Source organism: Heteronotia binoei, chromosome 21, assembly GCF_032191835.1.
Source record: "Heteronotia binoei isolate CCM8104 ecotype False Entrance Well chromosome 21, APGP_CSIRO_Hbin_v1, whole genome shotgun sequence".
NCBI classification, from domain to species: domain Eukaryota; kingdom Metazoa; phylum Chordata; class Lepidosauria; order Squamata; family Gekkonidae; genus Heteronotia; species Heteronotia binoei.
In genome coordinates this window covers 167,855,047-167,998,362 of record NC_083243.1, presented here as the reverse complement: position 1 = coordinate 167,998,362, position 143,316 = coordinate 167,855,047, and the positions used below count along the sequence as shown (strand labels likewise).

General features: G+C 43.0%; 5 protein-coding genes across 14 annotated transcripts; 2 read left to right on the top strand and 3 right to left on the bottom strand.

Annotated features, from left to right (window-relative positions):
• Positions 1-3,854: 3,854 nt before the first annotated feature.
• On the bottom strand, positions 3,855-40,417 carry VWCE (von Willebrand factor C and EGF domains). Of its 5 annotated transcripts, none has more exons than XM_060262628.1 (20): positions 40,205-40,417; positions 38,818-38,912; positions 31,843-31,932; positions 29,660-29,788; positions 26,327-26,443; positions 24,425-24,541; positions 23,654-23,782; positions 21,219-21,685; positions 20,640-20,733; positions 19,605-19,687; positions 18,157-18,244; positions 17,095-17,180; positions 16,307-16,424; positions 15,801-15,886; positions 14,193-14,289; positions 13,107-13,189; positions 10,235-10,325; positions 8,433-8,515; positions 7,966-8,056; positions 3,855-5,215 (listed from the first exon to the last, which is right to left on the bottom strand). In XM_060262628.1, exons 1-20 carry the CDS (start codon positions 40,312-40,314, stop codon positions 4,476-4,478), a joined length of 2,994 nt encoding a protein of 997 aa, XP_060118611.1. In that variant the 5' UTR covers positions 40,315-40,417; the 3' UTR covers positions 3,855-4,475. The 5 variants fall into 5 exon arrangements, 3 of the variants coding, with proteins under 3 accessions (XP_060118611.1, XP_060118610.1, XP_060118612.1); XM_060262627.1 differs by having other exon boundaries at positions 3,857-5,215; positions 7,951-8,056; XM_060262629.1 differs by lacking the exon at positions 7,966-8,056 and having other exon boundaries at positions 5,074-5,215.
• Positions 40,418-49,734: 9,317 nt separating this feature from the next.
• DDB1 (damage specific DNA binding protein 1) lies at positions 49,735-82,467 on the bottom strand. The gene is made up of 27 exons (XM_060262557.1): positions 82,296-82,467; positions 81,980-82,128; positions 81,068-81,184; positions 79,555-79,776; positions 76,321-76,435; positions 74,374-74,471; positions 71,691-71,849; positions 69,657-69,740; positions 69,308-69,424; positions 67,587-67,689; positions 62,620-62,695; positions 62,412-62,520; positions 62,087-62,265; positions 61,842-62,005; positions 61,652-61,759; positions 60,463-60,670; positions 59,032-59,127; positions 58,635-58,746; positions 57,622-57,745; positions 57,220-57,384; positions 55,423-55,517; positions 55,113-55,283; positions 54,265-54,374; positions 53,976-54,145; positions 53,586-53,688; positions 50,572-50,695; positions 49,735-50,434 (listed from the first exon to the last, which is right to left on the bottom strand). Exons 1-27 carry the CDS (start codon positions 82,354-82,356, stop codon positions 50,351-50,353), a joined length of 3,423 nt encoding a protein of 1,140 aa, XP_060118540.1. The 5' UTR covers positions 82,357-82,467; the 3' UTR covers positions 49,735-50,350.
• Positions 82,468-82,604: 137 nt separating this feature from the next.
• TKFC (triokinase and FMN cyclase) lies at positions 82,605-111,639 on the top strand. Its single transcript, XM_060263281.1, has 17 exons — positions 82,605-83,014; positions 85,738-85,927; positions 90,464-90,574; positions 90,654-90,835; positions 94,951-95,029; positions 96,649-96,738; positions 98,583-98,617; positions 98,691-98,775; positions 99,092-99,181; positions 99,962-100,078; positions 103,583-103,702; positions 104,150-104,287; positions 104,677-104,783; positions 108,578-108,681; positions 108,831-108,864; positions 110,168-110,257; positions 111,166-111,639. The coding sequence occupies exons 1-17, from the start codon at positions 83,009-83,011 to the stop codon at positions 111,325-111,327; spliced, it is 1,740 nt and encodes a 579-aa protein (XP_060119264.1). The 5' UTR covers positions 82,605-83,008; the 3' UTR covers positions 111,328-111,639.
• Positions 111,640-116,360: 4,721 nt separating this feature from the next.
• On the bottom strand, positions 116,361-128,501 carry LOC132590270 (lysosomal membrane ascorbate-dependent ferrireductase CYB561A3). Its single transcript, XM_060263282.1, has 6 exons — positions 128,404-128,501; positions 123,122-123,328; positions 122,782-122,990; positions 121,847-122,001; positions 119,210-119,366; positions 116,361-116,735 (listed from the first exon to the last, which is right to left on the bottom strand). The coding sequence occupies exons 1-6, from the start codon at positions 128,480-128,482 to the stop codon at positions 116,712-116,714; spliced, it is 831 nt and encodes a 276-aa protein (XP_060119265.1). The 5' UTR covers positions 128,483-128,501; the 3' UTR covers positions 116,361-116,711.
• On the top strand, positions 128,490-143,094 carry TMEM138 (transmembrane protein 138). 6 transcript variants are annotated; one of them, XM_060263288.1, is made up of 5 exons: positions 128,490-128,857; positions 131,007-131,268; positions 133,858-134,029; positions 142,041-142,116; positions 142,407-143,094. In XM_060263288.1, the coding sequence occupies exons 2-5, from the start codon at positions 131,141-131,143 to the stop codon at positions 142,517-142,519; spliced, it is 489 nt and encodes a 162-aa protein (XP_060119271.1). In that variant the 5' UTR covers positions 128,490-128,857; positions 131,007-131,140; the 3' UTR covers positions 142,520-143,094. The 6 variants fall into 6 exon arrangements, with proteins under 6 accessions (XP_060119271.1, XP_060119270.1, XP_060119269.1 ...); XM_060263287.1 differs by having other exon boundaries at positions 128,562-128,683; XM_060263286.1 differs by having other exon boundaries at positions 128,832-128,998.
• Positions 143,095-143,316: the final 222 nt, after the last annotated feature.

Genomic DNA, 143,316 nt, shown 5'->3' with positions numbered 1-143,316 from the left:
CCAGCATTATCTGGTCTGTGCCAATCCCTATTGACTCTCATAGGGCTGATTCTGCACTCACCTTTCTCCGGGGCAGGATTCCGTTTCTGGGTGGAGCAAGCTGGCGAATTCACACCAGTTGCTCCGCGCCACCATTTCGCATGGGGCAAACATGTAATTTGCCCCGCCACAGTGTAAACCGTTTTTTTCAGGTTTTTCAGGACTTACTGGGCCATTAAACAGTCAATGGCAGAGTAACAATGATCAAACTTGACTGGATTGTATGGAGTAATTTGTTTTGCTTTGGGCTTTGTTACATTTTGAGAGACTTCAGTTATTTTTCCTGAATTCCTCCACTGAGTTCTGAGAATCTTTGTTCTGTTGCACAGACAAAAAGTCTCCAAAAATAGCCTAAATGAAAAGTCTGTTTGCCATTCCCAAGCAGGCATTCATGTTGGCTTTCATAGAAGATTATCCTTTGCAGAAGTTTTTTATTAAAAAATAGTACACTTTGAATACTTAGCTTTTCTGTTCTAAAAGCAACATTTTTAATGAAAGAAACGCTAAATTTATGCAACATAAGTTTTGGTTGTTAAAAACAAAACTCTCCTTCAAATTGAAATGTTCACTGAATTGTAATATATACAGTCAAAGCTCTACAAAAAATGTAACAAACAATGAATTTGACAGTTCATTGATACTTGCAGCATATTATAGCCCAGCTGAGTTCACAGGGCATGATTCTTTCAATGAATCAAGAGCTATCCCTTGTATATGAAACAGCCATCACAAATCAAACACCACAGAAAGCCTTCAAGTCACCTCAGAACATAATGCTTTACAATGAAAATCAATTCAGATTTCATCTGAGTATCAAGATATATCAGTGTGAATCAGCTCTTAGATTTAAGGGACATTAGACATGTTAGTGTGTTGGGAATCAGGTCATGGAAAGTTCTGGAGCAGGACAGAGCCAGTAGGCTGTTATTTTGGCCCTAGACACTTCCAAAGAGCTGCAGCACATGCCATACAGAGCATATTGACACCATAAATTGGGTTCCAGGAAAGGTGTTAGAAACTGTTAATAAGAAATTTCTTAACTGTACCAAATTGTACTTTCCAGGATTCTCTGGCAAAGCCACAACAGTTAAAATGGTTTCAAAGCAATATAATTTGGAAGTATAGATTCATCTAGTTTGGTGTAGTGGTTAAGTGTACGGACTCTTATCTGGGAGAACTGGGTTTGATTCCCCACTCCTCCACTTGAGCTGCTGGAATGGCTTTGGGTCAGCCATAGCTCTCGCAGAGTTGTCCTTGAAAGGGCAGCTTCTGTGAGAGCTCTCTCAGCCCCACCTACCTCACAGAGTGTTTGTTGTGGGAGAGGAAGAAAAAGGAGATTGTGAGCCACTCAGATGCAGAGTGAAGGATGGGATATAAATCCAATATCATCATAATCATCTATGAAGAGTGGAAATTCTATTACCCATTTTATGGAAGAGGAGCTGAAAACAGTTCCAGTGGCTTGTAGCAGAGTATGCAAGTATGTCAGGGACTCTTGATTTCGAAACTAGATTCTTAATGTGTCCGTATGGAAGGATTCTGTCATTCATACTGGCTTTTGCACCCATGACAAGCCAGCTTGAAGGCTGCTTGTTTTTAATTTGGGATTAAAGCATGTTTATAATTAATCACATGATACAATCTTATAACTGGCCTGGAGCAGGACCTGGATAGGAGATTGGTTACAGGTAAACAAATACCATGGAGACTGGAGGGATTCCCAGAGCATCTCCTAGAGGTGATGTCACATACTCCAGCCCAGCACTTGGAAGTGAAGTGACATTGTCTGTGATGCTCTAGGAATTTCCCAATCTCTATGGTCTTTCTAGAGCAGAGGTGGCCAAACTGAGGCTCAGGAGCCACATGTGGCTCCTTCACACATATGGTGTGGCTCTTGAAGCCCCCACTGCCCCATCAGCCAGCTTGGTGAAGGCATTTAAAGTCTCTTTAAAGCACTTCTCCAAGCCAAGCTAGTGGTTAGCTTAGAATGCATTTAAAGTTGCTTTCTTTCCACCTTTCTCTTCCTCCCCCATAGATATGCTTTCCTTCCTTCCAGCTCCAGACATCTGACATGCATGTCTTGCGGCTCTCAAACATCTGATGTTTATTCTGTGTGGCTCTTCCATTAAGCAAGTCTGGCCACCCCTGTTCTAGAGCATTGTGAATGTGATTTCACATTCCCTGAAACTCCACTGTTCCCAGGCATTGCCCCCAAAATTGCCCAGGGTTTGCCAACACAGTGCTGGCGACCCTATGCAAACTTCAGAACTATTTGGAGGAAGAATGTGCAACACAAAAGCAAACAGACACAAACCATGATTTTGCCTGCTAATATTCAAGACAGGTTTTCAGTATAGGTTGCCAGGCCACAGCTGGCACCCCTCTGGTAAAAACGAGAAGTGACATGGCAGACACTCTAGCATTTTGCAAAACCCCCATGATTTTTATGAGTATTCCCCTCCCTCATTTCCTCTCACCTGAGCCCAAGGTGCTGGCTTGCAGCAAAGCAGGATTCTGGGAGGCTTGGCATCCCTATTTCGATAGCATGCAAAAATCATGATTTGTTCTTAGGAAAATATGTAATGAACAACGTAATCATAAGAACATTGTGAACCTAGATAAAAAAACCAGGAAAAGAATACTACAAAATTGGTCTTTCTTGATGGTCAAATGTGAAGAGGTTTAAGGAGGTGATGTGGGGTCATAGCTCTGAGGTACAGCAGATGCTTTGAGTACAGAAGGCTCTAGTAATAGGTGGCATGAAAGACCCTCTATCTGAGATGCTGAAACCCAGGAGAGCTGTTGCCAGTCAGAGTAAACAATACTGAGCACAACAGACTGGCTCGACTCAGTATAGTCTGACGCAGTGTGAGGCAGCTTCATGTGTGAGATGCATTAACACAAAGCTTCAATAGCAAGAGAACTAGGGCTTGCCCCACAGTAGTTGTACACTGTTTATTCAGTACAAGTTCTAAGCTCTAAACTGGAAGGGTAGGAAATATCTGTGAGGGAGACAGTTAGGCCTTTTAGGCCTCTTCCTGTCGGTCCCCGCATAGATACCCTGAAGTCTGTTGTGTGGAATGCAGAGCCTCTGTTGGATATGCCCTCATTCACCTTATGGAAGGCAAGGGAAACTACACAGATAAAAGCCTCTCTGTATTTGGACAGTGAAAGCTATATGTGCTGGATACACTTCAAACCACTTTCCAAGCTGCCATGTGTGGATGTGCCCAAGTGCCAAGTTGATACTGTACATGTAAACCAGTCTCAAACAGATAACTGCCATAATTTATAACTAAGGAACTCTGGAGCTGCCATTTCATGAAGGAGTCAGAAATAATCAACAAAGAATTCTTGGCACCTTCACAAAACTGCAGTAAGTGAGGGCTGTTGTTTGCAAAAGTTTTGGCTATTTATGTGATTTCAAAAGTCTTATGTAGATGCCCCCCACCTCTCTGAGGTAGTTTTTTCAAAAGCCTCTCCTGCCACCCTACAATCCTAAAAGTCTGAGGACCATAAAAGACCAAATTTGGGGGGTGGGGGTGGAGACACGGTAGCTGTCTTCCCACATCTAAGGTTTCTGCATGTATTTCAGTTAAGATTTTTAAACATTAAAATACACATCTCCCTATAACCTAGAATGAATGTGTTTAAATTCATGTTTAAATTATGTTTAAATATATGAACTGTATATTTCATATAAATCTTGCTTCATAATACTATATAATCTTTCGAACTTTACAACTCCGTACATATTAGTAGATCTGTTACCAAAGCAAAAAAAGGACTTCAAATGAATGCCTCAGTATCAGATTCACACATGCCAGCAAGTCTACACAGTGACAATAGGTATGGTAATGTTCAAAACAAATTATTCGGAGAGTAAACTTTTGGCTGCAATGAAATTTACCAATTTCACTTCAAAACTTTCAGCACTGAAGTTTACATATATATGTCTGCAGGCAGCAACAGGATATCTGTGCTATACTGGCCTGTGAAGAGATTTACTACCTGGAGATCGGCAGAGGAATAATTTCCCCTGCTGGCAGAACACCAATCTCACAGCGCTGAGTAAAAGAGATGCAATTAGAAGTGGGTTCTTGGTACTACCCAATATATCCTTCAACACCTGAATTCCCAAAAAGGCAGGAGGAACTTCTGGAATCTATATATTGAGAGATGGTAAAGAAAAGACACTTCACTGCATTCTACAGTCAGGAAGTTATTTGTTCGATAGGTAGATTGGGCCTCATCTCCTTAACATTAAGCTGAGGCTCAAATAATGCCTACACTAATAAGACCTGCTCTTTAAGAAGGCAGAGAGTGCTGCCAGAGATAAGTAGTGGCTGGGCCAGCTCATACCACTAGTGGCAAACCCTATCTATAGATGTCCTCCTGAAGTGGTTAGATTTCTCCTGTTCAAAATAGATCCTCCTTTATGGATCTGTGCCATTGATGTTATTTTCATCAACAGGGGACAATGTAGGGCTGCTCCCCACAGTTTGTTGGCCCACAGGTAAATTATTTGTGTGAGATGGGCTCCTAGAAAGTTCTTGAGAAGGAGAGTCTGGAGGGGGGCTTGCTGACAGTGAAAGGTGCACAGGAAAGCTGGGGGTATATGAAGGACCAACAGGGCCACTTATGGGATCTGTCTGATCAGCTACAGTAGACGAAGTGGGAGTATAAACAGCAGTAGAGAGCACAGATATTCCAGATGTCTTAGTAATGAAAGGCTGATTAGGATGAGCTGAAGGGGAACCAAAAGAACTTGGTCTGGTGGGATGAGACCTGGCACTTTCTGCTCTATTTAGAAGTGGCAGAGTATCTCCTGACCTTATCTGATGGGTTGCAGGATAGCCTAGCCAAGAAGGAGGAGGTCTAACACTTGGTAGTCTGTTGAGTCGCAGCCTGGAGAGATCTTCTGGTCTGTTTTGATGGAGCCCAACATTTCCTGGTGTAGTTGAGGTCACATACCGAGACTCCCAAGAAGGTGAACTGCTTGATTCAAGATGAACCCCTGGAGTGATAGCAGGTACAGAGGTGCTGTTGCAGAGATTGCAGTTGTCCTCAGGTATCAAGGCCATGGACTGTCTTTGAATTGTTTGCAAGGCTGTCTCTACCTCTCCAGCCTCTGTATGAGAGGTGTCTAGTCTATTCTCCAGTGAGGCCAGGACATCTGGTGTGAAGAAACCACATACTAGTTTTAGCATTCATTATTTCTGAATGTCCTCTGTTTTCTTCCTGTTATAAATTATGTAAACCCTGACCAGAAGACATGCACACACACACAACTTCTATCTGGTGTATCCCATAGTGAGAACTAAAGACCAACAAATAAAACACAAACACACACAGGGTGAACTATGAGGAGCAGTCTCTGAGGCTTCCTAACTCTGAAAGGGCCTGGACATAGCTTAATAATCTGCTACTATAACACACTTTGTGGCTTTAAGCTAACCTGCATATTCAGAAATGTCTGTGCTGGGGGGGGGGGCAATTAAAATGTAATGTAAGATCAACCAGTCAGTCCATATTGATGACTCACAGTACAATCCTGGGGGACACACTTTTGAATCCACTGAAATTAATTGTTTTAGAAGGTAGGAACTCTGCTCAAGACTGCATAGTCAGACAGCCGGGTGTGGCCTTAAAAATCAGCTCCTCAGCATTTCCCACCAAGCATCTACATTTACCTTCATATATCCACTTCTTTTCACACATTACAAAAGTCCTAGAATCTCTCAGATGTCCTTCTCAGTCATAATGATAGATGATACTCCAGAAGTGTGGTTGTCGTGCCCCCCTTTTCTGTTTTCCTAACCTGAAAAGGCCCCAGTGAACAGCAACATAGTGGCTCCCCACCCCAGGGCCATTTCAGGTGAGGAAAACGGTGTGTGTGGATGGGAAGGCTTAGGTCTGCTCTCAGTGTCTTCTGTGATCCTAATCCAAATTGGGACTAAGCATGTGTGGGAATTAAGTTCCAAGAACTGAATTCCCAGAGCAATAGGACTGGGGTAGTCACAGGTAATATATCGTTAGGGCCTCAGTGTCTGTCCCCCAGCTTCATGAACAAATAATGACAGATTCCATGACAGACAGGTCACAACTATGCCCAGAAAAATGTTTAAAAGTTTCCATAACATTAGTTATATACACTGTTGGATAGAATGTCCAAAAATTAAACCTTTCTAGAAAAAAGTATTAAAAGAAATTCAAACTATGACTAGACAAAAAATAAACTTATCTCCAGAACCCTTACTCTTAAATTTAAGAACAGAAGTAAAAATTATTACTACTATTCAAAAACGTATAATGCTACTTCTTCATGCTGCTAGATGTGTAATAGCTATAACTTGGAAAAGATAACAGAATCTATCTATTAACCTCTGGTATAAAAATATTTGGAATACTTATATAATGGCTAAGCTTAATGACCTGATGACACCAATAACCAATTTAGAGGTTCAGTCTGACTTTACAGCAATATGGTTCCTGATATTAGAACACTTAAATGAACATTCTGAGATTCCAGATATAATCAATATATTACAGCTATGGTAAAGCCTTCGTTATACTTAAATGCTATGTATTTAAAGCATTGTATTCCTTGTCTTTTATGTTTTTCTTGATATTGATACGTCACTATGTATATGTAAGTCATCTTATAACTTTTATTTTTGGAAACGTAATTTTTTTTTAAAAAAGTTGCTACATGTAAATCATTGATACACATCTTGGATTGGAAAAACTTACATAAGAACATAAGAGAAGCCATGTTGGATCAGGCCAACGGCCCATCAAGTCCAACACTCTGTGTCACACAGTGGCAAAAAATTTTATATACACACATACACTGTGGCTAATAGCCACTGATGGACCTGTGCTCCATATTTTTATCTAAACCCTTCTTGAAGGTGGCTATACTTGTGGCCGCCACCACCTCCTGTGGCAGTGAATTCCACATGTTAATCACCCTTTGGGTGAAGAAGTACTTCCTTTTATCCGTTTTAACCTGTCTGCTCAGCAATTTCATTGAATGCCCACGAGTTCTTGTATTGTGAGAAAGGGAGAAAAGTACTTCTTTCTCTACTTTCTCCATCCCATGCATTATCTTGTAAACCTCTATCATGTCACCCCGCAGTCGACGTTTCTCCAAGCTAAAGAGTCCCAAGCGTTTTAACCTTTCTTCATAGGGAAAGTGCTCCAGCCCTTTAATCATTCTAGTTGCCCTTCTCTGGACTTTCTCCAATGCTACAATATCCTTTTTGAGGTGCGGCGACCAGAATTGCACACAGTACTCCAAATGAGACCGCACCATCGATTTATACAGGGGCATTATGATACTGGCTGATTTGTTTTCAATTCCCTTCCTAATAATTCCCAGCATGGCGTTGGCCTTTTTTATTGCAAACGCACACTGTCTTGACATTTTCAGTGAGTTATCTACCACGACCCCAAGATCTCTCTCTTGGTCAGTCTCTGCCAGTTCACAACCCATCAACTTGTATTTGTAGCTGGGACTGCAGCTTGCAGATCTGTTTAAGTTGTTGCAGATCTGTTTAAGTTGTTGCAGATCTGTTAAACTTGCAGATCTGTTTAAGTAATGGCGACACTTTCCACTAGCGCAAGGGGTTTTCTGCTGATTTTTTTTGCATCCATGTCAAACAGAAATCAAGTGGCACCTTTAAGGCTAACCAAGTTTATTTAAGCATAAGCTTCCATGAGTAAGACCTCCCATCAGCAAAAGGCTCAGAGGAAAGCACAGCAGTTAGCAGAAGAGATGCACAGGACACAACCTTGCATTTTCTGTTTCCAAAATACTTGAGTTCTTTGCTGTGAGATTTCATGGTATTGAATTTACAGAAAGAGATTCCAAGGAAATCCCAAGTAACACATGACGAGTAGGTTTACCTGTCACCTCGTTACCTTGGCAGTCTGGGCAACAATGTATAGGAGGTGCAAAGGGCTCTGCACAAGTGCTTGGACAGGGCCTCTTTTCACAGCTCACCTCTCCAAGCTGAGGAAACAGCAAGAAACAGATGAAGTTGCATAGCCCTCTGAAGAATTAGCATTGCCATATGCATATTTTGCTTGGAACCCCATTGCTCAAGGAGATGATGGTGGTGCAGGCCAAGGACATTCATTGTTGTCAAGGGAGATCTCAAATTAAGGGGCACCAACAAACCTTATTCTAGGCATGCTAATAATAAAAGATCCAGAAGATAGTATTAAGGGCAGGATGGAGCATCACTGGGTGTCAGAATGTGGCTCTTTTGAGCAACACCAATAGCTAACCATCCTGGTCATTCTGGCCCCCCCACCCCAAACCCTCCAAGTCTCAACCACTCTGCAGGATGCCTATATGGTGAACTTCTTCATGGAGGGAGGCTCACCTGGCAGGTGCAATGAATACAGGGTTCACCTTCTGGTACAAAGGTGTGTCCATTCACCACTTTCCTTCCATTGTAATTGCAATCTGCAAAAGCAGGACAGTGCAAGAGATCCACTTTTAACAGAAGTCCCACTAAAGAGACAAATGACCAGACAGATCAGAATGATAAGCTGAAACTCGGGCTGAATGGCGCACAACTGTCTCATACCAGTTAGTTTAAGCCAGATGTAAGGCCACCTTGTGTCATGTAGCTGGCAATGGGGGCAGCAAAGCAATAGTTATAAATCTGAGTACAGGAGATCCATACCAATGACCACTACAAGTTAGAATTTTAAGTTTAAGTCTCATCTAAAGAAGGCAACACTGGCAACACATAGACAACTATCAACAGATAGAACTTTTGCATACAGATTGCATGCAAATGTGTGTGTATAATGATTACTAGTATGTCAAAACTAGAAAGTAAATAAGACTAATTGGACTATTTATGCTATGCAAAAGCATGGAAGCTCTCAAGTTACACAGCACTCTTCTGCAGGCAGAATGACAATGCATGCAGAATGACAAAAGCATATGACAATGGGAGCCAGTGTTGGACTTAACACTAAACTGGGCATGATAAAGGGAGATCTGTAGTTGGTTCTCCCTGATGTTTTCATAAATGTTAACAGCAGCTGAATGCGTGGAGAGTTATTTAACCATTCCTCCTCCCCATTCCTCTCAATGCCAGACAGGACAAATAGCAGCTCCAGTGGCTGGACAAGTGGGTGGCACAAAGGGAAAAAGTTTTGTAGTTTGGAACTTAGTCCCTCCTCTAACAGTAGCTATTAACACCATTTAAAAGGCAAGGGATCTGTTTCCAGATCACCCTGTTGTCATATCTCGTTTGGGAGTTGCAGGTTCATATTTCCATCCAGCCACAACACCCACTGGATGACTCTAGAACCTCAGCATAGCCTACTTCGTACATCTGCTGCAAAGATAAACACATGCAATGTATACCATGCATGTTGCTTAGAGGACAGGTGGGATACAACCATTAGAGAACATCTGCAGACACTCTCAATAAATAAAGGTCATCATTTATATGTACATTGACTATCTTGAGGTTTCCATACCTTTGTGAGAGCCTTTGTATGAAAATTCAGAACAATTACTTACACGGTAATCTAACACACACACACACACGACAAGATAAATGCATAATACTCCCCCTTCCAAGGAGGTGAGAAAGTGCTTTTCCTGAGGCACCTGATGGTTTGTATATTGTTTCCCCTCCAAATACCATTAGGCGTATCCTCATTCCTAATTCATAAATTCTCTTAACAAAGCTCAGCACACCCAGCGATGTATAACTGTATACTCTACACCCCCCACCCTTTTAAAAATTAGCTGTACCCTGTGCAGTCCTTTTCTACAGTCCTGGAGAAAGCCTCTCCAAATATGAACACCACCACTCTCTTGCAAAGAGATGATGCCCCTGCAGCAAGACTACCTCATATTCTACTGTATTACTATTACTAGCCATCACATTTTAGAAAACGGATTATCATCTGAGAGTCAGTGTGGTATGGAGATTAAGCTGGGAGACCCAGGTCCAAATCCCTACTCTGCCATGGAAGTTTGTTGGGTGACCTTGGACCAGTCACATACACGCAACTTAACCTACCACACAAGGCAATAGTTGTGAGGATAAAATAGAGGAGGAAGAATGAAGTATGCTGTTTTGGGTCCCCATTGGCGAGAAAAATGGAGTTTAATATCTAAATAGATAAAAAAAGACACTAAGGCTATGATACTTACCATAACAAATGGGACAGCACTCCCCTTCAGGGTGGAAAGGGTATGTACAGGTGACAATACAGTCCACAGGAGAACAGGCCACAGAGCCCAGCTGCAAAATAATCATATACAAAAGGGGACACCGAGATCTTACACTAATGGTTGGCAGGCTGCAGCTTCAAACTCAGATCCAGCATGAGAGCTGTACCAGTTCAGGCTTTTCCACATTCTCATTTTCCTCATGCATGTGTGTGTTCCTTGTGGGCTGCTGGTGCCCATGGGGAAATGGGAGGCACTCTTCAAGGGAAATCTGGAGCTGATGTTATGTTGCTCTAGGAATTGCTGGTAACTCTATCATTCCTAGATTCTTAGAGTAATATGACCCCACTTTCAGTTTTCCCCAGAAGTGATATGGCCTGTGGTCATTAATATTTTTTTTCTCCTTCCACCCTAGAAGCAATGGCAGGAAGCACAGATTGTTGACAGGAGGTTGCATCCTGACAACTCTAGTAGTGTGTGTGTGAGATGTAGGGTTCGTTAGTTTGCCACCACCTCAGCATGTTATCTATTTAAAACAATGTTCCCCATTGTTCTACTAAAAGGTATTCAAGACAGCTTATAAATAAAAAGCCTAAAGTGAAGCAAAAAAAGTGCAGACTACAATACAGAAAGCTATAAATACATAAAGCAAGCCGGCAGCAACCATACTACAACCCATCATAAAACAGAATTAAAAACAGGAATATAAGCAGTAAAAATGATAAATGCCAGCTATAAGCAGTGGAAGATCAGTAACAGCTGAGTCAATCAATTATGTACCAGGTGATTGGTTCTCTTCAACAGTCACAAAATGCCCGGGGGGGGGGGGGAGGGATATCCTTACACATCACTTGAAGGTCAAAAGTTAAGGATACCTATGGGCCTCTTGGGTAGGGTTTCCAATTTCGAGATGGTACCTGGAGTTCTCCTGGAATTACAACTGATCTTCAGGGATCAGTACTCCTGGAGGAAATGGCAGCTTCAAAGGACAAATTTTATGCTATACCATAGCCTGTAAGTGAAATCTCTCCCCAAATTCTCCCCTTCACAGGCACTGCCCCAAATGCCCAGGAATTTCCCAAGCTAGAATTGGGAACCTTAGGGCATGGATGTTTGAAGCCTGAAGGCCACAGCTGAGAAACCATTCACCCACATGCCCATCAGTCTCTCATCTCTGTTAAGGGGGGCATTCAGTTGAGGACACTTGCAGCTGAGCACATGATGGTTTATGTGGGAAGGTACAGTCCCATGGGTACCCTAGTAATCACTGTTTAGGGCTCCAGAGTAAAGACCAGCACTCTCAATTGGGGCCAGAAACAGCTGATGCAGTACTATCAGCAGTATGACTTATTTATTTTATTTAAAACATATCCATCCTCGGGGTCCCCCCAGGTTGTGAACATTTCAAACATTAAAAACATTTAAAATACATGCACATATATACATATATATATTTATATATTTGTATATTTTAATATATATATATATATATATATATATATATATATATATATATATATATATATATATATATATATATATATATATATATATATATATATTTAAAACAATTACATAGAACATAAACACAACAATTATATACATATAAAACACATACAGGGAAAAGACAGCCAATAAGAGTTAGCGAGGGAATCCCTCCCAAAAAAAGTTTTCACTCACTGAAAAAAGACGAACATAGAGGAAGACAGACATATCTCCCTGAGGAAGATAGCCACCAGAGGCAGGGCTTCCAAAGATGACCAGAGAGGGTCAGGCAAGTTTATATTCTATTATTGTGTGCCGCCTTGAACTACAAGGAAAGGCAGGATACAAACATTTTCATGAATAAATGTAAACAAATAAATGTGGGTAGTCCTTCAGACAATCCTTTAGTTTTAAGGGTCAATATCAGAACCTTGAACTGGGCCCAGAAGCAGACTGGGAACCAGTGTAGATGGAACAAGCCTGGAGTGATATGGTCCGTACAGCCCACTCCAGCCAGCACTATGGCCACAGCATCTTGCACCAACTATAGCTCCTAGACAGTCTGCAAGGGCAGCCCCATGTTGACTACACTGCAGTACTCTAATCTAGATGTTACCAAGTGCCACAGTGGCAAAATCTTCCTGCTCACTAGCTGAAGCTTATAAAAGGCATCCCTGACTACCATTAACAACACCTGTCTATCCAACTACATGCCCAGGTCCTCTACATATGCCATCTGTGGCAAATCCTTTGCAGCCACATTTTGAACCAATTAAAGTTTCCAGACATTTCTCATAGGCAGCCTCACAGGGTACACATGGATTACTCTCATCTGGATGATGGCAAGCCAGGAATGGCTGCAGCTGGAAAACTAGTCTAAGCAACTTTGGTCACCTCTGTGACTTCCTTCTTAAGTAGCAGAGCTAAGAGAACTCTCAGACTATAAACCTAGTCCGTTAAGGGGACTGCAATCATTCCAGAATGGACTGTAAGTTTAAACTTACTTGAAATATGAGACAAATGGGCAGACAGATGTGTACATGAATGTACACACACAAGAAGGACACACGTTGTTGCGACTCTATTGTCTTTCTTTTCTTCATTGCTATCCTTGGGAATGCTAAGCAATGCTGAAAAAGTCTCACACGCTCATAGGAATGGTATTCCGTCCCCTTCACTATCTTGGTTGCCCTCTTCTGGCAACCAGTAGGTTTTCATGATTGTGGGAAAGCCTATTATGTTTCAAAATTCAGGCCCTTGTATTGTTGGGAAATTCCCAAGCAAGATACTGTTTACTGTTTGAGTGCTAGGATTTGGAACTAGAATGAAGTATTTCCAATAGGCTGAGAAAGGAGAATCAAACACTTACCAAACAAATACAACTTAGGCAGGGGTCCAAGACAGATGGGAATGTCTCATTGTTGTAAAAAATTTTGCCTGCATAGGTACAACCTGTGGTTAGGAAAGGAAAAAAAAATGTACCAAGTTTGGTCCCATCATGTGCCTATGCAACATGCCCAGAACATTGAAGCCTTATATGCAGTTTAATGGATTAGTAACTATGACAAAGCGTTAAATGGAAGGTGGCCAAATTCCACCTAATAGAGGCTGGGGGCGAAGCAAGGACTTCTGTCCCAGCCTTCAAAAACCAGACTGTGTTTCACTCACTTGCTTGAGAGCCATTTGCCTGAGTAGGGAATGAGAATATCCTGCAGCGGAGCTGGGCAGGACCATCACAACCACTAGGGCTTAAATGCATCTTTTCAACTGTCAGAGCACAGCATTTGTACATTCAAAGCATGTTTGGGTTGTAAAGAATATAAAAAGAGCCTTGCTGGAGCAGACCAAAGTCCATGGGGTGGTCAGGTGTTTCTGGGAGGTTCACATGAAGGCAAAAGCCTCCCATACTGTTTAGAGGGTGCTGCTTCTAAAGTAGGAGGTTCCATTAAACTAACATGGGTAGTTGCCATGGACAGACCTGTCCTACCTAAATTTGTTTACTCTCCTTTTAAACCTTTTTTTCCCTGCAGCCACTGTGGCCGGACCTGCCTGTCCCACATTGGTCTTGTCAGCCACCAGCGAGCCTGCAGCAGACGTGGACTATTGCACCCTTCTTAAATCTTCGTTCGCGAAGCCAAGCCGAGAGAGAAACCTTTTTTTAAAACCATTGGTCATCATAACATCTTGTTAATGCCATCTTACTGTATGTACGAGTTATATAAGCACATTAAGAATCCATCATAATTTCTGTACCTAACAAACAGCATTTTGCAGACCCCACAGTTCATCAATCAGAGACTAAAACCGTAATTCAAAGTTCTGTGAATGTGCTTTATACAATCAAAAAACAAATCAAATTTGAGTTTTCTGGCTAGAAAATTTGGCATTCTATTTCGGTCAGGCAAAAAGATACCTGATTTTTCCGAGAATAGTTTTCTGTGAAGATGGCGTTTACCTGCTGAGCAGTCAGGGCAGCACTGGCCAGGGATTTGTATTGGATGAGGACATGTCTCCAGACAATCCGTCCTCTTGCAGCTCACTGAACCATCTGCCTGCAATAGAAAAAAACTTCACAGAAACCCACAGCACAAACAACTAGACTACTGAGAATGGACTGTTCAGTCACACAGGCACTTTGCCACCAAAGCAGGCTGAATTTGTAATGCGTATCTTTCTTACACCAACAAATATCACCTCCCTCAATGTCAGCTTTCAAAAAACTCCAGAACTGTTAAGAACATAAGACCCTGCTGAATTAGAGCAGTAGTCTATCTACTCCAGAAACCTGTTTCACATAGTGGTCAGCCACTTACTCTGGAGAACCAACAAGCAGGGCAACAGAGGCCAAAGCCTGATGCTGCCTCCTGACTTTGGTAGTCAGCATTGCCTCTGTATATGGAGGTTCTCTTTCACCACTATGGCTAGTAGCCATTGATGGATCTGGCTAATTCCTTCCTCAAGTCATGTATGTTAAGTGGCCTTAATATTTCCACTGGCAGTGAATTCCAAACTTATATTATTCAGTAATCAAATACTTCTCTTTTTTTCTGTCCTGCATCTATTGTCCATCAAGTTCATGAGGTACCCACAAGTTCAAGTATTATGGGGGGAGTACTCTATCTCCAGTTCATAGATAGTTTTATTAAACTTGTATCATGTTCCTCCCTTAGCTATCCTTTTTCTAAACTGAAAAAGTCCCACACTCTCGTAGGAATGGTGCTCCATCCCCTTCACCACCTTGGTTGCCCTCTTCTGTACTTTTTCCAGCTCTGCAATATCCTTTCTGACATACAGCAACCAGAACACAATACAGTATTCCAAATGAGGTCACACCATAGTTTTAACCAGTTTGCACCCATAACATGTCATTGGAAAACTCACTGCGTGTACATAATCTTTATACAGTTTACTCTTATAAAAGTTGTTTATAGTCTTAGTATTAAGATTCTAAAGTCTGACTACTAAGCATATAGCACACCCCATAGCTGTCCCACCTCTCTGAAAACACTACAGCTATGCCCATAGTAATCAGAGGGGGTTTATAATGCTTGCCCTTTTGACTTTGATATAGAAGCAGATCATTGTCTTAGCATCAAGAAAGCTGTGGCAGACAGACAGGCAGGTCAGAGGCTGAGGCTCTGTGGGATGAAGAGGTCAAAGAAGAAAGAACAGGACCACTGGGTGGAGTTTAGTTTATTTTTTTAAAAAAAGCATTAAAGTGCTATCCTACCATTTAACAAGATCCACATGATAGCTTACATAAGGTGGCAGATCTAATGACACTCAGTGACTGCAGACTGGGAACATGCTTTTTTATACTTAAAATTCAGGATTTGAAAGCTTTCTAAGTAACCAAGCCCTAAATTTTCACTTCCTTTACAGGACCTTCAACATACAAAGGCATACAGAGACTGGGGTTAGAACTATGTTACCCAAAGGATCCATAGGATTTTCCTTGCCTCGACTTGGGAAATATGGTAAAAGCAACCAGAAGTTAACATTGTTCATGTGACAGGAGATGGAAATACTTAAAGAGAGTGAAGTAGAGCAGGTTATCATTCACCTGGCAGATGCATAACTCACAGGGATCACCCGGTGACCAGATCTGTCCAACTGGAAATTCAACTCCATTGTCATCCACGAAGCAACCTGACCAAGGAGGCAGAGACAATGAAATGGAGATTTTGCTCCACTAAACTTTAGCAGGGGAAAACAAGGTGCATCTGGATGGGGAGAAAGGATGCACTTCGTGTAACATTCTGGAGCAGCTTAGATTAGGACCCTAGGAGGCCTGGGTTCAAATGCCTACTCAGCCATAAATCTCACCAAGTGACTTTGGAGAAGTCATTCTCTTTCAGCCTAACCTGCCTCACAGGACTGTTGTGACAGTAAAATCGGGAAGAGAAAAGCATGAGTTCTTTGGAGGAAGGATGTGATAAACATATACTAGAAATATAGATTTAGCAGACTAATGGGCATTGTCCTTTGCTAACAACTCATACTTACAGGTATTTTCAGACAGCTGGTCATAGTGATATGTGAAACATTTGTTGGTGTTTGGGATCTTACCTGTCATGGGTGCAGCCTTTCGGCAAGTGTAGCAACACTGCCCTGGGACCAGCAGCCAGTCATCTCGGGGACACTCCAGAGTAGGACAGGGAGTAAAAGAGCACTCAACTTCACCTTGCTGAGAGAGGGTGTGGGGGCAGATGTGACATACAAAAATGACATGGATTTGGAAACAGGATTAAGACAGCCCTCAACAACCTCTCCCTTACTGAATTGTGTTAAACTAGGGATGTGTGGTCCTTTCTCCAACACTGTCCTTGCTGCCTCAGCTGTCTGTCACTATATGGAGCCTTGCAGGTCATCAAAAGGGCACCCTGTCTATTGAGTGTCAGAACATAACTAGGGTTGCCACTTAGCCTATTTTAAATGAACTTTGTTACAGTGATAAATACACAAAGTTCTTTCTCAGCTCTCGACAGCAGACACCGTCAAATGGACACAGGAGGAATTAGGATATCCTGCTGACATAACCTACCAGCAAAACAAAGAGAAATCTTATGTCTTCTTTTTAACAGCATAAACATAAGGAGATTTTACATGGGCTTACCTGTGAATCAACACTCAACCAGAGCAAAACAAATGCACTCTCCTAATCATCAGAATCTATGGATTCCCTGAAGAAGAGCATGCAAGGTCAAAGCCATGCATATGCTGGATTTAATGTTTTCTAATTCCTTTTCATATATCTGCTTCCTACTAGGAGAAATGGCAACTTTGAATGGCTTGTGTATGTCAGAATGCCCACCGAAAACTGAGAGAAGGAGCTCAGGGGACTACTTGGTACCCACCCTACACACACAGGTGGTACAGTCATCTCCATCCAGGCTGAACTCAGCACCTTCTGCATATGTCAGTCCACGGAAATGACATTCTGCTACAGAAGAAAAAAATGGTAGGGTCAGTATTGCTGCAGAAGGTCTATAACAGGAAATACAGAAACCATGAGCAGCCATCCAGAAGATCACCTGCTGGAAAACAGCTCTTATTTATGTTGTTCTCCCAGTCAGAATTTCATGGAAACTGTTTCAATACCTTGTGACAAAGTCTCTTATGATAAGAGTCTACTATTTAGCACGATCTACACCAGGGGTGGCCAAAAGTAGCTCTCCAGATGTTTTTTTGCCTACAACTTCCATCAGCCCCAGCCATTGGCCATGCTGGCTGGGGCTGATGGGAGTTGTAGGCAAAAACATCTGGAGAGCTACCGTTGGCCACCCCTGATCTACACAAACAATAGATACAACTATTCCTGGACTACATCATTTCCAGGTACAGTAGGAGGATCAACTGGACACTCCCCAGATCTTGCACACGGAAAACTAGTATGACAGGACACAGTGTTCTAAACGTTGTTTTCTTCCTGACATCCTAGTTAGATTTTTTTTAAAAGCAGAGGATTATGTAAAAATGTAATACTCATCTGCAGTATGAAATGGTATCAAGAATAAATTTTTTGTCTCAACAAGGCTATTTGGATGGAAAGACCACTGTAAACAAAACAATCTGACCCAGAAGAAGTAACAAATTTGGGAAGGTTGTGTTGGCTTTTGTCTCCTCTGACTTATTGGCCCTCCTCCTTGGTTGTTTTGCATTTGTATGTTGCTATGCTTTTATTATTATTTTTAAAATAGTTCACATATACATTTAAAATGCTTTGAAAATATTTTAATGTTTTTATATTCTCCACCTTGAGAATCCTATTTGGGTGGGAAAGCAGTTTACAAATGCTTAAAATAAATAGCAGCCATCCTCATGTGGCAGCTACCAGCTTCTTCCTGTGGAAAGGAGAGTGCCCTAGCAGCCTTAAAGCCGGTGAGTGAGCTTTGTGTAGGAGGTCCAGAGAGATTTACCTGGCTGACAAGGACAACAGTCTGTCTGGACAGAGCTGCGGCATGGAGTGGGTATACATTCAGGAGAGATACAGGATACATTGCCTGCCTGGAATCAACAAGCAACAAAGATTATAGTGAAGACTTGCCAAAGTTCAACGTACCTGACATAAAGGTAAAGGTAGTCTCCTATGCAAGCACCGAGTCATTACTGACACATGAGGTGATGTCACATCACAACATTTCCTTGGAAGACTTTTTGTTATAAGATGGTTTGCCATTGCCTTCTCTAGTCATCTACACTTTACCCCAGCAAGCTGGGTATGCATTTCACTGACCTTGGAAGGATGGAAGGCTGAGTCAACCTTGAGCTGGCTACCTGAACCCAGCTTTCACCGGGATTGAACTCAGGTTATGAGCAGAGCTTGGACTGCAGTACTGCAGCTTACCACTCTGCGCCACAGGGCTCCTTGTACCTGTCATATCTGACTTCATTTCCAACCATCTTATGAAGACATAAACATTGTCTTCAAATGAAGAACAAACAATGGACTGGTTACAATGACCATTCGCCACCAATCTCACTGAAATCTAAGCGGCCCTCCTGAAATGCTCTGATTGGTGATGGCCTTAGGTACATCCATAAATCACCCCCTTGCAAAGACTCCCTTTGTTACAATGGATCTGAACAGGGCTTTTTTTGTAGCAGGAACTCCTTTGCATATTAGGCCACACCCTGCTGATGTAGCCAATCCTCCTGGAGCATACAGTAGGCCCTGTACTAAGAGTCCTGTAAGCTTTTGGAGGATTGGCTACATCAGGGGGTGTGGCCTAATATGAAAAGGAGATCCGGATACAAAAAAAGCCCTGAATCTGAACATTCTATGGAACAAAGATTTCCAGGACTGGTTTCTGGGGCTTACATCTGGAGACTTTCCAGCAGCTGTGTGGGAAATTTATTAGCAACCGAGGCTGAATAGGCATGGGGCATGGCCTCTTTTGAAAGAGACCCCCTTCCTGATGCACGGCTTGGTGGATTGAACATCCATGAGGTCACTCCCAGACCTGGAGCAGAAAAGAGTCTTCTCTGAGTAGATTCAGCAAAGGCGCAAAGTCAGAAGCTGGCCTAGCTGGCCTGGGTTTGCCCTTCATCATTGTATTACCCTCCCTCCTCTTATGAGTTTGACATTTTGTCTGCATGCTTAGGGAACAGTCACATAGACCAGATAAAAATCAATTGCAGGTGGAATGTTGCACACAAACAATGAAGACAACCATTCCTGCCCTGGAGTAATGAGCTCAAATTCCTTTGCATGCTCATACATGCCACTAATTCAGAGCACATGCAATACTCATTACATGAAACTGTGTCTCCTGTGAAAGGCACTGAGGGTAGCACATTAAGTGCTTTCTTTTCCTCTCCCCACAAAGCAACCAACACCCTGCGATCCTTGAACTCTGAGACTTACCAGGCAGACACAGACTGTGCAGTTCTCATTAGAGAGTGCAAAAACATCTCCCTCGGCTCTGGCGATCCCATCATACAAACAGCCTGCTGGAGGTAGGAATTAGAGATGGTGTTAAACTATAATCTTCTGCTTGACACCCCTTACACACCTAAACGCTTTGGGGTCTAGTGTACCATTTATACTCAATAAAAAATTGGCTGACGCATCAAAGGTTATAGTTGAGAAATAGGAAATGTCTAGATGTAATTGTCATGGTGTATGAGAATGGAGAACTGAATTGTAGCAAGAGAAGAAGAAGAAGATATTGGATTTATATCTTGCCCTCCACTCCGAAGAGTCTCAGAGCAGCTCACAATCTCCTTTACCTTCCTCCCCCACAACAAACACCCTGTGAGGTGGGTGGGGCTGGAGAGGGCTCTCCCAGCAGCTGCCCTTTCAAGGACAACCTCTGCCAGAGCTATGGCTGACCCAAGGCCATTCCAGCAGGTGCAAGTGGAGGAGTGGGGACTCAAACCCGGTTCTCCCAGATAAGAGTCTGCACACTTAACCACTACACCAAACTGGCTCTCCGAGATAAGTGGAGATATATTCTAACCCCGCTGTGCCATTTCTGCAAGTGAAACAGTACTGGCTAGGCACTATTTGCCTCACTGGGGGAAATAGAAATGTCTTTATGACAGTGCAAATAGCATTTCCAACATTTCAGGGTCAGGAAAATAGGCCATTTCAAGTCAGGAAAACAGTTTGTGGGGAGAGGTTTAGCCCAATGGACCTAATCCAAGTGGCACCAGCATGTGCCTGAGAATTAGGTTCCAAGCACAGAATGCCTAGAACACCATTGATTGGAACAACTCTAGTGGCCACAAGGACTTAGTTATGTGTGAATTGGCCCTCAAGAAACCAGAAGGGCCCTGGGAAACAATCAAGGAGTTCAGCTATAGCTTCAACGGTAAATTCAAACAGCAACATTGGGCTGAATAGGGAGCTGGGATAGAAATGCATTTAAGAAATAATTATTGAGGTTGCATCTCTCACCTGTGCAGCTAGGACAACACTCTCCCTCCACTGCAGGAACTGGGTGGGAGCAGGTAACCTGGCATGTCATTGCTATACACAGCACTTGCCCACCCTGCAAAAGGAAAAGACAGGATACCATTAGGATTAGGGCATGGATTTTGGCCCATTCATGGTTTGTGAACTGAAGTTTGTGAACTAAAAAGCTGCCACAGTCTTCCATGAATTTTAACTTCATGGCAGTCTGTGAAGAGCAGTAGGAAGGAATTTAAATGGCCATTCAACTCCCTGTTTTCTATTCCCCACCGCTTTTGGTGGGGAGCAGAAAGCAGGGGTTTAAATGGCTCAAAGTCATTAACTGCCTGCTTTCTGTTCCCTGCCACTTTTTGCAGGGAGAAAGCAGGAGCCACAAACTGCTACAAACAGGTTTGGTTAGCAAACCAACCTCTTGGTTAATATCAGTTCATGGTTTGGTTCTGGTTCAGCCACAAGCCACAAACTGAAAATAACCGCAAGAATGTGGATTGTGCTTATCCCTGATTAGGACAGCAGCACAGGCACAGTAGTAGAGGATAGAGGAGTGTAGAGCAGACCACGTACCTCACAAGAGCAGTTCAAGCAACCTGGCTCCATCCAATAGCTGCCATTCTCATGAGGAACCCCTTCATGCCAGCAGATAGAAGGCAGGGTGGCAGGGGAAACTGTTGGAGAAGAGGTGCTTGGAGGAGGGGGTACTGTAACCTCCTCCTGCAGCAATGACGGTGGTAAATGGCTTGTCATCACAGAAGGCCTGGCTGTTCTTAGCAAAGAGGATGTGTCAAGGGAAGGACTGGGTGTAGGGAATGCTCTAGTAGTAGTGACTGCAGATGGAAATGTAGAAGAAGTAGACAGGATAGGGGAAGGGGGCTGAGTTCTGGGTACACTGTGAGGAGCAGGAGCTCGGGAAGGAGGAGAACCCCTGGGAGGCTGAAGAGGTGGCACAGACTCTGGAGAAAGGTGTAACAAAGTCGGTGGATGCTGGAGAGATTGCAGGATTGGAGATGGGGCCAGGCTGGTCTTTGAAAAACCTGTGGGAGAAAGAAGTGAGGGAGGAAAGGAGAGAAGGCCAAATAAGGCAGAAGTCTCCAGATTATATATACCTAAAATATATAAACTGATCACCAAAATGTATTCCAACACACTCAGGAACCCTAGTTGTTTCTCTCTCTCCATATTCATATTGGGGGGGGGGGGTCCTACAACTAGGGAGGAAAGCCACCGTTGTTGGTTCTTTTTACACCAATCAGTTCTTCAGCCTTCCATTCCTAGTGGGAAACCATCCTCCCCTACAACTGTCAACCACAGAGAATAGGCAACCGAGTTAAAAACTCCCCAAAGAATTTTAACCCTACATTTTGCATTTCTTTATTTTCTAAATAAGGGCCAGCGAACACGCAAATCACTACATGGAAGATCTATGAACACATCTTATGTAGTCCCTCCCCCTCGCCTTATTTCAAAGCAACTGCAGGGAGAAGCTAATATGATCAGGGAATCATCTGCAGAGGAAATAAGCCTGGTATAGCATCAACATATGAAGCTGCCTTATACTGAATCAGACCTTTGGTCCATCAAAGTCAGTATTGTCTTCTCAGTCTGGCAGCGGCTCTCCAGGGTCTCAAGCTGAGGTTTTTCACACCTATTTGCCTGGACCCTTTTTTGGAGATGCCAGGGATTGAACCTGGGACCTTCTGATTACCAAGCAGATGCTCTACACTGAGCCACCGTCCCTCCGTCCCATCTGTACCTGTCATATTTTTAAAACCCCACACAGCCAATAAGCAGCTGTGAGAAAGGGGGAGGGGGATTAGATCAGGCATATAGGTCAGAGGAAAAAGTGAAAGAGGGTCGCTTCCTCAAGAGCTGTTTCCCTAATCAAAATAGCAGCCCCATTCATGCAGCTGTTATGAAAAAAAAAATCAAGGGAGACCAGCATACAGATCTAGTTTGGACCATCTCTTTTCTCATTTGCCTGACACACATACCTAATCATTTCCCCACTGGCTACAGTGCATGTCCTTCATCACAATAAATCACATCATAATAAATCCACAGTTAATACTTGCACAGGGCAAGGCATCTAGATGTCTTTCTCCTAGATATCACTTTATTTATTTATTTATTTATTTATTTGTCTGGGATTTATATCCCGCCCTTCCCACCGAGTGGCTCAGGGCGGCTTACAACATATATAAAACTAACATAAAAATATAAAATTACACTTTAAAATTAACATTTCATAATATATAATTAAAATCAAACATTTGTTACAACTATACATCATTAAAACAGACAGCGGTTGTGGAGCTACACTCTATTCAGCTTCAGATACAAATTCAGTATACAGTATACAGTATTCAGTAGTCGGTATACAGGGCCGTTAGTTGTGGGCCAGCCGGAAGAGGACTGTCTTACAGGCCCTGCGGAATTGGGTGAGATCCCGCAGGGCCCTTACCTCCTCCGGCAGGGCCCTTACCTCCTCCTTCTGTTGTAGAGATAATTTATTTCCATAGTATATATCACATGGAAATATTTGGTTGTTGGAAACATTAAATTCTGCCCAGCTAATATATTATTTGGGGTTGTTGAGTGTCGTGTAGAACATGACTGTGTAAATAACCTGAGCACCTATGTGATAGAGCCAGTCATATCACTAGGAGCAAGTGACACTATTTTTTTCTTATGTCTTTATGATACTTCATGGAACTGTGAACATAGTCCTTGAGGCTGAACACTCCCACCCTAAAAGAAGCACTTAGGATTCCTTTAGAAGAATGCATTCCTTTAAAAAGAACAGCAAATGCCAACTAGAGTACCCTATTTCCTTGAAGTCCCAGACTACTTAGCTCTGAAGTTCTACTCAGTATCTAGGAATCTGTGTCATATACAGCGCCATCCAGAGGTCAGTGGGCTTACAAGAGTGGCATTCTACTTAGGATGATGCTGGTAGAGTTCCTTTCAACTGTTACTCAAAGACTCCACACAAAGATACTTACCTTCACAGGACACTCTGTCCACACTGAGCCGGTAGCCTGGGCGACAGCTGCACATAAAACTCCCCAATGTGTTGTGACAGGAGTGCTGGCAGGTTCGCTTCTCACTGGGCCGGCGGCATTCATTCACATCTGCACCAGATGCACAAGGTGCTAGGGTTGGCTCACAGGGACTTAGTTCATTTTCACACGATCGCACCTGGACTTGGACCAGCCTTGAGGCCCTTTTAAACTATGCAGTTTCATTAGCTGGTAAGCAAGAAGGCAACTAGAAGGTGGACAATTATAACTTCGTTATTATTCCTAATTCTGTAGGAATCTGGAGTGAATATACTGAAATCTCTGGAGCATTTCCATTGCTTAATCCTTTCAAGCTAAAACAAATCTTTACAGACAAGTTACTTCAAGTATTAAACTGGTAGTACTTTTGAAAAAGGAATACTTCATAGCCAGAATTCCTGTTTGTTATTAAGAATATAACATTGCAATCATATATGTAGGTGAGCATGCTAGGTCACTGCTGCTGCCACTGCCTTTTGGGGTCTGCTCCCACTTTAAACTGTGCAAACCTGAATTGACCTAAAGAAGGCCATTCTATCTTCTCCCTAGATCATTTACCTATCTCTAAAGCACACAGAGGCACCACTGCCTGTATGATATTTCAACCTGTACAACTTCAGTTTCATCTGGAAGCACCGGGAGGGCTAGTATCCCTGTTAAGGGAAGGCAGCCTATTCCTGCTATGCATCCCAACAGCAAAAAAAGGTCACTTACCCATGCAGGAGTGCTGGTTTCCATAAAGGTAAAAACCAGGATGACAGGAACATCGGTAACTGCCAATGCTGTTCTTGCAGCGATGTTGACAGGGTGTTGCTAGGCACTCATCAGTATCTGGGAGAAAAATGGATGATAGCACTGTCACTATCACTTGCCTCATTAACAAAATAACACTACCCATAAGAAGAGCCTTGCTGGATGAGACCAGTGGTCCATCTAGTCCAGCATCTTGTCTCAAGCTGCTGTGAAAGATGGCAAGCCCAAGGCCTTCCCCTTGACTCTTGGTGCCAATATTCAGAGGTTTACTCTTTAGTCACCATGGCCAGCAGCTGCTGATAGACTTATCCTTTTAATCCCCTTTAAAGCTGCCTATGCCCGTGGCCATCATTACATCCTCTGGCAGTGCATTCCACATTTGAATTACTTATAGGTTAAAGAACAAGGCTAATTTCACGTATGTTTGATAATGCACTTTAGCAAGTAGATTTTCCTGTTTTGCACAGGAAAATCCAGTTGCAAAGGATTGCTAAGGCACATTGAAAGTATATTATCCAACACATGTGAAATTAGCCCAAGTAAAGAAATACTTCCTTTTGTCCATCCTGAATCAACTTTATTGGATGTCTGCCCCTGAGTTGTAGTTTCTAGAAGAAAAAGTTTTCTCTGTCCACTCTATCAGTCCCATGCATGATTTCATAAACCTCTATTCCTCATAATCATAAACCTCTATCCCTCATAAACCTCTGTCCCTCATAATCATCTCTTTTCTAAACTGAAAATCTCAGACCATTCAGCCTTTCTTCATAGGAAAGGTGTTCCAACCCACTAAAGGTCCTGATTGCCTTCTTCTGTACTTTTCCCAGCTCTGCAATGTCTCTTTTGAGATACAATGACCAGAACTACATACAGTATTTCAAAGGAGGCAACTCTATTGATCTATACAGGGACATAGATCTGTATATATATTCCCACTCTATGCTTTCTGTCCTTTAACCTATTTTAAATCCATAAAAGGACTCATCCTCTTATTCCATTAGTAAGCTTACTCAGGAGTTTTTGGTGAGGCACCTTCACCCTTATCTACATGTTTGTTCATTTTCTCAAAGAACTCCAAAAGGTTGGTCAGGCAAGGCTTCTCTTTGCAGAAGCCATGCTGATTTTCCCTTAGCAGGCTTTGTTTCTCTATATGCCTCATAATTTGATTTTCTACTACAATTTCTACTAGTTTGCCAAGGACAGACACTAGGCTAACTGGCCTGTAATTTCCTGACTCCCCTGTGGACACTTTTTAAAAAGTATAATATTTGCTACTCTCCGGTCTTCTGGTACACTGGCTGATTTTAGTGACAAGTTATATATATGGGTTAGTGGATCAAGCATCTCACAGTAGAGTTCCCTAAGAATCCTCAGATATACGCCATCAAGGCTTGCAGACTTACTGCTTTTTAATTTTACCAATACATCTAAAATTCATCTCTTGCCACCTCAGTTTGACTCATTTCTTCAGACTCCGTTGCCTGAAAATAGTGGCTGTGACACAGGTACATGCCTCATACTTTCCACAGTGACCACAGATACAAAGAATTCATTAAGTTCTCTGTCTTATCCCCAGTTTTCTTTAGCAATCCTTTTATTCCTTGGTCATCCAAAGACCCAGTCAAGATGGTGATAGTTGAAGTCACCCAGCATCATAACGTTATCTGCTTTAGTCACCATCCTTATTTCCTTCTCCATCTTGAGATCAGCCTCAAGGGTTTGATCAGGTGGGTGACAGTATAACCTTTTAAGAAAGCCTTATGGCCCTGTATCCCCACCCATACTTATGAAGGCTTCTTCCACGCACCATTCTGAATATTTTATCAAACTTGATTTCCATCTTGAAGCTCCAGCCAGACTTACCCTGACAGCTGTGTCGGTCAGCAGAAAGCTGCATCCCTGGGCCACATTCACACACAAACCCCCCTTCAGTATTTACACACAGGCCTTCACAGGAGGCACTCAGGCACTCATCAATGTCTGCAGAAAAGAAGGTTCCATTTGTCAATGAATTTAAAGAAGGGAAGCAATAGACACACACCATCTCAAAAAAATAAGATGGGCCTGGTGATTGATCAAAGTATAAATATGCAGCTTAGCACAGCCAGCGCCATGTTTAATTGCTTTGCAACTTGCAAGTGGGCCTCTGCTGGCAACAGCGGAAGTACAAACAGTACAAGCTTGTGCTGAGATAAGCTTATCTAGGGGAGTCTGCTAAGACCATCCGAGTAAATAACTCCAGGGGTGCGGTTACACGTCACATTAAAAGCGGGTGTGTAGCGCTCAAATTTGAACCGCTGAATATTGATTCAATACAGGGCCGTTCAGACGAGCATCCAAGAATGCGACTCATTCTGTTGCTGAGCGATCAGACATCCAATACTATCACGCTCTTTTCTTGGAGCATGCGTTATCAGATGGTGATTTCTGGGAGAGGGGGGGTCCGTTGAACATGGCCCAACTGTTTGGAGGTGGGAAATCAAACGTTGCTTCAGAGGCGGGGGGGGGGGGGAGAAGGGAGGAAAGTTTCCGGAATTAACGTTGCCGATTCAAACCAGGGAAATGCCAGGAATTACTTTCCTAGAAATTGGCAGTGACAATAATATCTGGAAATCCTCCACATCAAAAAAAAAAAAAAGATTTTTTTCCTGTTCTGAATAGTGGGATAACGTCCCCCCCCCCCCCTCCGATCCTGTGTTGATTGGAGAAGCAGAAGCATCACCTCAGATTCCTGGTTGATCTGGCAATGCGCATGACTGCTGGGGCTTAAAAAAAAAAAAAGGTGGGAGGGGGGGTAAACATTCCAAGGGGCAGTATCACGCATGAGCTGTTCAAGCAGGAAAAAGCCAATCTTGTGCCGCTTTTTTGAAAAAGGGCTGGACTTTCTGGGGTGCAGTCAGACGTACCATTAGTGGTGACACAGCTCCGACTCGCTGACGGATTAAATGTGTTCGTCCAGACATCCACATCTGGCAATCGAGCGTCATCCAGGGTCATCCCGGCTTGCTGCGGATCAATGCCGCATTAATTAGACAGTGCAGAAAGTCTGGCCCTTTTTCAAAAAAGCGGCACAAGATCGGCTTTTTCCTGTTTGGACAGCTCATGCATGATACTGCCCCTTGGAATGGTTACCGCCCATCCCACCTTTTTTTTTTTTTTAAAGCCCCAGCAATCATGTGCATTGCCAGATTATCCGGAAATCTGAGGTGACGCTTCTGCGTCTCCAATCAACACAGGATCGGAGGGCAGGGGGAAACATTATCCCACTATTCAGAACAGGGGGAAAAAATCTTTTTTTTCAATGTGGAGGATTTCCAGATATCATTGTCACTGCCAATTTTTAGGAAAGTAATTCCTGGCAGTTCCCTGGTTTGAATCGGCAATGTTAATTCTGGAAACTTTCCGCCCTCCCCCCCCCCCGCCCCGCCTCTGAAGCAACGTTTGATTTCTCACCTCCAAACAGTTGGGTGCATGTTCAATGGACCCCCCCTCTCCCAGAAATCACCATCTGATCATGCATGCTTCAAGAAAAGAGCGTGATAGTATTGGATGTCTGATCGCTCAACAACAGAATGAGTCGCATTCTAGGATACTTGTCTTAATGACCCTGCATCAAATCAATATTCAACGGTTCAAATTTGAGCGCTACATACCCGCTTTTAATGTGATGTGTGACCGCACCCCTGCACTGTCTAATTAATGCGGCATTGATCCGCAGCAAGCCGGGATGACCCTTGATGACGCTTGATTGCCAGATGTGGATGTCTGGATGAACACATTTAATCCGTCAGCAAGACAGAGCTGTGTCACCACTAATGGTACGTCTGACTGCACCCCAGGAGACTAACAGACACCAAGGAAACTGGTTTGTGCAAACAGCCCTTGGAATGTGTAGGGAGCTGCAGTCAAAATTTACTCCGAAGTCTTAAGTTTCAGTTCAGGCTACAGCTTTTGTGCATGCTCAATTCTATGTAACCTGAGTATAACTGAATGGAACACCTTTGCAAGGTTGTAATTTTTCTTTGCAGACTTGTATCTGTGATCACCATTTGCCAGACAAAAAAAACTCTTGAAGCCTATTACTCATTTGGCTCAAACAACTTGTCTGTCTGTTTGGGCCTCAGCTAGACTAGGGACCTGGTGAATTCCACCATGTGGTTTAAGGAGAAGAGGTGGTGTCCATGGGTGCCATGGCACTCGCTGATACCTTTTCTGGTACCCTCCAAGTGTTGTTAAGAAGTGGGCATGGCCAGGTGGGGCTTTTGCCCAGCAAGTCTTCTGATTGGTTGTGCAAATTTGTTTAACATGCTGCTTTGGCAGCAACTGCCATCAAAGCACAAGGATCTGCATTGACTTACTGAAGTTAAGCAGTGGCAATCATTTTGTGGCTGGCTCCAACACCTGCAGCAGCCATGTTGTTGCCGCGCTCCTCGTGCTATTTCAGAGCACTAGATGTGCCCATAGGCTCAAAAAGTTTGAGGATCCCTGGTCTAGTAGGGCATAGCCTAGATCCCTGGTCTAGTAGGACACAGTTAGGGTTACTAACTTCTTGGTGGGGGCTGAAGATCTCCCAAACTTATCTCCAGATGACTGAGATCAGTTTCCCTGGAGAAAATGGTTGCTTCGGAGGGTAGACTCCATGGCATTACACATTACCCAGGCTCATTGCCAAAATCTCCAAAAATTTCTCAACCCTGAGTTGATAACCCAACCACAGTCAGCAATATCTGCAAATGATCCCCCCACACACTCACATCATTAGCAAAAACTAAACCAGCTCCTTCAAGATTTCATCTTACAGTTTGCCAAACACATCAGGCAATTTCCTCCCCAAGAAGGCAGATTACAGATGTGTGCGTACCGCCCCCCCCCCCCCGCCCCACTAATTGAGATGGGCAGTGAGTGTTGAAAAGATCCCTAATGTGTGTGACAAAGCATGAGTAATTTGCTGTGGAGTGACCTGCATGACTGGAAACAATTCAGAGTAGCCTTTGTGCGGCAGACATGTCGTATACCCCAACTGGAAATTTTTCAGAAACAATTGCACTATATTCAACTGTAGTGAAGGAGCCTCTGCAATTTAAGGTGTTCAGATAGAAGCATTCTGATAAGAGCTGCCACCTGTGATTATGCCCAACTGTGGTTGTTTCTGGCTCTGCAAAGTCTCTTAGGACAGAAACCCCTCTTCAGGCTCACCTGCGCACCTAACACCATTGACAGTCTCTGTCATTGAGAATCCCAGTGGGCACACACGCGCCACCTCCTGGCAACCGCCATGGTTGCAAGCCAGGTCACAGCCATATTCTCCACAGGCATTTGCGGGATCTGAAAATATGAATGGGGAAAAGTTCATTTTGTTTTTCACATATCCAGACAGGGATGAGGAAGGAGATCTGCTTTCTGATATGTCAATTCAAAGGGTCTAGGAAAGCAAGATGGTGCTCTTATTATATGAAGAAGGGACAGGCCAGCAGGTAAGAATAGTTAGCGTGTACCACTAAAGTAGTACAGGATTGCCTGCCTGATGATATAATCTATTACTGCTGTGGTGAACAGTCACTAAACATTATATATAACTGAAAAGTCATAGTATTTCCTTTTGGCACCAGTGCTTACATTTCTCCCCTTTTGCTAATGTAACTCTGCCTACTGAGGACTCCCTTCATGCATCCATTGACTGATTTAAATCTATGAAAGCTGATGCCCTCTCAAAGATCCTCTGATTGGCTCTGGATACAATAATGAAGCTGTTAGCCCTTAAGATGCCAACAAACTGTTTTTGTTTTGCTGTCACAGATTAAAACGGCTACCCCTTGGGAATACTTCAGCAAGAGAGAGATGACTGGTACAATTGTGAGAAAAGGGACTGAGAGAGAGGCCCTGTCAGAATTCCACAAGGCAGATGAATGTGGAGGGATTGCCAGGCCCAAAGGTTTCAGGATCTAGTATAAGCAAGTAAAGAGTGTTTTACTGTATTGCTACTAAGGTCTTTTTTTTTTTTAGGATAACAAAAAAGGCAATTCTTTATGTGTAGACAATATTAATATAAATTACAAAAAATAGTTTCCGTTGAAGATATCAACTTTTTTCCCACATCTGACTCATCTGAAAGATCTCAATTTAGCCATCACAGTGAACTCTAAGAAGCATTTAAATTTTGTTGGTTGGGAGAGAGATGTATTTTGATCATTTACCAGGATGGAGTACCACAAGGTTTCAGGCTGGCCATGGAGAAGAGATGAATAGCTACTACTGGAATGGTTCCTTATGCTGGCCACTATTCAATTACCCCATGCATAGACAGGAAGCAAGCCAGCACTTTTGTCCAGCTACACAGAGAAAAAAACAGCTTTAGGCAATTTTCAGCCAATGAGTAATAATAACACCCTATTTACAATTTAGCCTCCCACTGGCAAGAAAATTCTAAATAACTTCCAAAAGAGATGTATCTCCATACAGAAGGAATAAACTAAAGCTAGAACCCAAGACTGAAAAAGTATGAATAGCAGCATTATCTATTTCTTGATGTAACCCTGCTCTAGGTTACATGTACATCAAGTTACATGATGTAACTTTTCGCTCTAGGGTTTCCAGAGATTCCAGAAACTAGCCAGACTTCCATATGTTAGTGGCTGTGTAGAAAATAGAACGTCATAGGTGGTGCAAAAGAAGTAATAAGTACCTATCCTCTTCCCCCAAAATAATATTTTTCTAGAACTATCATTGAAGAAGTATCATTGAAGAATTGCCAGTATGTATTTATTTTATTTGTTTAAATTTATATTCTGCCCTCCCTGTAAGTGGGCTCAGGGCGGATCACAGGAGAGTCTAAAACATATAAAATAAGTTACAAACAGTTAAAACAATTAAAAACAGCATAAATTAAAAACAGATCCTATTGTTTGTCCATATACATGGTTTTCAGTTGGCATCTTTAGGTACAGTGTTTCCGATTTATTTAAAAAAATTAATGCCACTTTTCTAGGAACCTGCCCAAGGCAGTTTACAAAAAATAAAATCAACATTTAAAAAGTATTAATTAAAATCCAGCTTTAAAAATCTTGCCCAACAAAAAAACAGACCACCGACAGCTTAAAATAACAGTTTGCACACTAAAATAGAATTAAAAGCTCAATTGTTTAATTAAAAGGTAAGAACCAACTATATTAATTATATAAATTCTTCACCATTGTTATTCAAGATTCAGGAGCCCCAGAATCTAAGGAATAATGCAAACACATCAAACGCTTGGTATTCTCAACACCAGATTTTCATGCCTCTTCAAATCCCAAAATAGGGATGCTGCTTTTATTAGATAGTCTATCATACACCAATCCTCAGGGTAATAAATCATCAGCATTCTACAAAGTACTCCTTACCTTGACATGTAATGCCCTGACCTCCATCCCTACAGGAACAGACATTGGGAGCGATGCACAAACCACTTCCACAGCCAAAGGAACAAAGTGCTGAGAAAGAAATCAAGAAAGCATTAATGAGAACAAGTTTTGACCTATTCCTACCCAGCAGAAGAAAACCACTCACCCCAAGGATATAGGAGCCCAGTTAAGGGACCATATTCATTGCAGAGAAAGAGAAACAACTGGAAGTCCTTTAGAAAAGAATACATGAGACTGTTTGGTAAAACCAAAACGAAACCAAAGCTTTATAATAGACTAGGAATAAAGCCCATTGTGATGGAAAATACAGTGGGCTCGAGAAAGAGGCTGTGGGTGAGTGCCCCCCACCCTTGCTGTCTTCCCATGCACTCACCCAAGTGAAGGCATTCACTCCCCTCAACCTTGGTGGCTTCCCACCCACCCAAGGCAGTTGTTTTCTGTAGGGAAACTGATCCAACTTCAGCTTTCCATCTCCTTCCCTCTCCCTGCAGCCTCTACCTAGGAAAAGTACAGTCTTTTTCCACATTGAGGACCAAAGCAGCTCACGTCATTCTCTCTCCTGCTTTTGATCTGCACAATAATTGTGAGGTAGGTTAGGCTGAAAGTCTGTGAGTGGTATGAAATCACAGCATGGACCAAAGCGGGAGGGAAGCAACCTCAGCAGGGTATAATGACACAGAGTCACCCTGCAAAACAGGCATTTTCTCCACAGGAAGTAATCTCTGCCATCTGGAGAGCAGTTATAACTCTGAGTGATCCCCAGCCGTCACCTGGAAATTGGCAGCAATGGTTCCCCAGGAAGAAATTCTGGAGGGTGGAGTCTATGGCATTGTACCTGTCTGATGCCTCTACCTAGGAAAAGCACAGTCTTTCTCCACAGTATGGGGAGACCAAAGCAGCTTACACCATTCTTCACTTCCTCACAACAACCCTGTGAGGTAAGCTAGGCTGAAAATCTGTGACTAGTCTGAAATCACCCAATCAGCTTCTACAGCAAGGACCCTAAGAGGCCATCTAGACACCAGTTGGAATTCTGAGTGATCTCCAGCCCTCACCTGGCGATTGGCGACAGTGGTTACCCAGGAAGAAATACATTGTACTTGCCTCATCCCTTCTCAAACCCCATCCTCTCCAGGCTGCACCCTTTAAATCTCCAGGCATTTCCTAACCTGGAGTTAGCAGCCCTATCTCCTTTCCTTTATCTGCCCCTCTGAATTAAGCTTTCCATTGCCTTCCCCCTTCCTGCAGTTTCTACATAGGAAAAGGACAGTCTTTCTCCACAGTGGGGGGGGGGGGGGGGGACAAAGCAGCTTACAAAATTCTCCTCTCCCTCCTTTGATCTGAACAACAACTCTGTGAGGCAGGCTAGGCTGAATTCTGTGACTGGTGCAAAATCACAGTCAGCTTCCATAGCAAGAACCTGGGTCTGGCAGACCCCACCCTGAAGCTCTAACTTGTATGCTGTCCTCAAAGTCCACCACAAAATCTCCAGGAATTTCCCACCAACCTGGAAAGGTATCACTAAATACCTCTGGGTGAGTGCCCCCCCCCCAGCCTTACTGTCTTCCCACCCACCCAAGTGAAGGCATTCACTCCCCTTCCCTGCACCTCAAGGGGAGCTGATCTCTGCAATCTGGAGAGCAGTTGTAATTCTGAGTGATCTCCAGCCCTCACCTGGAGATTGTCAACAGTGGTTCCCCAGGAAGAAATGGCTGGTTTTGAGGATGGCCTTGTACCTTTCTGAGGCCCCAACCTTCCTCACAACCAACCTTCTCTAGACTCCACCACTCAAATCTCCAGGGATTTCCCAATCTGGAGTTGGCAACCCTATCTCTTTCTCAGCCAACCATGCTGGGATGAGGCTGAGGGGAGGAGGGAGACAGGGGATGACAGGAAAGAGGCAGAAAAGACAGGAAATGTGGGACAGCTCCCTGTGACTTTCGGTGACTTTCGGAGGCTGCCTGTATTAGTAGGCTGTCTGCATGGGCTGTTGATAGGGCGGCAGAGGTCTGTTGCTGGTGGTGGCCACAACACCTTTTGTGAGGCTGCAGTACAGCAGCAGTCCTTTCTGAGGCCAGTTGACAGAGAAGAGTGGGAAGTAAGACTGCTTTTGGCAGTTTGTTCAACATTCTTAGGCCAGAGTGGGTGAGGGCAGGGGAGTCAGACAGTGGGAGGTGAGACTCTGACTGAGCTGTGATCAGCCAATGGTTTCTGGAGTGCATGAAATGCACCTCTAAACGAATGGGAGAGCTCCATTTGGCCACCCCAAAAGAGAATTATGATTTATGATAAGGATAAATAGGCTGTCTATCCCAGGGGTGTTAAACTCATTCATTATGAGGGCCGGATCTGACATAAATGAGATCTTGTCAGGCCAAGCCATGTTGGGCCGGGACATGTGTGTACAGAGGGGTCATTTTGTAGAAAAATAGGTGGTGGAGCTCATAGAATTGGATCCCCTGGTCCAATCATTTTGAAACTTGGGAGATATTTTGGGGAGAGGCACTAGATGCTATACTGAAAATTTGGTGCCTCTACGTCAAAAAACAGCCCCTCCAGAGCCCCCAATACCTGCAGATCAATTCCCATTATTCCCTATGGGAATCATTCGCCATAGGGAATAATTGCCCAATAGACATTTCCATCCCCCACCCTACCTCGGCCGCTTTCTGATGACCCTAAAGCAGTGGGGGTGGGGAGGGCCTCCAAACCTGGGGATTGGCAACCCTCTCTCTCTCACACACACACTTACTGGGTCTGGTTCCTCCACAACAACTTCTGAAAAGAACAGGGGCTATGCTGCTCTCTCTCTTTCTCTCTCTCTCACACACACACACTTAGTTGCTCTAAAACGAAAGCAGAACAGACCGAGGGACTGTGTTGCTGACCCTTCCCATGAAGTACTTCCTGCTCAACTTTAAAGGCACACACACACACATTTTGAAATGGACCTGTTTGCAGGTTTCTAAATCTGCCCAAGACCTAGAGCTGCATGGTGGCTGTGGGGGTGGGGCTTTCCCTGCCGGCCAGCTGGCTGGGGGGGGGTGGGGGGAAGCCTGTAAAATTGGGGGATTCCCCGCTGGGACCTGGGGATTGAGAAGCCTAGCTGGGGGTGTGGCAAAGCTCTTGGTGGCTGGCTGGCTGCCACTCTCATAATCCAGAGATTGTTATGCAGCTGCACCTACTATTCAATGGACAAGGTAGGTAAGTGGGAAGGAGGAGGGGGGACATCAGAAAGGTTCAGGAGCTGAGCTCCTGTGAGCTCCTGCTGAATTCAAGACAGCAATTGTACATGCACTTATTTTTAGGTATTTGGATTAGGGTTGCCAAGTCCAATTTAAGAAATATCTGGGGACTTTAGAGGTGGAGCCAGGAGCCATTGGGTGCGGAGCTAGGAGCAAGGGTGTGACAAGTAGAATTGAACTCCAAGGGAATTCTGGCCATCACATTTAAAGGGACAGCACACCTTTTTAAATGCCTTCCTTCCATAGGAGATAATGAAGGATAGGGGCACCTTCCTTTGGGGCTCATAGAATTGGACCCCCTGGTCCAATCGTTTTGAAACTTGGGGGTATTTTGGGAAGAGGCACTAGATGCTATACTGAAAATTTGGTGCCTCTATCTCAAAAAACAGCCCCCCCCAGAGCCCCCAATACCTTCAGATCAATTCCCCATTATGCCCTATGAGAATCGATCTCCACATAGGGAATATTGAAGTGCCCAGCAGACATTTCCCTCCCCCACCCCATTTCTGGTGACTCTGAAGCAAGGGGTTGGCATCTCTACTCACGAGTTGCAGCCAAATTCTTCAAAGTAACACAGACACACCATCCTAAGAGGAAGCCTTTCCAATCGGAGACTGAAACCTCTGGAGGTGGAAAGTCACATAGTGGCTGTGGGGGTGAGGCTTCCCTACACTGGCCAGCTGATTGAGAGTGGGAAGGAGTCTGAAAAAGTGGAAGAACCCCCACTGGGACCTGGGTATTGGCAAGCCTAATTTGGAAACCACTTATAGAAAGTTGTGTATAGATCCGCAGCCACTGGTTTTGTCTTTACCTTTTGTATATCTTTTAAAAAAATTTATTTAGTTGCTATTAAGTTTTTTCATTGGTTTTTTCCCCCTCTTCTTTGAAAGAAAGAAAATTTTAAAATATTGTGGGCTTTTATGGTTTTGACTGGATGCAAGCTGCCTTGAAGAGCATTCGATCATGAGACAGAAAGTTGGGGTATACATCTTTTAATTAGACAAATAATGTGAGGGAGTATAGGGTCGCCAGTCTCCAGCTGGTGGTTGGAAATCTCTGAGAACTACAGCTGATATCCCAGGTTATGGAGATCAGTTCCCCTGGAGAAAACGGCTGCTTTAGAAGGTAAACTCTGTGGCATTATATCCCACTGAGGCCCCTCCCCTAAAATCTCTTAAACTAGAGTTGGCGATCCTATAGGGAAGGCATACAGTAAACAGAACACTGCCATGATATTCCATGCCTCTAGTGCATGAACAGGGCACCTACCTCTTTAGCTATGCCTGTAATGATTAGATTACCTTCCTATTTCCAATAAGATCCCTTTTCCTGTCTAGTTTCTCCATCTTATCCAACTATTTATCTCTGGGCTATGGATATCTGAGCTATATATACAAGATTATGCCCTCCAAATTATGGCAATAAAGAACCTGTTGGTTATGACACAAAACAAAGTTGGCAAATTTAGCGTGTCCAATTTGCATGTTCCTACTTTTTATCATTTTTGCAGCTTTCAGAATCCTTCCATTGTGAGTACTATTCAATAATCCCCTTATAAAAGAAAGGAGATAAAGAATCTCTTTCCAGTTGAGTTAACCCATGTGATTCATATTCAGGGGTGCTAGCATACCACATGGGCATGATTCAGTCCTCAAGCTCCACAGTGGCTGCCAGTATTTACCGTAGCATGAAAACCGCAGCTGCCATTTTTCAAAAAGAGCAAGTCGGAGCCATCTGGAAGTGCCTTTTGAGCATAGCTGTATGTTCAGTCAAAGGATCAATTCAGGACTGTAATGTGGCCTTTTTCTGCCACACAGCAATTTCCCTCTTCTACAGCGTTTATAGCTGCATGGGCAGGAAAAAGTCTAGCAGATGAGCGCCTTCTGCCTTGTTGATCATTTTTGAAAAGGTGCAATGCGAGTAGGGCAGGGGCGGGGAGGAGTATACCAATCAACAACCTACAAACAGCGTTCGACCCAGCTCAAGTTTCCAAGAAGAAGATATTGGATTTATATCCCGCCCTCCACTCCAAAGAGTCTCAGAGCGGCTCACAATCTCCTTTACCTTCCTCCCCCACAACAGATACCCTGTGAGGTAGATGAAGATATTGGATTTATATCCCGCCCTCCACTCCGAAGAGTCTCAGAGCGGCTCACAATCTCCTTTCCCTTCCTCCCCCACAACAGACACCCTGTGAGGTGGGTGGGGCTGGAGAGGGCTCTCACAGCAGCTGCCTTTTCAAGGACAACCTCTGCCAGAGCTATGGCTGACCCAAGGCCATTCCAGCAGGTGCAAGTGGAGGAGTGGGGAATCAAACCCGGTTCTCCCAGATAAGAGTCCACACACTTAACCACTACACAAAACTGGCTTTTTCAAGGGCTGCCCTACATAGTTTTATAGCAATTTAGAACTGGTAATAAACTACTATGTGTGTTAGAAAGTCAGCAAATCAACAGCACCTTCATTTTATCTGGATTCAGTTTTAGTGTATTACTCAAGCAGCAATTCAGCATATTGATAATATCTCAACCTCAGAAGTTCAGGTGACATCCTTTGGGGGGCTTTCATATAGGTGTTAAAAATAATGGTGGACAAAATGAAGCCTAAGAATGAACTCCATAAAGCAACTGCCAAGGAACAGGACCACAGTCTTCCAAAACCAAATTCTGAAATTTACTCACTAAGTAGGAGAAGAACCACTGGATCATAGTGTGTCCACAATTCCCAACCTAGCAGGGGATCCAGAAGGATGTCATGCTTAATTATAGAATAGGCAAGGCAGCTCTCCTCTCCCAATGTGTACAACTTTCACAGACCTGTCAGAGCATTACACTACACTACATTGGTTTTATATCAGTTTAGCAGGCATGGTCTCCTCACAAGGAATCTTGGGGACTGTAGGTGAGAAGCTGAACTGTCTGTTTGAGACAACTGACCCTGCCCTTCACAAAATTACTGTTCTTAGCATTCCACTGGAAAAGGAATGTCTACTAACCTCTCACAAAGCTGTACACTTAATATTGGTTACTAAGTTGCTGCAAAGGGACTGCAGTTGGACATGAAGTGCAGGCAGCGGCGTCACTAGGGCGGGGCCAAGGGGGCCATCGGCCCTCCCCCAGAGCATTCTCATTGGCCCCAGGCACTGACCCATGGTCCCCCCCAAAAGGAAGGGGCTGGCCCTGGGACTAGAACGCTGCTGCTGTGTGTGGGCTGGCCGGGATTCTGAAACCGGGGCCGCGCTGCCACCGGCTCAGCTAAAAGCGTGTGGGTGAGTGGGGGAAACTTAAATGCTGCAAAACTGGTATCTTGGATTACGGGGGCTGGTCATGTGACCAGAGGGTGGATGAGGGAGGGGCCATGTGAAGTGGGCGGGGTTGTGTGCGGAGGGGGTGACGCAGCCCTCCAAAAGGGGTGATGCCCAATGGGGGTGTGTGACTTGAATCAGTTACACCCCAGGGTGCAACCCACCCTAGTGACGCCTCTGAGTGCAGGAACTAGTAGTACCATTTGATCATATCTGATGCTGTTTTATTAGCACTTGCAGCTCTAAGTACATCTGTTGTCACTTTCATCTCACCTGCTTTGGAATATCTTGTGTGTTCTTCCACATTTGTAACCCCAGTCCTCAAGCAAGATCAGTTCAGTACTATAATGCAGGCAGAAAGCAGGTGAGCAAGCCAGTGTCTCCTAAAGGGCTACGGATACTTACGCAGGGTACACTGTCCACTGCCTGGAGATGGTATCCACCCAGGGCAGCATCCACTTCCGAACCCAGAGAGGCAAACATGTGGTCCTACACGGCGCCTAGGCATAGAAGAAAGGTAGGAGTAAGAACAATCCAAGTATTGTTTTGGCAGATAGCTGATTCAGACCACTGCTATCTTCATGGAAAACTAGGATTGGTATCATGCACCAGGCTGCTTAAATTACACAGTACAAGTGCTGACATAACAACTACTTAATCCCATGCATGGAGCAATTCTGTCTGCGGGGAAAAAGTGCCCCATTGCCATAACCAAAATGGCTACATTAATTTGCCTTAAGCAAGAAATAATGAGAAAAATCTAATGAAAACTGCACTGAAGCTGCAGAAAAAGTCTGGATGCCACAGGCTGTAGCATAGGGAGGCAACAGGATCAATTATTAGGATGCCACCCCCGCCCCCCAGCACAGCTTTGCATACACTGTAGAAGTATAGATGCTTTCAGGTGCCATTTTATTTAGATGGCTTGAGTGTTGAGAAAAGGTACAGCCTACTAACTATCTGATTTGTTCAATAGAAAATTCAGCAAGTCTTAAGTTTTGCAGTAAGACAAAAGCACAGGGCCAAAATTACTGACATGGGCAAGCAAGACTAGTGCTCTGGAGTAAAAGAGGGCTGCATATATGGAATAGTGGCATACACTGGGAAAGGATGCACCTAGGACACAATAGAAAGCATAAAAGGCAATAACACAGCAGTGCCAAGCATGTTGCACACCAGTGTGCGTGACCATTCTGCTCATGATTGGGGTACCCAGTCATGTTGGCTCGACTGAAGCACAGTGAAAAGAACTGATTTTCTAAACCATTTGCCATAAGCAGTTGGCCATTTTGTATGTTCTCACAATCTTGCAAAATATGCAGCACAGCCAGTTCTGTGAAGCCATCAGCGATGGTGCAACAAATAATAGCACATAATGAAAAACTGGGGTCAGTATCAAATGCACCATCACTTGAGCTCAGTCCCTCATTTGCTCAGCCAGTATTTCTGGAAGGGAGCAGACTAACCACATTTCAGACTTAGAAACATAGCAAGATGGGTAAAAACAGATGAGAGATTCCCTGAATGAAATTAAGTACTCCTGTGGGCAGGCACTGCCATTTCTATACCCATAAACAAATGATGCCAAGAATGTCCTGCAGGCCACAGGCCATCTGGAACGGCCTTCCTCTGCTCTCTCATGGGTACAACTGTGATCATTTCACAGTGTTTGACCCAATTCAGAAGGTCTCCAGATCCCCAGTCAAACTCCAGAGGGGGTAAGGTGGAGAAATAAGGTCTAGGACTTGGCTGCCTCTGTACAGGGATGGATATTGGGGGGGAGGGGGGGTACCTCTCCACGGCGAAGTTGGCAAGCTTCTTCCTTCCTGTGTAGACTCTCCCCTGGGCCCCTTGAAGGAATACAGACACACAGGCAGCCTGGAAGAGCAGCTTGGCGAACATGACAGGCGTCTCCCAGTCCACAGAGATGCTCACTTCAGAGCTCCTTCCTTCCCCTCCCTCCCACCTCTCGGGCCCCCTACAGCATGGTAGCTCTCTGGCCTCTCCTCCCCACCAAGGATGAGGCTGGGGGCTCCTCCTGGGCAGAGGAGGGGAGCTAGGATCAATGATCTCAGGCTGGGGGCAGCATTGGGAGCAGACTCCTCCCCACAGCCAGGCTCAGATTCCTTAGCTCCCCCCAGCCCATGTGCTAGGAGTGGAAAACTCTGCCTCTGTGTGTGTGTACGAGTGCGTGCATGTATGTGTATATATGCAAGAGTGCTTGCTTTCCCCCTCCCCACGAGGGCAGAGGCACCATGAGAGGAGATGGAGTGGGAGGATCCCAGCGTTCCAAACACAGCAGCTCTGTTGTTTGACTGGGAAGAGCCTTCCCCCCCCCCCTCACTCAAGCAGGAGTCTCCTTTTCCACATCTGGCAAGGCTCAGGAATCCCCCCTCCCCTTTCCCCTCACTGGGCTGCTTTCCCGGCTGCACCAATGAAGAGCTGAAGTAGATAAAGTGTTTCAAACCAGATTCGGTAGGGGCAGACAACACATGAAGATCATGTCAAATGTGAACAGCCCAGAAGTGCCCTTTTGAAATAAATTAGGTGTTCTGATCCAAGGAGAAGCCTGCAAAGTAAAAAAGAGAGAGGGGGGGCAAAGCAAAAGGCCTCAGAGTTCTACATCACTCTCACTTTACACTTCAAAAAAGCAGGTGTCTTTAACCAAAGCATCATTTGTAATATGCACATAGTAGTCTTAGCTGAGACTGGAAAATCCCCTCCCCACTCCATGTATTAATTGGTCGAACCGCTGTTTAAAAGCATGCTAATACCAGTCATGGAACAGAAGATGAACTAGTTAAAGTAAAAATGGGTCACTACCACTAACCAGCTCAGCATAATATCTCAGCAGAGAGACATGTTGAAAAATCCTCACCACAATCAAAGTGGGATTTAGAAGGCACAGTAGCCCTGTTCACATGTTAGAGTGAACACACATACATTCTGCATGTACAGTGTGTCACAGAAATGAGTAACCTCCTCACATTTTGTAAATACTTAAGTATATCTTTTCATGTGACAACACTGAAGAAATGACACTTGGCTACAATGTAAAGTAGTGAGTCTACAGCTTGTATAACAGTGTAAATGTGCTGTCCCCTCAAAATTACGCAACACACAGCCATTAATGTCTAAACTGCTGGCAACAAAAGTGAGTACACTCCTAAGTGATAATGTCCAAATGGGGCCCAAAGTGTCAATATTTTGTGTGGCCACCATTATTTTCCAGCATTGCCTTAACCCTCTTGGGCATAGAGTTCACCAGAGCTTCACAGGTTGCCACTGGAGTCCTCTTCCACTCCTCCATGATGACTTCACATAGCTGATGGATGTTAGAGACCTTGTGCACCTCCACCTTCCATTTCAGGATGCCCCACAGATGCTCAATAAGGTTTAGGTCTGGAAACATGCTTGGCCAGTCCATCACCTTTACCTTCAGCTTCTTTAGCAAGGCAGTGGTCATTTTGGAGGTGTGTTTGGAGTCATTATCATGTTGGAATACTGCTCAGTGGCCCAGTCTCCAAAGGGAAGGGATCATGCTCTGCTTCAGTATGTCACAGTACATGTTGGCATTCATGGTTCCCTCAATGAACTGTAGCTCCCCAGACCATGACATTCCCACCACCATGCTTGACTGTAGGCAAGGCACACTTGTCTTCGTACTCCTCACCTGATTGCCACCACACACGCTTGACACCATCTAAACCAAGTAAGTTTAACTTGGTCTCATTGGACCACAGGACATGGTTCCAGAAATCCATGTCCTTAATCTACTTGTCTCTAGCAAACCATTTGTGGGCTTTCTTGTGCATCATCTTCAGAAGAGGCTTCCTTCTGGGATGACAGCCCTGCAGACCAATTTGATGCAGTGTCCGGCATATGGTCTGAGCACTGACAGGCTGACCCCCCACCCCTTCAACCTCTGTAGCAATGCTGGCAGCACTCATACGTCTATTTCTCAAAGCCAACCTCTGGGATATGACGGTAAGCATGGGCACTCAACTTCTTTGGCTGACCATGGCGAGGCCTGTTCTGGGTGGAACCTGTCCTGTTAAACCGCTGTATGGTCTTGGCCACTGTGCTGCAGCTCAGTTTCAGGGTCTTGGCAATATTCTTATAGCCTAGGCCATCTTTATGTAGAGCAACAATTTTTTTTTTTCAGATCCTCAGAGAGTTCATTGCCATGAGGTGCCATGTGGAACTTCCAGTGACCAGTATGAGGGAGTGAGACCAGTAACCTGCTCCCCCTTCACACCTGATACCTTATACCACTAACGAGTCACATGACACCAGGGAGGGAAAACGGCTACTTGGGCCCCATTTGGACATTATCACTTACGGGTGTACTCACTTTTGTTGCCAGCAGTTTAGACATTAATGGCTGTGTGTTGTGTAATTTTGAGGGGATAGCACATTTACAGTTATACAAGCTGTAGGCTCACTACTTTACATTGTAGCCAAGTGTCATTTCAGTGTTGTCACATGAAAAGATATACTTAAATATAGTTGTGAAATGTTGTATCTCCTGTTGTGGCTGGTCACTCTACCTGCAGCAGCCATGGCTCGCCATCATCAGCCATCACATCACAGTGCAGCCAAAGCTGTCTAGGCACACCAGGGCCAGGTGATAATGAGCAGCAGCTACTGGAGGCTGCATGGCCAGCCAAAGCAAAAGTGATGGGCCAAGGCAATGCACTCCCTGGGGAGGACTGACCTGGGGAGGATAGCTCAGCATCTGACCTGCCCAGCATGGGGAGTAGCATGATACAGTGCTGACAGTGATGGGATTCCACACAGTACCCCATGGAGGAAACAGGGCAGGGGAGGTGTCAGAGAGGGAGCCTTCCTGAGCAGCATCCCATTGAAAATTTTCCCATAGACTTTAATGGCTAGTTGAACTATACTTCTGAAGGGGAAACATATGGAGACATATTGCCTCTTCTTGCCTCCCTTCCTTCTAGGTCCTCAGCTAAGGTAGTACAAGGTAGAAGACATGTCTCCTTTTTTCTCCTCCAAAAACTAGACCTGAGGTGGGTGGATGAAGAGAATGTGTCTTCAAGGTGGAGCTGAAAAGCTGGAGAAGGAGAGGATGAAGTGGGCTAGGGGGTCAATAATAATGGGGGCACTTCTCTTCTATGATTCCCCCATTAAAAGTTTCAGAGACTTTTAAATTAACTTCACATCAATGAGAAGGGGAACTTTGGAGGAAAGGATGGCAGTCATCAACACAAAGCAAGTGCAACAGAGAAAAGGGATTCCACCAAATCTAGATGTGCCCTTACTTCTCTACAATTATATGGTGTAGTTGCTCTTTAAAACATAAACAATGGACTATGTCCCTTTCTGTACACTTTGACAGCACTGGCAATAATGCATTCTGCCAAGTCATATTGTTTGTTTTTCTCAAGGGAAAGCAAACAAAGCAAAGGGGAAAAGTCTTCTTCAGAAAGCTGCAGCTGTTTTCTCTCCAACTGAGTTTCTTTCTGGATGAAGAGAAGCCCCAGTTGGAGGTTCGGCAGCTGGAGGTTCACTATTGCTCAATGTATTTCCCCCAGCCCCAAGTGAGTACTTGGGAGAAGCAGGCGTGTTTTTAGAACTGAGAAATACAAGAAAATCAAAAGTCACAGTGAGACAGGCCAAAGTTCTGTCTAGTTCAACATCTTGCTTCCAGGCAGCAGCTCCTGTAGGGTTGCCAGCTCCAGACTGGGAAATACCTGGAGATTGGGGTGTGTGTGTGAAACCTGAGGAGGGCAGGGCTTGTGGAGGGGAGGAACCTCAATGGTATATAATGCCATAGAATCTGCCTTCCAAAGCAACCATTTTCTCCAGGTGAACTGATTTCCTGGTGATCAGCCAGAATCCCAGATTTCCAGGCACCTGGAGGTTGGCAACCCTAGATCCCTGAGAGGTCATGACTTATGAAGGCACCAACTTCTTCAGCCTTTTCCCCAGCATATGATATTCAGAACTATACCATTTAAGTCTGAACATGGAGGTTCTATTTAGCAATCATTGTTAATAGCCATTTACTCATTCCCCATGTATGTACCGCAGCCTACACTAGGGACCTTTGCCACAGTCCCAGCTCATCTGCATATAAATTAAGCTCATCAAATCAAAAATAATAAATCAAATGCAAAGGTATTGATGTTTGTGTGAATTGTCAGCTTACGAATTTTGCTTTTTAGAAAGCCCACCTCATGTGGGTAACAGAAGGGGCCATTACAATTTTAGGCTTAAAGCTGCAGATTTCTGGATGACGAACAGTGCGAGCTTGTAGTTTTTCTACCTCTGGTGCACAGGATAATGGTTCTTAACACTGTGGGTGGGAGGGCAGAGAACAGACAGGCTTGCTTGGGGTTGCTTCCCCAATCAGTAAGAGGTGGTCCAGTCCTAAATTTTGTTGAATCTCTGACATTGTGAGAAAACTTGCCAGATGGAGGTTTCTGGACAGGGCCAAAACATCACCTGCCACAAAAGGGAAGTAGAGCTGGCACTACCTTCGAAGATGGAACTTGTGAAGACTGGAGACTGGTATGAAAAAGCTCCCCTCATCAGCAGAGATTAACAGGATAACAGAAACATTGAGCACCCGCTGGCCTTGGATTGTTATTAATTGGAAATAATTAACGAGCCCTTATAATAATTTTTCCTATTTCAGTTATCAAAAGGTAACACGATGAGAACCACTCTCCTTACATTGGAATATGTAGTTCATAGAATCATAGAGGGGACGTCCAGCGTCATATATTCTAGTCCAACCCCCTGAACAATGCAGGAAATTCTTAAACACCTTCCCCTAAATTCACAGGATCTTCATTGCTGTCAGATGGCCATCTAGCCTGTTTAAAAAGGAAGAAGAGCTCACCACCTCTCGAAGAAGCCTGTTCCACTGAGGAAGCCCTCTAATTTGTACAGATAGAGTGGTATGTTCACAACTCACCTGTGGAATGCTCTCCCCCGTCAGGCTGACCTGGCACCCTCATTGCTTTTAGGTGCCAAGCTAAAACATTTCTGTTCACCCATGTTTTTAATTAAGGGTCTGATTTTTAAACATTATTTTAGCTTGGAAATTACTGGTTTAAACTGTCTGTGGCCTGTTTTTATGCTGAGCTTTTACTGGTTGAGGCTCCTTCCCCTCCTGGTACCTGGGGAAGGAAGAGCCAGGGCTTCCTTTGCCCAGTTCTCTGGATCCCATGGGAGAAACACAAAGAAAGCACCTTTAAGGACCAACAAGTGCTAATGTTTTAAGCATGTTCTTTTTAATTTATATCTCTGCTACCTAATCTTAAATAGGCACACACATAGCCCGGCCTGACCCGACAAAATCTCATTTATGTCAGATCCAGCCCTCATGAGTTCGACACCCCTATCATAGACCATTTGATTTTAAGTTTTTAGTCATGGAGAAATTGATTAGACGTCTTTATAATCAGGTGGTTTACAATGTCATACTGGATATACACCTTACAGTCTTGAACTCCAAAAGGTCTAAATGATAAATATGATTTGAGTTTTTATAGTTGATGCTATTACAGAATCTCTACGTACCTTTAAAAAGTTTCTAAAATATCTATTGAGTCTTGCAGCTGTATCTTGTATATTTCTACAGAACAGGACTTTTTTTGAGCAGTAATGCAGGCTGGCTTGGTGTCAGGGGGTGTGGTCTAATACATCAATGCGTTCCTGTAGGGTTTTTTTTTACCAAAAAGCCGTATGAAACAATGTCAGGGGTGTGGCCTAATATGCAAATGATTCCTGCTGGGCTTTTTCTACATAAAAAGCCCTGCTCCTGAAGTGTTATTACACAACTTGGAATGTGTACATAATTGCCTTACCAGTGTGATGTCTTATGACTGCTCTGTTGAAGCTTGAAAATGTATTGATACACTTTATCTGGAATTGTAAAGGCAGTAATTCTTGCTATTAAACCTTTTAAACACTGTATTTGTGGGTATTACGGTTAGCGGTATATTTTGTCTTTAGGTAAGATTTATTCTAGTGAAGCTCTACTCGAAATGAGAACAGGCTGACAACCCGTTCATCTTATATAAGAGAGGGCTTATGAACAGGATTTATTACTGCCTTACACATCTGTTTTGAATACGGAGTGGTGAATTGAATTGTCATGGCCTTAGGGTTCTCTTCCACTGGAAAAAATATGTAAAATTGCTGCACTTGATGTGTCACGCTTGAAGAGGGGAACCTTAAAATTTGTTGAAGGAAACACGGGTACAATATTGTCTATCTTACAATTATTTATATGTATTAATAAACTGTTATTAGTGCTGTATTTTTTTACCCTTCAGCCACATACCTTGTCCTTTGTTTATAGGTCTGCTATCTTTATTGCAAAATACAAGCATTTTCATGATACATAAAACATTGAATAAGGAGCAAGTGTACATTCAGGTATGCAAATCTGAGCGAACGACAGCTAGAACGTCAAAAGCCTCTCCACAATCACCTTGAGAGTAGGCAGGATCAGAGCCATTCTGAGGAATGATGCAGAGGTCAGACCCCTCCTCCCACAATTTCCCAATGTCTGGTGTGTTGTTTTTTTTAAAGGAGCTTCTAGCCTCAGTACTTACAAAAAGCTGTTGATAAACGTATTTTCCCCATCCAGTGTTCTGGCCACTAACGTAAACGTATTTGGCGCGATTGACAAATAAGGGAAATTGCCGTATCATGTTTCGTTTGCAGAGACAGAGTAATTCAAAGTGGAAGCTTTTAATTCTTCCCCAAAATATCACTATCTTTCTTTACAACACTGTGAGCAGCTATACTTCACATCTAGCCTATAGAACCTGGGAAGGGACACTCTTTCTACTCCCTCCTCCATGGCTGGGGATAGCATAATTCCTCTTGTTGAACATAGACTTGAAGGGCACATGATGTTTCTCCCAGCTTGCAAACACTCAACAGCCTAAACTACCTTATTTTCCCTTACTGGAAAACATGGTGCTTATGTTTCTGATGAGGAAAAAACACAGGGCAGACTTATACATTTATTGGCTTTGGCATGTCTGTGGCAGTTTTATTTTGTTTGTGTTGTATAACCTCTGTGCGCCTACTGTACGATGGTTGTACTACAGTTGTCTGCACTGAAATCTCTTATAAACATCTGTTGGAAGGCTTGCAAAACCTAACTTGTAATTGTGTTAGATCTTTGGTTTTTTTATTCCTTCAGCACCTGCAAAAGCATGCTATATAAAAGGAGCCTATTTCAATCAATATTTCACCATATTTCATATGGTGGAAGACAGGAGGGCCTGGTGTGACTTTGTCCATGGAGTCACAAAGAGTCGGACTTAACTGTGTGACTGAACAACAAAATTTCAAATCAAACATGAAAATTACATCTCTGTATATAATATAGTATCCTTAACACCTGTACACATATATTTATTTATAAGTAGGAGTAAGAATTATATTACATTTATTTGGAGGGCCCCCATCAAGTCATAGTTGCCCCTTCGTCATCACAACTTGTCTAGTTATTGGCCTGCAAATATACCATGCCAGGACTATTTGGCCACCACTTCCTCATATGGATTTCCCATGAAAAATGACAAGTAAAGCAATTCAAAAGGCACTCATTATCAATGTTCCCTCTAAGCTGCAGAGTCTTGCGAGCAAAAATCCTGCTTTATGAGCTACTGGTATTAAAGTTGTGAGCTGCTGGCATTAAAGTTTTGAGCTACTGCATAAATTATTGTGCTCTGGGGTGATTTTTCCTGAGTTAAGACAAAAATGTGTGAACTGGAGGCTAAAAGTCTGTGAGCTAGCTCACACTAACTCAGCTTAGAGGGAACGCTGCTCATTATGTATGCAACTCCCATGAGTACGAACCTACTTTCCCACTTGTGGGCACTAATGGATGCACAAATGTAAGATTTCCATGAGTGGCATGCATGAGCAATGTCCATCTTAGTTAGAGCTATGATATGCTTTTAGTTTATTTAAGGCCAAACCAAAAGAACAGCTGGGAAGAGAATGCAGTAGTCTCAACATTTGAAAACTCTCAGATCTCCCTTCTGGGAGAAGAGCCAGCCTGTTTGAGGGAGCTCCCTACTACAAAGCAACTTGGCCACTAACTCCACAGGGTTAGATTACACGGTCTGCATCTCTTATAAAGCGAATGTTCCCCACAAATATCTTGCTCCAAGGGAAAACTTTTTGAAGAACAAAATGTTTTATTGGAAGCTTGCTGCTTTTGGCACTAACAGCTGTAACACCTCTGCTTGGCAACTGCATGGTACAACGCAGGATGAACAATGAAGTTAAATGCCAGCAACACTGTTGGAATGTCTTCAGGCAGAAGAGATAAGAAAAAAATCACAGTTATCTAGTACATAAAGATTTGTATAGGACATGGCTTTATGCTATAGCCATTACAAGCAGCAGTCAGAGACTGTTACTTACAAAATAGTCTTCCCTTTACTGAACACTACAGGGAATAGTGTAGTGATGCTCCAGTGTGCCATATGACAGTTTGCCCAAGAATTTGCACTAACACAGAAGACAACTCCATATGGCAAGAAGAGCTCCCCCCCCCCAGGGAAAAAAAACAAGCACTAACAACCGCTGATAGAGTTGGAAGCTTTCTAAATGATATACTAGCTGTCAGTGAGACAGAATCAGACCATCTCCTACACTTCAAAAGGAGAGGAAACGAGAAGGGCCAGGAGCTTTCTTTAGTCTTCCAAAGAGTGCTTGAAAGGAACAGCTGAAGCTCCATAAGACCAACTGAACAATCCTTCCTCCCCCATCACAAGGAAGCCCAAGTTAAGTGCCAGTAGGGACTGGATGCAATTCTTCCTGAAAAGATTTGGGGGGAAAGGGAGGAAGAGCCACTGGTAGTAAGAACCTCTTTCAAATCTAGCAGGCTAAAGAGGGAAAAGTAGAGCAATACAGCTGGTGCAGTTTGTCTTCCTTGCCTGCAGATGAAGGGAGATTGCTTGTTCTCAAGTGGAAAGGGTAGTGGTGGCAACTTTCTAGTACAACTCAGAGCTAGATTCTTTTCTTGGAATTCTACCTCCTCTAGGCTGGAGAAAGGAGAGAATCCAGTATCAAGATCAGCACTTAGCAATAAAAAAGAACTGTTCAAATCAATGCTCCATCCCTTTAGCTAGGTAAGTATCAGCCAGCCTTCTATATGGCCATACAGGACAGAGACGTTTTTGAAAGAAATCAGATACTAAAGGTGAAAATGAACTTGAAGAACATTCACTTGAGCACAGCTGGAATACCTTAGCCCCCCGCCCCTCATTCAGGCACAAAAGAACAGGGAGAAATTATAACCACAGTAGACAATCCTTTCCTCTTGGACTACTTTATTTGGTAAAATTCCAAAACCAACAAACAGAAAAATTCATTTTGGAGTCCCTCCTTCCTGAATGGGCAGCAAGGCCTGAGGGCAAAAAGGCCTTCCACCCACATGGGTTCCCCCACCCAAATAGGCACCTCTAGACGCCTGAGTAGGCACCATTTCCCATCTCCCCAACACCAGACACAGCCATCTAGCCACACCTCATCCAAACAGAAGAGGAAAAAATACTTCCACTTCAAACACAAGAAACAAAAAAAAAATCCAAATAAAGATACTGAAAGACAACAGTGAATGAGTTGTGGAAGGAGTCTAGGTAGGGGATGCACCTTTCCCAACTGCTAGCTGTTACTCACAAGGAACAGGACTGGGTTGGCAGATGAGAGCCATAGGATTGGTGAGTCCAAGCAGAATGTGATGTCATCAATAGCCAACATTGCATCCACAAGTTCCTAGTGAGATGGCTTCAGTTCACAGATTCCCCACTTTCACCCAGGCACATCGCTACTGCCTCTAGTGCAACTGGCTAGGGGATCCCAGCTGCAAGTGGGAAAGATTCCATAGACTAGCATGGAGGAAGGTGCTAGGAAATATCTCCACATCCAGCTAGTGGATACGGGTGAGTTCCTCCACAATCTTAATCAGATCATCCACTGTGGCCTCCCTCTTCATCCCGCTGCCATCATCAATCTGAAACAAGCAGGTAAGAAGCACAATCATTTTGCAGAAATACTGGGGAAGGTTGTACTGCTCTTAGTTGTCTGTCTCAAGGATGAGAAGGGCTTGCCTCAAAATCTCCCACTGAAGGACTAGTTTTCCCAACTCACCTGCAAGTTAGCCACCACCTCCTGCATCTTGGGTCGACTGATGTCTAGAAAGCTTTCAATCAAGTCCCCGTCAATAAACCCAGTAGCTAGTTCTGTCTTGCGTTCTGTATGAAATGATCTCCAAGTGCAATTAAGGGTCAAGGAAACAAACCTCATGACTACACCAGCCTTCCCTCTCAAGAATCAAGCATAAATAGTGACTACCATGTCTTCCATACACAACAACAGCATGACAGTACTTTAATAACATTCACTCACCCTTCTATAAAACTAGGCTGCAGATTTTACAGCAGAAACTTCATTTTTTATGTCCACTGTGCTCAGCAACAGATAAATAAGAGTTATTTATAAGAAGACATACAGAGTGACTGCATTGTTCTGAAACAATAGCTGAGTTCACAGGAAAAATATAAATAGTTAAGAAGCTGGTAATCTGGAGATGTGCAATAACACTGAGCAGAAAATTCTAGTTCCAGATGTTGCATCTCATCTAACAAACCTTTCTGTCACCTCCTTTAGAGAGATATGCTTTAAAGAGACATATAATGTCCCATCTCTGAACAGCTGATATATTTTAAAACAGGCTCTTTCTAGGTGCAGATTTTTGTGGATTTCATCCTTAAGGGAAAAGTTAGTAGAACTTATGGGAATAAGAAGAGCAAAACCAGAAGACCACAGGCAACACCTCAGGGCTGCTCAAGGATTATGGAACCAGCCTGTCCTGAAGGGGGATGCATGCCCTTGAGGAGCAGGTTAATAGACTAGGGATGCTGCTGCCTCCTAGCCCATAGTTGGAGGCTCAGGTCTGCTGCATGGCACACAGCACCTCATATCAGCTTCAAGCGATGCACTAGCAATAGCTGTTCCTCACGAAGTGTGATCTAGCCATGGTGACCTGTGTTTTGATCACATCCACATTAGATTATTGTAATGAACTCGACGTGGGGTTGCCTTCGAAAAAGGGTATGGAAATTCCTATTACTCAAAAATTGTGGCAGCCAGACTATTGTCAGGGATTAGTTATCATATCACCCCTGTGCTGAAAGCTGTGCAATTGCTACCCAGCTGACTTGGACACACTTCAAAGTGATGGTTCTTACCTTTAAGAGCTTAACAGTACAATCCTATGCAGAGTCATTCCAGTCAAAGGCCACTGGTTTCAATCCTATACTTTTCCTTGATGCAACAGATCCCATCGGGGACTACCATTCTGAGAGGTACAGCACTCACCATTCTGGCTTGCACTGTTGATGCAACATCAAGTGCCATCCATTTAGAAGGCAGCTAGACTTGGTTCCTTCAACATGCAGCCAAAATGTGTTTTCAAGTGCACTGCCACATTGGGATGGCTAATTCAAAACATTACCTCTGTGCAGTCTTAAGCAGATATACACTGAGTGGACTTGCCCTTTTGGGAAGATGCAAAACTGGTTTCCTGCACAAAGGGATGAGACAGAAGTAACACTTTACAGGCGTGTAATACACGTAGGCTTGGATTTAGGGATGCACAAGCATAAACATAAACAGTCTTAGTGCTTTTCTCCCTCTATTATTCTAGCACCCAGAAATGTGTTGCACAAAATCTCGTGCAAACAGAAATGCAAGTCCGGCATCTCTAGCCCACTCGGGGGCCATTCTACCCCTTTCCAAGCCAAATGAACCACAAATCATTAGGGTTTGTAGAGTCTTTCGGGATCAAGTGCCGTGTTCTACTGGAGAAAGTTTTCCTTCCAGACGTTTCGTTCTCAGCTGCGGAGAACATCCTCAGTGCCGTTGCAGCCGGAGCAGGCGCTCAGACCTTCTTGGCTGCACAGACCTTCAATGCACAGCAGCCAAGAAGGTCAGAGCGCCTGCTCCGGCTGCAATGCCACTGAGGATGTTCTCCGCAGCTGAGAAAGAAACGTCTGGAAGGAAAACTTTCTCCAGTAGAACACGGCACTTGATCCCAAAAGATTCTACAAACCCTAATGATGTTACCAGCCATGAAAACCTGAAATCTTTGATAACCACAAATCAGTTTGGGAAATCAAATAATACATGAATCAACATGAAACAATGACTCAGACAACTAAACGAACAACAAACCAAAACACATCACCATTTTCCTGGTTTATACCCATCCCTAGTCAGTACTGTCTACTTAGACTGACAGTGGCTCTCCAGGTAAAGACTTATCTATTTTGTGTGGTGTTTATTCACTGACCCTCCTTGATGTTTGTGTTTAATTGTTAATTTTTAATATGTACTTTTAAAAGCTTGTTTTAATGGTTCCCTGCCTTGAGGAACCTAAGTTGAGTGGAAAGGTAGCATAAAAATGTTTTAAATAAAATAATAAAGACTTGAATTTCTTTGGTCACTTCTTTCTACTACTGAAGCGACTGGTGCTTGTTACGAAAAAGCAAAATTGCCACTCCAGAGGCAACATGAGAAGCTTCTTCAAAGATTCCCCTGGTATCCAGAAAAATATACCTTAAATTAACCAAAAAGGAAAAAACTTGCAAAACTTGATTAGTTCTGAATACGTAAGTTAAAAAAGGGGGGGGAGGGGAGAGAATTAGGTAACTCAATCTCCTAAGAGCTAAAAGAATCCTGGAGGTGGAGATCTTGGTGGGTCAAGCAGGATTTCAAAATTGTTCCTTTCCTTTTGGAATTTGTTTACCTGAGCTTTCCCCCCCTACTAATGATCTTGCTCTTTATACTCTAATCATTTTTCCTTTTATTTAAGCTTCTTTTCTTTTCTACTTGGCTCTTTTCTTCTGGCCAAGACATTCACTTTTTAAATTTAGATAAAGCTTTGAGATATGCACCCCTCTAGCGTTTCTCACAATTAGCTCTGCTAAGGTAACATTTTGTTCAGCCTTCATTTATGATGCTTCTTTCTTCTCTTTATCCTTAGCTCTGTGTGCAAATCTAGGAGAAAAGTGACCTGTCCTTTAAAAAAATATCTTTGTACAATGTGTATTTTTAAGCACTCTAATATATTAGACAGGACAATGACCAGGGGGAAAGGATATAAGGAATGTTCAATTTTCCCCACACTCTTGATGACTTTGTTGAGTCTGTTCTGCAGATCAAGCAGGAGATTATACCAGCTTTCTGATAATGAAGTCACCAATCCTACAAAAGATAAACTGTTACAATGACATTTTCAAGCAGCATTCAACTGTTAACATTTAAGTGTTTGTTTTTGCAGGTCTTGGAAGATACCGTTGTATCTCAGGATGTATTGAGAGACAAGGTTTTCTATCCATATCCCTCCCAGGATCCCTTAATCAAATTCCTTTGTTTTTCCAGAAATTCTAGGTTAACAGTGCCCCCTCAATCCCCATATTTTAATATCCACAAGCAGGGGCTGGCTTGTCTCATGAAAGATGGCAGAAGTTCTTGATAGGCTGTAATCTTACCAATCATTCCGTTGACTGTACCAAAGAGCACTGAGCCCTGTGTTGGTGTGGATGTTTCACCTAGATTCTGCATCACCAAGGACCCATGACAAAAGACATTGACAAACTCGCCCAGATGGAATAGCCCCAACTCCTGAAGATGCTGGCGTTCCTCATCAGTTGTGGCCGCACTGCAATGCAGAAAGTCTATTGGAGAAAAAAACAACAGGGAGAACTCTCTCCCACGGCCCCACTCTCTGCTATGATGCCTCATGCCTACTTTTCTTCATCTTACATAGACAAAACTCACCTGTCCTTCTGACACACAAACAAGTTAAATGCATTCTCTGCCCCTAGGAAGTTATCATCGTCCAAAATCTCTACCGCACTCATCCAATTTGGATTAAAGTCTCGAGCAATCTGAAAAGGAAAATAAATAACCTTTTAATAGCATGCAACAATCTATTTGGAAGCCTCATTGGAAGTCCCTTTGTGTTTCCATGCCCTGATCAAAACTTCATTGCATCTTTGGAGTCTCTCTCACTCAGAAAAAAATAGCTAATTACAAAAGGGGCAGAACAACAGACCTAACAGAAAAGAATCACATGTAAAAAAAACCCATATGGTTCAGCCTGTTGCTTAGTTAGAGACTCCGTCTTGAGCAACAGAGTGAGAATTCTGGGTAACTGTAAAACTCGCTAGATTATTTACCTCAGACAATTCAAGAATGATTACTCTACAATATCAATTAATCCAGAAAGTCATTCTCTTCTCCTTGAAGATCCCATTTTATTCCCATGTCCAGAATCCAAAATAGCGTGAATATAGCATAAAGGTGAATGGAGAGTACCTGAGACATCTGGCACCTGAAGCGGAAAATCCATATAGTTCTCCCATCTCCAAAGTATGAATCCTTTACTTACATCCAAAATGTGCAACCTCAGAATGCTATCTCACTCCACTAAAAATACAGCTGGTCCCTGAAGAGAGTTTAACGTCACATGTACAGCTCCACCTTTACTGTGCTACGGTAAGAATATATTACTGCAGATTGTTACTCCTGCAGTGAAAGTCCGGACTGATTAGAATATGAAGAAAACCTGTGTTTCCATCAAGTGCCCCAAACTGAGGCATCCATTAAGGTAAAAGCACCGATACCTCTTCAAAGTTGCCTTCCATGGGCTTATAGGCAAGCAAAAGGACAGAGCGCATCAGATCTCCGACTAAGATGAAGTCGCCCTTTGTCTTTACGTAGAGTGCCATGATATTGTTGTAATGATTGCATTCTGTGCGAAGCTCTTTCTCTGCTGTCCACTCATACAGCCGCACCTGGTAGGAGAGACTTATAAGGCCCAAGCCAAAATACAGAATATAATGCTGGCACATCCAAAACGCTCACCCTTTTAACCAATGTGCTAGTCACCTCAGCTATGGAGAACTTCGATGGAAACGCTTTTGGAAGCCTTACCGTGCTGTTTATGCTGGCTAGGAGTTTTCCATTGAATTCCACCATGGAATAAACAGCTCCTTTCACTTCTTTCTCTGCCACAGTCTGCAGTTTGCCTAGGAGACACAGCAATACAACAAGCCTTGAAAATGCAAGCACTCCACATCCCTCATGAAGCAGGAACCAAGGATGGCTGGGAGCAGCTTGCAAGTACATTTGGGAATGAGGACAAATGGCAATAAATTTGTGTCATTTTGGAAAACTGTGATAAGATGTTCCCAGTATGATTATTTTTCTGCCCTGGAGCTAATACAAGGCAGTTTTGAAAATAATCAGGCATTTAGAGCTGATGAGTCTTGGAGTAAAGCTATCACATGGGTATACATCAATGCTCAGGCAAAATAATCATGACTTCAAAGAGAGCAAAAACTGCACTGTCAGTGATGCCCTCAGATCTCCCTGCCAGAGGAGGCCTTGCTGCTCTTTACCTGCACTATTTTGAATGTTTCAGGGGATTGTTTTCATATAGGGAAATGGCCGCAGTTTACTGCAGCAAGTTATCGAAAATGAGACCTCTGATTTTATATCTCTGCCTTAAGTCACAGATACTGATTATACGTAACTTTAAGAAATGACTGTATTACTGGAATGTCTGGAGCCATTCTGTAATGCCGTTGTTTGACCACTGAGGAACACCAATTGGCCAAAAAGCATTTGGTCAGAGTCAATAATGTTCTATCTTTTGAGTTAATGTAGCATTTTATTTTGAATTGAGGCTATTACTTGGGCCAATCAGGCCCGTAATTACAGTGTGGCCTGGGGAGGGCAGGCCCATCCTTTCAACCCCCTCTTCCAACTGTATGGCCCCTCCATTGGAGGGCCCCTAATCTGTCCCCTTTGCTCACTGCCATTCTGAACAAGTAGTATCATTGCTTCTGGTCTTTTTGCTTTTTTCTCTCCCCTTCCCTAACATAGCATGCAGAGCAAAGTGTGGGGGGGGAGTCAAGAGGTCTCTGTCTCTCTGAGTAAGGGGCACATAAGAAAGGGCTGGAGGAGTATAGATGCTGTGACTGCTCAGGCAAAGGAGAGGGGTTAGCTTGTATAACTCAAGGCAGCTTACAGTGCTGAGAGCCCCCGCCCACAACAACAAATCATGCTGTGGACCCCACCAAACATGAAATCCTGGCTATGGCCCTGGGGCCAATATTTATTTTTATTGAATTTGTAATAAATACATGTATATTTTCATATATTTGATTATATTTATGCTTCAATTTTAGACACAGAACTAGTGGACCCCTATATCACGATTTCATTAACCGTTTGGTTCTTAATTTGAGAGCCGGCGTGGCGTAGTGGGGAAAAGCGGCGGCTTCGGATCTGGCGTGATCAACCGGGTTCGCTTCCCCGTCTCCCACCCCACAAAACCTGCTGGGTGACCACGGGCCAGTCACGTTCTCTCAGCCCCACCTACCTCACAGGGTGCTTGTTGTGGGGAGAGGAGGGGGAGGTGGTTGTGACCCGCTTTGAGGCTCCTATCGGCGGCAAAAGGCGGGAAACAAGCGCCGACCCTTCTTCTTAATTTAATGTAGGTTATTGTACCGCTTGTCGTTTTATTCTTTGTACTGCATCAATTTCAAATTTTTCTTATCCAGTTGATGTACTGTCTATTATATATCTTGCACTGTGTTCTTTAGTCTCTTCTTTATTCTCATTTTATAATATGCCTCGAGTCTCAGTGAGAAATTCCGATTGTAAGTACAGTAAATAAACATATACGGGGAACTATGCAAACGGATCCACATGTCCCACTCTTACCGTCAGAATAATGAAACACCACAATCCGGCCTTGCTTGGGTTCCGCTTCATCAGGATAAACCATAGCAGTGCCCACAATAAAATACGTGTTGGGGTCTTTGCCCAATTTGCAGGAGACCAGGCTTAGTGCATACTCATTCTGCAGAAACTGGTGAGCATGAAGCACTAAGGGTAAACAGCAAAAAACAGGTCAGAGCTCCACAAAACGTATTTCCCAACATACCAAAGAATTAAACATGCAGCAATCATAAATAATAGAACTGAAGTGACCCTAAACCATATGTTCATAATTCATGGGTCTCCGTGCCACATGTTCCCAGCTTCTCTACCTACAAAAAAATCTCTTTCTCCTACCAATGAATGTCTCCCACAAGGAACAAAATGCAGCCTTAGGAGCTGTACCTTCAAATGTGTGCTGATCTATAATAAGCAGGTTGTGCACCTCTACCTCTTCACCAAACGATGTCTCATGCGGGGCTGTGCTGCTTGAGAATAACTTGCTGGAGCTCACACTGCTGGAAAGAGCCTGGAACAGGAACAGAAGCTTTATACCATCAGCTGTTTTCATATGCCATGGAGGTAATTGGAGCAAGAAAGCAAAAAGGGAATTGACAGCCAAGGTAAAGAACCAAGTCCCACTGAATGGGGCCAACCCATTACATGCGCTCCAATATATTACAGGAATTAAACAATTTCTATAAGAGAAGTTATTTGCCAATTTCATAAACATTAGAAGCATATTTTGCTTGAGGAGAAGGAAACATATGAACATATGAAGCTGCCTTATACTGAATCAGACCCTTGGTCCATCAAAGTCAGTATTGTCTTCTCAGATTGGCAGCGGCTCTCCAGGGTCTCAAGCTGAGATTTTTCACACCAATTTGCCTGGACCCTTTTTTGGAGATGCCAGGGATTGAACCTAGGACCTTCTGCTTCCCAAGCAGATGCTCTACCACTGAGCCACCGTCCCTCCCCAACAATGGAAAGGATCTGGAAGACTGTTTTGGTTATGGCACAATTTAGAAACAACAGATCAGTACTGCCAGGTTTCTCATTCACTGGGAAGAGGCATTTGGAAAAGACCCTAAAAGAGATAAACGGCAAAATGACCCGAGGATCTCCTCATAATAGGAGATGGACCAGTTTATGTAAACACTAGAAAATGAAGGGAACAGGGATCTCCAGTGTGTGGTTGGACTGAAATATTTATTTCCACCACAGAGCAACAGTTATGAAACCCCAAAGCAGAAGGACCACATACTTTGTACCTAAGAATCAGGCTGTTAGACAAGAGTTGGAAGAGACTAGTCCCCTAACAATTATCAGTCAAAGGGAAAACCCAGCTGCAGCGGTCATGACACTGATGCTAACTACTTGTACAACATCCCATATAAATTCAAAGGGTTTTCTTTCACCTGGGTGCTTGCACTGGGCCTCAGTGCAGTGGTACCTCCACTGGAATCCTGAACCTCAATGCGACTGGAGAGCACTCCAAAACACTGAGATACTTCCTGATAACAGATCTTCCTGCATGACAAAAAAAAAAGTACCAAGACAGTGAACAAGACTCACACCAATGCTTTTTGGTAAACTGAAGTTCAAGAATATTGAGAATATTCTTCATCCCAAATCCTCTCCTGGCATGAGCCCTTCAGTAAAAGCCCAATCTACACTTTTCCAGGCACTAGAAAAGGCAAAAGAAAGAAGAGGCTTCCATAAACAACGAGGACGATGCATCTCTCTAGTTAACCTTTGGCACTGTAAAGGTTATTGGCCTACTGACTCCACGGCCACAGTTCCAGCATGGCTCACCTGGGCGACTCGTACAGAGGGACAGTGCGGATATGCAGCTTCTGAATCTCATCAATGGTGCCGATTGTCAAAGTGCTGTTGTTGGCCAAAGCAAGACTAAAAAATATGGACACACACAAAATGTTTCAAAGAAAGAAATGCATGTCCCTCACCAATCATCCCCATACAAAGTCTCCTGCCTTCAAAATTCTTGCCCACATAGCTAAAGCTATGATAGAAACACACAGTTCAAGAAAGGTGTTAATACCCTGTCTTCTCCAGATACTATGCTTCACTAAGTGAAAATGCAAGTAGCAGATAAGCAGAAGTAGATGTATGTGCTGGACAAGAGTCATGCCTTGCTTATGAGGGATTCTTTATGTGGATACCAGAGACAGATAAACAGTTGCATACAGATATTACAACACCAGGGATGGAAAATATTTCTGTGTATGATTGTGGAACAGAAGCCATATAATGACACCAAAGACCAACCTGAATGTGATAGGAAGGGTACCTACTGTGAAGAGTGTGATGCTTGCATTTATGACAATGTTATTTGCTCCCATCAGTCTCCTTTGGCTCCTCTCTCATTGTGAAGAAGCAGCCTTTTTAGCTTCCTCATCATCTCCTGATAGAATGTTCCTGCTCTGAGGATCACTAACTCTAGCAGGGATCTCCTCACTGCCAGTCTAAATTGTCTTTCACCTCATGTACATGCAACTCTTCCCCATAACATATTCCTCTTGCTGTTTAAGAGGAATTTCCCCCCCTGAACGATCAGTCTAGTAATGGAATTAAATATCTGAAATGATGGCTGCTCTATTTTATCCTTGTGATTGACCATCATCTGTTAACTTAAGAGGTACATGAGGAGTGCCAGGATCACTCAAGATAATCTTGCATTTCAGCTTTACAGAGCTTGGTTAATTTTGCTTCTTAAGGGGAAAGGAACACAGCAGGAAAACTATTGCCTGTGTAGAGGCAGAATGAATGAGAGAGGTAGGTGTTCTGCTTGTGACAGTGGTTTTATTAAGATGATTTAGGCTGGGTGGGTGGGGATCTCTCCCTCTAGAATTCCTTCAACACAGAACAGGACCACCCTATCAGAGGAACTTGAAGAGACTGCTAGAAACAGCAAAAGGAAGATGAGACAAGGAGAGAACCCAGTGATACAGAGTTTGTCCCTGGAATGCTGTTTTGCTGCTAGTGTTTTGATACTGGCCTCGTAAATAAAGTGCTTATTCTTGTGACTTCTATATGGATTCCTATTTAAAGGTTCATTTCCAGAAGTTATAATGAGTCTCTCCAGCTCACAATGCTATGCCACTTCCCAAGAAAATTGCAGCTCCTATGTATAAAGCAAGACTAAGGCGGGAGGGAAGAAAAGTGCTACACTCTACACTCTACCAATAGCAAGACAATTAAAGAGGACCAATAAAATACACTCACCTGTCAGGATACCCATCTGAGTTGAGAGGACACATGTAGTTCACTTCCTTAAGATTAACATTAGAGAAGACTAGTTTGTGATTGCTGCTGTAAATCACAGTAGGGCGGTCAGAGCAGGCAAACACATTGGTGGTGGAAAGGGAACGAAATGTCCTAAGAACAGTGGGCTGGGTCCCCAAAGTCACTTTCTTACGATCACTCAGCAAACCTAGTGTGGAAAAGTAAAGGTATTAGGAGTTACCTTTGCTGATCTGGTCATGAAAACTTCCAGGATAGCCTGGATTACGGCTTCCGTTTTGAAATGAAATGGGATCCTATGGAATAGATTTGTATTAAGTGGACATCTATTTTTCAAGATGTGCTACATGAAGTTATTGTCCAAAAAACAACAGTATGTGTGGGTTTTGAGTGTCCCAGCTGCAGTGTCAGAAACAAGTAAAACAACCTGGAGATAAGCCAGAGTCACATGTGCTCACAGTGCCTTCCAGTGGATTTTTATGGGAAAATGACTAATCTAACACCGCTTTTGGACAAGAAGAAAGAATCACGGGACTTTTGAGTGGTTTTATCTTTTGCAAGTAGACAGCAAGGCTTCACCTTCTTGTTAGCTTATGCACATGACCAACAGGACTACTATAGGGAGTCTTGACTTCTTCATGATTGCACCCTCCACCACAATTAATCAGTTCACTCAAATCAGCTTCTGGACAGTGTGGGGGGAAATCCCTGCATCAACATGAGTCACTCCATGCTGTAAATTACTCTTAACCCAGACAGTCAGATATTGCCTAGTCCGCTCATTACTGGGCACACACACATATACTCCTACCACAACAGGGAGCCAGAGAACCATAGACTGTTTTCCCACAGACTGTTTACTGATCTCACTCACAAACCAACAAGGAAAAGCTGGCACAGGAATTAGCTGGAGAGTGACCAATGCTTTTGCACCACCTGAATACAGCTGAAAAAGTATGGCTGCCATATTGGCTCACTCCACAGGGGGGGGGGGAATCTCCTTGTTCAAGAGCTACCTCTTGTTCAAGGGTAACTGCCTCTTGACTCTTGGGTAGATTGAAGTCCAAAAGATCCCCATTTTCTTTGGACCCATCAAACATTCAGAAATGCTCAAATACTTCTTTGTTCTCAGCATGCCCAATACAGAGGAAAAAAGGAAACTAGAGCTGACCTGTCTCAATGTTCAGTCCGAAGTAAAAGAGTGCCCCATCCCCCAGAGCACACAGAAGGTAATGGCTACTCTCAAAGGTGGTCATCAGAATGGATCGTGGGATGATCTCTGCAGAGAGGGGAAGGAAAATTAGTCAACATCACCTCTAACAATGTTCAGCCTCCCCAACACAGAACATATGCAAGTGTACCTCCTCCTAACATCTCCTTGTGTAGCAGGTCAAATGAGGGCAGCTTAAGAATGCGGGCTGAAATGTCAGTCCAGAGGCCAATGGCACACAGAGGGGACATGCCACTGGTGTCTCCCAAGGGAGTGATGTCCAGGCAGGCCACCTCATGCTCCATCTCTGTGCAGCTGACAAAAAGGTAACACGTCAATATTGCAGAGAACTATGTGGCTTGCCACAAGGTGTCACAAAGTATGGGGCTCACCCACCTTATTTGCTTCAGTTCCCGAGGGTGGATCTCTAGATAGTACAGCACTCTCCCCACAGCCACCACCACTTGACAGCTGTTACAAGAAGCCACACTGATGTTCTTCCCATTGGGTTCTTTCCATTCACTTACAAGGGCCTTGGGCTCCTGACTGACGAGGCGCACTGAGCCTGATGTGATCTAGAGAGAGAACACAAGCTGGTACTTCCTCCTCACTCAAAGGCAACCTGTCCTTTAAACTGCTGTCTATACATGCCAGACTTGCTATACTTTGGTCTTGGCAGGGCTCTGTGCCCTACAAGTTTTTCTCAAGACTCATTCGTTACCTGGATTAGTTGTTGATGAGCCACATTGCCACAGAAGAAAGTCTGTTGATCATCCACAAATCCTGTCAATTCAGTTTCTTCCACTTCCTCCCCATTCAACATCAGAACTCTGCAAAATACAGGAAGACCTTGTCAGTTGCCCTAGCAATTAATGCATCCTGATTCTTAAAACCACATCCAATCTGACAACTGACTGCTGTCCTCCTACCTGGTTTGGCCCACAAAGGACAGAACTAAAGTGTTATCAGTTTCACGGTGGGAATCTGATCTCAGAGGCCACAACCCTGTATAGCAAAAAAAAAAAGAGGGAAAAAGCACCAGAATGTCTTTGAAACAAACATCCCCAAAAGACAAGATCTCTAAATATTAACCAATTCTACACACACACACACGCACACACACACCATCCTTTTTTCTTCCTGGAGCCCTGGAGAGAATGCACTCTATGTTAAAAAATTATCAGATTCACAGAATAAGTTACACAACTGAATAATTTTCTGTGCAGATGCTCTACTTAATTTATTTTCATTCCAAGAGTTGGATTTTCAAATACATACATAGTTTTAGTTGGGTAAAGAACACAGTGATGGAAGGCAAAGAAAGAAGAGGAATGCATAGCAATGGGAAGAACAAATTGGCTGGCTGTAAAGGCTGGAAGAACTGTGGGGGGGAATCAAAACTGAAATCTTGTGTTGATCCATACTTAGAATCAGAGTTGGAAGGGTCCTCCATGGTCATCTAGTCCAACTCCCTGCATAATGCAAGAAATTCATAAATATCTCCCCCTACATACACATACATCCCCAGTGACCTCTGCTCCATGCCCAGAAGATGGCAAAAACCTCCAGGATCCCTTGCCAAACTGGAGTGGAGAAAAAATGCTCACTGACCCCAAAGTGGCAAACAGCAGTTCCCTGGACGTGTAAGAAAGGGCTACAAGAACGATGCACTGATGCAACCCTTCCTGCCCTCCTTCTCATCATCTGCCTAATTCACAGAATCAGCATTGCTGCCAGATGGCCATCTAACTTCTGCTTTAAAAACCTCCAAAGGAGGAGAGCCCACCACCTCCCAAGTAAGCCTTTTCCACTGACGAACCGCTCTGTCAGAAAGTTCTTCCTAATGTTGAGCCTGAAACTCTTTTAATTTCAACCCATCAGTTCTGGTCCAACCTTCTAGCCACAGAAAACAATTATGCACCATCTTCTATTTGACAGCCCCTCAAGTACTTGAAGATGGTGATCATATCATCTCTCAATTGTCACATCTCCAGGCTAAACATACCCAGCTCCTTCAACCTTTCCTCACAGGACTTGGTCTCCAGACCCCCTGATCATCTTTATTGCCCTCCTCTGGACATGTTCCAACTTTTCTACATCCTTCTTAAATTGTGGTGCCCAAAACTGAACACAATACTCTAGGTGAGGCCTAACCCAGGGGTGTCAAACTCATTTTGTTATGAGGGCCAAATCTGACATAAATGAGACCTTGTCGGGCCATGCCATGTCGGTTCCCATTTAAGATTAGATAGTGGAGATATAAACTTTATAAAGGTCACAGACAAACACAATTTTTTTAAAAAATACCTTAAAATTGTGCAATTGAGAGAACCTGGCAAAGCAAGTTCTGTCTCCTCCCACCCTTCCTCCCCATGGGAGAAGCCTTGGCCAATAGAGAAAATAGAGGCTTCGCTCGGTAGCTGCTGTGTTATTGAGCAAATCTTGGCTAGGCAAGCTGTGATGGAGAAGGAAGCAGATGACAGTGAGTTGCTCAGGGGCCTGATAGGAGCCCTCTGGGGGCCTGATTTGGCCCCTGGGCCACATGTTTGACACCTCTGATTTAACCAGAGCAGAGTGAAGCGATACCATCACTTCACATGATCAGGACATTATACTTCTGTTGATACAGCCTAAAAATGAATTCACCACTGCATCGCACTGCTGGCTCATATTCAGTGTATGGTCAAATAAGACCCCTAAATCCTTTTCATGCATACTACTGCCAAGACAAGTCTTCCCCACCATGTAATTATGCATTGGATTTTTCCTATCTAAATGCAGAACTTTACATTCATCCCGGTTAAAATTCATTTGTTTCAGCCCAATTTTTCAACCTGTCAAGATCATTCTGTATCCTGACTCTGTCTTCTGCTGCAGGGGTGGCCAACGGTAGCTCTCCAGATGTTTTTTGCCTACAACTCTCATCAGCCCCAGCCAGCATGGCCAATGGCTGGGGCTGATGGGAGTTGTAGGCAAAAAACATCTGGAGAGCTACCGTTGGCCACCCCTGTTCTATTGTATTTGTGACCCCTCGCAATTTAGTATCATCTGCAAATTTAATAAGCATTCTCTCCATTCCTTCATCCAAATCATTTATCAAGATGTTGAATAAAACAGGTCCCAGGATAGATCCTTGAGGCACTCCACTTGTCACTCCTCTCCAAGAAGCTGAGGAACCATTCACAAGCACTCTTTGTGTGTAATCTGTCAACCAGTTACGGATCCACCTAACAGTAACAGGATCCAAACCACATTTTGCTAACTTGTCAACTAGTATGTGGAACTTATCAAAGGCCTTACTGAAATCAAGATAAATGACATCTACAACAGCATTCCCCTGATCAAACAAGGTAGTAACTTCCACAAAAAAGGAGATAAGGTTAGTCTGACATGACTCGTACTAGTTCCCTAGTTTTTTAGTCTATTTTTGAAACACTGTGTGAATTCATAACCAGGGATGGGCCTGAACCTGCCCACAATCTAAAATCATGGCAAAAATCATCTGGGTGGTGGTTCATGAGCTAAGGTCCATGTGATCTAACCTCAATGACTCTCTCATGACCCTCCACATGGTTTCCAAAGATTTGCACATTTGTGGTGGGGTGTGTCAGCAGCAGCAGCCATGGCAATCAAACTGGTGCCAATCAACTGATCATCAAAGCAGGCAGGAAAATGGACTTCTACAGCCCTGTTAATGCCAGTAGTGGCCCTCCAAAGCTCGACAGGCAGCACTGGCAGCCAATAAGAGAGCCCCCATTCTCCTCTATGGGAGCAGAATGATATATAGTCCCAGTACACATGCAGCCATTGTTTACCATCGGCAGCAGGCATGCTGTGTGTTAGTTAGAGGCAGAGAAGGAAGGAATTAGGGAACTGGAAGTCATTCCTCTGCAGGCACCTACAAAGGATGCATCCCAGTCTGTTGCCTCCAGAGCAAAGAGTGGCACCCAGCAGGAGGAAGAAGAGGTCCACTCCCCTTTAGCAGGGAGAAGGGGGTGAGTGGGAGTCCCTTCTAAGCAAGGCTACTCACACTGAGGGTGCTGTGGGTGGGAGTGGAACCTCCAGGCAGGTCATTCCTTGGCATAGAGGCTGTAGGTGGGTGTGGCTGCGCAACTGCATCCTTTCTATAAGGAGGAGGAAAAATGGCCTGCAGTTGTGACCCTCATATAAAGGGGAGCACTGCTCTCTGTAAACCAGTGCTCCTGCAATGGAAGCAGGACTTCTGCAAAGAAGTGGGGAGACTTCAGGCAAGCTGCTATGGCCAGAGGGAACAGTGTGTGAAAGAAGCTGGGGGTGGGTGGGGGGAGATGAGAAGGAGGAGCAGTCACCCAGTACCTCAACCCCTAAGAGCCCAACCAGGGTGGATCCTCACTGCTGATCCTCAGTGGTGAGCTGGGAGATCAGTAACACAGAGGCCAGGTGTGCCCTGGTGGATGACTTGATGGACGTGACAGCCAAGGAGTACCTCACCAAGCTCTCTGAGCCTGCTGACTTTGGGTTCACACACCCACCTCAGCTGGGTGAAGGTGGGCAGGACCCACACACAACCCAGACAATATCCACTTCACAACAAAACATCTACCACGTACTTAATGGACCAATATCTACCTTATAGCACAACACCCACCTCATGAACTAATATCTCACTCAGGGTTGTCCATCTACAGCAACAATGTCTACAATTGGCCCAACCAGGGTGGATCCTCACTGCTGATCCTCAGCGGTGAGCTGGGAGATCAGTAACACAGAGGCAAGGTGTGCCCTGGTGGATGACTTGGTGGATGTGATAGCCAAGGAGTACCTCACCAAGCTCTCTGAGCCTGCTGACTTTGAGTTCACACACCCACCTCTGCTGGGTAAAGGTGGGCAAGACCCACACACAACCCAGACAACATCCACTTCACAACAAAACATCTACCGCATACTTAATGGACCAATATCTACCTTATAGCACAACACCCACCTCATGAACTAATATCTCACTCAGGGTTGTCCATCTACAGCAACAATGTCTACAACGATGAGGTGGGCATCCGAACACCAACCGGGACTGAGGTGGGCCATCCCCCCCCCCCCCCCCCCAAACCCTATCACCAGGGAGAGCTGGCCGGGTAACCAACTCCTGAGCCAAGGAGATGGGTTGGCTACCCTCCAGACTTTATGTCCACAACAAGGAGGCTGAATCCCAGGCCTGAAGAGGACTGCCCATCTGCAGCACCAATATCTATAACGAGGAGGTGAGCAGTACTCCACTTCCCCACAATTAATCCTCTCCATACTTGGACGGCAAGTAGAGGGGCACCCCAGGGAGGTCTGCTGTGAGTTTGATGCCTCTAGCTTGTAGGGAGTCTGTTTGACACACTTCCAAACCTGCAGCTGTTATTTCACCAGAGAGCACTTTCCTGGGAGCACCTGCTTTGGGGGGGGGGGGCTGTAACTCACCCCCCCCCCCCCTAAATTCAATCCTCATCAAACTTGGAGGGAAGGTAGAGGAGAGTCACCTGGAGACTTGCTGCAAGTTTGGAGTCTCTAGCCCACAGAGGGGCCATTCTACCACATCACAAACCTCACAAAATGAACCAGTTCAACAAATGGGAAGATTCATGAAGGTTCGTGTGACCCCATGAACTGGGACAAAGCTCACTTTCCCCACTTCATGCCCATCTCTATTTGTAACTAGGGAAAGCTTGCACAGCTTCCACTGATTTCTAAACTGTTACCTAATGCTGCCTTCAGTTTTCTGTACAAGAGGGTTAAAATCTTGTTTTTAAAGTGGAAAAAAGCTTAAACACAAAATTCCAAATTAGCAAATAAATTGAAATCTAAGTTATTCTCAATATACATTAATGTCACTGAAGACAGTGATAAAAAAATCCTTTGTATATAGTTGACAGACCTTTAATCCCTGGAAGATCAATGCTGGCATGTTCATGAATTCCAATCCCATTCCTGATGATCCTCAAAGAGCCCTCTTTATAGGCACCAGAGCATGTAACCAGCTGTGGAAAGTGCAAACAATCATTAATACTCTCTTCAAGAGAGTAACTGATATCTAGGAATATTTTGTGCCCATACTGGAAATAGCTTCTGAAAAAGATTCCAATATCTGCAAATTAAAAACCTTGCTAATAAAGCCATCAGAACCCAAGATCTGAATAGTTAACTTACCACAATGTAGAACTGGTTAAATGACCCACCTAAACAAAAAGAGGTACTGTCCCTAATATATATATTACTACGATACAGTTTGATTCTTAATTGCAACTATCAAAAAGCCTGGGAAATAGGTTTTTTTAAAAAGTGGACACCCAAGATGTGGACAATCATTTCTGAAAACATTTCTTGGTTCTCAAGAATGCAGACATCAGAGAAAATGTATATGCTCAATAGGCTAGCTACAATGTCCCCCAAACCCTCAGGAGACGCAGAAAGCATACCAGTTCTTATCTCCATGTGTTGTGGAACTGTGGAGTTGTGAAAGATTTTCGAATGTAGTACAAGATGGGATAAAGACCTATCGCTAGGAAAAAACATTTATCTTATGCCACATATGAGCCTATTGGGCTATAATACACAACAGCTACCAAGGAATCTGTAAAATGTAATAATGCATTTGTTCGTTGCAGTCAGAATGCTGATAGCCAAAAAGGAATGCATTATTTCAAGTTGTAACTATGGATGAGGAAACTATGGTATGTCATGATTATGGATAAAATTTCAATGTTAACCTGGAATAAAAACTTCAGAATCTGTAAAAAGGAAGTTTTGAACTGAATGCAACAGGTTAAGTAAGCTTTAGAAGAGTGTAGGAAAATAGGAAGGACAAAAAAGAATATTGCCTAATAGAATTACATACAGTTGCGATGAACTGATTTTTGGGTTATATAGAATTTTTTTACACTGTTAATTACTGTAATTTTTGTAAATTATAAAAAACAGGGCAGGCAAAGGTAGTCCCCTGTGCAAGCACAGAGTCATTAACAGACATTAATCTAATGATGTTCTTGTGCATGTGGAATGCTTTCTATGCACTTTTAGAGAGAAGTGGCATTCTCACAATCCTGTGGAAAACAAGATTTTTTCAAAGAAGATCCATTAGTATACCCTTGATCGAAGAATGGTACACTCCTATCTGGGATGGTCGTCTTCTTCCACTGAGCACGCAGCTTCGGGAGGGACACACATGGAGAAGTGAGGGAGGAAGGGGACACCCGCCGAGTCAGTCAGATCAGCTGAACCAACCCTGGCAATCAATGGGGTGACAGATGTCGCAGCCAGATTGCCCTCACATCCACCATTAGTCAAACACAAGGGCAGAGTCTGGTGGAACAAAAAGTCTTTCTCCAACTCAAAAGTTCTCTGAAAAACCTTCCCCATTTTTCCCCATACACACAGCTAGAGGAGAAATGCGATTGGAGTGTTATACTTGAATGGGGAGAGACTGGGTACAAATTCCCAATCAGCCATGAAGCTCACTGGATGACTATGAGCCAGTCACCTTCTTAGCCAAAACTTGGTTTGGAGGAGAGCCATACAACTTTTTTGAGTAGAGGTACTTTAGAAACTAAAAGAACATAAAATACATTCCATGAATAAGGAAAGAAGAGCCAAGCTTACCTGCCCTTGACCCTGCCTCTCAAGATCTACCACGCACATGTCCACAATAGGACCAAGGTTGGTGAAGGTTTCCATGGCCACCACGTACGAGCCTTGTTCATTACTGTCCACATTGAGCTATGAATGAAAATAATAAGCCTCTGAAGAAAAATCACAAACATCAACACACAAAAAAAAATTCAAACACAGGAAGCTGATAGAAATACCAAGGAAAGCGTTAAGTGCTCAGTAGAGCAGCAAAAGTACTTCAGGCCTTTTCCACTTGAAAAAAAAACCTACTTGCAGAAAACAGATTAGCAAATGGTCAAGGGCTTCAGTGTCAATGAGTGCACTGCAAACTGCTCTTTACCTTTACAAGTTGGGAGTCACCAAGCCGAGAGCCAACGAACACAACACCGTTGTCTAGGTAAGTCAGGCATTCTGCAATGGATGTCTAGATGTGGATAAAGCACAGAAAGAGAAATACCAAGTCTTATGTCAGTGCTGGAAAGCAACTAGGAAATTGGCCTCGGAAGGGAAAGCTTAAGTTCCACACTTCAAAAGCACCCAATGGACAGCCTGGGACAAACTATTCTTACTTGGCCTAAGCTATCTTCAGGAATAATGAGAGGTTAATGCACTTTTGCATGCTCTTTTACAGAATGGCACAATATAAATGTTTCAAATACATGATAAAGAAAACTGACCCTGCAATTATAGTTCCTATTTTCAAGAAGGGTGACCACTCAAACCCTGCAAATTTTAGGCCCATTAGATTTTTAACTGTTATCGTTAAATTATATGCAAAATTATTACAAAATAAATTCCACAATAGGCTAACAACTCAGAAATACATTGGCTCAGAGCAAATAGGCTTTAACCAGGAGAAATCGACTCTGGACCACTGTCTGATTCTCTCTCACCTTGTCAATAAGTATTTAAGGTGCAGAAGATCCAAATTGTATGTGGCGTTTCTAGACCTCAAAGGGGCTTTTGATTCTATCCCCAGAAGTCATCTTTGGGAAAAGATGGCTGACACATCCCTAGACAAGAGGCTCGTTTTTCTAATTAGTAGACTCCATATGAACACTTCGTGTCAAATTAGACACTCTGCCTCAGGGAGACTAACCCAAAAAATCCCGACCAAAGGAGTCAAACAGGGCTGTGTTCTTGCACCCCTTTTTAATTTTCTCCTATCTGATCTTGCCCCCTTTTTGACCCAAGTGGATGGCCACAGTCCTAAATTGGGTACCACCAATGTCCCAATTTTGCTTTATGTAGATGACATGGTCTTATTGTCCTGCTCCCGAGTGGGTTTACTTCAGCTATTAAATCGCTGCCAAGAGTACTGTAAACTCAATCAATTAGAATTAAATCATGAGACATCAAAAGTGCTTGTCTCCTCCAAACCTAGAAAGCAATATACTTGGAGGGTGGGTGACCACAAGCTTGAACAAGTAAAACACTTTAAGTACTTAGGTTTGCATTTCCAGGCTACTACATCATGGACTCAACAACACAAAGTAACAATAATGCTAAAGCAAATGTTAACGCATGTCTGCACTTCTATTTCTCTGAAAGAGGGAACCAATATGTTCCAGCTGTGTTAAAGTTTTTAGTTTGAAAATTGGCCCTCAGTTACTCTATGGAACAAGTACACTCAGGCTTTCTATTCTATCTTGTGTACCGTATGTGGCCTTATGCTTAGAATGTGGCCAAAATTTTATGACCACAAGGGCGTGGTCTAGAACCTTTAAATTTTGGCTTCGATTGCATTATTAGAATGCTGTTATTATGTTAATATTTGGGGCAACATTTTATCATTAATCCTTGATAGTGTCTTAGGGCTTCCGGATTCATATGCTGTTATATATTAAACAGCAAAAATGGGAACACAGCTGAAGTTGTGGCAAAGTTTTTGCAGGCTGCTCTTCTTATACGCAGTAATATATTGTAATTTAAACCTGTATTAGACAAATTGACTTTTGAATTATTTTTGTACAGATTTTAGACCCTTTTAGAATGCTCTTTTGTCTTGACTCATGTTGGCATGTTTTATCTGTTTGTATGCATACGTGTGTACATCTATTTTTCCCCTCTTTTATCTCTCCTTTAATGCCAATAAAAGCAACTGAACTGAACTGAAAACTGACCCAGTAGATAATTTTCCCAACTCTCCCAATAGATAATTTTTTAAATAGCAAAAAGACTCCTGAACATGGCAGAGCTTGGCTCTCTTAATTCAATCCAAGTGCTAAGGATGAGCCGTGAAAACTATTGAGGGAAACACTTCATCTATTCAAGCCTCTGCAGGACACTCTTTCCCCACCATTTCCATGCCCTCAGCTTCCCAACTGCCCTTTCCAGAATCATCAGCAAATGCCTCCTAGGCAGGAAGAAATACCTCTCCGAGCAGTTCCACACGCAAGTCCTTCAGACTGACACCACCATCCATCAGCTCCTCTTTTTCCAACAACAGCATGAAGAGGCGGCCTTCCATGTCCCCCAGAAGGTAACGAGACCCATTTGGGTCGACTCGATTATGACATACGATTGTACTTTGCTATTTCATAGAAAAGGCATTATTCACAACACTTGCAAGAAACAAAATGAACAATTACACTGAACTGAGTTATCTGAACGCTTTGGCTATCTTTACCCTAGAAATAGGGCAATACGACCCAAAACTCATAAGAGAATTTAAAGGTGGTAGAAAACACATTTCATTATGGACTGACAATAAAAGACCCTGGGTTGGACTGAACTATTTTGTTCTGTCAGTGTCTGTACGTACCCTTCAGCCTCTTCAGCATAAGGACCCTTCTGCTGACATTGATACAAGTGTATGTTTTGTCAGCTAAAAGGTCCTTGCACAAGAGGAACAAGCAGGTGTTGATGGAAACCTTTGTTTTGGCACTTTTGCTATACAGTGCTGACTCTACATTTCAGACTGATCTCTGATTTCAGCAGGGGGAGCAAGTGGCTCTTAGGATGGCCTAGGGTAGGGGTGGGGAACCTCTGTCCCGAGGGCCGCATCACTTGGTCCGGACCTTGGGGATTGCTGGACTGAGCCAAGCCATGTGGTGACTTCCCTGGGGCCCGGCTGGCCGGCAAGGATCGTGGGGCCCAGCTGCTCTATGCAGCGGCCTCTTGAGGCACTGGCTGGTCAGCAGGGATCGCGAGGCCTAGCTGTGCTAGTTGGCAGTCACCCTGGGGCCTGGCTGGCCAGCCATGATTATTGCAGGGCCTGGAAAAGTCACTGTCACAGTTCAGGTAAGTTCCCCCTTCATTTATTTATTTCCCTTTCACTCTATTTCTTCCCTCCATTTCTTTGTTTCCCTTAATTCCTCTTTCTCCCCCCTTTCTTTATTTCCCTTCATTATCCTTTCTTCCCCCATTTCTTTATTTCTCTTTCTTTCCATTTCTTCCCCACATTTCTTTATTTCCCTTTACCCCCCCCTCCCAATTTCGTTATTTTCCTTTCTTTCCATTTCTTCCACCATTTCTTTCTCTTTCACTCGCTCTAGGAGCAGCTGCAATTTCTGTGTGAAGGGAGGGATGGAGGGGTGGGCAGAGGTGCGGGTTGGGAGCCAGCTACCACCAGTTCAATTTGCACTTGATTATCCCGGATGGTGTGGCCTAATATGCTAATGAGTGTGTGACCTAATATGCTAGTATTAGGGAATGTGGTCTAATATGCTAGTGAGTTCCTGCTGGGTTTTTTCTACAAAAAAAGACCTAGACCTAGGCATTTGCGTGGGGGAGGTGTGTGCCAAATTAGGCTCTCCCCACATGACTTCAAATACAAAAACAATTATTTACATTAATTTCATCAGCCTGAATTGTTCTTTCTCGGCGGAGCACTGTTTTTTAAGTTGATAATTTTGTATGGCCCGCAAATGATGTTATAAATATCCAAATGGCCCTTGGCAGAAAAAAGGTTCCCCACCCCAGGCCTAGGGTGTTAACAGTACAGTCCTAAGCCATAGTGGTTGCATCAACATAGGGTACATTGGAGGGGTGTCAGCAAGCCTTGATGCTTGTATATCTTCCACTTATGCCTGCTGGGCAGTTGTATGTTCTCTGATGTAATAACAGTACACCATCAATCAGCTTAGCTACAAACTGGTCTCACTAAAAACAAACAAAATGAAAGAGTGAGCATCATGCTTCATTGAATCAGCTCCCCCTCCCTCAAATTAAGGGCATCACTTGCTAAAAAAATGAACACTGAAAAGGAAATGATGGACTATCAAGGGTTAATGCCTCACAGAGTCTGAAAATTTTTGTTCTGTTCAAACAAAATTCTGTGAAGAGTGTCAGCTAAGGAAAGACAGTTGGGAACAGACAGTTGAAGAAGAGATAGTGTAGCACTGATGGAGGTCTAGGAAAGAGGCTGAAGGAGTGAGTGGATCACAGTGGATCCCCGTTCAAGTCAAAAAGGGACAGAGCTCCTAGTCAAGAGAAGTAATTCCTGCCCAGTGAAGACAGAGATAACTTTTAAAAGAGGAGCGATCCCTGGGCCTGTGTATGCAGAAGGATTTGGAGAACTCTGTTGTATGTTCCTGCCTTCTAAACCTTAATAATCAGTGAAAAACAAGAACCTATGTTTGAGTGTTTAAGCAGATACTGAAAAAAAAGTTTTAAAGGCCTTGTAGAAAAGCAAAAACACTTACTTATTGGCAATGTATTACCTGGATTTAGAGTGGTTACAAACTTACCTTACTTTTTATTATTGCATTACCTCATACATTCTACCCATGATTCCACCTGTCCGTTCCCTCTCCAAGTTAAATAAAATATTTTATTTATTTTGAACTTTCCAAAAGCCTCCCGTGGGCCAATACAGGAGTAGAATATAAAAAGGTGATTTTTGTCTCTTCCTTCAAGTCCCTGAGCTAGGCCACCATCAAAATATATATGGACATGACCGGGTAGGACAGTCATAGACCAACTAATAAGAAGACAATAGATGGGGAGGGAGGGATTGCCATAGGGACATTTCCCAAAAGCATCAGCTTAAATCAAATAGTGGATGACATTCACAGGTTTCAACAAAAGCACTTTTGAGAGAAAAACACTTGTACCTTGATGATGGGTGGGGCTATAGCCAGGTATTTATCCCCATTGTGGTAGGTAATGGATTCTTGTCCTATGATGATAGCTCCACCAAATGGCTCAGGCACTGCAAGGAAGATTTTGAAAGTAAACCCAAGGCCCAAGTATAAAGCACTATAATGAAAGGCAATGAATAGCTACACACAAAGCATCAATACCTGCACCCCCTAGGTTTTGTGCAGATGTTCCCATCGCTGGGTATTTTGTATATGTAATTAAATTCCAGACTAACAGTTAATCTCACCAGAGTCTTCACAAACAAATGAAAAAAAACAAAACCAGCCTTGTTTTCAGAGAAATGAAGCAGCTTTTGAATAGAGGGAATGTGCGCTGACGGAGAGAAGTAAAACAAACCAAACAAAGGAATTTTAAAAAGTGAATATGATCATGTAACAGACTACAAAATGATATTGCCTCTCAATCCTTAAGTAGAAGAAACAAGTAAAACTTTAATTTCCTATCCTGTTTGTAATACAATCTTATCCTGCAGCAGAAATTTCTTTTGGATAAGAGTCAAAATCCCAGGTTTTTAAAAGGTCAGGAAAAATAAATTGCCTAGATTGTAGAGTTCTCCCAAAGTTACCAGAGACCTTAACACACTAATCTACTTGCTCATCTAGAATTTACACCTTTCTTACACACTCCCACCCTGCCACTGACTTGAAGTAAGCATCTTAAAGATGACAATTCAACACCAGTACCGGTACATCGGGGATTACAGTAGCAGTATTGCAAATGGCCAGTCTGCTTGACTCAGGCACATAGGGGCACTGTGTCTTTATATAAAGAGGGCAGGATCCAATGTGCAGTGTGTAAATGCAGCATTCTTGTAGATACACTAAGGCTACAAGGAAAAGCCCAGCCATACACATAGCTGGCTTAGTGCTGCCCTTTGCTTAACACAGAGCATTACTGACTTAGTCATACATATTTATTTATTTCATTACATTTATGAATCACCTAATCCCTACTATTGGAGGACTCTAGGCAATTTACAGCATCAAAAACATTAAAACCATTTTAAAAGTACATATTAATAAGGCTGGAGCTCAGAAGATGGAATTTGTGCTTGCTTCCCATTTTCAGCCTGAGGGTGCCTTGTGGGTGTGGGGGAGAGAAGTTAAGTCAGTCTATGGGGACGGGCACAGGGGAGCTGCCAACCAGACTACAGACCGTTGCTGCCTTCAAACAAAAGCTTGGTTCCTCTCTCCCACTTTTAACTTAAAAACCCAGCAGCCTTTGTTAAATAAATGGCGAGGGGGGGGGAAACATTGCGCAGCATCCTGGAGCCAGATTTAAAAGAGGCAGTAGCAACACGGGTGAGCGAAGCCCTCTTACGTGACTGTCTGAAAATCTGCACAAGAAGCAAGAGGACTGCTTCATAAGAACATTACCTGTAAAAAGCTCCTTACTGCTCACTTAAGCAGATGGCTACATGCATACTATTTCATAGGAGCTGAAGCATAATGATATCATAGTAAGAACACAGCAAAAAGGGGCCTGAGGTTTCACAAGGCTTATCCATTGTATTCTACCCCACGGTGACTGTACCAAAAGGCACCTGTTGCTTTCCACCTCTCGGTAGCTGGCAAATATTAATCAGCCTCTAGAAATAATTTACAAATATTTAAATAACAACCTAGCAGGAAAAAGATGTATGACCAGCTGCTGAGAAGACAAAAAGTACAAGCTAACACAATGGAGAGCTACAGAGCAGGAAAGAGGACGGCTAAGCTGCAATGTGAATGACACTCAGGGAAGCTGCAGCAGCAGATGCTGCAACATCGCTGCAAAAAAAGGCACGGATTGCATCTTAGAGAGGTAGGGCAGCCAGTCTGGTTGATAAGTCAATACAACTACTGCTTTTTTATATCTACCCAGCTCCTATGACTAACAATGTGTGAGTGAGAACTAACCTGCAATTACCATAGAGGCTTCAGCCTCCACATTCTCCTGTTTCCAGGGTCCCTTGTTAAACTCCTTCTCACGTAAAGACACTTCGTAAGTCTTGACATGCCGGCCCTGTGGATCCTAGAAAAAGGGAAGCAACAGTATCACTGGCACTAGCAGCATGCAGCGCAAAACAGTCTGCACGATAGCAAAAAGACTGGTAAGAGAGCGTGTGCCTGAGGAAATGCTAAAGAATTTTTCCTCTGCTTGAAGATCACTGATATTTTTAAACTGAAATGACCCAAACCACATAAGCGCATGATTATTCACTCAGTCTGCATAGTTTCTTTCCCCCACCTCCTTCTTGCCTACAAAAGTTAATCAGAAGCAAAGCATGTCCTGGGCTATTGTTTCTCAACTTAAATAATTTGAAAATCCTAACAAACATCTTTGTTTCACAGAACAAAATAATAACTTGACTCTTAGCAGCATTATTCTGGATCTACTGTAGCTGATGGGAGCTTGAAATATATGCAGCTCGAAAATACATTTATTTCAACATCTAAGGAACAGCTTTTCATGTCAGTGTGAAATGCATGGGTAAACAAGAGTCTTGAAGACCCAAAAGTGAGATTTCCCCAATTTTAACCACACTTTTATTAACAAAGTCAGTGTTAGAGGTTCCAATTTTCTGGTTAAAGTACTTTAACAATATGTAGATTTAATCCAGTTTGTAAAGTGAAATGAAAAATGTATTGGCTTACATACAAAGAAGGATACAAGTGATTACACACGCATTTGAGGGAGTGTCAGACTTATTTTTTTTGAGCAACATCCTGCCCTCTGGACACAGCTGAAAGACTTGCATTTTCTGGCTCTCCCCTCCCCCCTCGGTTAATATTCTAAGGAAACAATCTAACTTCAAGAACAGAACAAACCCTTGCTCACTGACTCCAAGCTAAGGAATAGTACAGAAGAAGTCAAAGGACTGAGTAAAAAGAAGAAAACAATTACAACAAATGTTTGATTGGATTTGTTTCAATAGAGAAGGTGCTCTTTGAAGAGCTGCATGAAGAAAACTGCAACTAGTAAGCGACGAGTCTGTGCAATAAATGTATACACTGAGAAATATGTGGATTTAAGTCTTATAGTCAAATACATGGGCTTTTCATACTCCCTATGATGACCAGAATACATGAGAAGCCTACTCTACTTCTGTAAATTGATAAAATATCAAAACGACTTATGTAAGAATTTACAAACATCATCATATACATACTTCCCTTTACTAAATGGAAAAGGGCTATGGTACACTGAAATAGTTTGTTGGAAGACATGCCTGCTAACGGTTGTCACTACTTATGCAAGAAGGATGTGTTCTTTTTAAAACTGGGCAACATTTTCTTTCATAACATTAACAACTTGGATCTGTTGAAGCCTACACCTTTATTAATAACACATGTCCAGGGATAACATCATCATAGGTACCCACTAGGGATGGAAGGAAAAGGAAAGGTCACCTGTGCAAGCACCAGTTGTTTCCAACTCTGGGGTGATATTGCTTTCACAATGTTTTCACAGCAGACTTTTTACGGGGTGGTTTGCCATTGCCTTCCCCAGTCTTTTACACTTGCCCCCCAGCAAGCTGGGTACTCATTTTACCAACCTTGGAAGGATGGAAGGCTGAGTCAACCTTGGACCGGCTACCTGAATCCAGCTTCCGCCGGAATCGAACTCAGGTCGTGAGCAGAGAGTTCAGACCACAGTACTACAGTACTGCTGCTTTACCACTCTGCACCATGGGGTATACTAGGGATGGACATGAACCAAAAATGGACCAGTTTGTGGTTTGTTTCAGACTGGTTCAGGAGAAAATGCCTCCCACAAACCCTCCCCAAACCTTCCAGGGAGGTTTTAGCCAGGCAGCCCAGCAGAGCCCCAGCTGAGCCCATAGAGAGTCCTCTCTGTAATCTTTCTTCGGTTTCCCAGCCTGCCTTCCAGGGCTCACAGGCAGGGGAAGGGAAGAAAGAAGGGGGGAGATCTCTCCACTGTACCCTAAGGGCCCACAGGGTACAATGGAGGGATCATGCTGTGGTTGCAGCACAACTCCAGAAAAGGGGTTTAAACTTTTAACCCCTTCTCTCTAGAGTTGTGCCACAGCACAGGAACAATCTTGCCATTGTACCTATGGCTCCACAGGGTACAACGGAGAGATTGTAGGCTGGAGAAGGAAGAGGGTGGCATTTAAATTTCTCCCCCTCCCTCCCCCAGCTATGCCACTGCTACAGGCTGGCTGGAGAAGGGAGGGGGTGGCATTTAAATGCCTCCCCCAGCCATGCTATTGCTGTCTAGTGTTCCTGACTGCCTGCCATGGCAGGGAAGCTGGGGAAGGGAATGGGAGGTAGAGTGGGTCAGTTTCACTCCCCTTGGCTTCCAAGCCCAGGGGAGTGAAACTAACCCTCTCTCTCTCCCCTTTGCTTTCCCCATCGGGCCTGCTGAGGGCCAGCTGGGGATAAGAAGGGAAGAGATGGCTATTCAGTTTCAACCCACTGAAACTGAACTTGTCCAAAGGGAAGTGAGCTCTGAAGGCAGATCTCACTGGGGAAAGGGATGAACTGGACAAATGGACGAACCACTAGTTTGGGCAATCAAACCAACACAAACCACTATTTTCTCAGTTCATACCCATCCCTAGCATCCACCCATATACTTCATCTAAAATGTGAGATTCACACATTTGTTCTTTCCAGGCTCTGTAACTGAATTTTTCATTAATTTCAATTCAGCAGTGAATACCTAAAGGAGAGAGCTCCTTCGCCAACAAGCCAAACCACACTCAGATATTCTTTGAATAAAAATTACCATTAGAGTTTGGAAGTTGCTGATATACAATTTTTGCTCATTATTATACTAATCTAAGACAATATGAAATATCTCAACAACAGAATGAAGCAAGTCTTCACAGGAATAGACAATTGTTTAAAGCAGCATTGTTGCGCAAGCTAAGCTTTTCAGGTTGGAGAAGGACTTATGATACTCTATAATCTCAAAAATGGTAATTTGAACAGAGGACAACAGAAGAGGGACATGAGATGCTTGATGCCTATGACAGCGTTTTGGGCAAGGCAGACACCTAGATATTGGGAACAGCACAGAAACGGTCACTCAGAGTACAAAGGTCTCATTGATTCAATCAACATTCAATAAGACTAACCAATGCCACCATCCATTCCCATCAGTTTCCTTTTCAACATGGGTACCTGGTAAACAAAGCAGATGGTTGGTGCCTGACACGCATAGAGGAACTTGACATCAATGACCTGCAGCTCTTCTAGCCGGATATTAAATGCCTTTAATTCCTTATTTTCCCGCTCCAGAGGGATAACCTTGAAGAGACCATCATAAAGCCGCAATCCAATCATCCTGCATTCCGGGTCAATTATGCCAATTATACCTGTTTCTGATGGGCGACCAATACGATCCTACAAATAGCAGGAACAAATACTCTCAGGAAATGCTGATACAATAGTAGCTGTTGTCAAAAAACTATATATATATATATATATAAACTGCAAAAGAATTTACTCTACCCCTCTGTCCACTTTTGAGGGCAAACAGAAGCTGCTCAAATGTATCACTGCTAAACAAATGCTATTAAAAGGGTTTTGACTATACAAGGTACAGCACATAATTGCTTTGATAAGACAGACTCAGCATCTCAAATCAGCAGGGGCTCTATTTATAAAGGATACAGTCCACATATAAGAAGTTTTCAGGCCGAAACCAATTTATGCCTTAAAAATCCCAATATTTTTAATAAACTCATGAGTTGTGCATGCTGAATGGACATTATTATAAACTAAGCATTTGTATTGGCAGTACACAAACCAAGGACTTAAAAAGTGGAGAAAGAGCTGGTGCTTGGCCTTCCTGTGCTGATAGTGTTAGCTGAACTATGTTGTAAGGCATTCTTCTAAGACAGAAAAACAGCTGCAATTGATGTTTCCCAAGCACATTTCTTTTCATTATTTTACTTTTCTATAAACAGGTCTTCAGGCCTCACTCAATCCCCCCCCCTGCATACATACACACCCCCAAAACAAACAACAGCTTCCCATAGGACAGAAATCAATTATATAGTTCAGCTTCATACCAGTCATTTGAAATACACTGCAAATGCATGTTTATGCTTGAACAGCATGCAATCTACCTTCAGTAGATTGGCTGGTTACATAAACCAACACAAATATGATACCATGTGGTGATCTGCACTATCAGAACCACTAAGCCACTCATCAGTCACAAAAAAGAAAAACATATTATGTAAATATATGGTTCACAGGGGACTTCAGATTACATGCTATCTCTCAGGCAAAACCACTCACTATCCTTTAAGCAAAACTACCCCACTAATAAAAGAGGAGGGAGAAGCACTATGTATTGCAATCTGAGCACCTCAGATGAAGGGCAACACATAAGTCAAATAAATAACCAACACATACATATCTGGAAACAAAGACTCACAACTTAGTAATAAAGTTCTAAAAGATTTCAAAACAATCAGCCACCTTAGCTGAAAAAAATATTCAAAAAACATAGAAGAGGTAAGCATTGCTACTAGAGCTGTACTGTTTATTAATTTCAGTCTCTTATCACTAGATCTTTAAAACTTCCACAACAGAAAATCTATTCAGAATAGCACAAAAATAGGAAACATCATTTTTACTCTACAGCATGCTCTATCCAAACTATCCAGCTCCCCATCTTTCTTACCTGCACATTCCCATGGGCTCGGGTAATGATATCGATGCTCTCCCCACTTTGTTTGTACTCAAGAATGCAAGCATTATACTTTGCAGTTAGAATAAAGAGCAAATCCTTGCTTTCCCCCTTAAAAAGAGAATTATAAAAGGATTCATTAACATTTCATGCAGAAGAAGCCCACTCAGCAGTCTTGGCTTTCCTTGCCTCAAACAGAACATATCTAGCACAGAAGAACAGCGTAGTGGTCACAGTGCCACACCAGGATCTCAGAGACCCAGGTTGAAATTCCCATTCTGCTGTGGAACCTTGCTTGGTGACCTTGGACCAATCATCCTCCCTGAGCCTAACTTGTCTCAATGGAGTACTGTGAGGATAAAATGGAGATGGAGAAAACAATGCAATACCTTGAATTCATTTGTAGGAAGGACAAGATAAAAATACACTATGCAGATTCATATATAAGGCACAGGACCTACTCTTACAGCTACATCATGCACACAGAGTCTGCAATAAACATTCAGTCCATGGTCAGGAATCAGCATTGTCAGCTCACAACCATGATATGTTAAATTTAATTTGGCCTATAGTCATGAAAGCATACTTTTCACATCTCCAGATTAGTTCCTTTTCAAGCAAGGGCAGAATCAAAGCCCTCTTCCAACCGCAGAGCTGGAACACATCATCTAGGTAGTAGAACCCCCCTCCCCATTTTTCAACATATCCCAAGCATGATGCATGGGTTCCGGGCTGCCTACAGTGCAGCGAGGCAAAAGGAGAAGGGCAAAGAAAAACACTCATACATTCTAGAGGAGGGGATCTTCTTGATCCCCAAATGCATGACCAACCCACCCACTGGATCACCCCTCAGGAACACGTGCAGGGTACAAGGCAACGTTGTGCATCTTTGAAGAAGAGACACACCTTGGGTCGGAAGAGCTCCATGACTGCGATTTTGCCATACATGCCCACCTCCTTGACGGGCCGTAGCCCTTCCGCCGTGACCACATAGATTTCCAGGCGGGTGTTCTTGGCGATCAGCAAGTTCAGGTCCTCTGCAGAGGTGAAGTGACCTGGAGCAGGAAAAAAAGCATCTCGGGGCTACAGAGAAGACTGGCTAAATGCACAGCCGTAGAGCCCCGGCACCGTTCACCTTCTGCTCCAGCCACCACGAACAGCCCCCCCCCCCCCCCCGCCGCCGCTTACAACCACCACGGGAATGCCCCTCCCCTGTCATTACCGGTGACGCAGCCGTTGACAGCCGTGGGCTTCTGCGCCGTCACCACGTAATTGCACGACATGGCCGTTGCGGGGAGCGGGACAGATGAAACGACACGGGAAAAGGGGAAGGAAGGAGAGACGGAGGCGAGCTTGATGGCCACTGCCGCCTCCGGCACCAGCGAAAACCCGCCACCGCCAGAGCGCCCGCTCCCCGCGGGGCACGATGGGAAGGGAAAGGCCGTGCTCTGGAGGACTGTGGCTGACGTGAGAGTGGGATTGCGCCCCCTTCCGGCCGGAGGGACTAAGCTAGTCGACAGAGGGCGAAGACGGGGAGAGAGATTTGCGCAAGACGCGAACCGCCGGACGCATCGCGCGTAGTCGCGTTCTCGAGGTCCTTGTGCTCTGTGGGACTCGCCCTGGGCACTAAAGTCAACTGCCCGGCCTCGAGCCCCCTCTCCGGCTTAGCCAAATGGCTCCTCCTTCCCTTCCCGCCCCGGTCCGGTGGGGCGTGTCTGTTCCATGGTGAGCCAAGAGGACTTCAGTCTCCAGGGCGAAGGCCGCGGTGGGCTTCAGGCGCCCCAGTCCCGCCTCCGTCCTTCGGTTCAGCCTCGCCTCAGGAGGCTCTAGCCTCAGCGCCACTTTCCCGTCCACCTCCTGGCCTCAGACTCTGCGACCTACTGCCCCCCCCCGCTCCGCCCCTTTCTAGAGCAAGAACTCTCTGCTCCTGGCAGCATGGAGGTGAGCTCTCTCTTGAGCACAGAGGACTTCCACCTACTCTGGATGTTAATTAGCTTGATAGGGAATGATGGTCTTTTTCTTGGTTAGGTTTGAATTGTATGTAATGATATTTTTTTTACTCTGTAATACTCTGTGTTTTCATTTCCTGGCCTTTGAACCCAGCTTTCTCCCCCCCCCCCCCCTCATCCTTTTATGTAAACTGGCTGTATGTAAACTGATAATTCGCTCATTCCATGTGAAGAAGTGAACCTGTAGTCCAGGAAAGTTTATGCTGGGATAAAATATGTTAGTCTTTACACAGCCATCATAATGCTTTTGTTTGTTTTTTGTTGCAACAGATAAATACAGTTACCGCTTTAGAATTATTAGTATGCAGTCAGAGATAGCTGGAAATGTTGTCGGAATACAGCAGATTCCACCACAAGCCCTTTTAAGTGAGACTTTTGCTGAGTTTTCTTTTGTACCTCTTCTCTGCACTCACAGAGTTTTAACAAAGTGGGCAATTCGGGTCAATTCTATAGCATTTTGCCAGATTATGGATTTTCACAGTAGGCGTTGGGAGCAAACTGATGCTTACACTTTCAGTACTATCGTATCAATGGTAGTGTAAGGCCTCCCTATTCTCTGGGTTCTTGATGAAGGATTTTGCATGCCTTAAATCTGCTTTCATAATGAGTACTTCTTTTTTCAAAGCCTCAGAATTTTTTCAAATCTAGTTGACATAAAAGTTTAGTGATCTGATTTGGAAAACTGCATATGAGAAGTAGATTCTAGCCTATAAAAATTGGTGTTGAAGGTGCAAAGCCACTTCTTGTAAAGTCATATTAACAGGAAATTGGTTAATTCATTTCTGATTTTAGAAGCTCATCTTTCTTTCCATAGGGGCTTAAAATTTTGGGAGAGAAATGGCTTTAATGCCCCTTTATCTGTCTACAAGCCTCAAAGTGTCTTGCTGTTGACAATGTTTTTATTGTGATTGTATTTTGTACATAAGTTTTTTGTATATTGCATTTGTTGGTAACCATGCTTTGGCTGAAAGCTGTTTGAATGTTGTAACATTACTGACATATGATTTCAATTTCTATGTACGTATATGAACAAATAGCAGCAGTATGCACATTAACAAACCAGCAGTAAGGGACTAGCATTATTATTTGTTTCATTTATATCCCACTTTCTTTCCCTGTGGGAATTCAAAGTGGTCTTACATCATTCTCCCCTTCTCTATTTTATCCTAGGCTAGTCTGAGAGTGTGTGAGTGGCCAAGGTCTCCAAAGAAGCTTCCATGCCAGAGCAGGGTTCCAAATCTGCCTCTCTTGTCCTAGTTGGCTTATTCTTTTCATGTCATGTTCATGTTTTCAAAGTAAGGGCAAGAAATTGGCAGTGGAGTTACTTGTTTAGTATTGGTTTGTGTATCAGACAGTGCTGTGAGATTTGTGTACAAGACTGTGCAGTGCAGCAAGGTTCCCTAATTTTGTTGAGGCTGTGGGCACCTTTGGAATTCTAACACAGGGTGGTGGGTGCAACCACAAGATGGTTTCCACAGGAGGTGGAGCCACACACAGAGGAAGTCCAAGTGCACGGGAGGAGAGGGGATTATTAAAAATGTACGCTAGTAAAGAGGAACGAGAGAAAATACAGTAGCACTGTGGTAGCAGCTGCCACTGAAGCATTGTTGTTTTAATCTGCCCAGCCAATAATAATCCCTGCAGAGCAAGAACAGTGTGTAAGGTGGAGGAACATGACAAGCTTTGTTGTCCAAGGTTTAGAATGACATTGTTGCAAGTGTATTCACACATTTATAAGTCTGGCTATCTGGAGGCAGTAGCTTGTCACTACAGAGAGTTAGGATTCAGAGGGTAGCTATGTTGGTCTGCCGTTAGAGTTGAGTCCACTAGCACCTTAGAGACTAACGAATATCAGGGTATAAGCTTTCAAGAGTCAGGGCTCCTTTCGTCAGCTAGTCAAGTGACTGCTAAGTTTGAGACTTTGAACTAGTTGTTACATATCATTACTTAACCTGGAATAGGTAGAAATCTAATCAAATGCAATAAAATATGAGTGTAACTGGTTGATAAGCGCATGTGCAAATACTGCCTTTTTTGTTAGAAAGAAGTTAGTTTTTATTCATAACTGCTGCAGCTGGCAACTTTTGTCATTGCGGAGCAATAACTTATCATGGGTAATTAAATAGAATGTGATAACTTGCTGGTTGTCCGGACTTGATTGTTCTCCAACCATTCTTTATATTTTGGTACTTGGCTGAACAACAGTCCCAGAGGACAAAGGTCTGAATGTAGTGCTTGTATACTACTGTTAAGGGGTTTTAGATGTTACGGCAATCACAGCAACAAGGTATGCAAGTGTCATGTCCACTGTAATAGTCACCAGGAACTGATGTAGAATACATTGTTCATTTAAAGCCTGTTGCCTGCCTTTCTGCCCATTTAGGGCCCTCAAGCTGGCAAACAATTAAAATGCATTAAAAAGCAGTGTTTAAACTTGAACTCACAAGTTCAAGAAATAGATGCTACTTGCATATATCTTCTTCAATCCCACCTTTTCAGATTTTACAACAGAAGCATGAGTCACACATCTGCTTTGCTTATACGCATTTGGTATATTGTCCAAAAACCACTTTGTAGATCAGCCTGTCATCCCCTCTGTGTTGTAGCATGTGTATATCATATGTGTGCTCATTAACCTTTGTGTTCCTGTTCTAGGGCTCAAAGAAGCTCGTGAACACAGTTTTGAGTTGTGCAGATGATGCATTGGCTGGATTAGTGGCTTGTAATCCTGGCCTTCAGCTGCTTCAGGGGCACAGAGTGGCATTGCGTTCTGACCTGGAAAATGTGGAGGGCAAAGTGGCACTTATTTCTGGAGGTGGTTCTGGACATGAGCCTGCCCATGCAGGTTTGTGGGGCCAAGTTTTTGGAATTCAGTGTACTGTGCTTGCATAGAAGGAGGAGCGAACAGTTTCTCCCTCTCTTTAATGCAACACCTTGATTTGCATTGGGGATTTTCCATGTGTGTCCTATGACCTCTGGGATTGACTTTCTGCAGGTCAGAAGGGACTGATTGTGATATGTTTCCACACTATATGTTCTCGTATTTGGAATAAACCCGTTTAGGCGGCAAGCGTATTTTAGCTCGCCCGCGGAACCTAATGGACCCAGTATGATTCCAGAGGGCGCTGTGGGACCCCTGGCCCCCTGGCGACTCCCTCGATGACCTGGTTGAGTCCTGGCGAGACTGGCTCACCATGGCTGTTGATGAGATCGCTCCCAGGCGCCCTCTGCGCCCTCGTTCAAAGCTGGCATTGTGGTATAACCCAGAACTGCGGCTGATGAAACGGAGGCTCAGACGGCTAGAGAGGCAGTGGCGGCGTACTCGAGACGAAGTGACCAGAACATCTTATAGAGAGTTTATGAGGTCCTATGAGATGGCAGTCAAAGCCACAAAAAAAGCTTACTTTACGGCCAAGATTGCATCTGCGAATTCACGCCCGGCTCAATTATTTAGTTTTATTCGGACTCTTACAACTCTGCCACAAGGCAGACCAAATTGCAGGGAATTGGACATTGGCTGTGAGGCTTTCGCAACCTTCTTCGCAGATAAGGTCTCATCGCTTCGCCGCGACCTCCCTGCCACAGTTGAAACAGTATGCGAGCTCGAGGCTTCATGCCTGTTTTCTGGATCAGCTTTAGACAGTTTTACAACACTTAGCCTGGAGGAAGTTGACAGAATTCTCTCTACTGTGAGCCCAACAACGTGTGATTTGGACCCTTGCCCATCCTGGCTGATTAAAGCATGCCGGATGGAGCTTCGATATCCTATATGGGATATTGTAAATAGATCCCTCTCTGAGGGGCTCTTTCCAAGGCCCCTCAAAGAGGCAGTAGTCCACCCCCTCTTGAAAAAACCAACATTAGACCCGGCCGAATTGGCATACTACTGGCCGGTCTCAAATTTACCCTTTTGGGGTAAAATTATTGAGAGGGCAGAGCTTTCTGGAGGATGCTTCCATCCTAGACCCACACCAGTCCGGCTTTTGTCCAGGTCGTGGGATGGAGACAGTGCTGGTCGCCCTGGTGGATGATCTCCAGCGACATCTGGATCGAGGCGGTTCGGCAGTGCTGATGTTGTTGGACCTGTCGGCAGCGTTCGACACGGTTGACCATCAGTTGCTGGTCCACTGCCTTGCCAACGCAAGGATTCAAGGGTTGGCCCTGCAATGGCTCTCCTCTTTCCTCTTTGATCGGGGACAAAGGGTGGCGATCGGGGGACAGTCGTCCCAGAGACATCCGCTTAATTGTGGAATGCCTCAGAGGGCAGTGCTCTCCCCGATGTTGTTTAATATCTATATGCGCACCCTTGACCAGATTGTCCGTAGATATGGGCTGGGTTGCCATCAGTACGCTGATGACACCCAGCTCTATCTACTGATGGATGGCCAGCTGGCCTCTGCCCCAGAAAATTTAGTCCTGGCGTTGCAAGCCGTGGCAGGGTGGCTTAGGCTGAGTCGTCTGAAGCTGAATCCGATGAAGACAGAGGTCCTTTGCCTGAGTTGTGGCTAACTGGGAAGGGAAATCCCTCTACCAGCTTTTGATGGGGCAACAATGATATCGGCACCCAAAGTCAGAAGCTTGGGGGTGCTGCTGGAGCCCACATTGGCAATGGAGGCCCAGATAGCAGCCACTGTGAAATCCGCCTTTTTTCACCTTAGGCGGGCACGACAGTTGGTCCCCTTCCTTGAGCGCAGCGACCTAGCAACTGTGATCCATGCAACAGCCACCTTGAGACTAGACTACAGCAATGCCCTCTACATGGGGCTGCCCTTGTCTCGTATCCGGAAACTGTAGTTGGTGCAGAATGTGGCAGCCAAGCTGTTATTGGGTCTATCTATACAGGAGCACATACAGCCAAGGCTGCGGGAACTGCACTGGCTGCCAATAGTATTCCGGATTCACTACAAGGTGCTGGTTATCACCTTTAAAGCCCTATATGGCCGAGGACCTGTCTACCTTAGGGACTGTCTCTCGCCACATGTCCCCCAGAGGGTAGTCAGATCTGAACCGCAGAATTTACTGTCAATCCCCGGGCTGAGGGAGGCGAGACTCAAGGCTACCAGAGAGAGAGCCTTCTCAATTGCGTCCCGCCACTGGTGGAACCAACTTCCAAAAGAAGTAAGGGCCTTGCAGGACCTTGTTCAGTTCCGCAAGGCCTGTAAAACAGCCCGATTTCGACTTGCCTTTAGCTGATGTAGATGCTCAACATGACTGAACTTAATGAAATCAACACTAGCAGCAAAATTGTTTTAAACTGTTTTAATATTACTTAATTAGTATTAATTATTTGTTAAAATTTTAAATTGTTTATTTACTGTTTTATTGTTTTGGTTTAACTGTCGTTTAGTCACCCTGAGCCTGCTTTGGCGGGGAGGGCGGGATATAAACCTGAGAAATAAATAAAATAAATGTTTATTAATATTTTTAGTTGTCCTTGTGTGTAAATATTTAAGATCTTTCTCTTGAATTCTTGTTTTCCCTTTACCCTTTTTTCTTCCGCATTGCTATTTTTTTTGTTTAAAAAAAATAAAGAAATGCATTTAATAAAAAGAAGGGACTGATGGTGTTGGAGGAACATGGCTTAAATCCTGGTCTGCTGCGTGTCCAGTCCCACGCTTCCCAACAGCATGCAGACCGATAAACTGGGAATCTTACCCCACTTCTTCTAACTGCAGTGGCATTCTGCTAAGACTACTGCAGTTTGCTCTATATAGTGCTACCCCCTTTTTTTTTTTTTAGTTCAAAGTTTTATTTTATTATAAATCCAATCACAAATAACCACTTTACAACACCAAAAAGAACCAAAAAGAAACAAAAGATTATCCAAATAGAGAGTGATTGAGAAATATTCAGAATACCTTAATAAACTACATTATTAAATTACATGGGTAAATTATTATTAGTCTATCTATCTCCAAATACCATCTAACATCTTCTCTTTTTAACTTAGTTTACAAACTATAATTAACACAGATTAACAAAGTACCAATAAATTCCGAAAACCATTCACTGTTTCCATTAAACCACACATTTATACACCGTCACTTATTTCCTAACCATAAATAAATTTTTCCCATTTCTTTGTGGCATCACATTTTGATAATCCTTTTACCATGTTTGAAAGGATGTCCATTTCCATTACATTCAATATTTTTTGAATTAAATCGTCTTGATGGGGGATATCTTTCTGTCTCCATGCCGCGGCATAAAGAATTCTTGCCGCCGTCTATATAGTGCTACCCTTTGAAATGCTTCAGAGACTGTAAGTGGTCCAGGAAGTAACTGTCAGGTGGCTGACTGATACATCACGGTCAGCTCATGTTACTCCAATTCTGTGGCAGCTTCACTGGCTATCAGTTAGCCTCTGGATTCAATTCTAGGTGTTGGTGTTTAATCTTTAAAGCCCTCAATATTTTGGGACCTTCATATGTATGGGACCACCTCTCCTGTTAGCACCCCCTTCAGTCATTGTCTAGGGGCCTCTTGCAGGTGCCCAAGATGGCTCGGTTGGCTGTCACTGGGGAAAGGGCTATCTCAATTGTGGCCCTTACCCTGTGGAATGGATTCTTGGATGACACCCACGCCCTGGTAGACTTGTTTTGTGACTGCAGGGCATGCACAGATGAATGGTTTAGGCTGACCTTTGGAGGGTAACCATGATTTTAATAGTGATATGGTGATAGCCGCATTTTTAAATATTTTATATATGTTTGGTCTTATGCTGCTTTTACCTTATTGCTTTTAATTTTGCAAGTTGCCACAAGACCCTTTGGGTGAGCAGCAACCCCAAAAAATCTAATAAGTACAATAAAGAATAAGAAGAGCCGTGCTGAATCAAACCAGTGGTCTGTCTTGTCCCGGATCCTGTTTCACATAGTGACCCAACAAGTTGCCCTGGATGGCCAAATAGGGCATAGAGACCGAGGCCTTCTCTTGATGTTGCCTATTAGCACTGGTATTCAGAGATTTACTACCTCTGTCAGGTATTAGCCTCTGACACCTATCCTCCCTTGATCTGTTTAATCTCCCTTTAGAATCATCTAGGGTAACCGTCCATCCACAGGTAGTGAATTCTATAATGATTGAGTAAAAATTTAGCTGGGTAAGCCATGTGGGTTTGAAGCAGCAGAACAAAGTTTGGGTCCAGTGGCACCTTAAAACCAACAAAGTTTGATTCAAGGTATAAGCTTTTGTGTGCTTCAGATATCTGAAGTGGGATTGCACACAAAAACTTTGTCGATCTTAAAAAGGTACCACTGGACTCATTCCGACTGAGTAAAGAAATACTTCCTTTCGTTTGCTGGGATTATTTTGAACTGTGGTGAAGTTGGAGCATAAGCAGTATGTGAGATGCTAATGCAGCCCTGTTTTCCTTCCTCAGGATACATTGGGAAGGGGATGCTCACAGGAGTGGTAGCTGGCTCAGTGTTCACTTCTCCTGCAGTAGGTAGCATTCTGGCAGCGATCCGAACTATGAGACAAGCTGGAGCAGGTACAGCAGCACTTCTACTATGTGGATATATCTACTGAACAAAGATACAGTAGAATCCAGTTGTTTTTCTCTTCTTTAGTTGGGACACTGCTAATAGTGAAGAACTACACTGGAGATCGTCTGAATTTTGGGCTGGCATTGGAACAGGCACAGGCAGAAGGGGCTGTTGTGCAGATGGTGGTGATTGGCGATGACTCTGCCTTTGCAATACAAAAGAAGGCTGGCAGGAGAGGGCTCTGTGGCACAGTGCTCGTACATAAGGTAGGCGTGCAAAGCAAACTTAAAACCTATTTTGACGCTGAGCTACGGTTCCAGCACGGAACGGTACTTCCAAAGTGCAAAGAGTAGTTTGAAGACTGTGAGAGAGCATCATGCAGTGGTTTCCCAGCTACCACACTCTCAGCTCCCATTAGCAACATAAAGGCACGGTTCAGTTTCAAAGACTCCAGCCATCTGATGTTGTTCTAGGGCAAATAAGGTACACCTTTATCCAAGAGTATTACTGTAAATACCCTGTGTTAGCTGTGGTGGTTTTATCCTGCCCTTTCTCCAAGAAGCTCAGAGTACATGGTAGTTCCCTTCTCCATTCTATCTTCCCAAATCTTCAGTGTAGTTCAGACTAAGAATGATCAGGTTTTAAGGTAACCAGTGAGTTTCATGGGTAACTGGAGGTTTCAGCCCTGATCTTCCCGGTCCTAGTTTGATACTCTTTACACATCATGTTAATTCTGTCATGGACGTAAAGCCTGTGCATTTTGGAGCAAAAGTCCTTTTATTTTTGAAATTCAAAACAGGGAAGAAATTGATGTTTAGCTGACATCTTTAAATATGGTGAGCATGTTTTAACACAATAAATGTTAGTTCTGGTACCTTTTGGGGTCCGAATAGATGGTGCCATACTTTCTCTAAAGGGAGGGTATGGCATAATTGATTATTTCTTCTGTGTAGACATCTTTCTGGAATGGGTAAATTTGGTGTTTGAAGAAGTACTTGATTTCAAATATGATTTCAGTCTTGCATCACTGATATGAAATCCTGTTTTGGTATTATTACTATCTGAGAAATAGACTTTCTTCTGGAACTCAGTCAATACTTGATTGCTAGAACCAGAAAGAAAATCAAGATGTTTGCAACAATAACGAAGAGCAAGCAAGTATTCACAAAAATGGATGGTTATACTGCAGTAAAACAATTGATCTTTCTAACCAACAGAAAAGAGACTTCCATGATTTTAGCAGAAATCATGCAACATAGACTTACCGCTTTGAGCTTTTCAACAGAAAGGATGTTCCACAAGCCTGCTAAACCAAAATTTATGATATTAGCTACCTTTCTGTTGATCTATTATAATAGTATTATCTTGTGTTAATAAATATTGGAATTGTATGGCATACAGTTCCACCAAACAAAACGTGGTCTGAGTATGTCCTCTTGAATAATATGTCATTGAGCAACACCCAGAAATTGTGGTATTGTACTTTGTGAATGATGTTTGTAACAAACTGTTAAAGACTAGTACAAAACACAAATACCAACCTCATTCTAAGTCATTCCTGTTTGTTTTTAACATATATCTTGTTAATCCTGTGAATGCCTACTCAGTAATCTGCTCATTTTAACATTTTACAACATTTTTTTTTAAAATGGCATTCCTACTTCCATGCTTACCTTTCTGTCACAGTTAATCTAGCTGTGATATTGTTTAAAATCCAGCAAACATGATGCACACTTCGTACCGAAATCTCTTTGGATAATTATGGATAATTCCAGAACATGGATAATTCCAGAATCATATCTTTTGATGTAAAAGATAATATATGGCTTGTTGGCTCCTATTTTGATCATGTGAATGATCAAAATATGTACCAGTACAGGAAATACCCAGATGAAGTGCTATCATACTATTACTGGCATCATTGTGTACAAAGTATGATGTAACATCTCTTCATAGGCATAAGGGTCTCTTCAACTATGCAGTGAAGGAACTTTTATCAGAATTTTCAATATACTTGGAGATTATGGAACAGTTTGGAAAAATATGAAGCTCACTGAAGGCCCATTTTGATAAACTGGCTTTATGCACTGCCAAACTAAATTATGCTGGGAGAATATTTCAATCTCTCAAATTGTTCTATTGCTGACCTAAAAGTGGTAGTCCTCAGCAGCGAAGCTTCAAGGGCAAATTACTACATGAAATTGTTGAACTTGAGTTCATTCACAAGTTCAGAACAATGGACCCTTCAGGGCTGAACATAGGATTCTTATCTCACTACAGATGCTAATTTTTCATCGCCAGGCATTTCACTTCTGCCCTGATTGAGCTCTAATTTAGAGGTACATGCATTGTACCTCTGCATCCTGAATTCTTTCTTTGCAACACCCTTCCCACCTTCTGACTGGAGCATAAGGACTCAGAGATCTCCATTCCGACTTGTATCTGTCAAAGAGAACTTTTGACTCTCAAAAGATCATACCCAAAAAACCTTATTGGGCTCCAAGGTGCTACTGGACTTGAATCTAGATGTTCAACTGCAGACCAACATGGCTACCTTCTGAAATTATATTGCTCTGGTCTGCTAAGTAATTCACTGCTCATGCATGTGATTGGCAGTTCATCCGCTGTTCATGTATGTAGGTGGCAGGCATGCTATGAATTTGCAAGATTTGGTTATTGGTTTCTTTCAGCATCACTGTCTACAAGCAGCATAAATATATGTTTGGGTGGATGTTTTACTGCTGGATGTGTGGGAACCTATGATATATACTGAGTAGACCTCCAGGGAAAGGAAATTGCCTCTAGTTAAGGAACAAGGGACATTCAGATGAGTCAATTGAAGATACTTCGAGTCATCTGAAGAGAATATAGAGAAGACCTAAATTATCTAGTGTATACCATGTCCTGGGGATTGAATTTGAGTATTCCACAATAAATTTATTATGCTTTATGAAATATTCTTGAATTATGTTACTTATGTTACTTATTCTTGATTATAGTTTGCTTACAACCTTCCATCCTTCCAAGGTCAGTAAAATGAGTACCCAGCTTGCTGGGGATAAAGTGTAGATGACTGGGGAAGGCAATGGCAAACCACCCCGTAAAAATTCTGCCGAGAAAACATCATGATGTGATGTCCCTCCATGGGTTGGTAACAACTCGGTGCTTGCACAGGGGACTACCTTTACCTTTTTACTAATATTAAATACTAATAAACAGACATAGCTTTGTTGGAAGGAATTGTAAATATTTCTTCATGGAGCAAGTGTTCTTTGGCTAATAAATATGGCTTTTGCATTTAAAGAAGCTGCTTCATAATGCACCCATTGTTAATCAAAAGACATTTGTAGGTTATTACAATACCTATTTAAAGTCATTTAGAAATTGTACATTATTCTAAACTGCTACAAGCTCTTAAGCAAAGAGAAGCAGTATAAAAATCAAAGGAAATAAATATGTGGATATCATCAGATGGTCAATATATAAATTAAATAGATTACAAAATCAGAAGGAGAAGATGTAGGAAAAATAAGATCAGGAGCTGAGTGTGGTATGGACCATTAACAGTTAATATTAAGAATTAGAATAAAACTGAAGAAAAACACCAAAACATGAATTGAGACATACAGAATATTGGAAGGTGTACCTTGACACCACTTACCTACTGTACAGTACACAGACCACAGACGGTCCCTGGAAGAAGAGCTTTAAGCCTCGAAACGGGTTTTTAAGGACGGGTTTTTACGAGCGTCGGACTTCAGCTAAGACCATCAATTATTGTGGGCGTTGTTCACCATAAAGAGTCAGTAAGAATGAAAGTGGCTTGTGGTGGATGATGATGTTTTTGTATGATTTCTCATTATTTGTATGGACACACTATTTATATTGAATTTTGAATTTATACTGAATATAGAATGTTGACATATATTGGTCTAGTCGCTTTGGAATTTTTACACAGAGAGAGGTTATCTGTTGTGCTTGTACTAGTTCCTCTGTGGTCCCATCACAGGAACTCAGTTACCAGCATTGCCAGTCACTTTATTCATAATCATTCTGCTTCTCCTTATAATACCGAGTGCAGTAATGAGTGGTGGGGAGAGAGAGTGGCATGGTACTGCCCAGTTTTGTCAGATCTTGGAAGCTAAGTAGGGTTAGCCCTAGTTAGTACATGGAAGGGAGACCTCCAAGGAAGACTGCAGAGGAAGGCAATAGCAAAACCACATGTGCTTTTCATTTGTCTTAAAAACCCCTTGCTGGGATTGCCATAAGTCAGCTGTGACTTGACAGCACTTTAGACACACACACACACACACACACAGGAGTGGTGATCTGTTATAAGCCTTGTGATGAAATTCAGTGCAATGATTTCCTTTATGTTTAGGTGGCTGGTGCTCTGGCTGAGAAAGGTGCTGGTCTGAATGAAATTGTTTGCAAAGTTACCGCTGTTGCAGCAGGAATGGGTGAGGTACCTCAGTCTTATGAGTTAAACATTTAGCTCAGCTTACAGTAGAGTTTTCCACCTGAAGGTCAAGTAGTTTAGGTGATGCATACCTGCTGTGGATTTTATTTTGAATGTTAAGGACATTTTTTGCAATGCACTGAGTAAGGGTTTAAAATTAGTAATCCCTGTCGGGAGCCCTGACCTACACAGCCCGGGCTAGCCTGATCTCATCAGATCTCAGAAGCTAAGTAGAGTCAGCCCTCATCAGTATTCGGATAGGAAACCACCAAGGAATACCAGGGTTGTGGTGTTCTCCATAGAGAAGGGTTTTTAAGAATTTTGTCTGTGTTGGGCTATCTGTCAGGTGTCTCGTTGCAGTGCAGCCATGCCTCCCCTAATTGCTCCAAGCCTCCATTCACACAGGCAGTACCCAGCCATCCTGAGCCAAAGGGTCTGAAGCATTCAGCAGCCCAGCTCACTCCTTATGAGAGAGGCTCGAGTGGAGTGTATTGACTCCCATTGCCCACTCCTTCCCATCTCTGGTGACAGCTCATTTGGCATTCAAGCCAGTTCCCCTGAGTACAGACTGACTCCTCTGCGCAGCTACACCAGTAACTCCAAATTATACAAATATATGAAGCTTCCTTATACCGTGTCAAGTCATTGGTCTGTACTGTTTATCTTTCAGCCAAACATCTGATCTCTGAAAGCTTCATCAACCATTGCATTGAATAACACCATATAATATAATACCGTAGATCAAATAAATAATGTCCTGCACATATATTACTGTTTTTCAAGTATATACAGATACTGTTGTGATTAATAAAATATACGCACTTGAAAGCAGGCCTCAGATTCAGCAGGAGCTCACAGGAGCGCAGCTCCTGATCTTTTCTAAGAGATCCCCCTCTTCCTCTCCACCTACCCTGTCCATTGAATAGTAGGTGCAGCTGCATAACAATCCCTGGATTAGGAGTGCGGGCAGCCAGCCAGCGGGGGCTTTCCCACGCCCCCAACAGCCCTCATTAGCCACTGGAGAAGCCCGCACCACCCTTTCTCCACTTCTTATGTGATTTTGGGTGGCGAGTGGCTTGCTGACCTTTTGACGGGGGGGTGGGCGGGGTGGCCCAGGAGAACTCCAGGTGAGCGGGGCCTGCTTGGGCTGGATCTCTAGCCAGCCCAAGCATGCCTCGCTTGCCCGGGGATCTCCTTTCTTGTATCAGGTTGCTTTTGGCTGGGGGGGGTGGGGCTGCATATGCTAATGAGCTCTGCCACCTATTTTTCTGCAAAACAACCCCTGGTTGAAAGTATTAGTAAATTCATAGTAGCTTTTTGTCATGTATTTTCTCTAATAATAGATACTAATAGTACAATTAGTAGCATGAAATTTTTAATGCCTAAAGATGGGTCCTCATATTTTAAAAGGTTGAGAACCACTGGCTTATGTCATGTTATGCAGCCTGGTATTTTATTCTCAATCCTGTTCCAAATTGTGGTGGTTTGCTTAGAGCTCTGCACTATAGTCTAGGGCATGGGCAAGGTTTTTTTGTTTGATTGATTTTCTGCTTCAAGACCAAAAAAACCACAACAACCCTGTAGCAAGCATACAGTTTTTGCATCCTTTGTTTGCAATAGGTACCCTGGGAGTGAGTCTCTCCCCGTGCAGTGTCCCTGGATCAAAACCTACTTTCCACCTTGCTGAAGATGAATTTGAGCTAGGCTTGGGTAATGATTCATCGTCCTCTCTTCTCCCTCTATTTTCTTGGCGTGGCTTTCATTAGTATTCATTTCATGCTTGGAAAAACTATATGTGCATGTTCTCGGTCAGTTATGCTTAACTGGCCAACATCGGTAGACAAGGCAGTGAATTGGATATGCTATTGTATTATGGTGTATGGTGTATAGTCCACAAGCAAAATAGAGATATTTCCAGATTAGACTCATTACAAGGAAAGGACCCACAAGGATTCCTAGGGGGCATCTCATTTTCCCCTCCGGCGTTATTTCTTCTTTCCTTTCCTGAAATATCCCATGTCTTCTCCCCCATTCCTACTTCCGTATCTCCTACGCACCCACCAGCTAACCTACCTTTATCTCCCCCCATTTTCAGTTTTCCCTCCTTCGCTCCCCATGGCAGATTCTACCCAGGAGAACTATGACCCAGTTGCATACTGGTGGTGCTCAGCCAGGCCCAGTTATACAGTGCTAGCTGCCAGGCCGCACTCAGTTGCACAATGGAGAACTCATAAAAACTTGCGGAAGGCACCTCATTTTCCCTGTATTCCCTCCCCCATTATTTCCTCTTTCCTTACTCCTAGCTGCCCCCCATACCTACTCCTCCTTTCTGCTTCCTTCTCTGCTTTCCACTTTCAGCTATATTTATTTATCTGCTTCATTAATACTGCTCTTTTCTCCATGATGGGGGTCTGAAGCAACTAATATCATTCTGTTCCATTTTATCCTTACAATAACTCTGTGAATTAAACTTGGCTGAGAGTATGTGATTGGCCCATGGTCACTCTGCAACCTTCTATGACAGGGTGGTGATTCAGACTTGAGTTTCACATACCAAGTCTGAAACTACTATACCACACAGGCTTTTGTGGAGTGGCCGCTATTGAACAGTAGCAGGCAGCCAGTCTTGGTTGAGTTATACAGCTGAGGTGGTTACTACCAGGCCTTGCCCTAATGAGTCCTGCCTTAAGGGCAAAGCAGCCTTGGAAAGGGCCCTGCTCTTACTTCCTGTCCTTTACTGGCAGAAACCAAGGATTGAAGTCTGGCAATGCAGTTGTGGTTGCCTAATAACTATTGAGGGCATTCATTTATTTAAGCTAAAGGTGCTGCATCTGTTATTTGGAAGGCAGGGTGAATCCATATGTTTTTTATTTCAAATTTTTCCCAGTGTTTATTGAAATAAGCAGAACATGTTACAGTAATAACAATAGTTGGGTTATTGCTTCGAAATCCCAAGTGAGGAAAATTTCAGATTTGTTTTTGCTTCTGTTATGCGGGGGCTGGATAACCCCATATGTCTTTTTTCCCCAGATTTTTCTGCAAACCTGGGACTTTTTTCAGGTTTATAGAAAGATTCTTCTTGTCTGTTCCTGGCTCCAACTTCTAGATTTAAGTATCCACAGATTTGACTATACTGAGAATTAGACACATGCTGAGGGCTGTACAGAGAATGGATCTAGCATCACAGTGTAAGAAATAGACTTTTGTGATTCAGGTAGACATGTTGGCCTTGTATCTATTATGGATATTTGCACTGTCATGAATACGTAGTTAAGGGGGGGAAAGACTACCTTTATTCATGCTGTTAGTATACTGGGATAAACTGGGGTATATTGTAATCCAAAGACAACCAGGATTTCATTATTTACAGTGCAGATCTGTGAGAAGAAACTCCATTCTAAGCTCATTGAAATCATTGGGTTTAGAATGGAGTAACTGTGCACAGGATTACAGTTTTAGACTCCCTAAACGAAGCTTGCTTTTGTTTAGAAATGAGTTAGGCAACACAGGTTCCATAGCTGACAATTTGTTTTTTGTTTTTGTTTTTTTTGCAGGAATCCATGGTGAAGCAGGTGTGCGCAGGATGAAAGTAAGTTGGCTTCCCCTTCTTGCAAAACCAGCGGTTTGTGACTTTTCATTTATCTATTTCCTCTCCTTCACAGATGATGCCAGTTGATAAAATAGTTAAACTAATGCTAGATCACATGACTGACCCCTCCAATGCTTCACATGTGCCGCTGAAGCCTGGTGAGTAATGTATCTTGGAGCTGAGCTATACATACTAATTAGACTTCACAGGATGCTTGAAACTAATTCCATTGTCTGTCTCTGTCTGTCTGTCCATGCTTTCAATATCTATAATATCTGCATAATATCTGAAGTACTAATCAGGACACTGATATGGAATTTCAGTTTTAGTCTTAGTAGTGATTTGAGTTATGGAAATTCACCAGGTGATGGGGCAGTTAATATGATCTTTATTTTTCTGTGCTTAACCCAGATGTGGAAAAAAAAAAAACAGCTTGGAAGAAACTTTCAATGATGCCCAGTTTTTGGCTTGCAGGTGCTTCTGTAGTCTTGATGGTAAACAACTTGGGAGGCCTGTCTTACTTAGAATTGGCCATAGTGGCTGGATCAGCTGTGCAGTGTCTTGGTAAGTTACTGCCCTGAGACAGGAAGGATTAAAGATGGGACTGAAAGATGGGAATTTTTACCTATTGAAAATCAAAAAGTAAAGTTCCGCAACCCAAAGCAATTTCAATAACAAAACATTGAGCAAAATTATGTAAATCAGTACTGGGAAATGAATGTAAATACCTTAGAATTTAAAAGAGGGTTTTGTGTTGATTCATTTTGTGCAAGGCTCATGCCAAAAATTGGTGCCACTGCCTAGAATACTTGAATGTTTCTGATTCAATTGATAAGATAATTTTTTTGAGCTAAAAGCCTGTAACGTTTCTGATTGTCATCCAGATTCTTGTAACTGGGAAGGACCAAAATGTTATCTATCCCGACACTGGTAGGTGATGGAAACAGTGGGAGCTATGAACAGTTAGTGACACATACCAGTAGAAACTTCTGTCCCAGCATATCTAGGTGGTACTGTCTTGTTTTAAAGTTATCTCCATTGCTGTACAAGGAGTACAAATTACTCCTTTTTCCTCTTTTTGTGAAGGGATTTTTCTAATTTAACAATTATATTTATGTTAAGATCTAGTGTATAACAGTGTTCCCATTACTTACTCATTCCATATGGGTTTCAGAATTTGAAAACTGGTATACACCATTTCTTGCACAGTTTTTTTGTCATTTTTAGCATCTTGCTGTTTCCTTGTTCCAAGTCATGTCACCAGGACTGGTCTCCCTTCTCCCTTATACTCTAGTCCCTCGCCCAGAACAGTGCCTCTCAGTTCTCCTTGCTTAATCATTGCAGAAAACAGGGGTATTCACATTGCCCGGGCTTTCGTTGGCTCCTTCATGACTGCACTGGAGATGGCTGGTGTCTCGCTTACTCTTCTGCTTGTGGATGATGAGCTCTTGAACCTTATTGGTGAGTTCTTTAGATATCCATTTTCCTTCCAGCCTTGCAAATTGGAGGATGTTGTGCTTTACTGATGAGGAGGCTAGAGCAAGGACTTTGCAGACTGACACAAAATTATTCAGGATGATGAAAACCAAGGCTGACTATGAAAGCTCCAGGAGGATCTCCATAAATTGGGTGAGTGGGCAACAATGTGGCAAATGAAACTGATGCACACCGTAACAAAAAACATAAGTGCTCACAGGAAAAATGTCCAAATGGAAATAAGCCAACATGGAAAAAAGCCCATATAGAAAAAAGCCCACATGGCAAGAAGCTCATATGGAAAAATACCATACCAAATACCATACACCGTAGATATTTATAATTGTGGATAACCATTCACCTCCATTTATGAGAATGAATAGGTATTACCTATGTTGTTATTTTAGGATTAAAATACGCAATATGCAACAATTTATGTTGTAATTTTTTCAAATATAATTAAATAATAATTTTGCTATGAAGAAAGGTTAAAACGCTTGGGGCTCTTTAGCTTGGAGAAACGTCGACTGCGGGGTGTCATGATAGAGGTTTACAAGATAATGCATGGGAAGGAGGAAGTAGAGAAAGAAGTACTTTTCTCCCTTTCTCACAATACAAGGACTCGTGGGCATTCAATGAAATTGCTGAGCAGTCAGGTTAAAACGGATAAAAGGAAGTACTTCTTCACCCAAAGGGTGATTAACATGTGGAATTCACTGCTACAGGAGGCAGTGGCGGCTACAAGCATAGCCAGCTTTAAAAGGGGATTGGATAAAAATATGGAGCAGAGGTCCATCAGTGGCTATTAGCCACAGTGTGTGTGTGTGTGTGTATACACACACACACATATATTGGCCACTGTGTGACACAGAGTGTTGGACTAGATGGGCCATTGGCCTGATCCAACATGGCTTCTCTTATGTTCTTATGCTATGGTATTAATATATTAATTCATTACTATACAAAAGTGGCCTGTATGAAGAGTGCTTTAATACTCTTGAGTGTAAAGGTTTGGAAGGGGAAACACAGGAAATAAAAGTGACCATTTTGTTATCAATGAACTTTATTAAGAAGAAAACAAAATAATAACAGAAATTAAACTCTATATACAAATGTTTTAAAATAAAATTAAATACTTTAAATTTATTAATTTACAGTTTGTCAGCCTTTTTAATTTTGGTATGAAGTAATTTCTAAAGTACTGTCTAGTATTCACAGCTTTTGAACAACAATATGGCTTAAAATTTTCAAATAATTAATACTATTTACTTATTTTGTTATTAAACATTAAATAATATTACACTAAAATAAATCAATTTTCCTTTACTTATATTGTGGTAAACCCAGTGACCATTGCAAAAGACTACTTAACCCTAATAGTAAAAGCAACAATTATTTAAGAACAACACAATAATAACTCAGATATAATTCTTCATTGCAAATTAGCCAGTCTCCTTAAGTAATTAACAGTGCAATCCTAAAGAGAGTTACACCAGTCTATGCCTATTCATTTTAATGGACAGACTGCAGTAAGTCGCTTTAGGATTGTACTGTAAGGTTATCTTCAACCTGCTCATATTGCTGCACAGAAGTGGCAGCCATGTCATGTAGTGCCTCATATTTCCTCTTTTTCACCTCTAGGCGACCTGCCTGTGCATTAGCCAGGGTTTGTTTGTGGCAAGCCAGATCCTTCTGCAGTCCATCAAATATACTAATAACATAGCAAAATTATTATTTAATTATATTTGATAAAATGACAACACAAATTATTGCATGTGAATATGACATATTTTAATCCTAAAATAAAAAAATAGGTAATATCTGTTCATTCTCATAAATGGAGGTCCACAATTATAAATATCTATGGTGCTTTACATGGTATTTTTCCATGTGCGCTTTTTTCTGTGTGAGCTTTTTTCCACATGGGCATTTTTCCATGTGCGCTTTTTTCCTGTGAGCATTTATGACTTTGGGTTTTTTTCTTGGTTTTTTTGTGGCCATGATTGGAATACCATGTGCAGTTTGGGTCACTGTACCTCAAAAAGAATATTGTGGAGCTGGAAAAAGTACAGGGGATTTTAGCACTTTCTCTTTGAGGAAAAGCTGAAGAGTCTGGGACTTTTCAGTTTAGAAAAAAAACAACAATTAAAAGGGAGCATGATGGACATTTATGCAAATAGAGTATGTAGGCAGATAATGTTTTCTCCATCTCTGAAAATACTAGATCTCAAGGCCATCTAATGAAGTTGATGGGCAATAGATTCAGGATGGACAACAGGAAATATTATTTTGCTCAACAATTGATTAAAATGTGAAATTTGTTGTCAGACAGTGTAGTTATGTTCACAAGCATAGATGGCTTTAAAAGAGGATTAGACAGGTTCATGGAGCATAGGTCTGTCATTGACTATCAGCTATGGATAACTGAACCTCCATGTTTAGAGGCAGTAAACCCCTGAATACCAGTGCCAGGAAGCAATATGAGGGGAAGCTCTTGGCATCTGTGTCCTGTTATTGGCCCTCAAAACTGATTAGCTATTGTATGAGCCAAAATTCTGGCGTAGAATCAATCACTGGTCTGGTCCCTGAACTCTTCTTATGTTCTTAGGGTTTGGAAAACATATATGTTGAGTTGAAGCTTCCTTTACTTCCAGATAAGATGGTTTCCTGCTATTCTGACTGAGCCAGAATGGACCCTATAAATATACATCCTGCTTGCAGACTATTGAAAGGGCCCCCCACTTCTGATTATTCATAGGAGGAAGGCAAAGTATTTACCTATCTTGTTGATTGTAGGTACCCACATTTTCTGGGTAATGGACTGCATTTAGATACCTGCATTTTGTGGGTAATGGAGTAATGCCTGAGTAGTGACCAGAATAGTAGTCATATCTCCCTTACTTTCCCAGCATGCATTCTAACATGCTCACTCTGAATATGGGCTGTGTAATATGGGAAATATTGTCGTTACCTTTTATTATCTATGCTCTTAGTGACACTGTCACATTGCCAATCCTGGTTGGCTGTTTGGCTTGATGATGCCATCATATTCATGATATGTGGTTCTGTGACAAAGAAGCAGTCTGGTGGATAAAGCAAAACTTTGTACCCAAGGCACATTGTGAAATCGTGAGCAGCAGGCAAATGGGTATAAAAGTCTCCCCAACTATCTTTTCATGCCAAAAATATTTTCCCAGATCTCCTGACGATTTGGACATTTGTAGAACTGAATTCAGGCCCAATAAGTGGGTATTACTAGCCTATGACCACATCTAAATCATATAAGCCCTTTCTTCTTGGCCTGCTTCTTCAACATTGTTGTTCTTAGATATACGCGTTGTGGAGTTGCCAGCTTATCCAGTTGCCTGCTTGATGGATGTAGCTGTTTATAACACAGAATTTCATCAGCCCAATTATTGTTGCTGTTTTTTGGATGCAAGCAAGTGGTATATCAAGCTGAAGTTTGAAGTTCTGTGTTCCATTTCCTAGATTCAGAAACTTCAGCTGTGGCCTGGCCACAACATGCCAGAGTGTCAGTATCACACAAAAGAAGAGACAGGATAGCTCCTGAGGGATACCCTGAGGAAGAGAAGTTTGTTCCAGCAGGAGGTGAAGCATTTGTGAGCACTTTGGAATTTCCTGTCATATCTTGGCCTGATTCACTTTGTCCAGTGTGATTTAATGTGGACCTGTGATTTTTTGATGTCTTTGGTTGGGAAGCAGGTGTAATGCCTAGGGAAGGGCAGCATCAAGAGGGCAGTTGTGACTTGGGCTGATCGCACACAGATGATTTCCCCTGTTCCAGCCCCCTAATTGCTTCCTGTTTCCACATGATATTGTCCTCCAGTCACATGCAAATTAAGCACTGCCCAATTCCCCCACCCCTGAAAACACCACTGGTTTTGAAACTACAACCTCCCATATCATGTCTTGTCATGATGATGTTGAGGCACTGTTTTCTGTCATCTGGAGGCGAAAATGCAGCTGGTTCCTGAATACATAGAGCTCTTCCTCTGGTCCACTCCCTAACAGCAGATCTTTTACACTTTCCTTTAGTGCCAGCCTCCCCACAGATGAGACTAGTTCTAGAGACAGTATGCAATACTCTGCTGAACTTACAGGACAAACTCAATGAACTGGATCGCGCTGCAGGTGATGGAGACTGTGGCAGCACACATGCCCGCGCTGCCAAAGGTTAGTGCTCTTCCATTAATGTCTCTAGAATTCCTTAGGCACGGCCTCAGTTCATTCTTCATTGTAAGACGGGGGATTATTTTAGTACATTTGTACTTTCATAGTATGTTAGTGCTTTCATACGTTCAAATTTACAATATACAGTTGCTTATCTGAGGTAAGAAAACTGAGGTTCTCTTTAGAATGCCTCTCTGTAGGAGGATTATATATGCTGCTAATGGTACACTGGAAATATATTTGGCCTTAACAACAGATTTAGTAGAATTTCTTTGTAAAACAGGCTCCCCTAGAAAACTTAGGACACTTGCTGATGAAAACAGAATTTGTAACCATTAGGGAGTTGCAGCTAGAATACAGTCATTTCTAACCAGCAAATGTTATTTCCTCAGCAATCCAGGAGTGGCTGAGTATAAATCCTCCACCAGAGCATCCATCTCAACTACTCTCTGCTCTGTCAAGGTTGCTGCAAGAGAAAATGGGAGGCTCCTCAGGGGCGGTGAGTGCTTGACGGGAATTCGGTCCCCCTGTATGCATTATCCTTCGGTGACTTTTTGTTGGGAAGAAAGCACTTATTGCTAGGTTTGGGCAGAGGGAAGTAAGAAGCTGGGAAGAGACAGCGAATGAGCCTTTTTATTGCCGATGGATATTTACCATTTCAGAAGTGTGTGTAAATAAACTTGTGATAATAAAATGTAAAAAATTAAACCATTTGAATAACAATGTAAAAATTAAAACCATTTGAATAGCAATATACACTTGCAAATGGAGGAACAGGAAACTTTCTAGTTGAGGCCAAAACTGAACCAGTGTTCTGAGCTCTCTGGAGAAAGAGCGGGGCATCACACTGATTGTATTTATGCAAAAGAAAGATGACCCTGAATGGCCTCTTAAAAATGTTATACAAAAAAAATATTTTCAAATATTCAGTGTAACTAACTTGTATATGACTGTAAGCTGATGTAGTCTTTTTTATGGCATATGTGTAAAAAACCTTGTTTTGCATTTAAGTAAATACTATATATTACATAATTGTAATATGATACCTACTGTAGAAAAATTATTTATTTTGGATAGCTAAATTTTAACACAACATTTCTAAAAACTTTGCCAATGCAGACTTATAATCAGGGCTTTTTTTGTAGAAAAAGCCCAGCAGGAACTCATTAGTATGCAAGGCCACACCTCTGACATCACCGTCATTTGCATACTAGGCCACACTTCTGACATCACCAAAAGTGTATAATGTCTTTTTTGGGGTGTGGTAACAATTCTGGTCATCACACCTCAAAAAAGATATTCTAGCAATGGAAAAAGTTCAGACATACATAGCCACATATATATATACAAAGCCATAAATATATAGCAATCCCAGGGAAAAAAATCAAATTCCAACACACTACTGCAGAGCCAGCATGGTGTAGTGCTTAAAGAAAGAAGGAGAAATAAAGCAAACAGACAGTAGAAAAGACTGACTGAATGACTGAAAGGGGGAAAAGAGAGAAGGAGAGAGAGAGAGGGAGGGGGTAGTGGGAAATAAGGCAAACAGGGAAAAAATATTGACAGAAAGAAAGAGTGAGGGAGTGGAAAATAAAGCAAATAGACAGAGAAAAAGAAAGACTGACAGAAAGAAAAAAATGAATGCATGAAAGGGGGATGAATGAATGAATGAAAGGGACTGACAGAAAAATGAATGAATGAAAGAGGGGAAAGAGTTGGAAAGAAAGAACACTGCCAAAAAGAAAGAAATAATGAATGAATGAAAGGGATTGACAGAAAGAAAAAATGAATGAATGAAAGGGAGGGAGGGGGAGACAGTTGGAAACAAATAGAGGGAAAAAAGAAAGAAAGAGAAATTAAATAAGAAGAAAGGAAAGGGGAGGGAAAGAAAGGAGGGGGAAAAGCAAGAAAGAAAGGAAAAAGAAAGGAAAAAATAAAGAGACTGAAAGAAAGGGGATGCAACCAACTCACCTGTAAAAGTGCTGACTCCCACAAAGCCCTGGCTCTGCAGCTTGTCCCCTTGAGCCCCGCTGGCCAGCTGGACGTTGGGAGGCCCCGCCCCAGCACGGCAGGCCTCCCCAAGCCCTGCCGGGCAGCGAGACATCAGGAGGCCTTCAGGAGAAGCTTCTGTGACCTCGTCTGACCGGGTCCATGGGAGGAGGAAGGCAGAAGATAAAGACTTCTTGCAGCAAGAAGAAGGTCTTTTCTTTTGGGTGCTGAGTCCATGAGAGCAGACAGAACTCTGCACTGAGGATGCCAGCCATTGGTCATGGGCTGACCTAAAGAGCTGGAGCAAGCTTCAATGTAATGGTACTTTGGAGAGATCTGTAATTCTCTAAGCTAAGGAATCTGCTCTATTTTAGCATCTGCTAGAGCATGTATAGAGAGGGACAGAGGATCTGCATTTTACCCATTTCTTTTGATTTCCTTTCTCAGTTTGGTGCTGTGCTAAAATGCTTGTGGACATTTTAATAAATACTGTATAACTTTTGATGCTGGTAGTGGCTCTCTGTACCACATAGACTTCCTACAAAGGTCAGGTGAGGGTGGCAAGCTACACTAGAGAGGAAGAAAAGTCTCTCTTGGTGGTGGGAAAAACCTTGGAAGGCAGGGTGGAATAGGGCCTGCAGGCCAGAGCAGGCCTGTTTTGCCACAGATTTATTCAATTTCCATCCCAGTGTATCTGAATAATAAGAGCGGCTTGTAGCTCCTTTATTCTGTTTTGTTGTTGTTGTTTTATTTATATTCTGCCCATTCCCCCATGGAGGCTCAGAGCAGAGTACATCTGTATAAGTAGTAATAAAATCACAGTAGAATCACAATAAAATAAATTACAATATTTAGGTGATAGTACAGCAGGATGGTCCAGTAGGATGGTATAGCAAGATGGTAGAGCAGCGGAGGCCAACTGATCTAACAGATAGATGCCCGCTGCCTCATCCAAAAGCCTGATGGAACAGCTCTGTTTTACAGGCCCTACGAAAGGCTAACAAGCCAGGTAGGGCCTGGATCTCCATAGGGAGCTGATTCCACCAGGTTGGGGTCAAAACCGAAAAGGTTCTGGCCCTGGTAGAGGCAAGATGGGCAAATTTTGGGTCCGGAGCGGTCAAAAGGTCTTGGGAGGCCGAGCGAAGTGACCTCCAGGGCATATATAGGGAGAGGCGGTCCTGCAGGTATGTTGGTCCCAGGCCACACAAGGCTTTAAAAGTCAAAACTAACACCTTGAAATGGACGCGGTACTCTATAGGCAGCCAGTGCAGGCCGCAGAGTGCCGACCATATGCTCACCCGTACAGGTGATACAGTCAGCAGGCAAGCTGCCACATTCTGCACCCACTGCAGTTTCCAGATCATCTTTGAGGGCAAGCCAGCGTAGAGTGAGTTGTAGTAGTCCAGCCTGGAAGTGACCATTGCATGGATCACTATGGCCAGGCCTTGGGGGGATAGATATGGTGCTAGTTGCCTGATCTGCCATAGATGGTAGAAGGCAGCTCCAGCAACCATCGTGACCTGAGCCTCCATAGAAAGAGAGGCACCCAGAATCACTCTCAAACTCTTCACCTGTTGGGCTGGCACTAAAGCAGCACAATCCAAGGCACTAACCCACCCACCCACCCCTTGACTCAGGCAAAGGACCTCCATCTTAGTCGGATTTAACTTCCGTCAGGTCTGCTGTAGCCATCCAGCTACGGCTCCTAACACCTCGGGCAGATGTTCAGGGGCGGAGGATGGTCTACCACGCATCAACAGGTAGAGCTGGGTGTCGTCAGCATATTGGTGACAACCCAGTCCAAAACCTCGGGCAATCTGGACAAGGGGGCACATATAGATTTTAAATAATATTGGTGAGAGGATAGCTCCCTGCGACACTCCACATATAAGTGGGCACTGCAAGGAAGTCTACTCGCCAAGCACCACCCTTTGTCCCTGGAGGAAGGAGGAAAACCATTGCAAGGCTACCCCCTCGTACTCCGGCAACGGTGAGGCAGTGGTTCAAAAGGTCATAATTGACTGTGTCAAACACTGCTGAAAGGTCAAGGAGAATCAGCAGCACCAACCCGTCTTGGTCCAGATGCCTTCTTAGGTCGTGTGAGGGCGACTAATGCCGTCTCCGTCCCATGGCCCGGGCGGAAACCGGACTGGAATTGGTCCAGGGCGGATGTTTCATCCTGGAAGGCCTGCAGCTGCTCTGTTTGAACATTAGTGGAATTGAACATTTAAGCTGCTGTATGTTGTGCTTAAATCAGTGTAGTAGTATGTGTCAGAGATGGAATTGATTCATGATTTTTTACAGCTCTATGGGCTGTTTTTGACAGCAGCTTCTCAGCCTCTACGAATGAACAGTGATCTGTCATCTTGGTCAATGGCCATGGATGCTGGTATTGAAGCCATGAAACGGTGAGTGTTGCTGATGTGATTGTAGCGCATTATTTATAATGCACTGAGGGTTTACTTCTGCCTTTGCTGTCTGGGAGAGAAATCATAAAGGAGAGATAGGCACTGATTATACATGGAGGGCCTATAAGGACTGGGTTTTTTTCTCATAGATATGGTGGAGCTGCACCAGGAGACAGAACCATGGTGAGTAATATTTGCTATTGCTTGGAAATTTTCTCCTGCTAATACCATGATCTCACCTTAAGGCAAAAGAGACTACAGTCTTAGCTTTCTTTATTCATGTCTTGCAGGCCTTGTCTCTGTTATCTTAGAACACTCAACTTACAGCCCCAAAGAACTGTGTATACCATTTATTTTCCATTAATGATGCATCAAGTTTGCATTGTTTTTTAGACTTTCTCATACATTAGTATGGAGTTTAATATTGCAACAATTTCTGGATGCGTAGAAGTGGGTCATTTATGGCGACAGACTGCTACAAATTATTATTAATATTGAGGATAAGTGACTGACATTCTTGACTTCAAAGTCTGATAAAAATGTAGTAGAGGTGGATACTGTGCACAACAAATAGCTTATATTGGAACAGCTGGACAGATGATGTTTGGATCTGTGTGTTTCCTGAGTTTCTGGAAGAAGAGTGGGATAACAGTGAGAGAGAGGCAACGGACCTTTCATATTCTGTGTCTGTTCAGTGAATGAGTCCATACTTTGTCACTATATTCTTATAACTTATAGCCAAGGGTTCCCCTCCCCATGCAAATTAAAAATCCATACAGTGGGGTTAGTTACAATGTACAGCTCTGCAAACATAGGGAAATCTGAAGTTGCAAAACAAAATCTGTTCTGTCTTCAAAAAGTGGTGATAACCAGTGTTCCCTCTAACCTGAGTTAGTGTGAGCTAGCTTACAGTTTTTTGTCTTAGCTTTGGGAAAATGGCCCCAGAGCAAACTAATTGTATGCAGTAGCTCACGAAGGAGAATTTTTGCTCGCAAGTCTCCACAGCTTACAGGGAGTATTAGTGCCGACCTACCCATTGTGAAACCCCAACCACTCAAAGCCCCAAATGATGGCTGTCATTGTGGCAGCATCTAAGGACATGAGAATGTGGGAGTGGGGGAGAAGAGTGGAGCTGGACACTGGGCATGGAGAAGCAGGTGATTGTTGGTGAAGTGGAACTCCCCCACCTCTCACAGGTTTCCCTTGTTCCTTATATTTTTGAAAATATCATATAGTCATGGATACAAGACCATATGCTGCGTCACCCATTTGTAGTAAAAATATCACCTTTTCCCTTTCTGCTTCCACTGTAAATCATACCATATTTCTGCATTATTCCAATACAAAGGTAATAGCTTAGAATAGCTGACATTTGTCTCATTGGGAACAGTAATAATTGGGAGGTATTGGATTGGGAGAGAAAGGATGGTCCATTACTTGTCCTGGTGGAGCTGCTTCTGTTTAATTCTTTTTGTCTTTCGGCCAGCTGGATTCACTCTGTGCTGCTGCTGAAGAGCTCAGAGCTCTGAAGAATCCTGGGGCTAATCTAATGCAGGTTCTGGCGAAAGCTGTACAGGTAAGTTTATTAACTTGTGTGCAGTCCAGCTTTTCAAGGGCTGGGGGAACAAGAAGTGGGCTTGTAAACATTTTCTTCGGATGTATATGTGTGAGCACCCATTTTCTGTATTTCTGTTGGCACATTGTCAAGTTAGCTTATGTCTTTATACTAGGTCTCCAAGTTAAGAATACAACCTGTAATCCATATGTAATGCTGTTTGAGAGTTTTGCTGAGGCGATCTGAAAAATCCCCAAGCACTTAATCATTACACATAATCCTTCAGTGATTTATTTGCAGAGTTAGGGCCAAAGGACACAGCAACAGGATTGAGAATGTCTAAAGTTGAACAGTAATGAAGGTTCAGTTTCGGACTGAAAAGCTTAATGCTGTTGGCACTATCTTCCTATATGTGCCTACATTCGGTACATAGGATAGTATCTGTATTTAAACTCTTTTCAGTTACTGATGAAGAGGTTACATGCATATGAAGCAAAGAAATAACGAGGTCCGCACAGACTTACTGGTTGGAGCAAGGTTTACTTTATGGTACCATAAGCAGAACCCAGTCGGGCGTGGGCCCCCAAAATGACTGCGTTACAATCATTCTACATACAGACAGTTTTATTCACACAGAATACAAGCAGGCAGGCACACAGGCTTATCTGATTTCAAAGGTCCACTAAGTTTCCTTACTTATCACAGCAAGTCCCCTGTAGGAGGCTGTTCCCTTATCTAATCTTACAGCTGGAGCTCACATCCGCTGGGCGGTAGAGTCAGTTTCTAATGGCAGTTTTACAAAAGACCCTTTGTTTGAAGACAAAGCATATTTTTACTCAATATGACAAATATTATTATTATTGGGGGTATTAATTATTCAAGGGCTCTCCTTCACATATTCTAAACTCATTTCTTGATCTCTTCTGCAGCGGGCTCAATGTGCTGCTGAATCTACCAGGAATATGGAAGCAGCTGCAGGGAGGGCCAGTTACATCAGCTCAACTCACCTAGATCAGCCAGACCCTGGTGCTGTGGCAGCTGCGGCTATTCTTCAGGCAGTGTTGGAAGGGCTGCAAGCTCAGCCGGTGTGATTTGGCATAATTTCCCCTTGCCTCAGTGGTCACCAGGTGGCAAGAAGTTGTGGGACCATGCTTCATTCCCTGTATGAGGCTCTGTGCTTGAATTAAAGAATCTTCAGAGCAACAGCTTTGCTCCTGCTTTACCCAGTCTGTAACCATACTTGCCTGAGAGCATTCTTACAGTGAATATTTTTTACTTCTGCAATTTCATACAAATGGATGGAATTCTTCTCTAGCTTGGGACCAATACTTGTGCTTTTCTAATTCTAATTCAACCTATAAATAAAATGCCTTACCTTCCAGAGGTACTTGTAGAGTACTGTAGACAAGCTTCTTATTACGTCCTAAGCTGTAGCATCATTCTCCATGTATTGATGCACTTAAACACTTACAGCATCACTGTTGAGGATTGTCACTCTTTTTGCAGTGGATCAGGTTCCTAACAGCTCAATCAGAGAGAGCAGATGTCTTTCACACAGACACTGGTTGTCTGCCCAGAGTTCAGTGCTTTGGGAAAGCAGGGCTTTTTCTTGCTTCCCCAAAATATTATGCTACATTGGTGCATTCGGGTTCCCCAGCTTTTCGCCAATCTTTTCAAACTTGCTTTGCTGCAAGGTTTTGGGAAAGGTTGCAGTATAACCTGGATGGTGGCTGCTGTGGGTGGTAAAATTTTGGTTTTTCAAGCCTGCATGGCAGCCATTTTACGTGACCCTGTCCCCCCATCTTGTCCCCCCTACCACCAAAAGGCTTTTATTTTGGGGGGGGGGATCAATGATAGAACATCATTATATCAGCATATTGTTGTAAGAACAAGTTCTTTTGGGGATTAGAATATCATATTGATACCATTGTAACAGTAGATGTAGGAAGTACTCTGAATTCTCAGCTTTTGTTAAAATAAGTCTCCATCCCCTGTATTCAGAGAGCCAGTTTGGTGCATTGGTTAAGTGCCTGGACTGCTATTTGGGAGAACTAAGTTTGATTCCCCACTCCTCCACTTGCAGCTGCAGGAATGGTCTTGCGTCAGTCATAGCTCTTGCAGAACTTGTCCTTGAAAGGGCAGCTTCTGGGAGAGCCTTCTCAGCTCCACAGGGTGTTTGTTGTTGGGGAGGAAGACTGTGAGCCACTCTGAGACTGAGGGCGTTTTCGCACAGGGCTTTTCCGGAGCGACGTCCCTCTTCACCGTGCAGCGTCTGCGCGGATTTTGCACCAACTGCTCCACAGAACCCGGAAGAGCCGCAAAGTGCCGTGGCTTTTGCGTCGCAAATGTAAATCGCCAAAAACCAACTTTACATTTGCGACGCAAAAGCCGCGGCTCTTCTGGGTTCTGCGGAGCAGTTGGTGCGAAATCCGCGCAGACGCTGAACGGTGAAGAGGGACGTCGCTCCGGGGTAAGCCCTGTGCGAAAACGCCCTGAGATTCAAGAGTGGAGGGTGGAATATAAATCCAGTGTCGTCGTCGCAGCCCTTGTGGTGATATAAGGGAAAAGGCATGCCTTAACCAGGGAAGGAACTAGATAGTTTCCTTTATTTTAATGAATGCTGAGAATTTGCAAAACATACTACACCTGTTATAATAATATACTGATATAATGATAACTCTGCTGCTGAGTTTTTTAAATTGCAAAAGCCCTAATGGCTCGGAGGAGGAGGTTGGTTGCTGCTGGGGGATTGTGGCAGGGAAACCTGCCATGTGGAAGCCTTGTTGTGCTTCATCTGTAGGCAGGGGTCGTTTTGTAGAAAAACAGGTGTTGGAGCTCATCCAGGGATTGTTATGCAGCTGCACCTACTATTCAGTGGACAAGGAAGTGGAACTCTCAGGAGGAGGAACTCTCAGAACGGTTCAGGAGCTGCACTCCTGTGAGCTCCCACTGAATCCAAGGCCTATCTGTAGCTATACCTACAACCACAGAAACCACAAAAAAAAGACATACATTTTGATCTTATGCAAATTCAGACTCATATAGCTTTTGTTTGCCTTTCAACTGTTCAGGAAAGGGAGGGGAGTTAATTTTTCAATTTTTCCTTTTGGCTTCCAGGCTGTTTTGTCCCACCCAACCCATACTATTAGTAGGTTAAAGGTACAATAGTTCTGATTTTTTTTCCTTTCAGTGTTAGACCTAATATGTTAATATTAATGTTAATGCCCATGCCTAAAGCTAATACTCTGAGGCAGGTGACACCAGTATAAAGGGATCAACTTTCATAGCTTTAGAATAGAACCTACAGATCCTCGCTCCTAGATCACCCTGCCAGCCATCATTTTTGTAGCCCCAACCAACTATGTTGGCAGCAGATTTTCCTTGGATACTCAGCACTAGGAAAAGCTAGTGGTAGTATAGTTGGTGTTAATTACAAAAACAGTGACTGGCAGAGTGAGCTAGAAAAACAAGCATGTATATTGGGTGCTGGGGTAGAAAGTATATGCATATGTGGAAACAAACTTAAAAAATGGTGATGATGGGGGAGAGAAACAAAACTCAACCTAAAATGTACTGAAGATGCTACAAGAGTCAAACTTATAACAGATAAAATATTATCAAAATAAATATTATGTGCTGTAAAAAGGTAAAGGTAGTCCCCTGTGCAAGCACCAGTCGTTTCTGACTCTGGGGTGACGTCGCATCATGACGTTTTTACGGGGTGGTTTGCCGTTGCTTTTCCCAGTCATCTGCACTCCCCCCCCCCCCCCCCAGCAAGCTGGGTACTCATTTTACCAGCCTCATAAGGATGGAAGGCTGAGTCAACCTGGAGCCGGCTACTTGAACATAATAGTAAAATTAAAAACATAGAGCCTGAATGTTAGGCTGCATTAAGAATCGGTATTTTTCAAGCAGTGGAACATGTCAAATGGCCAACACAAGATCATATGCAAGACCAGGTTTATCTTTATATCTGATTACAACATCAGAGTTTTGTTTAAATTCAGTTGCCATATGAAGGGATCCATGGCCGGTTTTATAAACTTATATTATACCAATATATGAGATAACATCTGGTCAATTTATATATAGTATTTTTTAAATGTATGAGGGGGATTTTTTTTTTAAGTGTGTATTATTGACCACTAAGGAAGGCCCCTGAGACCAAAATACATATAGTCTGTGTTGGTCATTTGACATGGTTATCAACTGTGTTTGGAAAACATTACAGCTTATATAAAGCTTGCTTCAACTCATAATGCAGCCTAACATTCCGGCTTTATGTTTTTAATTTTATTACTGTGTACGCCACATAATATTTATTTTGATAATATTTTATCTGTCATAGCTTGGCCCTTTTAGAATGTATTATGTGCAAGCATAAAGGCCTCTAGAATTGCTTTGGTTCTAATTAATCATTGACCATCTCATTAATACTGGTTTAGCCTAGCTGAAGGTCAGCATCTGAACTGCTTTGACATTGTGTCAAGGGGTTTTGGGAAAATAAACAGCTCTGAAAGAATTATTCTCCGTAGTGTTCATTAGTCTGGATGTTCATTTATCCAGTGCCTTTGACAATTTCTAATGAGAAAGTCATTTTTTTAAGCAAAGACTGTGGTTTGACTGCTGTAATGTAACAAGTTGTACTCTTTGAAAATAAATTAGAACAGCGCATTGGATATAAACAAAAATCACACAAAGGAGTTGTTTTCCCCTTGTCAGAAGTGCCCTCAAGTTGCAACTGATTCATGGCAGCTCCACCCACAGGACATTTCTGGCAAGAAACACCAGAGGTGGTTTGTCATTGCCTGCATAACTTCATTACAAACTTTTTTTTAAAAGACAAAGGCCAGCCTGTATGTTGCAATGTACAGTCAAATACTTACTTGAACTCGTACATCAAGACCCCTTCTGTTATTTAATTAGAACAGAGTTGCATGTGAACATCTCAAATATTGCAGGAACTTTTCCTTTTAGGTTGAATTCCTTGAGCAGTGGTGGGAAAGAACAATTCTACATTAACACAGGTCCTGCTTGTTTAAGCTCTCATCGGAAGTTATGCCTCTTAGGCCCATGCTTCACTTGTACCTGCTTGCAGAAGACCTGAAAAAAGTTTGGGGGCTTCCCCACTTCTCCCTAGCCAGTACACAGGCAAACCATACAGGATATACATGATGGATTGAATTTCCATTACAGGAAAACTGCTGGTGGAAAAACAGAAGTTTTCAACATCTTTTAATTTCTTTTAGAAACAGCTGTGAAAAAGGGAAACTTATTTTGAGAAGGAGAAGAGGCAGGTTACTTGAGCGGGTAGGTAATCTTTGCTAGTTTCAGTCAGCTGGCTTGCACGGAATGGAATGTGGTGGTTTCTGCTTCACAAAAATGAGCCTGGTAGATAGGTAAGGCAATGTAATAAATTCCAACTCTACTGCATGAAGAATGTTTTTCCCAGGACAGTTCTGGCAGACTAGTACTGAAATAATTAAAATATGCCAGGGAATGATGGAGGACACCAAAAGAAAAGTTTTGCTACCCATGGAAAAAAATTTTGGTAAGGGAAAAAAAATATACACACACATCCTTACCTATCAAGATTAAAAAAAAAAAACCCTCACACAGCAATGTACATCCCTGTACCAAGTCTGGGCTACAAAATTTTAATTGCTAATAAAATCTCTCCAATCTGTATTTGGCAGGAAAAATAGTTTAAGTGGAAGATGCTATCCCAATTGGGCAGAGAAAAGATTTACACTCAGCAGTGCATTCCTTTTACAATCTGCAAGTGAATGCTGAATTACAAATAAATATTTTTAAAAATGTTTAAGTGTCCCATCTCTTCCTGACAAGCTGATTAGCTTGTTTAAAAAGCTAATCATTATATCTTTACCAGCTGTTAATAGAATGTTTATAGAAGTATTAATAAGCATAGCACGCACAATACATCCAAGCTGACGTGACCCATCAAAACACCATTTAAAGATGGCCAGCTACAGCAGAAACTGTAAAAGGGAAGTTGATTACACATGAAAAGTTAGGCGGCTCATATGTTGTTTCACAGGGTCTGCTGCTACAGTGAAGTGTCAAACAATATCCCATTGTGCAGGTACAGCCAACACCAGAAGAGTTACAACTGCTTATTTTATTGGTAATTTTGATTTTGAGTGAGCCACAAAAATAAAAAAATCTACATAATGGTAAGAATATCACATATCCAATGGCACAGCAGTGAGTAAAAGAACAGGTGGTTCAGAGAAGACAATGTCCATCAGCCCACAGCAAGAATACTTCAAGTCAGCAAAGAAGCCAGGTTCTCAAAAAGATCCAAGAGGGCTGACAAGGCATCTTGCCAGAAGAAATTGTTTTTACTGTACCAATTCCAGTAACGACACAATAGGGAGAAAGGAAACAAGCCTCCAGATCTCAGGAGAACCAGTTGGCACACAAAAATGGGTCATAGTCTCTTGGCAGCTTTGCTTCATCTGGCTTCCTGAAGCAAAGGCTGTAAAGGAAAGTAGACTGTGAATAATAATAAAACTTTGCTCTATCTCCTTACCATGACAATTTCTCCATGCTAAATATTCTAGGCAAGGATGTCCAGAATTACCTTCCTGCAGGGGGAAAATGAAAGCAGGTGTCTATGCCCAGTCTTCATCTTACCACTTGTAATAGTTTTCCATTGACTGCCTATTTTTTCTAGGCACTCCTTCAATACCCAGAGAAGATGTATGTGGGGAGAACATTTGGGAACTCATTACTCCAGTGAAACAAAAGATCTAGCTTTAGAATTCACAAGGACTGTACTTGCTAGGCAGTGTTTGTGACAAGAGAGTGAACATTATTCCTGTTTACTTTGCCTTCTAGCTCTCAAATACTGGTGAGCAAAGTGGCACCATCTACTTTTACACTTGCACAGAAAGTTGTCCAAGTAGTTTACACCCAGTGTTTTCACTATTATCTTGGTACCATCAAAAATATCAAAATGTTCATACGAGCTTTCTCAGGATCTGAGATCAAGTGCTCAGCTGCACAATCACAGGCCAGGCATTGCCCCAGGATTTTCTGAAACTAGAAACACACTGTGAAGCCCCTCCTCTCCCAAACATGCTAGCAGCTGTTTTTCCACTCAAATGGTCATCTGCTCCCAGGGAAAGCTCTTCGCTTCCGTATTTATAGTTAGAATTTTTGGCCCCAATGTGCATTACTTTGTACTTGGCCACGCTGAACCTCATCTGCCACACTGATGCCCACTCGCCCAGCCTCCATAGATCCCTTTGGAATGCTTCACAATCCTCTCTGGTTCTCACCACCCTGAACAATTTAGTGTCATCTGCAAATTTAGCCACTTCACTGCTTACTCCCAACTCCAAATAATTAATGAACAAGTTAAAAAGCATCAGACCCAGTACTGAGCCCTGTGGCACCCCACTGCTTACCACCCTCCACTGCGAAAATTGCCTATTAATACTCACTCTCTGTTTCCTATTAATTAGCCAGTTTTTGATCCACAGGAGGACTTGTGCTTTTATCTATTTGTGCCTTTCCTGACTTGCGGTATATATTTTATCTGAGCTGCTAGGATTGTAGTTTTAAATAGCCTCTAAGCTTCCCCAAGGGTTTTGACCCTATTTACATTTCTTTTCAATTTCCGCTTCACATGCCTCCTCATCTCAGATAATTTACCTCTTTTAAAGCTAATTAATAATTATCATCTCAGATAATTTACCTCTTTTAAAGCTAAAAGTGGTTGTGTTGGGCAGGGCTTCTAGGGAAGGGCTGCCCAGCACTGTTTTTCCAAGTTTTTATGCTGCTTTAGCCTTGATAATATAGCTTCCAAGACTCTCCTCTCTATTTCTTCTAGTTCATTTTTCTCTTAGTTTTTGAGCTTCATCAAGAAGCCCAAGAACAGACAGCACCACCAACCACCCATGATGATGATATGGGAACAATTAAAAAAGCCTAACAAAGTTTTATTTGTTGGTCTTAAGGGTGCCACTGGACTCAAACTTTGTTCTGCTGCTTCAGACCAACACAGCAACCCACCTGAATCTAATAGTAAGGTTTGGAAGCCCCAGCTCTAATCACAAGGTGAGAAGATAACGTCACAGAATGCCCAACAGGTTTCTAAGGAATTTGACTTGAGCAAAATCAAGACGTTCTATATGACCAGTATACCATAATGGAGCAGCATATCTGATGACCAGGGCTTTTTTTCTGCAGAAAAGCCCTACGTGAAACAAGAGTGATGTCAGAGGGTGTGGCCTAATATGCAAATGAATTCCTGCTGGGCTTTTTCTACCAAAAAAGCCCTGCTGACGACTGAGCGTATAATTGCTTTATAAAGGATCACAAGTGCTGAAACAAATAGCCCTCCTTTGCAATAAAATGAAGAATTTAACCTGCATTAACATATGGACGTGCATGTCCCAAGAGAGATTTTGTGTAAACACAACCCCAAGATACTTAAAGTTTCTTACTAACTCAACTGATTTTCTGCACAAGAATGCGTCCTTTTTCGTTTGGATTTAGAGCAGTAGCTTTATTTTATTGAAGTTTTTTCTAAATATTCTTTGATGCAGAAGTAATAAAACTCATTTAGTATTTTCACTAAACCTGAGACAGTATGGGCTAATGAAACTAGATTGTCTGTGTATGCTAAATAAGGTACAGGCTGACCACTTAGCCGGGGAGAACAAGATCTACAGTCCTGGCTAAGAAACAAGATGCAGCCCTGTCTAGCACCTCTTCTTACCGATTGGGTTCAAGAGGGCGGAGCTACCTGGTATACAAATCTGGAGAACATTTTCAGGGTATAGATTCCAAATAAACTCCAGCAGTCTTCCAGGCATACCCATGTTAAATTCAACCCCTCTCCCAAGTCTAATGAGAAATACAGAATCAAATGCACCACAGAGATCAATAAATGAAGAGTAAAGTATACCACCTGGACTTTCAATAGGCCAGTGTTGTTTTTACCTCTTGAATGTCTTGTGAATTTGCATCTGGACGCTTCCATGCAGATACAGCAAGAGCCCATAATACTAAGAGGCCATAAATCAGGATCAGCATCCCCAGGATGTTACCAAACCAGGCTTCTGCAGGGAGCTTTGAATATGGCATTGTTGAATTTTTTCTGAGGGAAGAGACAAGGATCAAATTTATTTCATGAAAAACAAGTAGCAGCTTACACACTTCTTCCCAGAGACCCCTAAAGGAGGATGCTACTGGGTAATGCCAACAAAACATCTTAAGTCATATATTTTAACACAAGGCTTCATCCATCAGCCCTTAAGAGCATCCTAGACACGTGCTCTGACACAAGGCTAAAGTACACAATACGCTCTTCTGTATTTATTTATTTATTTAAACTGATTTATATTCCAGCCTCCATGAAAGCAGGCTCAAGGCAGATTACAACATATAAAATAACATAATCAGGTAAAACGTAAGTATATTAAACAGACAGCTGTCGACTAGCAAAACACAAAGTCAGAGATCAGTGCTGCTGAGCACAAACTTCTCAGACCTGGCCCATGCAGAGAAGGCTGTGGTAGGGAGGCCAAGTTACACGGATGCCCATCACCTCAACCAAAAGGCCTGGCAGAACAGCTCCATTTTGCAGGCCCTGTGGAATGATAAAAGGTCTAGCAGGACACTGATCTCAAGGGGGAGCATGTTCCTCCAGGCCAAGGCCAGGGCAGAAAATGCTCTTGCCCTGGTCAAAGCTAATTGGATGTCTTTCAGGCCAGGGATAACCAGTAGGTGTTGATTGGCTGAGTGTAAGGCTCTTCAGGAGAGGCAGTCCTTCAGATATGTCGGTCCCAAGCCATGCAAGGGTTTAAAGGTTAGTACCAACACCTTGAAACAGATCCGGTACTCGATTGGTAGCCAGTGCAGTCCGCACAGGCGATGCAGTCAGCAGACATACTGCTGCATTCTGTACCAGCTGGAGTTTCTGGAGCAATCCCAAGGGCAAGTCCGCATAGAGTGAGTTACAGTAGTCAAGTCTGGAAATGATCATTGTGTGGGTCACTGTAGCTAGGTCCTGGGGGGAGAGATAGAGTACCAGCTGCCTGATCTGTTGAAGGTGGTAGAAGGCAGATCTGGCAACAGTGGTGACCTTGGCCTCCATAGAAAGCCAGGCATCCAGGATCATGCATAAGCTATTCACCTTCTGGGCTGGCACAAGTGTTGTGCCATCCAAGGGTGGGAGCTAGATACCTGATCCAGTCCCGCCATGACCCAGGCACAGCACCTCCGTCTTTGTTGGATTTAGCTTCAGACGACTTTGCCGTAACCAACCAGCCGTGGCCTCTTTAAATATCTGACTACTTATTTTGTGGACTGCTATTGTCTCTCACATGCCAGCTCCCTGTTTTGGTTGCTACCAACAGAGCTGTGAAAGCTACATATGCAATGGCAGCACTTGCTGTCATTAGTAACCTTACATGCTATGAATAAAATGCCATAGGAAGCCCTTATTGGAAGTATCACTGTAGCAAATCTCCTCCTTTGATACCCAATAGTATTAGCCAAACAAAGACAACAAGCAACAAAACCACACAGCAATGTTCCCTGATAAGCTGCAGAGTCTTGTGAACAAAAATTCTACTTTGTGAGCTACTGGCATTAAAGTTGTGAGCTACTGCATAAATTAGTGTGGTCTGGGGTCATCCTTCCTGAGCTAAGACAAAAATGTGTGAGCTGGAGGCTAAAAATCTGTGCACTAGCTCATGCTAACTCAGCTTAGAGGGAACACTGCCACACAGAGGTCCACAAATAAAACATGAAAAAAAATACATTCTGATGTATTTTTTGAGTCAGAAATGCTCTTCTTAAGGAGATGCAATGTGATGTTCTCTCTTGGATCTTTTCAAGAAATTGAGATGGAAAAATGTCTCATGATGGATTACAAAAGGAGCATTTCTGGTTCAAAATGTATCTTGATAATCATCTTCCATTAAACAGCTTTGCATCTTGGTGATTTGCCAATTGTTTGGTTTCATTGGTGAAGTCTTACTGCCGAAGATGCTACAAGGATCAAGAGACTAGTGATAAAATATCAGAACTACAAATATTTATTATGTGGCATATACAATAGTAAAATTTAAAACATAGGGCCTGGATATTAGGTTGCATTAAGAGTCAGAGCAAGCTTTACATAAGCTGTAATAATTTCTCAAACACAGTTGATGATCAAATGACCAACAGAAGTCTTGTGTTGGCCATTTGACATGCTCATCAAAAGAAGTCTTGTGTTGGCCATTTGACATGCTCATCAACTGTGTTTGCAGCTGAGTTTTGTTTCCCCTTTTTTTTCTTTAGCAGTCTTACTGTACAATCATCTTAGAGACTTTGCTTATTTATATTTCTGAAAGTTATTTATTGCTTTCAGAATCCACAACAGCTGATACCTGTCTGGACCAGCACTCTTTATTTGGCCATTCTAGGCTGAAATTAGCAAGCCGTTTTTTAACTTGAGGATCTCATTCACCACCACCCATTATTTTGGACATAAAGAGCACCAATTTTCTGCAGTTTGCATTATTATCTGCAAACCTTTTCCCTCCCTTGTTCCTTTCAGCAGCTGCTGCCTTCTCCTCTAGTACTCACAGACTGAAGAACAGCTTCTCATTGATTCCAGAGATACAGGCTGCCATAACTAAAGAAAGGATGGCCGAACCAAAGAAGACATGGATGGGCTTGTAGAGGGCTCGCAGACAGATGGGGGTCCAAGGTAGCAGGAAAGAAGCAAACCCCATTAGCCACTAGATTAGAAAAACAAGAATTAGGAATTTTAATCACAAAACAACTGTAGAGATCAGAGAAGGAAATGGCAGGAACAAAACACAGTATCTGTTTTGGCATGGTGCTTCTTTAAAAACAAATTATACATCTAATTGTTCTACAGGCAAGTTTATTTTAACGCTTCACATTTATAAACTGCTTGGTAGCCCAAAATTCTCAGGGCAATTAGACAGCAGAGTTTAGAAAAACAGTGAGTAGATGACCAATTTAAATGGGTTGCTTGGCACACTGCATCAGATGCCACGACTTTGGCAAAGAACATGATATGCTGAGTGGGCAGGAGGGTTGACTAAGAGAAGCTAAAAAAAAAATGACAACCAAGAAGAAACATGCAGCTTTTCAAAGGGGTGTGTGAAAAATGCGACTAGTACTCATTGTCTCAAAATACAGGGGTTTGAATGAGAGGCCAGCCAATGCAATTGACAGGCAATAGATTTAAGACAAACCCAAATATCTCACAATACAATGCATAACTAACCAGTGGAATTCATGGCTACAGTCACTGTAAATGCCTTTAGCATAAAAGGGTTAAGTTAAGCAGACAGCAGGAATGGAACACACTGAAAGAGTATATTTTTAGCCATCAGATTCCAAGTACAAACAGGTGACTGATATCACCAGCTTTCCTTGCTTTTGAGCTTTCCTGAAGAATCTGGTTGACCGTTGCCAGACAAAGAGCTGAGCTGTTATCTACTCAACTGGGCCTTATCTACTCAACTATTCACTGATATTTTTCCCACCTGGCAGGAGAAGAGCAGCACAGCAGTTAGCCCCAGCCAGCTGTGCAGTGAGTACATGTTGGGGATCTTCTTTTTGTTGTGAAACTCAAAGACAGCAACCAGCCCCAGTACGACGAGGATAAATGCCGCCAAAGTCAGTGCCGCATGGAGCAGCTTCCATGGAAGCTTGGGACCCTGCCAAGAAAGGGGCACACGATACACCAGTGCCGCTGTAGGGAAAGGGAGGGAGTGGTCAGAATCAAGACCGTTAGGACACCCTTCCCACACAACCACTAAGGTATTTCCTTCAAATTCCAATGCAAAAGCAAATGTTAGATTGGATTTGGAATTTCTCCCTTACCTGAGCCATACAAGACCAACATGCCTGTCACCATGAGAACTGGGTGCCAGTTGAACATTTCAGAAGAACCATCCCAGGCAAAGCCACCAAGCCAGTGCTGGCCCCAAAATCCTGTCAGCCCCACACAGAGGATCCCCAGAATTCCAAGGAGGATCGAAAAGGGCAGGAACTGGATACCCGGCATCTCTGTACTACTGGGGAGCACACCTGAGAAAAACAAGACACCAGTTAGATTATAGCATTCATCACATACCTCCCACAAGGCCCTGATCTTCCGGACCAGTTCCTCACTCTCTGGAGTACTGCTTTGCCTTCTACACACTACCACAAGTTGTCTAGAAAACTCACTTTGAATAGACAGTTTTATAACCTAAACAGGGAGGAGTCCCAGCAGCTGGTTTAGGGAAGTAGCTTTCAAGTGCATAACTAAACTAGTAGTGCACACGGTAAAGCTACCAGGAGGATAGCTCCAGGATCAAGTATATCACAGTCTAACTATAATGTTGTATTTTCAAAAACCATGATGAGCAGCTACCAGCCAGCAGACTATCCAACCATAACTTGTTGAGTATGTCCTGCTAAGACTAGGTGGGGCTCCCACAGTGGCACCTCCTTTCCACTAGACAAAAGAGGCTCAATCATTTTGCTTAGGTAAGTTTGCTTAGGTAAGGAACAGGTTTTCCTGTCATTGATATGGTTTCCATCCCTCCCAGAGGCAACTTGTACAGAAAAGCTACAGAATCTTTAGGCAAGTTCTCTATTTAGTACTCATCTTATTAAAAACAAAATTTCCCCAGGATCCATCCACACAAAAGCACCTTCAGTTCTGAAACAGTCCATCAAGAACCAGAACCCACAACTGATCAGGCAGGAAGAAACCAGTTAAAATAAGTCTGGTGAACCAAAAACCTATTTACCAGAAGCCTCCACAGCCACACAGAACTAGATCTCACAAGTCTGCCATCCTGATTTCAAGGATGTCAAGGCAAACATTTAGGTATGTCATTGACGCTAGCAGTCACAAAAAGAATAACTCAGTCTAAGCGCAAACCAAAAATAAAGGTCATTATAACCAAACGAAGGGAAAAGCAAAGCTCAACATTAGTGTTCTGAAATTTCTATATAAACTACTTTCACGGTTATAGACCACAATTTTCTCTGAACACCCCTTCATAGAGGTTGCACCTGCAACTTTTACTTCCTGAAGGCAACAGTCATGAGATGCCCCCAACTTCTGCTTTCATCCTAAAATTTAGGAGGTTGGCACAGTGATAGCTGAGACCAGAATGACAGAAACGTCACTCTCTGGAAAGCAGAAGTCAGTGAAAGAAGGTATGGAAAGGACAGTCTAAAAATGACATTTCCTCACAGTTGCCCACTAGACTGGACTAGAGACTCTACAATTTTTTTTCCAGCTTATGAGGATGGTGTCTAAGGTTTAAAATGCAGCACCTGTCTCTTCCCACAACTGGAAAGTCATTCTACAATTTACATATACCAAGAAGAGAACTTGCTTATGCAAATAGTTTAGCTAGAGTGTGGGCTACTTCTTAGCAGTTGTATCCTGTGTGATTTTTGTGGGCAGGTAGTCCACAAAATTACATGCCAAGCTATGCTGCAGTCAAATGAGTTTGGCTTATTTGTCAAGTTTTTCTACAAATATGGGGACTCACAAGCCATAAGAGACTGTTTGGACTAGTTGCAGATATGATACAGTCAGGGTAAAGGATTCACTGCCCCAATTATGTCAACATTCTTCCTTTTTATGCAGACCACTAAAGAAAACCAGCTGATTAGGTTGCCTGACACTCCCTCCCTCAAGTTCTAGATGCAGCAGTGAACTTTGAAGTAAATCTAAGGGGGCTATCTGCAAGGGTTAATTGAGCAGATTGTATGATGGCACTCTCCATTCCTTATAATATATGTTGCACTTTCCTCCCTTCACTTTACAAATTCTGACAGCAATGACTTTTCCCTACCCCCAAAGAGATAGTTTCATGCTATACTAAAGGCTTATTGCAGACTGTTGTTCTGCCCTATGCAGGAACTCCACAGCTTGGCAGGACAACTAGGGGGCTGAGGATTGCACTATGGGCCTAGGGTTATAGAAGTCAAGCTACAGAGTTCATTCTTATTGGCTTAATGCTCTATGCCAGGGGAGTAAGGCCCCCCAGATCAGGCCGCCAGAGGGCTCCTATCAGGCCTACGAGCAACTCACTGTCATCTGCTTCCTTCTTTCTCTCTTGCTTCCTTCTGTATAACAGCTTGCTCTGCCAGGGTTGCTCAATTGCACATGAGCTACAGAGCAAAGCCTCTATTTTCTCCACTGGCTGACCAACACATGAAGCAACTTACATACAAAAGCTTGCAACACTCAGCCATTTCATGTTTTTCCCTGGGTCTTAGGCTCAAAGTACTGACCATGAGATTTCTGTAATGAACGTCAATAAATCAAAAGTAGGTTTGCAACTTACAAATACATACCTGAACAACATACTCAAGTTTGCTACAGCACAGACATTGTCCTCCAGATTTTGACACAATAATTCAGAGCAAGAGGTCAGTTATCAGAAACTGTTAAATAAACAAAATATTTTAAGGGTGCTAATCTTTTAAGCATCTTTTATTTTACTTTTTAAAAAAATCTTTAATTGTGTTTGTGTCCCTTATAAAGTATATATCTTCACTACCCACCTGGCATTACATTTTATGACGCATATGGCCTGACACAAGGTCTCATTTATGTCAGATCTGGCCCTCATAACAAATGAGTTTGAAACCTCTGCTCTATGCAGACATTTGGAAGGGGGAGGTTTGGGGGGGGGGTGTGCATGCGTGTGTAGAGGTGCCCTCTCCCTTTCCTTTTCTTACACAGAGAGCACACATAGCACCTCTAAACCAAAGGCTATCCATAGTCAGAAGTGTTCAGTCTGGAATTACTGGTTTCAGATATATATGCTAATTCAACCTAATTTGATTTGTTAAGGAAACCAAAGGGGGAGAACTGTAATAAAATCCTGTGTACTTTTTTGAAGACCGTAGATTTATACCCCACCCTTCTCTCTGAATCAGAGTCTTAGAGCGGCTTACAATCTCCTTTATCTTCTTCCCCCACAACAGACACCCTGTGAGGTGGGTGGGGCTGAGAGAGTTCTCACAGAAGCTGCCCTTTCGAGTTCTGGGGTGTTCCAGAGGCCTTTTGGCTCGGAACGGGGTCATAAGGACGTGTGAGTTCCGCTTTTTCCATTTTAGAATATAGTTCTCGAGCATCTGTGATGCATGCCAGTGTTTTTTGTAGCAGCCCAGGTTGTTTGATGCCCGTTCCGGCCTGTTCCGAGGTGTTCCAGAGGCATTCTGGCCCAGAACGGGGTCATAAGGACATGTGAGTTCCGCTTTTTCCATTCCAGAATATAGTTCTCGAGTGTTCTTTGTGGCAGTCCAGGTTGTTTGATGCCTGTTCCGGGGTGTTCTGGAGGCATTTTGGCTCGGAACGGGGTCATAAGGACATGTGAGTTCCGCTTTTTCTGTTCTAGAATATAGTTCTCGAGTGTCTGTGATTAATGCCAGTGTTTTTTGTGGCAGCCCAGGTTGTTTGATGCCCGTTCTGGCCAGTTCCTGTGTGTTCCTGAGGCATTTTGGCTCGGAACGGGGTCATAAGGACGTGTGAGTTCCGCTTTTTCCATTCTAGAATATAGTTTTCGAGTGTCTGTGATGCATGCCAGTGTTCTTTGTGGCAGCCCAGGTTGTTTGATGCCCATTCTGGCCAGTTCCTGTGTGTTCCTGAGGCATTTTGGCTCGGAACGGGGTCATAAGAATGTGTGAGTTCCGCTTTTTCCATTCTAGAATATAGTTCTCGAGTGTCTGTGATGCATGCCAGTGTTCTTTGTGGCAGCCCAGGTTGTTTGATGCCTGTTCTGGCTAGTTCCGGGGTGTTCTGGAGGCATTTTGGCTCAGAACGGAGTAATAAGGATGTGTGAGTTCTGCTTTTTCTGTTCCAGAATATAGTTTTTGAGTGTCTGTGATGCATGCCAGTGTTTTCTGTGGAAGCCCAAGTTGTTTGATGCCCGTTCTGGGGTGTTCTGAAGACATTCTGGCTCGGAACGGAGTAATAAGGATATGTGAGGTCCGCTTTTTCTGTTCTAGAATATTGTTCTGGAGTGTCTGTGATGCATGCCAGTGTTTTTTGTAGCAGCCCAGGTTGTTTGATGCCCGTTCCGGCCTGTTTTGGAGGCATTTTGGCCTGGAATGGGGTAATAAGGGTGTATGAGTTCCACTTTTTCTGTTCTAGAATATTGTTCTCGAGTGTCTGTGATGCATTCCAGTGTTTTTTGTGACAGTCTATGTTGTTTTATGCCCATTCCGGGCTATTCCGGCTTTTACCCTGTCCCATGCAGAACAGTGCCCAGGCTGTTTGGAGAACTGGAGCAGAAACATGCTCTTCCTTTATGCAAGCTTTACACCAAAGGTGCAAATCACAGAGGCCTTTCATCAAAAGTAGAGGAAGCTACACAGTGATTTTGTATTGTCAGTGAGGCTACTCAGCCATATAGCTTTGGATTTCACTGCCACCAGCTTTATGGGAACCAATGCCAATGTGGATTAGGAAACTCAACCGTGCAAGAACTGCAAGTATAACAAACGAAAACTTTCCGTGTTTTAGAGATTTTAACTGCACCCTATGCTCTCACAGGCAACGTCATTACATTGCGATATATAACAAGAAACGCACAAGTTATAGATTAAGCCTTTTTTACCAAGCAGAGCTCGCTGGGCAGCAAGAATCAAAGCCAGATAACAACCAGAGTTTCAAAGCAGAAAGACGGCTCCTTCACAGCATATAATTCTCATACACATGAACAGGGCTGACACTAGCAACAAGGAAATGTTTCGTTTTAGCTAACTGATGCAGGCAGTTCCAGAACTAAAATCCTGAAACTGAGCGAAATGGACAGTGGGAATAATCATTTACTACTAAGCACTTATTATACGGTATCTTACTCATTTAAAAATTGTTGTTTATTACATTTTTTATCCCACCCTTCCTCCGGAGAGATCATGGCTCCAAAACTATTGTGATTTTTAAAAAAAAATTATGGTGGCATACATTTCATGTCATTTTCACAACAACCCTGTGAGGTAGGCAGGCTAAGCCGAGTCACAGACAGAAAATGGCAACCCCAAAGAAAAAGAAATATTACAACTTCTATCTTTTCCTTATACTGATCTGCATCACTACATACATGAAAACATAGAATTAAGAAAAAGCATGCGACTTCTCACACCTCGCTTCCGTCTTACGCGCAGGGAACGCCGGGAAAAGTAGTTCCAAGTCGCTGTCGACCCTTGAGCGCAGCTCATCATCCAAAGTAACAGCGACCCTCTGTTCGCTGTTTTATCAGTTCCCTGTCTACATATCCTGCATAGGCGACGATGGATTTCTGGGAAATGTAGTTTCACTGTGTACTTTAGAAGGAGTAAAAGAAGCGATGAAATTGTTTTCTGTAGCAAAATGAAAACTTCGTCGACAGTTGCGTGATAGATTGACCGAGGGAAGCCTTTTTAGTATGTAGATACATTAATACAGAACATGTCATGATCTTTGCTGAATTTCTGCTGCCAAAGTCAGGCAGCCATTAAAGGCACGGGAGGAGCCTTACCAGGAGAAGAAGAAGATTTTTTTTTTTTTTGTCAAACTACAGTGATAATAATTATCTCACAGTGTTGCAGGTTACTACAGTAAGTGCTATTCGTGGCTTGACCCTAGGTGACGACAGACGTGCCTAATTCTTCAAATCAACGGGTTTAGGAGGATCGTTCTGCGGAACATTATCCGTCTCAGCCCGATTACTTGGGAATAAACTCTGTGCTTAGAGCCAGGTGGGCAGCCGTGTTGGTCTGAAGCAGTAGGACGAAGCTGGAGTCCAGTAGCACCTTTAAGACCAACAAAGTTTCATTCGGATTGCAATCTTTCGCGTGCTAAAAGCTTACATTCTCAATAAAACTTTGTTGGTCTTAAAAACTCTCTGTTTGGTGTAGTGGTTAAGTGAGCGGACTCTTATCTGGGAGAACCGGGTTTGATTCCCCACTCCTCCACTTGCACCTGCTAGCATGGCCTTGGGTCAGCCATAGCTCTGGCAGAGGTTGTCCTTGAAAGGGCAGCTTTTGTCAGAGTTCTCTCAGCCCCACCCACCTCACAGGGTGTCTGTTGTGGGGGAGGAAGGTAAAGGAGATTGAGAGTCGCTCTGAGACTCTTTGGAGTGGAGGGTGGGACATAAATCCAATATCATCATCATCATATTATTATTATTATTATTATTATTATTATTATTATTATTATTATTATTATTATTATTATTATTGGGAGGGGGAGGAAATTAACAAACAGGGATCCAGAAACGTTTATTCCCAAAGCAAACTTTTATGAATCAGAGATCCACAGTAAAGAAGAAAAACGAGAGCGGCAGCTAAATGTGACGCGGCGCCGGGAGCCTGGAGATATGAAGAGCCAGGGCACATGTCTAGAGTCATAACCAGACGTGAGGGAACGTCCGATTAGGCTACCTCCGCAAGCGGCCGTGCTGTCTTGCTGTCTCTATGGCTCCGTCTCCATGGAGACGGGAAAGGGCATTGCGAGGTAAGTGAGGGTGTCGAAGGGCAGCGCCTGGCATGTCTCTTTGTTGGCTGCCTGCTGCTCTTCTAGTCTCGCAGGGCCGCGCGCTGCTCAACTTCCCGCCTCAACACGGCGGATGTGGGGATGTTAATAATACTACAGAAAAGGGAGCTTCGTAAAAGGAAGAAATTGCATGTGGTAGGTAAGTGGCCAGAAGGGACGACAAGACTAGATCAGATCTCCGGCCAAACGCCGTGGAAATACACACGTGCAAGACAAGATCCGGATTTCATGCTTTTTCTGTGTTTCAGACCCTTTGCCTCCTTCCCAGGTACCTTCATTTTCTCTACCCGGGTGGTTTGCTTTCCTTGTTGTGGAAATAGGAGAAAAATAATGAGTTGTGCTTTTTTTTTCTGTTTTAGCTAGAGTAAAGTGCACTGAAAAGTGCAGGATCAATTCTAAGTAAAGGCGAGATCCAGCACTGCTTCCATAGGGCAAGGTGCCTTTACTAGTTTTCTCACTGCTTGGCTGGTTACCTTTTCATGGAATTGCTAGACTGTGTGTGACATAACCCAGATTTGCGGCACCTGGCAGCACTGATGTGCTACTTCTTGTTTAAGCCCTAGGCTATATAACAGCATCTTATCTGTATGTATGCTTATTTTTGCCTCCTTCCCACCTCTATTTGATGTACTAAACAGTGTTCTTGTGTCATAAGCGTTTTCTTCAAAGTTCTTTGTGTGCTAAGTGTGCTTAGAGCACACGAGAGCTTACATTCTGAATAAAACTAAGTTGGTCTTAAAGGTGCAATTGACTTCTATTTTGTTCTATTACTTCAGACCAACACGGCTGCCTACTTGGATTTGTGTGTCTTTGTTTCATAAAGCATCACCCATTCATGTTTTATCTTTCTCTCTCTTTGTCTGGCCTTTGGTCTATTTCAGCTCTGTAGGCAGGTTTTCAGAAACTTAGTAAGGTGGCACTTCTCATGTTTGTTGTGAGAAGCTGCAGTGAAAGTATGTGTATAAAATGATGTGATCCATCCCAGCATAGGGGAAAACCCATTCATGTCCCTTGAATCCTCATACTGGAAGGGGCTTCTTTTCTGTATTTGTTATTAGGGTAGTCATACTTCCATTTTCCTTTATAGCCCAAATGTTGAACTAGATGCAAGTATGTACTTACAGTGTTTAGCATTTTCAGCGGGCCAGGATTGTCTTTAGCCTTAAGAAGGAGCTGCTCTTGCTAATCAGTCTTTCTTGTATGCCTTTACAGGTTTGAGAACTCAGTTCTTAGGGAATCGACAGTGATAGTATTGTGTCGAAAAGTTTATGTTCCCCTATTGAGTATGAGCTGGCACTGTTGTCTGGGATGCAAACACTGAGGTTCCACAACTGCAGGCAAAGAAGATGCTCCAGACCAGTAGCTATAGCCTGGTGCTCACCTTGCAATTCTTACTGCTGTTCTATGACCTCTTCGTCAACTCCTTCTCAGAACTGCTGCGCATGGCCCCTGTCATCCAGCTTGTGCTGTTCATGTGAGTATGTTTGCAGTTATTTATTGTTTGAATTTATATACAATGTTTGAACAGTGTCAGTTGCTATTGGGTCTGGTATTTTAGGTAGATCCCTATATCTAAAAACTACATATTATTCTGTGGCACAAAGCGCCTGTAATTACCTCCAGTTAGTTCATCAGCTGAGCTGAGACCCTTTATAGAAAATGTGACTTGCAGATCTTTAATAAATAAATGTAGTCTAATCCAGATTCGATTACAGAAATGTGGTCTATATGTGGCTGCCTAAGAAGACAGCTCATAACTACAACTGCAGCAACCTGAATAGGAGAGAACATGTTTTGCCAAAAGAGTTCCACTGGCTACCAGTTCAATTTAAGACACAGTTCAAAGTGCTGGAGCTTTTACAAGCAAGATAACTCAGATAAACATTAGTAACTTTGTTTTCTCATACTTTTGTCATTTTACATAAGAAAGAACACAAAGTTTAGGCTTCTTGGTTCATAAGTTATGAGGTATTGAAATTAACACCACTTGGGAATTTCTTGAAGGAACAGATGCAGGGGTTTTTTTTGGAGGAAAAACCCAGCAGAAACTCATTTGCATAGAGGCCACAACCCCTGATGTCACCATTGTTTCACACAGGCCTTTTTTGTACAAAAAGCCTAGCGGGAACTCATTTGCATATTAGGCCACACTCCCGGTGCCAAGCTGGCCAGAACTGCCTTCCTGTTTTAAAAAAAAAGCCCTGAATAGATGGATTATTACAAATCTCTAAAACACAATGTAGCATCAAGAATAGCAGAGACCCAGATCTTTTATGAATCTGGAATATATGTGAAGGGTTGCTTGCTTCTATATGAGCCTGCTTAGTTACGGAGATCTTTACATGCCTTTTGTACCTTCACTTTCAGAGACGAAGTGGATGGTTACACAGAACAGTTTCTGTTTGTACTCCTTGTCTCCCTACACCTATTTACCTGGTGCTTACGGAGCCGAATTTAAGGCACCAGATGATACATTTTTATTTACTCAGTCTTTTGTTGGGGCTTCCCCCCTTCTCTTCTCTTGCTGGTATTACCTATGGTCTGATATGTTGATGGGTGGATTGCAAAGTGAGGAGTGTGGAGGAGAAACGAGGTGAGGTGGGAGAGGAGGCTCCAGGAAGTCATGACAGATGTGGGTTTTCCTCTGTATAATGTGTGAAATGGCTGTGAATACAGACTGTTGCTCATTAATGCTATGAATTTATAAATAGAAAACATGAAAAACAGAATATAAGTTTGTTCAGTAGTAACTGTTGTGATACTTCCTGCTGGGAGTTCCAGAAAAGTACAATAAATGTAGAAGTGAGTCCCACTTCAAAAAGTTTGAGTGCTTGTTTTAATAGTTTTTAAAGTGCTTGTTTTAATTGTTTGTTTTATTTTTGTTGCTGTTGCGTATTTTCCCATTGTTTGTAAGCTGCCATGAGAACCTTGTGGACTAGTAGGCACAATAGAAGTGTTTTAAACCCTAAATATAAAACACCAAATGCCTCAAAAGTGATGAGAGCTTAAAACCCCATTGCTAAAAGTCAGGGAGTTATCAAGAGGCCAGAGCCACTGCCTCTAGATAATGGATAACATTTGGATAATATTATAGATTAGTATCTGAATAAATGCGTTGGAATAAAGATCTGTGCAACATGGTCCTGAGTGTGATTACTCAGAAATAAGTCCCAGGGATAGGGTTGTCAGGTCTGTGTTGGAAAATACCTGGAGATTTTGGGAGTGGATTCTGGAGAGGGGAGGGGCATCAGCATGGTACAATTTGAGTACATGGAGAGCCAGTTTGGTGTAGTGGTTAAGTGTGCGGACTCTTATCTGGGAGAACCGGGTTTGATTCCCCACTCCTCCACTTGCACCTGCTGGAATGGCCTTGGGTCAGCCATAGCTCTGGCAGAGGTTGTCCTTGAAAGGGCAGCTGCTGTGAGAGTCCTCTCCAGCCCCACCCACCTCACAGGGTGTCTGTTGTGGGGGAGGAAGGTAAAGGAGATTGTGAGCCACTCTGAGACTCTTCGGAGTGGAGGGCGGGATATAAATCCAATATCTTCTTCTTCTTCTTCAATGCCATACAGTCCACCCACCCTTCAACGCAGCCATTTTTTCCAGGGGAGCTGATCTTTGCCAGCTGGAGATCAGTTGTAAAAGCAGGAGACCTCCAGGTCCCGCCTGGAGTCCGGCACCCCTTCCCAGGGAATTCTGTTTTGATTTATTCCCTCATAAATGTGCTTTAGGATTGTAGCCTTGTTCCAGTTCCCTTGAGGTCTCCCTCACTTATTCAAAATGAAAAAAGAGGGAACTCTTAATCTGGTCCATACATTAACCACATTATGATAGTCACCAAGTATTTGGGGAAAACGGACTGAAGGAAAAGGTAGCTTAGAATGTCAGTGTTGTGGTTCTAACACAGCCTTGGGATTTTATGTGTGGTTGTCACAGGAATGTACAGCAGTGGTTTCTATCGTTATTGTATCATATTTATTGTTCTCCAACCTATTAACCACTGTCAAAGGGTGTGTAAAGACATTAATCAGTCTTTGTCTTGATTAAAATACCTTTCTTCCCACAGCATTCAGGATATTGCCATCCTCTTCAATGTTATCATCATCTTCCTCATGTTCTTCAATACCTTCGTCTTCCAGGCTGGCCTGGTTAATCTTCTCTTCCACAAATTTAAAGGAACTATTGTCCTCTCAGGAGCGTACCTTGCTTTGAGCATATTCTTCCACATCTGGGTTATGGTAAGGCATTCTGGTAATGTTTGGCTTATAAATACCACTGTTTATGTTAATTATCGGTGAAGCTTGAATTCTGAACATGGGTTACTGGGAAAGCGAATAAAATATGTGGAAGTGTGCTTTATTTACTTTCCTGTTTCTTCCACCTCAGTACTTTGTGGTTTTTATTAATTTGGGGGGGGGGAACCCCAGAAAACACACAAAAAAAACCCCAACCCAGATTGAGCAAGAGTAGAGATAGACAGTCCACAAAGACCTACCTTGCAGACAGTGTCTGCAAGATTAATCTCCAAACCAGTTTCTCTAGTTATATTTTCTTAAAACAACTTGATAGTCCCAGATTTCTGCACTTGCTGCCAGTTTTGGTGTGATGTGTGGACTGGAAATTTTGCCTGTTTGATGGATGGGAGAGCTCCCAGAAAAGCAGAGTCAGTGTTCACATTGATCCTGTTAATTATTCTCTTTGCACGTCAGCAGGGACCACCAAGACATCAAATACACTGTCCTTTTTTCTCTTGTGCCGCAACGGGTTCTCAGTCCAGTGTCCCTCTCTCTGTTCTGTTATAATTTTAGGCATGGAAGTTCTATGGGTAGTGATGTGCAAGGAGTTACATTAGATGACCCAAGTAATTACTTCTGGCATTAATATCTGAAATAAGCTAAATTGTCTAAATGAATACAATTGTTAAATGCCATATTATCAGAAACAGCATTTTTGTTATGGATTGGGACACTGTATCTCAAGTGAAAGTACTTTCAAACCTTTCTAATTTCTAATTTTGTCAGCATATGGCTAAATTTTCCTACTGGTGTGATCAGTTAGGATCCAAACATTGTCTGTCCTTTATGTATTCTGTTCTCCACTTTTGACCGTTCAGTTTTCTTATCTGTTATGTCAGGGGTGTCAAACATATGATCTGTGGGCCAGATCCGTCCCCCAGAGGGCTCCAATCAGCCCTCCCAGCAACTGACCATCATCTGCTTCCTTCTTCCCCGCTTGCTTCCTGGTCGCCATTTTGTGTTTCTCTCCTGCACTAAGCAGCCAGCAAAGCTGCATCTCCTCTCTTTCCCTCTTCCCCCTTCCTTTTCCCAAAGGGAGAAGGAGCATCAGCCAGTGCAGGAGCTTGGCTCTATAGCTCTGCTGTGTGATTAAGTTTGTCAGGCTCAATCAATCCCCGCAGAGCTACTGAGCCAAGCCGCTCTTCCTTCTAGTGGTGAAGCTCCTCCCTCTCCTTGTCCCCTGGGGAGGAAGGGAAAGAGCCAGCAGGGCCTCCTTTGCTCACTTCCACCATCAGGAGAGATACAGAGAAAGCACTTTTAAGAGTAGCGACGTTTTATTGAAGGTATGAGCTTTTTGCCTTGCTACAGAGAGAGAGAGTGAGTGTTGAGAGAGTTTACTTGGGTTTGTTATGGGTGGAACTGGGCTTCCCTCTTTCACTGTATTCATGCCATCCAGTCTTTCTCAGTAGGAAAGCAAGTGAACTATTTAGAAGAGCAATGACAGCAAGCCAGGATGTGTCCAGCCCAGGTTTACTCAGCAAATGTCCCTTGATTTTTCTTTCACATTTTCCTTTGATTGTTGATCTTGAAGTTAGACTTTCCAGATAGTAGACTGGTACTGCTCACTGTACATGGCTGTCTCTCTGTTCTTGCACTGCCACAAAAGAGTTGTAGTTATTTTTCTGGGGAAGACTATAGCTTTGTAGACAAGGACATAGTCCTCAGTCTGTGCCATGGTGCCTTCACATGTTCTTGACCAGCACATGAAGCAACTTATGTACAAAACCTCACAATGCCCAGCTGCTTCATGCTTTCCTCTGGGTCTTAGGCTTAAAGCGTTGACCATGAGATCTCTGTAATGAATGTCAGTAAATCAAAAGTAGATTTGCAACTTACAGATGTGCACACCTGAACAGCATGTTTAAGATGGGTATAGTACATTGTCTCCAATTTTTGATGCAATAATTCATAGCAAGAGGTGACATTTATCAGAGACTGTAAAACAAAATATTGCAAGCATGCTAATGTTTTAAGCGTGTTTTATTTTAAGAAAAAAAAAACTTCAATTGTGTTTGTCTGTGCCCTTTATAAAGTTTGTATGTCCCCTGCTTGGAATTACATTTTATGACACACATGGGCTGGCCTGACAAGGTCCCATTTATGTCACATCCGTCCCTCAAAACAAATGAGTTTGACACCCCTGCATGTTCTTCACCCAGAGACTCTTGTTTCAGATATCTCTCATATATTGGGCTTCCTTCACCTACACTGGCCATGTGTATTATTTATGCATATGGTGTGCCTTCAGATAAGGCAGTGGATAGATTCCTGATGTTCATATTACCTTTCTCCTTGCCTTGAATATCTCATTTTAGGGATTTCTGCTCACTTTAATTGGCATCTGGGGTCCATACAAAATAATTAACCTTGCAATGATCACGCACAGTTATAATTTAAATTGTTTTTCGTGGCTCACTGATATTGTGTTCGTACAGCACATGAGAGTTCACTATACTAAACACTCTTTGCTGGACTGCATTGTTGGTCGCTGTCTGCTTTCTGTTGTCTTTACAAATGAATTCTTACTTATACATATGATTGTACATCTCCTTTAAAGCAAGTTAAAGAGAGCCGGTTTGGTGTAGTGGTTAAGTGTGCGGACTCTTATCTGGGAGAACCTGGTTTGATTCCCCACTCCTCCACTTGCACCTGCTGGAATGGCCTTGGGTCAGTCATAGCTCTGGCAGAGGTTGTCCTTGAAAGGGCAGCTGCTGTGAGAGCCCTCTCTAGCCCCACCCACCTCACAGGGTGTCTGTTGTGGGGGAGGAAGGTAAAGGAGATTGTAAGCCGCTCTGAGACTCTTCGGAGTGGAGGGCGGGATATAAATCCAATATCTTCTATATCTTCTTAAATTGCTAACCTTTGTTTCAGCTTTGATTTCCTGACCCTTATTTTTTTAGAAGTATATTTTCCCCTGACTTCATAACTTTTCCTGTAGCTTTGTGAACCAACTAGTTGAAGGGTTGGAAAGCTTGATTATTTGGAAATACTGATTTATTGGGAGACTTGGAAATGACAAGTAGTGGTGTAGAAGTTACCAGCATCAAGCCTGAAGAGAGAGAATGGTTTCAGAACTTTACCTGAAGCACTGCCCTTTGACTCTCCCCTGTCCCAATAAGAGTTTTTTGTGTTATGAATCTTTTAAAAATGATGACCATTTATGTTCTTTATGGTATGTTTATAGACATGTAAAAATCTAGATCTTTTTATCTCTTGCTATCCTAGTGTCATACTGAAGAATTCATGTAACTAATCTCATTCACAACTATAGAAAGTGAGACAATCACCACAAGTTTTGTTCACTGGGGATGTCACTGCACAAGCACATGCCTTGACCTGAGATGGTGCAGCATTAACTTATCTGTCTACAACTGCTACATTTCACGTTTCCACAGGAGAGCTTTTAAATGCCACAGTAGTGCTTGTAACACTATGAATTCACTGTGCAGTAAAGAGTCATATTTTTGTATTGAAGCCACAGCAGCCCCTGACCAGTAGAGCAGCAAAACTGTATAGAGCAGCAAATGTTTTACAAAATCCTAATAAGATAACATGAGGTTCCCAACTTTCCCTCCCTCCATCTCAGAGGCCCACAATGACTTTTGCAGACTAGGGTTGCCAAGTCCAATTCAAGAAATATCTGGGGGCTTTGGGGGGTAGAGCCAGGAGCAAGGCTGTGACAAGCACAGTTGAACTTCAAAGGGAGTTCTGGCCATCATATTTAAAGGGACTGTGCACCTTTTAAATGCCTTCTCTCCATTGGAAATAATGAAGGATGGGGGCACCTTCTTTTGGGGCTCATAGCAAATGGACCACCTGGTCCAGTTTTTTTGAAAGTTGGAAGGTATTTTGAGGAGAGGCATTTGATGCTATACCTCAAAAAACAGGTCCCCCCCCCCAGAGCCCAAGATACCCATGGATCAATTCTCCATTATACCCTATGGGAATCGGTCTGTCTCCATAGGGAATAATGGAGTGCCCAGCAGACATTTCCCTCCCCCCCCCCGCTTTCTGATGACCCTAAAATGGGGGGAGGGCCTCCAAACCAGGGGATTCCCTGCCCCCACCTGGGGATTGGCAGTCCTATTGCAGACACAGCAATTGATTTGTGCTCTAAGTAATTAACAGTTGATCAAAGCTCAGAGCCCAAGGCCCTCAGTATTTTCTATCTCCTAGTTGAAGTTTTTGAATCCTGTGTCTGGTAAAGCTGCAGTCTGTGTTGGAATGATACTGGGCTGTGAATACTCTTCTAGACAGTCAAGCAGGAGGATTTAAAAGGATTTTCCAGGATCTGCTGTCAAGAGCTAGAATAGGTCTAAGTGTTCTGTATAAATCGGCTGATCTGATTAGCCATTCTGTACTTGCTGAGCTGCTTCCCAGTGCTCCCACCCACTCCATGTGGTGTCTGGATGCTTAACCCACAGGCCAGATTGATAGATTTCCCCTGGAAATATGAGTTTTAGAGGCTCTTGGACAGAATGATATTTACTGAATGTGTTTCATGTAACTTTAAGAAAAGAGTTCTGTAAAATTGCTACATCTAAGTTTAATACAGGCAATTTTATGGCTTCTTATTTTATCTGCACAAATATAATCTTTTCAAATTAAAAAGGAGTTCCAATTTTCTATATGAAGATTGTGAAACTTGCAAAAATTGTGGAAATTGTTTCTTAAAGTGATTGTAGAAGGTGGTACACCAAGGTACTGCAATCCCTTGTAAATGGGCAGCACCCTGTCAAGACTCCTAGAAATGTTGGTCCTTGGAGTGACCTCCATTTTGAGATGGAGCAGTCTGGATTATTCCACTTCAAGCTTTTGTACTCTTAACCCCAGTTGGACTGGTTTATCTAATAGCCTTTTATTTTGTTGCTGTGCCTTCTTTCTGCATTTTCCAGTTGCTTTTGTTTATGATTAGTTACAGGGACACAAACCATGTAAAGGACTCTCCCCCTTCCCCCACCCTTGCTTTCCTTCTAAGTGGAAGCCACATTTTTCTTTCCCAGCTCTTGACTATTCTGAGGCTATGGATAGTGATTAAGAACCACTGCAATTTTCTCTCACAATTCAAAACTAGCTTCATTCCCCCTCCCCCATACAATCCATTTGAGTGTCTTGCCCCACCCCACACTGCAGGTGGGCCGATTTCCCCAATTAAGTGTTGTGTATATTATTATTTGCATGAAATGAAGCCATAGGCATATTTGATACTGACCACAGTGGGGAAAATTTGACTTTATGGTTTGTCAGGACAAGTTTTGCTCCATTTATTTTTTTTTTTCACAGAGCATGCCATTTCATTGAAACTATTGCTTTAAAAATTAAAAAGGTTCTTTCTCTCTAAGCATGCAAAGTATAAAATGGTATCAGCTTTTCTGTGCTCCTTACTGCCCCCACAGCAAGGGTTGTGGATCAGCCAAGCCCAGCAGAGCAGAGATGCAGAGGAATCTTCTGAGGAAGAGGCAGCCAACTGATCTGACCCAAACCAAACTGCAGGAGGAGGCGGTCTTTGAGGGACGAGACATCGATCCTTAGCCAGGATCCAGCACATTGGCCCCTCAGCTTTTCAGACCTGGGCTGGCAACAGAGCCACCTACCAGTCAGTTCACCTCCCCCCCCCCCGCCTCAATCACTAAAGCCTCAGGAGTGCTGTTGGAGGAAGACAAGACCTTCAGGTCAGCACAGCACTGGCTCCGCATCAACAGCGACTGAGGCAGCCGGCAGGTGCATAATACAACACAAGTGGTTTAACAGCATGGGTCTTAAAAACAACAGAGAAGGAAGTATCTGTGTGGAAGTAACTTGTTTGTTGGCTGCTGACCTTACTGCCTGTATTCTGGATTGATTTATTCATCTCTGACTTTGGCCTGTATGTAGAAACCTTTTTTGGAACCTTCAGACTTGAAGCCATGAAGAAGAAGAAGAAGAAGAAGAAGAAGAAGATATTGGATTTATATCCCGCCCTCCACTCCGAAGAGTCTCAGAGCGGCTCACAATCTCCTTTCCCTTCCTCCCCCACAACAGACACCCTGTGAGGTGGGTGGGGCTGAGAGGGCTCTCCCAGCAGCTGCCCTTTCAAGGACAACCTCTGCCAGAGCTATGGCTGACCCAAGGCCATGCTAGCAGGTGCAAGTGGAGGAGTGGGGAATCAAACCCGGTTCTCCCAGATAAGAGTCCGCACACTTAACCACTACACCAAACTGGCTCTCAGAGTTGTCTAACCCGTGTCTGAAACTTGGAACTGTATTTGGACCAGTTCTGATATCTAGAAACTTCCTCTGCGTGCCTGCTGTGGGTCAGCAATCAGGTCAAAGTGTTTGATGAAGGTATGGGTCAGGGATTGTGCCACCCTAACTTGAGACTGGCAAATTGAAGAGAAACAGGCAGAGGAGCTCCACTTTACATAGGGAGCATGGACTACTGAACTTAAATATTTACACCAAGAAAACATGCAAGGAAAATAAGTTTTGTACACTAAAGATGCAAGGGATGAGATGCTGAGGCTCGGATGCTAACTGGGATCTTGGGATCAAGTTAATCCCTTACCTCAGTTAAAGAAGGAATCATAGAGTTGGAAGGGACCTCCAGGTGTCATCTAGTCCAACTCCTCACACAATGCAAGAAATTCACAAATACCTCCCCCACCCAGTGACAACTGCTCCTCCCAAAAGATGGCGCATACAAAGAAAAACCACCCCTCCAGGATCCCTGGCAAACTGGCCTGGAGAAAAATTGCTGCCTGACTCCAAAGTGGCAAACAGCCTGAATTTCCCTGGATGTGTAAGAAAGGGCCATGAGAACTAAGCACTGATGCAACCCTTCCTGCCCTCCTTCTCATGATCTGCCCAAGTTTGCAGAATCAGCACTGCTGCCAGATGGCCATCTAGCCTCTGTTTAAAAACCTCCAAAGAAAGAGAGCCCACCACGTCCTGAGGAACCGATCTAATTGTCAGGAATTTTTTCCTTATGTTTAGCTGGAAGCTCTTTTGATTTAATTTCAACCTGTTAGTTCTTGTCTGACCTTCTGTGGCCACAGAAACAACTGTGCACCATCCTCTATATGACAGCCCTTCAAGTACTTGAAAGTGGTGATCATATCACCTCTCAGTTGTCTCCTCTTCAGGCTAAACATAACCAGCTGCTTCAGCCTTTCCTCGTAGGACTTGATCTTCAGACCCCTCACCATCTTCGTTGCCCTCCTCTGGACATGTTCTAGCTTGTCTATATCCTTCTTAAATCGTGGTGCCCAAAACTGAACACAATACTCAATATAAGAATGAACATCCTGCTCTATTAAATACCTATACTTGTACTCCCTGATGTCTCGGCATCCATGAGATTCCACTCTCAATGCAGTCTGAATGGATTGGCAAGTGATTATTTGTTGAGTGTGTCAGTGCCAACTTTTATGTGCCCCCCCACACACAAATCTTTGAAAGAATACAGGACTCAAGTGTTAGTGCTTGCTAAGTAGCATCAGGTGGGAGTCAATATGTATTAAAGTGCAGCATATGTTTTATGTATTATTTTTGCACAGAAAGCAGTCCTCCAATATTGAAATTCATAGTCTTTACCCAAGTGTGTACTTGTTGCCCCTGTATAGACTCTGGAATAATACAAAAGTTTTAAGGCAGAGGTTTAGGCAGTTAGCTGGCCTTTAGCCATAAATAAGTATGCAGTTATGTATAAATAAATTCAGTTGAAATTGTTGCCTAACGTTGTGTCCTTGTTTATATTCTAGAATGCTGGAACAAATCATTGCATTTTCAAGGGGACTTATAGATCTAGCTGACTTTAAACAATGGAAGTAAATATTGAGAATAGAGAAGCAGGAATTCTGAAGGAGCAAAGCTCTTAATTGCCCCCAAAGTGGCATTTTAAAAGTCTGGATGTGTTACTTCGCTGTTTTTATGTCTTTTTTCCAGTCTTTAATGTTTCTTATATTTCTTTCCCACAGAACCTCCGCTGGAGAAATTCCAACAACTTTGTGTGGACAGATGGACTGCAGGCCCTCTTTGTGTTCCAAAGACTGGGTAAGAATTAGGTGTAGTAATGTTTTTTTCATGGGTACTTTTTGTCATCAGTGAGGATAACTTAAGTCTCCACTCCATCACATCGCTGGCTAGATAGGGGATGCGTGCTGGGAGCAGGAAAATGCTTTGTTCGCAGACTGCATTGGTATCATCCCAAAAGCTGCAATTATGTTCCTTTTCCTCTGGGTAGTATGTTTAAGCAAGGGCAGTTTCTCTGAATTTAGTGAAATCAGTAAGGCAGATAGGGGTGAGAACCTTGTTAACTGTTACTTACCTTTCATTGATTGCAGTGGCTGTGCTCTACTACTACTTCTATAAGAGGACTGCTGTACGCTTGGGAGACCCACGTTTCTACCAGGACTCTCTTTGGCTACGAAAAGAGTTTGCTCAAGTCCAGAGCTGATTGATGCTTCCTGGGTATCTCAAGCAGGTCAGCCTGCTATGATGTCACAGAATCCTCATCAGTATCTCGCAGCATCTTTTCTCCTCACAATTCCCTATAGCCCTGTTCTGCATTTGGTAGAGTCAGTGGATTTCATCCCATTCCTAAACCCTGTGTGAAACAGACGACTCTGCTCTTCTGTGAACTCCTTGCTTGCTGCTACAGGCTTCTTGGTTTCAAAGCACTCCACATTCCTTCTTTCAGATATGCAAACTGCAGTTTCTGCAGCCTTACTGAGGAATGATCTGAAGTGCCAAATCAGTTTGGCTGAGAACTCTCAACACCAAGAAGCAATGCTGCAGTATCCCTCTCGGAAATGTTCCCTCATTCACCTATTTCTGTCCTTCTGACAAGAAGAGCACCTTCATTAGAACCATTGGTGCTTGCCATCCTAAGCGCATAATTACTTATAAAAGGACTGCGCTTTAGCTTTGCAATGTTTCACCTGGGCCAATTGACTTGGTAGATTCCCCTTTTGTATTTTTGTGAGCGTGTTTTTATAAATTATGAGAAAATAAATAAGCTCTTTTCCAGAATAATGTGATGTTTTAATTTCTTGTTGACCAGGGATATTCTTGCGATTCAACATTCCACAATTAACCCCAAATCATGGAAACAGGTTTTTTTCATTGTTATGGGCTTAGGGGTGATGGTGTAAGTTAGCTGGCAGAGTCACAGTAGCATAACAATAAGGGGGCAGCATAAATCAGTGGTTCCCAAACTTTTTTCAGGTCACCACCCCCTTGGTTCCATAAACT

Coding starts and splice junctions, on each gene's coding strand:
- LOC132590270 (XM_060263282.1), bottom strand. CDS start 128,482: ATGATGAGCTGCGCTCAAGGGTCGACAGCGACTTGGAACTACTTTTCC. Junction 122,991..123,121: donor GTTGGTCTTGTATGGCTCAG/GTAAGGGAGAAA, acceptor CTTTCCCTACAG/CGGCACTGGTGTATCGTGTG. Junction 122,002..122,781: donor TGCTGCTCTTCTCCTGCCAG/GTGGGAAAAATA, acceptor TTTCTAATCTAG/TGGCTAATGGGGTTTGCTTC.
- TMEM138 (XM_060263288.1), top strand. CDS start 131,141: ATGCTCCAGACCAGTAGCTATAGCCTGGTGCTCACCTTGCAATTCTTA. Junction 131,269..133,857: donor ATCCAGCTTGTGCTGTTCAT/GTGAGTATGTTT, acceptor TTCTTCCCACAG/CATTCAGGATATTGCCATCC. Junction 142,117..142,406: donor CTTTGTGTTCCAAAGACTGG/GTAAGAATTAGG, acceptor CATTGATTGCAG/TGGCTGTGCTCTACTACTAC.
- VWCE (XM_060262627.1), bottom strand. CDS start 40,314: ATGTTCGCCAAGCTGCTCTTCCAGGCTGCCTGTGTGTCTGTATTCCTT. Junction 23,783..24,424: donor AAACCAGCACTCCTGCATGG/GTAAGTGACCTT, acceptor CATCTGGTGCAG/ATGTGAATGAATGCCGCCGG. Junction 20,734..21,218: donor GCTTGAACTGCTCTTGTGAG/GTACGTGGTCTG, acceptor TTCCTTTTGCAG/GGTGGGCAAGTGCTGTGTAT.
- DDB1 (XM_060262557.1), bottom strand. CDS start 82,356: ATGTCGTGCAATTACGTGGTGACGGCGCAGAAGCCCACGGCTGTCAAC. Junction 62,006..62,086: donor CGGGAACTGAAGCAAATAAG/GTGGGTGAGCCC, acceptor CCTTTTTGTCAG/CTGCACAGAGATGGAGCATG. Junction 55,518..57,219: donor GGTGTTTCATTATTCTGACG/GTAAGAGTGGGA, acceptor TGTGTCTCCTAG/GCAAACTGCAGACTGTGGCA.
- TKFC (XM_060263281.1), top strand. Junction 104,784..108,577: donor TGGGAGGCTCCTCAGGGGCG/GTGAGTGCTTGA, acceptor GATTTTTTACAG/CTCTATGGGCTGTTTTTGAC. Junction 110,258..111,165: donor TTCTGGCGAAAGCTGTACAG/GTAAGTTTATTA, acceptor TCTCTTCTGCAG/CGGGCTCAATGTGCTGCTGA.